The following is a 144,179-nucleotide window of genomic DNA, read 5'->3' on the forward strand; positions in this document are numbered from 1 at the left end:
CCATCCTGGCCCTCTGGTTGTGCTGCTGTGAGCTGAACTGGCAGAATGCAGAATGCATGCCAGGCCATATGCAAACCAGACTGGCTTTTGCCATTCTATCACAAATGTCAGTTCAATGTGCAGATGTTAGCTGGTGATACCATTTATCTGGTTGGCAACCAGTGGAAGCTTGGGGGTGGGGATATGGGGAGGCATGCATGGTGCCGCATAGACCATGATGGCATTTCTGGGAGAAATCAGAAGTGACATCATGTCGCTCTAGGAATTGCTGGAAACTCTGTGGTAAACCATAGATTGTCTAGCTTTTGCAGAGCTTTGTGATGTCACTTCCAGGTTTTCCCCAGAGGTGTCATCACACCACCCTTGATGCCAGAGGGTTTAAAAAAAAAATTCACCAGCTGTTACTCAGAGCAGTTGCAGGTCACAACAGTTGCCAGTAGGAGGCATCAAACCATAATGGGAGGCCTAGCAACCCTCTCACTTACTGATTTCTGAAGATCAAACTATTATTAAAAATATAAAGGCAGGCCTGGTGGATTATTTTTTAGTGATCACTTGGCATGCCTGGTTCTGACCATGGCTGATGCAAAGCTCACTAGATTCTATGAACAGATTTGAGTCCAGTAGCACCTTAGAGACCAACAAGAGTTTCTGGGTGTAAGCTGAACAGGATCTGTATCTTTCGGACACTGTATCTTTCAGACTGCTGGACTTCATGGACCTTGGTCTGATCCAGCATGGCTTTTCTTATGCTCTTAAATGAAATCTGTTTTCTACCTTAAGAAGCACCCTGCTGAATCAGGCCAGTGGTCCATTTAGTCCAGCATACCATTTCACGTAGCAGCCAACCAGTTGTTCTGAAGGGTCAATAAACAGGGCACAGAGGCCAAGGCATTCCACTGATGCTATCTCCTAGCACTTGTATTCAAAGGTTTGCTGACTCTGTAGATGGAGGTTCCCTTATCTCACCATGGCTAGTAGTCATTGATGTACGTACCCTTCATGAATCTGGCCAATCTCCCCTCTGAAGCTGTCTATGCACATGGTAATCACTACATCTACTGGAAGTGAATGCCACCATTTAATTACTTGTTGAGTGAAGAAGCATTTAATTTTGTCCCTCAACTTACCGCCCATCAACTTCATTGGGTTGTCTGCCCTCAACCTACTGCCCATCAACTTCATGGGGTGCCTCCGAGTTCTAGTGTTATGGGAGAAGCAGAAAAAGCTCTTTCTATCCACTTTCTCCACCCCACACATAATTTTATAAACCTCTATGATCCCCCTTAGCTGTCTTTTTTCTACACTAAAAAGTCCCAGGATCAGCCTAGAGCATCCCTGACAAGTTATTGTCCAGCCTCTGCTTAAAAACTGCCAGTGAGGGGGAGCTCACCAGCTCCTTAGGTAACTGATTCCATTGTCAAACAACTCTTACTGTAAAAATTTTTTTCCTAATATCCAGCTAGTACCTTTCCACTCACAATTTAAAGCCATTATTGCGAGTCCTATCCTCTGCTGCCAACAGAAACAGTTCCCTGCCCTCCTCTATGTCCCCCATCAATCTCCTCTTCTCCAAACTATACATTCCAAACTCCCTCAGCCTTTCCTCATTTTCCTTCTATCAGTTCTTTAATATCAGTTTGATCTGCAGCAGTTATCAGGTGAGGTTAGTTAGCTCCATGCCATGAAAAGCGTCAACTGCATATCAAACCTCTGATAAAAGGGAACGGGCATTTTTTATGGTCAGCTGGCAATCATTTGTTGCCTCCAAATATTTTTCCTCTCACTTCTGACTCACAAAGGACAGTGTGCAGATATGGGGCAGGGGTTGGGGATGGACCCTCCAACTGGAACGTGATAAACATCTGCTCTGGCACAGGCTTCTCTGCTCACCTTGGTGGATGACAGGAATATGGTCGGCCATTAATTGCCAAGGGAGTACATCCCTTTGCCCATTTGCCCCAGGTTGTTCCTTCCAGGCATTAGACCATAAAAACACATGCCGGGAAATAGCTGGACAAAGTGCTGAAAGGAAAAGCAGGAAGCCTTTCGTTTTCTTTTCTAAATTTAGTCAATCTGAAGCTGTGTAGAGCATTTAAAAATAGACACGAAGAGAACTTGCCTAGTTCCTGTTTGCTTCCACCTTCCATATTTTTTTTACTAATCTCTGCACTCCTTGCAGCTACAAGAAATAAACTTCAGCACGCAATGCAAACACCAGATCTGGCTCATCATAACCCAAGCCACCTGACAGGAGAACGTCTATTCCGGTGTCTCCCTGTGCTCAAGGCTAAGTATATTCTATGCTTAAAAACATTCATGCCAAGGTAGCTTAAATTTTGAGCCAAGAACCACACATTCAGTTCCTTTTCCTACCAGTCCTTTTAGAAAATCAGCAATAGTACTGATCAACTGTCAGGGACAGGAAGCAAGGAGCTGGAGTCAATCCAGACCTCCATACCACTTCCTGCTAAAAAGGCGATTCGTGCAACTGCCGATTGTATGAAAGGCTATGTATTCACATCTGGATGAGCCCTATTGTGCAGAATAGTAAATATTTATAGTATTTTTCTCACTTAAGGACTGTTTTATGAGTATAATTTTAATCTGCTGAATGTTGTTTTACGCTGATTTCATGTCTTCTATTATTGATAATTATTATGTTGTTGCTTTTATGATATTGCTGTCTTATTTCTAGTTTGTGAGCTGCCTTGAGCAGGTCTCTGGGAAGGTGACACATATATTTTCTACATAAATAATAAAGGCTATAAAGACTAACAGGAATTAATTATCAATTTCCCATATTTAATAATCAAATAGAACAATTTGATCCAGTGCTAGTAGTTGCAATAAATCCCCTTGATCGCCTCTCCTTGGCTCACTGATGCACTGAATAATCGGACCACCCATCTCAATTAAAAAAGTGACAATTAAAGAAGAGGAGAAAGAGACATGTACTACCCTATGTTTCGTGCCTAGTCATTTTTGCTTTTTAAAGGTGTAAATGTTCATCTCCATGACATACTGTGGACCCGACTGTAAATACATAAACCAAGCATAAAGCATCACAACCATCTCTCTTGTCCGAACAGTCCTGTATGAAGTTGTTAATTCTCCGTCTGGATTGTTTACATGGGTAAATACCACAGAGATCATTAGTGGGCTGTAATAAGTACCAAAAGCCCATAAACTGACCTGAGTCAATGCATTGGGTGGCAAAGCTTGACAATGTTTAGGATTTTATGTGGTTTGCCACTTTGTCTGGTCTGCACAGTCTAGGAAGTTTCCCCGTTAGAAAAGCTGAAGAGATAATTCAACCCCTCCAACATGCTTATTCCAGAGGGCAGTAAAAAACAAGGTTTCACTTACCTGTAACCTTTGTTCGTCGAGTTGTCTTCTGTGCAGGCACACATTGGGACTGCGCACGCGCAGGCCAGCCATTGGAAGATTCTCATAGCTTCTTAGGTAAACGATAGGGGGCGCCGACAGCTCCGCGCATGCGCGCGCTTTCCCGCCAAAGCGACGCAACGTCGGAGGTCGGCGCCCCCTATCCCTCAGTTCTTGAAATTTGCCAGCCGCATGAACTTCTAAAAGGAAGAAACAGAATAACATTAAAAAGCTCATAGCGGGGCAGGAGGGTGGGATGTGTGCCTGCACAGAAGACAACTCGACGAACAAAGGTTACAGGTAAGTGAAACCTTGTTTTCGTCTTCGTTCTTCTGTGCAGTCCCACATTGGGAGACTGATTAGCTACTCACTGTTATGGAGAAGGGTATGAGCTACTAGTCAAACAAGGAATGTAAGACCGCTCTCCCCACATCTGCATCTCTTCTAGATTCAGCATCCACAGCGTAATGACGGATGAACGTGTCCGGTGACGACCACGTCGCAGCTTTACAGATGTCAGACAAGGGGACACCTCCTCGAAGCGCTGTCGAAGTTGAATGCGCTCTGGTAGAGTGGGCCCGAAGGGAACCAGGACAACGGACTCCGGCCTGACGATAACAAACTCTAATTGTCTGGACAATCCACCTGGAAATAGACTGAGAAGAAACTTGTAGACCCACCTTGGGTCCTGCGAAACAAACAAATAAAGCTTTACATTTCCTAATTTCTTTTGTACGTTGTAAATAATAAAGAAGAGCCCTCTTTAAATCCAAGGAGTGGAGGGCTCTTTCAGCATCAGAGAGTGGGTTAGGAAAAAACACAGGTAAGGAAACAGACTGGGACAAGTGAAACTTGGACACCACCTTAGGTTTAAAGTTCAAACTAGGTCTAAGAACCACTCTATTCGGATAAAACTGTAGAAACGGAGGCACTGAACTCAACGCTGCCAGTTCCCCTACCCTTCTAGCGGAAGTGATCGCAACTAGAAAACAAACCTTCTGTGACAAATGAGCCATAGATGCCAAGTGCAAGGGCTCAAACGGGGGTAACATTAACTGGGACAAAACAAGAGATAAGGACCATTGAGACACAGGCCTAACTACAGGGGGAAATAAATTACATAACCCCTTCATAAACATCTTGGATGTATGATGCAAAAACAAAGAGACACCCTCAATCCAGACATGAAAGGCCGATAAGGCCGCCAGATGAACCTTAACAGAGGATACGCTGAGGCCCTCCTCCTTTAGTGACAGCAAATATTCCAACACCGTAGGCAAAGGACACGAGTGAGGCGGAAAACCTTTATCAAGGGACCATTTGGAGAAACGCTCCCACTTAGAAGAGTAGGAGGCCCTAGTGGAGGGTTTCCTACAATTCAGGACCACTGCAAGTACTCTATCAGACAGAGTTAGATCGGGGGGAATAGGAGCCAAGCTGTCAGGCACAGTCTGTGTGGCTCTGAGTGGGGAACCATCCCGAATAGCAAGAGGTCCTGGGCAGGCGGCAGCTGGATTATCCTGCCCCCCGCCATTCGATACAGTAGGGAGAACTAAATCTGTCTCGGCCAGAACGGGGCAATAAGAATGCAATGGGTTCGAGATTTTTGTATCTTGTTCAAGACCTTCACCATCAAAGGCAGTGGCGGGAAAGCGTAGTGAAGGCCCTTGTCCCAGGGGAGCAGAAAAGCATCTCCCAGAGAATCGGGATCGAGACCCGCTCTGGAACAGAAAAGAGGGGCTTTGGCATTGTTCGACGTTGCGAATAAGTCTAGCGCAGGAAACCCCCACTGTTGAAAAATTGGGCGCAGGTACGTCCAATTGAGGGACCACTCGTATCGAGGTACGAATACTCTGCTCAGTGTGTCGGCCAGCGAGTTGCAGACGCCCGCTATATGAATAGCCCGAAGAGACACCTTGTTGACTATAGCCCACTTCCATATTCTGGCTGCTTCCCGACAGAGAGACACGGAGACCGTGCCTCCCTGCCTGTTCAAGTAGTGCATCGCAGTTGTGTTGTCTGTCTGTATAAGCACACTTTCGTTGCGAAGCAGATCTGCAAATGAGATAAGAGCATAGCGAATTGCCCTCAGTTCCAACAAATTAATATGGAAAGATGTTTCAGTAGGGGACCAGACACCTTGTGCGGAAGAGCCGTCACAATGGGCCCCCCAACCCAAGTTAGAGGCATCAGATGTTACAACCTTCGAATGTGAAGGAAGTCCAAAGGGCATGCCCTGACTTAAATTATGTCGTGAATCCCACCAATTGAGGGATCTTAACAGAGACCTGGGTATGGACAATCTCATAGCCTGAGAGTCAGTTCGGGGGTTGAACGCACGAACGAACCAATTTTGAAGGGGTCTCATGTTCAACCTGGCAAAGGGCACTATCGCTGTCGTAGAGGCCATCTTGCCCAGGAGTGTCTGGATGAAAAGGGCAGAACGAAAACGTTTCGATTGAGCTGCAGCTACTAAGCACCTAAGCTGCATCAGCCGATCGTCCGGTAAAAAGGCCTTACCTTGCAGGGAATGTAACCTCATTCCAACAAACTGGACCGAATAAGAAGGGGTTAAGACTGATTTTTGCACATTTAACATCAACCCCAAATTCTCCAAAAGACTAAGAGTTAGGTCCCTGTTCCTCACTAGCTCTTCCTCAGTAGGGGCCGTAAGGAGCCAGTCATCCAGATAAGGAAACACAGTACAGCCTTGAGTACGGAGGTAGGATACCACCACAGCCATGCATTTGGTGAATACCCTAGGGGCTGTGGATAACCCAAAAGGGAGGACCCGGTATTGGTAAACATTACCTCCAGCCACAAAGCGAAGGAACTTTCTATGCTCAGGGTAAATCGATAAATGAAAATAAGCATCCTTGAGATCAATAACAATGAAACACCAACCAGGTTTTAATAAGGTTAACACATTGAAAAGGGTAAGCATGCGGAACTTTTGCTTAAACAGGAACTTGTTTAACTGACGGAGGTCTAAAATAGGTCTAAGACCACCATCCTTTTTGGGGATTGCGAAAAGTCTAGAATAGAAACCAGGTCCAACAGTGTCCATGGGGAACTGGTCAACCGCTCCCTTCTGGACCAGGTCGGTGAGTGAAGAAACCAAACTGGGGTGCACCGACGCAGATGTCCTAGGGGGAGGACCTAACGTGGGAAGGAATCTAAACTCTAAACGATAACCGTACTGAATAATGGAGAGGACCCATGTATCAGTGGTAATACTTTCCCAGGCAGGTAGGTAAGGGACTAACCTATCCCCAAACCTAACTACAATAGCCTGGTCATCCTCCCTCAGTCAGAAAGCCGGCTTAGGGCCCTGTTTCTGTGGTGACTGTGAACGTTGTTGATAGGCCCGATTCCTGCCAGATCTGCGCCTATTGGCGTGTTGGTATCCCTGGTAGGTGCGACCTTGTTGCTGGTGCTGCTGTTGGCCGTAAGACCCCGAGGGAGTTTGCCTCTGAAAACAGTTGCGGCGAAAGCTCTCCCTATAAGGGAAGCGTTGTTTGTAATAAGGCACAGAGGGAGGAGCAGTTACACCCATGTACCTTGCCGTTTGTTTTTGTTTCTTGAGATTTTCTAAGGTCTCATCAGTGGCAGTGGAGAAGAGAGTTAACCCATCAAATGGTAAGTCCTCAATTCTATTTCTTGTGTCAGGAGCCAAATTCGTGGAGCGCAGCCAGGAGAAACGCCGAAGGGAAATAGATGCTGCCATACTCCTTGCCGAGCAATCTGCGGTATGTCTTCCAGCATTCATCTGGTGTTTGGCGAGTTTGGACCCTTCCGAGACAACTATCTTCGCCAAGGATTTTTCCTCCTCAGGTAAGTGATCAATAAAGGTACACATTCTATTCCACAAAAAGAGTTGGTACGCAGCCATCACCGCTTGATAGTTACTAATACAAAAAATCAAGGCATCGGCAGAGTAAGCCTTCCTGCTGAGAGCATCAATCTTGCGACTATCTTTGTCGACCGGCAATGATTGCCCCCCCTGACGGTGCTTGGACTGTACCTCCGCAGTAATCAACGAGGAAGGTGCAGGGTGAGAAAATAAAAACTCACAGTTCTCAGGTTGAACTCTGTATAGGTTCTCCACCTTGCGGGCTGTACACGGAATGGAGGATGGCTTTTCCCAAACCTTTTTCGCCATATCCATGAAGTCCGAGAGTATCGGGAAGGCAATCGTAGTAGGAGATTCTGAGTACAACGCCGAGAGGATCTTCTCCTTCGGTTTAGGGATGGAGGGGCGAATGGTAATCTCCAGCGCATTAGCCATTCTCAGCATCTGGTCCGAGAATGAACGGGTATCATCTGTGGGTGAGGATGTAGAGGCCTCGCCCACCATATCATCCAGTGGGGAATGACTGGAATACGTATCAGAGCCTAATTCAGAGTAATACGACTTAGACCCTCGTTCTGAGTCGGTGTCACTGTCTTGGTTTGAAAACTGTGGGTCTCTCTGAGGAGCAGAGGGCTGAGGTGGTGCCTGGGTCGATGCTGGAGGCCATGGACCCGCTGGAAACTGAGGAGGGAACCACTGTGGGTACATTCCATAAGCCGGCCATTGTTGTTGTGATACCGCAGCAGGCCACTGGGGGTGTTGAGACAGCCATTGCGGAGGCCACCAGGGTTGTGGAGGTTGAGGCTGTGGAGTCGGAACCGAAGGACCCAGAACCGAGGCCGATGTCACTTGCGTCGGAGCCAGGGGATCTGCTCCTTCGATCTGTAGAGCGTCTCCAATAGAGAGATCAGGGAGGTCTAGTTCCGACTCGGAATCGAGCCCCACGATGGGCGAGGGCGTCCGAGGAGGAGGGGGTGTAGAGAGTCCCTCCCTCAATACCGATGCAGCCGCGGTCGAAACCGAAGATCTCGGGGCCGAGGGTTGGGAAATCTTGGGACCGCGCCCCTCCAAGCTATGACCTTCCAAGTGTTTGGTCTTAGCTTTTGCCTTCTTATGTATCGGTTCCGACGAATCCTTCTTATGCGTCGGTTCCGAAGCCGATCTCCTCTGTTTAGCTTCAGGGGACCGAGAAGACTTTCTCTTTGAACCCGAGGTCGGAACCGAGCGGACGGAACCGACAGATCCGGCCCTGGAGGTGTGCTCTCGCGCGACCGATTGAGACGTAGCCGGCGGATCCGAGCAAGTGAGGGCTTTTTTATATAATGCAGCCTGCAGACGTGCAGCCCTATTAGAGCGAGCCGTTGGTGTGAACTGCACACAAATCTTGCAGGAACCCACCTTGTGCCCTTCCCCCAGACATAGGACACAAAGGGTATGGTCATCAGTTTTCGACATTTTAGAGTTGCATTGCGCGCATCTCTTAAACAGGGCGGTTTGCGCCATTACCGCAGCCGCGGTAAGAAGTTAAACAAATCGAAAAAAACTCACGATAATACTATGGTAGATATGAAGAGCGAAGCTTTGAAGAACCTTCCTTACAGGCGGCAAAGAAAGAACTAAGGGATAGGGGGCGCCGACCTCCGACGTTGCGTCGCTTTGGCGGGAAAGCGCGCGCATGCGCGGAGCTGTCGGCGCCCCCTATCGTTTACCTAAGAAGCTATGAGAATCTTCCGATGGCTGGCCTGCGCGTGCGCAGTCCCAATGTGGGACTGCACAGAAGACCGAAGACGAACCTAATTTCCTTTTTTGAGTTCAACTGCATTTCCAGCTCTTCAGAGACTTTACAGCGGTTGTTGTTGCCTTGTGAACATCAATGACCATGAAAAGTAAGAATGAAACAGGAGCCTTGTGGCATCTGTGAGATTAACAAGTTTAGACTATAAAGGCTAAAAATGAGTGGGGATCCACTCACTGGTGGGGCCTGGAGATTACCACTGCTCTCCAGACTACAGAGATAAGTTCGCCTGCAAAAAATGACTGCCCTGGAGGATGGACTCTATGACATTATACCACAATGTGGTCCTTCCCCTATTCCCAGACAGGATGCGGTTTCGCAGACAGGAGTTAGCAACCCTAAGGATAGGGTTGCCAACTCCATCTTGGGAAACTCCAGGAGACTGGGAGGTGATGCCTGGGGGAAGTAGTTTGGGAAGGGAGTGAGATCAATGGGGGTGTGAGGTCATAAAGTCTCCGCTCCAAAGCTGCCTTTCTATCCAGAAAACTGATTTTTGTATTCTGGAGATCAGTTGTAATTCCAGGAGAATCCTCCTCCAACTGGAGGATGGGGTCACATGGTCCCGATTGCTGGCCCTGACAAGCAGTCTAGCTGCAGCATTCTGCACTAGGTGCAGCCTCCGAACACTCTTCAAGGATAGCCCCCAGTAGAGCTCATAGCAGTAGTCCAGTCTAAACTAGGCATGGATTACTGTGGCTAGATCTGACTGACCCAGAAACAGAGTTAGTTGACACACCGACCAAAGCTGGACAAAAGCATGCCGAATCACCGCAGCCACCTGGTTTTCTAAGGTCACTGCTGTGTCAAGCAGCACTCCCAAGCTGTGAACCTGGCTTTCTACTGCTCAGTAAACATACTTATTGGCCTCAACCACTACTCTACTTGTATATCTGTAAATAAAGTAAATATTACAAAAATGCCATGTCTCCAGAGTTTTCTTATCCAAAGGAAATTAAACTTGAGCCATGCTTTAAAAAATGACAATAATTTTTAATTTTAAAAAAAGTGGATAAGTGCCGACCCTGAAATTTCTCACTGCTCAGAGATGTGGGAAGTGCATAATAATGGTGTAAGAAGCAGGGGTTGGGGTTGTGTTTCCTTGAGGGTAGGGCTGTTGACAGGCTTGGAGAAAAATGTCCTGTCCCTCTAACAGAGGCTTAAATAGGCAGCTGAAGCTTTTTCTGGCATGGTATCATCTGGTAACTAACATCCCATTACCTCTCTGTTCAGAAACAGGATATTTCCCCCTCCAGTTGGCAACCCTACTTGAGGGATGCTGTGAGCTGATGCGACTGAGCCAGAATGAAGCCAATGACAGCAGGTATGGAAGAAACTATTAAAGCACAATCCTAAAGAGTTAGGAAGACTAACAGTACAGTCCTAAGAAGAGTTAAAAAGGTAAAGGTCCCCTGTGCAAGCACCGGGTCATTTCTGACCCATGGGGTGATGTCATATCCCGACGTTTACTAGGCAGACTTTGTTTAAGGGGTGGTTTGCACCATTCTAAATCAAACAAAGTCAATGGGCTTGGAATGGTATAACTCTGCTTAAGAATGTGCTGTTAACCTTCCAGTGCTCTTTCATACCCCACCCCCACCCCCAGCAGTGCTGCTCCTGGAATTTCCCATCACATGAGAAACCGGGGCACGTGTCACAAATTCACAATGTTTTACATGTTCATGTACAAAGATGAGGTACTATGGCAGGCACATCTTTGCAAATGTAAGAATTTCACAGGTATGGTTGCTGAGGAGGAGCTGCGATTGGCCACAGTCACAAAGACAGGCATGCCGCCACATAAAATATGCGAAGCAGCTTTGAGACATGAGTGCTCCCGACTGCTTTGTGTGGGTTTGGAAGGAGAAGTCACTCTAATCCTAGCAATGTTCTACCAGCTCCAGAAGGACTGGTTTGAAATGCAAATTTAAAGTTCTGTTTCCACAAGTTGATGTTTCCTTAGCTCTTGATGTTTTTGCCACTTATAACTATGTGCCGTTCTGAAAGCACAAAAACGATCCCAGTGGATCTGTTTCCAAATGCAAAGGAACATTGGCGCTTGTGCAGAGCTATTCTCGGGCCTTCTACCTTTTCTTTGAATCCAAATTTTCTCACTGCCTTATTTCAGCCTAGACTTGCATCATAATTAAGGAATGGTTCGAAGGGGAGCCAACTTCACGAGAGACAAGCCGTCTACAGGCTGAAGCCGTTTACTCCCAGTTGTCTGTTTCCACTTTCTTTATAATTTGCTCCTGCCAAGATCCACACAAAACAAAAGTGTTTTAGAGTTTCTGTACAGAACATCCAGCAACAAAAAGGAGAAGCAGAATTTAGTGAAGATGGGGGGAGGCATCATGATATATATAAAAATAAAAATAATAATATTAAGGCAGTAGAAATATTGTATACGAGACAGTCAAATTTAGAGTAGTAAATGAGGTATAAAAGCGAGGTTTAGTAGGTAAGAAGAATTGTATTAAGCATCAAGTACTAATATTGCTTTGATAGATAGCCTGGAAGGTATTAAGCACTACGTATTAGTATTGCTCAGATAGCTAGCCCGGGAAGCAGTGGCAATAAATGACCAGTATGACCTGAGCAATTAATTCAAAATGAACTCCCTGAAAGATGGTTTATACAGTATGTATGTAAATGTATGTGAATGTGTTGTTGTTTTTTTGAAATTTTCAATAAAAAAATATTTTTAAAAAATAAAAGGAGAGTCTCTTGAAATTCCCAGCTGTAACAACCAGGGAACATGCTTTTCAAAGCAGAAATCTTTCGCTATTTTGAGTTGGGGGGGAGGGAGAACATTCTGAGACAGATAATTTCTTGTTCAGCCTCACCACAACTATCACCAACTGGCCTTAGGTGTCAATATTCTCCCAGCATTAGCACCCCACTATCTGCACCAGCTTTGCAAGAAAAAGGTCCCAGCTTCCATCCCTGGCATCTCCAGTTAAAGAAAGGTAACAAGAATTTTAAAAGACCTCTCTCTGACTTCTCCTAGCCAGCTGGGCCAATGGTCTGACTTGGCAGAAGGCCACTTCATATGCTTATATGTCTCATCAGATCTCAGAAACTAAGCAGGGTTGGTGCTTGGGTGACCAAGGAGGACTCTGCAGAGGAAGGCAAGGGCAAACCACCTCTGCTTAATCACTTGCTTTGAAAGCCCCTTACCGGGGTCGCCATAAGTCAGCTGCGACTTGATGGCACTTTACACACACAACCTTACAGGGCTTTGCAAGGATAACTTTATGGAACTCTTTGAAATATGTCATTTATGTGCTGTGCTATCCTTTTGTCTTTTGTCTTTTTTTTTTTTTTAAGACACCTGGAGTTCCATGAAAACATCTTAAGAGCCGCACAGGGATATGAACCATGCAGACTTGGAGGCCCTTTCCCAAGCACTCCACTTATACTGAACTGGCTCATGGCATGGAGAGCTGTTTTACTGGGCAACATTTGGTAATACGCCGCCAAGCATAGCAATCGCTACAGCTACTACTTCTATTGGCTGCGTCAAGCCTGCCAAAGTGAGTTCCTGCACCATGTCTAGTAAAAGAGCAACAGCATTTAATTTTTTTATTTTTTTACCTATGATGTATCAAGGCAGCCAACAGCCCTCTCCTAATCCCAGAACTGGAGCCAGCAGACAGGAGAAACATCTGAAACAGGTTCTAAAAATGCCGATTGTGGTGGTGGGGTTGTGCTCAGGATTATGTGTACTTGATGGTTAAAAAAAAAAAATTCTGCAACCAAGCAATCCAAATTCTGCGCCAAGGAAAGCTGAATTCTGCATACATTATCAAATCGAGCAAATCCGCACTGTGTGTGGCATAATGCATGCACAGCTTTTATCGCTGCCTAATTTATTCTAATCATGGAGAAGGAAACTGAGCAGGGCGGGACACTAAAACCCCCACCCCAGCTATTAGAAACCTAAGGGAAGTCCACCTATAATTCTGGGAATTCCATGCAGAAAACTTCTCGAAAATTTAATTTTCAGGTGTCCATGGGCTTGATTCAATTTGGAGCCCTGGTTCAAGTAGGGTTGCCAACTCTGGGTTGAGAAATTTCTGGAGATAGGGAGAGAAGAGTTTGGAGAGGAGAGGAACCTCAGCAGGGTGGAATGCCATAAAGTCCACTCTCCAAAGCTGCCTTATCCTCCAGGGGAACTGATCTCTGTAGTTTGGAGATCAGTTGTAATTCTGGTAGATCTCAAGGCTTCACCTGCAAGTTGGCAACCCCATGTGCAAAGGGTGCTAAGCCTCTCCCCCTCCCACACACACTATTTTCCTGATCTAGAACATTCCTAAGGAGCTGTTATTTGCCCACTGGGGTAAGCATACAGGTATTCATCTCAGTACCTTTCTGATTTCTGCGGTTTCTATAATTATTGTTCACACTCCTTAAATATATCTTTGCAGTCACAAGTGCTGGAAAGTTGCTTTAGTAAAACTGAAACCTGAAACTCTCACAAAATGGTGCCCAAGACTATATTCAATACTTTTTCTGTGTTCTTGCGAGATCATGGAATACATTGCCCTGGTAATGAATGAATTGACTGTGTGATGGTTCAGACCCAAGATCCATCAAAAATCTATCTATTGGCAACTCTACCAAACCTGATTCCTATGGGGAGCTCATGAGCAGAGAAAACCCCACTTCTGGCAGCTGGAAACCAGAGGTTAACTGCCTGTGTATGTAGGTTCTATTTAGTAGTCATGGCTCCTTTAAAAAAAGAAGAAGAGTTGGTTTTTATATGCCGACTTTCTCAGCTTATATACACCTTCTCCTCCCGACAACAGGCACCCTGTGAGGTAGGTGGGACTAAGAGAGCTGTGACTAGCCCAAAGGTCACGCAGCTGGCTTCATGTGTAGGAGTGGGGAAACAAGTCCAGTCCACCAGAGTAGCCTCTGCCATTCATGTGGAAGAGTGGGCAATCAAACCCGGTTCTCCAGATCAGTCTACCACTCCAAACGCTCTTAACCACTACACCACGCTGGCTCAAAGCTTGAATTAAGCTTGAGGCCATGACCACATTGTCTTGTGGTAATGAGTTCCTTAAGTATGGGCTGTGTAAAGTACAGAATGAGTATCCCTTATCTAGACATCCAATATCTGGAACTGATCCAAAAACCGGACGTTTTGAACTGGCATGCAGGCATTACTCCCAGGCCCTCAGCAGTGCCACTAATGGTTCAACAGACACAAAATTATTAAAAATATTGTTTAAAATTACATTCAGGCCATGTGTATAAAGTATATATAAAACATAAATTAATTTCGTGTTTAGACTTGGGTCCCATCCCCAAGATATCTCCTTATATATATGCAAAACTTCCAAAATATTCCGAAATACGGCACGATCTGAAATATGGACCACTTCTGGTCCCAAGCAGTCCAGATAAGGCATACTCAACCTGTAGTATTTCCTTTATTTTAATTATCATGGAATCATTCATTGCTCAGTGTTACAATTTTGTGTGATTAAGATACCTCGATAGTCACAGCTTTAATTTATTTTTGAAGGCTCAAGGATGCACGGCTGTGATGCTGAGAGCTCCATTCTAGCTCATGAACCCCAAGCGCACCTTCACATCTTCACCACCTGAATACTTCAGAGTTCTATTGCCACTGCCAAAAGGGGGGGGGACGCCGTTCTCCCCAATATGAGAGTTTCATGCAGCTTGTGCTCCCTGCTCATTCTGAAAACTGGAATCCCAGAAGGAAACATTTAAAGGCACTCAGCTTTAGGGAAGGATATTTGGGTGGGGGGAACATTTTTTAAAGATGAGGTTAAACATCTGTGAAGAATAAGAGGGCAACTTGGACTGTGGTCTTGTGGTGTGGATGTGGGGAGGCTGAGCCAACTGGGGCGAACTTCTGCGCAAGTAAATAAAGTGGGGTGTTTGTGTGTGTGTGGGGGGGTGTCTAATCTTAAACACAAAGACAGTGTGGAGGGAGCTACCTCCCCCCCATTTTATCTTACTGCATTCAGTTTTCAGCATGTTTTTTCTTCCCAGTCCAGTCAGCTGGACTGAGAGGAAAACGCTGAAATCGCAGCATGATGAGGTAAGGCATGGGAGAGGGTCATTCCCTTTAAAATATATATTTTATATTTGTTTGAATAGAATGCTCCTCCCATGATTAAAGATTGTAGGAGAGAAGAACTGACGTGCCAGTGTTGTCATCTGTGCCCGCTCTGGAAATGAGAATTTTAAGTCCCTAAAAAACAGGCACATTTTCTCGTATTTGTCTGAAATGTAGTAGACAGCGCGAGAAAGTTACAATCCTAGAAAATCAGTGGAAGGTGGGGGAGGGGTGGTAAAGCAGAAATGTGTTTCTCATCAAAACCAATGGAAACAATGAATAAAGAAAACAAACTATAAGATAAATAGTGAACAAAATGTAAGACTAAAATCATGTCGAAATAGCGACAGCATCCTTGTGGAAGGCACAAGGATGCTGTCACATGTAGTTTGGTCCAGTTTTTGTGTGTAGATGTGGGTGGATTCCACGTATCCAGCTTTTTTTTGCCTTAGGAGGAAAAAAGCTGAAGGCCATCCTAGCATTTCTTGTTCAGAGAACATAGGAAAAGCCATGCTGGATCAGACCAGGGCCCATCAAGTCCAATAGTCTGTTCACACAGTGGCCAATTGGCTGCTTCTACAAAGCCCACAAACAAGATGATTGCAGCAGCATTGTCCTGCCTGGGTTGAACACATTAAGCTACCTTATACTGAATCAGACCCTTGGTCCATCGAAGTCAGTATTGTCTATTCAGACCAGCAGCGGCTCTCCAGGGTCTCAGGCAGAGGTCTTTCACATCACCTACCTGCCTAGTCCCTTCAACTGGAGATGCTGGGGATTGAACCTGGGACCTTCTGCATGCCAAGCAGATGCTCTACCACTGAGCCAGAGCACCTCCCCTAATCACACTGTTGTTGTGATGATAAAATGGAGATAGGTAAGGTATGAATGAAATAATAAATATTGTTGGAGATGGGGGGGCACATAAAAGGTAGGTTGGTTGCTGGGTAGGAAGGAGAAAGAAACAGGTAAAGGTAAAGATATGGGGGTATCCAGATGGAGCGAAAGAGGAAATATTGTGGGGAATGGGATGCATGGGGAAATGAAGAGCCCCCTGCAAGTCCTTGTGGGTTCCCCACTATGCAACTGGGCCTGGTTCAGCAGCCAGCACCTCACAACTGAGCCATAGTTTTCCCAGGCAAAGGCTGTCTAGTGTTGCCAGGCCGAGCCTGGCATCTGGTAGAAGGGTTAGGGGTGGGTACATTGTGGGGAGTGTGTGACATTGGCAATGTCACTTAGTCACTTCTGGGGAAAACCCAAAAGGGACGTACTGACGCCAGTGACATCACAATTCCCCCCCCCCCCTCACATAGCCACTCCAAGCAGTAGTGGAAAAAGAGAGCCATGTGCGAGGTCTGGCAGCACTAAGGTTGCCAGGGGGAGGGAAGGAGAGAAAGCTGAAGACTGGGAGGCAAATAAAGGTAGGTTGTCCGGTGAGTGTGAAAGAGAGAAGGATTCAGAAAAAGGAAGATGCTATAAGGGCTTTCAGGGAAACAAAAAAGGAAATAGTGGTGGAGGAGAAAACAAGAAAACAAGAGCCGGCATGGTATAGTGGTTAAGAGTGGTGGTTTGGAGCGGCGGAGGCTAATCTAGTGAACCGAGTTGGTTTCCCCACTCCTCCACATGAAGCCAGCTGGGTGACCTTGGGCTAGTTACACACTCTCAGCCCCACCTACCTCACAGGGTGCCTGTTGTGGGGAAGAGAAGGTGATTGTAAGCAGGCTTCACTCTTCCTTAAGTGGTAGAGAAAGTCAGCATATAAAAACAAACTCTTCTGCTTCTCCCCCACAAATCCTTGCGGGTCTCTTGCTTGCCATTCTCTAACGCTGCAGGTTGTGTTACATTAAAATCTTCATGTTATACATTCTGAGTGAGGAAAACCTTGTCTTTAAAAAGCATTCTATTTGGTCTGAGAGAGACAATATTTCATAACAAAAATTTTTCTGAGCTCACAAAATGTTATAATTTTCCAATTGGAAAATAAAATGGGGGGGGGGAATGTTTTCACATCTCTAAGCATGCTTCCTGTAGGGCTAAGGACATTAACTTAAGAGAAAGCCACAGAGCTACAGACAGCATGTTACAATTGCAATGTTATTGCAAAAGTGATGGCCCTGCAGTCCTGCCTCACTCACAGTTCAGTAAGCACCCAGCGCCCTCTAAAGGCCATTTAACACAGATTCAGTAACTGGAGAATACACCAGAGACTGTTACCATCAACTTCTCCCCCTGAAATAATTGACTCCTCTATATGTGAAACCAGAAGGTAAGCAAACAAAAACACACTAGGGATTACTGTTTGCACACTGGAAATTACAAACAAGCAGCCACAACAAATACAGATTATACTCCAACTGTCCCTATTTACGTTCAAACATGCACTTTTCTGCATGATGCTAGGGCTGCCAATGCCAGGTTGGGATATTCCTGGAGATTTGGGGGTGGGGCATGAGGAGGGCAGGGTTTGGGGAGGGGAGGGACAGTTGCATAGAGTCCAACTACCAAAGCAGCCAAACTACCAAAGCAGCCATTTTCTCCATTGAGAATAAAAGAAGACTGCTCTGCAATAAGTGGTTTGAGGATTGCAATCTGTCACCAAAACGTCCTTGGAAATGGAGTGTTGTGTGCCTGAACCATTTCTTTCACCTTGCAGTCAGCACCGCACACGTCTACAGGGTATCACACTGTGATATGTACTATATACGTACAATTCTAAACGTGCTTCATCATGCTTCCAAATATGTGTAGGGTGGCCAACTGGATAAAGAAAAATGTTCCATTCCTTTAATAGAGGCTTTATGAGATACTGCTAACCAGGTGAAGTTATTTACCTCAATGCCATGAAAAACTTCGTTAAAGTGACATAATGTTTTCCCTCCAAGCCTGCTGGTAACCCTAAACATGTGTAGCACTACAGCTAAATTTTGATTCACAGATATTCTGAGTAACACAGGGATTCTTAGCATTTAGGCCAGTCCCTAAATGTTAGGCCATCATGTATGCAACAATATTATCATATCTTCCTCAGACAACATGCATACAATTAGGAAAGAAGAACTACAGACAACTATCAGGAGGTTTGGGCTGTGGTGTCACCAATATGCGGGATGCCCAGCTCAACCTTTCTTTCCCACCTAATCCAAGGACGCTGTTGATGTTCTGGTGCTTGAAGTCCGTAACGGGCTGGTGGAGGGTGAACAAGCTGAAACTTATCCTGACAAGACAGAGGTTCTCTGGGTTAGTAGAAAGGCAGACCTGGGACTTGAGATCTCTCTTGTCTTAGATGGGGTTATAACTCCCCTTGAAAAGCCTGGTTTGCAGCTTGAGAGTGCTACTTGACACCAGCGGCTGTATGTCAACTGAGTCCGTTCCTAGGTCGGTCAGATCTAGCCACAGTGATCCATGCCTTAGTTACATCTAGACTGAACTAATACTCTAGTTGGAGTTTTCTTTGAACAGTGTTTGGTGGCTGCAGCTAGTGCAGAACACTACAGCTGGACTGTTGGTCAGGGCCAGCTACCGGGAGCACGTGACCCCGATATTACAGCAAATACACTTGCTACTCATCCACTTCTGAGGCCAATTCAAGATGTGGTTTTGACACTTGAAGCCCTACATGACTTGAGACTCGGTTATCTGAATGACCGTCTTCTCCCATATATCCCTGCTTGGGATTTAAGATGAAGAAGAGTTGGTTTTTATATGCCGACTTTCTCTACCACTTAAGGGAGACTCAAACCGGCTTACAATCACCTTCCTTTCTCCTCCCCACAACAGACACCCTGTGAGGTAGGTGGAACTGAGAGCTCTAACAGAGCTGTGACTGGCCCAAGGTCACCCAGCTGGCTTTGTGTGTAGGAGTGGGGAAACAAATCTAGTTCACCAGATTAGCCTCCGTCGCTCATGTGGAGAGGGGAATCAAACCCAGTTCTCCAGATCAGACTCCACCGCTCCAAACCACAGCTCTTAATCACTACACCACGCTGGCTGGTGTAGGCCATCCCAGCCCCCTGACCATCCCATCAATCAAAGAAGCTTGTTTGGTGGGTACATGACAGAGGGCCTTTTCAGTGGCAGCCCCACGATTATGGAAAACCTCCCCTGGCCCCCTCACTTTCAATCTTTAAAAGGTAGTTGAAGACAGTTTTATTTAGGACCACATTTGGTTGAGTTATTAGCAATCCTAAATTGTGATTTTAAATGTTGGGGGTTTACATTTTTAATGTGTTTTATTTCTTCGATAAGGAAGAAAGGTAGCTAATATATATTTTAAATAAATAAATAAAACTATTTATATAACATGATATATGCATATGATACAGAAATCTCAAGCAAATATTTAATGAGATCCTTGTGCCAATGGCTACCAGCCAAGGCTTGAATATTAGGTTTGATTCCTGTTTGCTGTGTTCTACTTTTGTAACAATCCAGGGGAAAAAATCGGGGATTTTTATCCTCAGACTGGTGAGCAGTCTAAAACAACTCTCTGCCATGGGCTGTCATAATCCATTGCAAGTGGGAAAAAATGGCTGTTTAAAATCCTTAATATCTATCATTTGCCCCCAAAAGTTCTTAACGCCCCCCAAATTTGCAGATCACCTCCTGGGTATGGCCTCAGTTAAGAATTGCTGGACCAACAGATCTTCTGACTAAAGGTAGCAGTGCTGGTCCATAGAAAGAATTCCAAAAAGAAAGTCATGCAATACCTTTTTAGTAATGACCAACCAAAATATAAAAAAACAGCAAACTCTCAAGACCCATTGGACTCAGGTTGGAATGTTCTGTACAAAAAACATACATCCAATTAAGTCGTCAACTGCAGCGAGGGGCTTCTTCATCATGCCCTGAAATGCCTTTTCTTTCCAACCCCCTTTTGTTTTTTTGTAAAAGGCTGTTGTTTCCCAGACATTCTGACCGTGGTCATTCTGACACACAGATATTCCCACTAACGTCCCCAGCCACACATAACAAGGGCTCAGTTTATCCAAATACAGTCTTTTGAGCACCCTTTGTCAACCTGTGTTGGCAGACGCTTCTGCCTTTGATTGTAACGACAGGATTCAAATGAGGAAACCCTTTGCTTAAGAAAATGGGAAGCCATAGCAACGTGTGATTAAGTCAAGATAAAAATAGATTCACTGGATCAAGGTCAGGCTAATTAAGATCACCCTGACCCTGTCTGCAAAGCTCTGCACAGAAGGATTGTGTGTGCTATAAACAATTGTACCCATGTTTACATTCCTTGGGAAATACAGCACACACTCTGTGGGCTCAGCAGAAAAATATTAAACTTGCAGCTCCAATGACGGTTCAGCTATGATTACCAACAACGTGCAGAGAGAAAAAATGCCCTACTCCCTTTATAGAGGCTTAACAGGATGTTATTTACCTCTGTGACGTTAAAAGCTTTAGCTGCCCATTTCCACGCATTAAGCCCCTATCAAAGGGGCAGGGCGGTTTTCCTCCAGGCCTGCGGGCAGCCTTAAATATGTACAGAACAAAAACTAAATGTTGTAAGCTGCTTTGGGTCCCTATTGGTGAGAAAAGCAGGTATAAACAAAATAAATAAATGAAATAAATACATGCTCCATAGAAATGCTGAACAATGCAGTGGTTCTTAACCTTTAATCCAATCCCACCCATCAAGTAAATTCAACCTTATTTGCTTATGCCCAGGTTTTGTCATGTTGCTCCTAGCAAAAAAAAAAAAAGCATGTACAAATATACACACATCCATCCAAACAGGAAACCAAAGTTGTGTGTAAGGCCTTCAACTTAAATTTCCATGACTCCTAAACAACCTGTGTTGCATCTTACCTTCTTTCCGTTATCCAGTGTCACAGTGGACCATACCATCTTGCTAAGGTGCCCAGAGGCAGAAGTTGGAATCAGGGGTTGAGTGTTGGATTGGTTCAAATAATTCCTCAGGGACCGGACCCAAAGGAATGCTATTGGAGACCAGTTATCATATGTGTGGGACCTACCCTGCGGAGTCCCACAAGGCACAATCCTCCCCCCACTCCATGCTCTTCAATCTTTATGTAACGCCCTTAGGCCAAATCATTTGTAATTGTGGGGTTGGCTGTCATCAATATGCAGATGATACACAGCTTTATATATCCTTGGCTAAATCTCCTGGTGATGCAATACGGGTCCTAAACTGCTGCCTAGTGGTGTAGTGGTTAAGAGCGGTGGTTTGGAGTGGTGGACTCTGATCTGGAGAAGCGGGTTTGATTCCCCACTCCTCCATATGAGCGGTGGATGCCAAACTGGTGAACTGGATTTGTTTCCCCACTCCTACACATGAAGCCAGCTGGGTGACCTTGGGCTAGTTACTCTCTCAGCACTACTTACCTCACAGGGTGTCTGTTGTGGGGAGAGGAAGGGAAGGTGATTGCAAGATGGTTTGATTCTTCCTTAAGCGGTAGAGAAAGTCGGCATATAAAAACCAACTCTTCTGCTTCTTAAATGGCTACGAGTGAACCAATTGAAACTAAACCATGGAAAAACTGAAATAATGCTGGTTGGGAAGGCGGAGATCTTGGAGGAAATTATGCTTCCCACTTTCTGTAGGATTCAGTCCTTGCCGACTCAGTTAAGAGCCTTGGGGTTATACTGGACCCAACATTATTGCTGGAGAAGCAAGTTAATACAGCTGAAAAAAAGCCTAGCTTGAAACTCAGCCTTGCTCGAAAAATGGCTGCTTACCTTGGTATGGCTACAGTGACATTGGGACTGTACATTGGTCTCCTCTCAAAATCAATTCGGAAACTCCAGTTGGTGCAGAATGCTGCAGCTCAGCTATTATCAGAAGCTAGATGGAGCATGCATATTGCTCCCATCCTGCAGGCACCTCACTGGTTGCCCATCAGTTACTGGGCTCAATTTAAAGTATTGGCTGCCACATACAAAGCCCTTCCATGGCCTGGGACCCTCAAATCTGCAAGATGGACTCTCCCCTTATGCTCCACCATGACAGCATCACTCATTCGAGCCAGGCCTTCTGCAGGTGCCAGCCTGCAAGTGGGCAAAGTCATAGAATCGTAGAGTTGGAAAGGACCATCAGGGTCATCTAGTCCAACCCCCTGCACAATGCAGGAAATTTCAAACTACCTCCCCAACACACACACCCCCAGTGACCCCTACTACATGCCCAGAAGATGGCCAAGATGCCCTCCCTCTCATCATCTGCTTAAGGTTATAGAATCAGCATTGCTGACAGATGGCCATCTAACCTCTGCTTAAAAACCTCCAGGGAAGGAGAGCTTACCACCTCCTGGGGAAGCCTGTTCCACTGAGGAACCGCTCTAACTGTTAGAAAATTTTTCCTAATATCTAGACTCTTTTGATTTAAGTTCAACCCGTTGTTTCTGGTCCGACCTTCTGGGGCAACAGAAAACAACTCGGCACCCTCCTCTATATGACAGCCCTTCAAACACTTGGAAGATGGTTATCATATTCCCTCTCAGTCTTCTCTTCAGGCTAAACATACCCAGCTCCTTCAACCTTTCCTCATAGGACTTGGTCTCCAGACCCCTCACCATCTTTGTTGCCCTCCTCTGGACAACAACTGCCTTCTCCGTTGTGGCTCCCATCTTGTGGACTGGCCTGCCTGAGGAGATCAGGAAGACTCCTACTCTCCTGGTTTTCCACAAACTATGGAAAACTGAATCAAGAGGGCTTTTCTATGCAGGCAATAAGGTAGCTCTGTTACAAAAGGCTTCACAAAGTTACTTGAATAAATGATTGGAGATTATGGTCTGTAATGCTGTGTAGCTTGCTGTGGGCTGGATTCCGCTGTGCAATTTTGCAACATTTAATGTTTTATGTTAACACTTATGCTTTGCTTCACTTCCGCTTTTTAGACTTCTGGTTGGCTCTACAACCCAAATCCCATTCCATTCTTTACTGAATGTCTCATCTTGTTGATTGTATTGACTCACTCTCTGTTATTTCCCTTGATTCCTAGTGAGAAAGGTGGACTATAAATAATGAAAATAAATAGATACATGATGCATTGTCAAATGATGCTGTGCTATATGGGCATGCAAATAAGGACTTTTCCATTCGGATAAGATACTGCAAAATATAGGGAATAACTATCTCAGGGTTGCAATAGTCTTTGGAAGCTTATTTCATAGGCAGTTTGGGACCACGACTACAAAATTCCTGGCACAACCTCTGCTTGCTGCAGAAAATGGTATGAATCAGCAGGTGAAGATTGGGAGTGGATAGCGGGGAAGCTACCTTGGCTGTTTTCCCCCAGTTATACAGCTGTTAAAGGAACAGGGCTTTTGCTGGGGGGGTGGGGATAGCAGCTTTTATTACTATTGCTATTGTTAGCCATAGCAAACTATTACTAGCCTGATTTGTCAGATCTTGGAAGGTAAACAGGGTTGGCCCTGGCTGGTATTTGGATGGGAGACCACCAAGGAATACTATGCACTATGCAAGGAATACCATGCACTGTCACTATGCAGAGATAGACAATGCCAAACCACCTCTGAACGTCTATTGCCTTGAAAACCCTATGGGGTTGACCAAAATTGGCTGTGACTTGACAGCAAAAAACCCAAAATTAGATAAATTAGATAGATAATTTATTTACAGCCCTTAGCCAGATAAAACAAGATAAAACAGGAAACATGGACTAATAAATTCTTACAAGCAAAGAATTACAGTCTGAGTCTTATAACACTTAAAAAGAAAATTACAACTGAGACACATCTGTCAATTGTGCTAAGAGGCTATTCTATGGCGTCGAATTTTCATTGCTGCCATGCAAAATTTTGCAACCTGAAGAGTGATTGAGGGATCCCCTTGTAGGAGCGTCTCAATCCTTTCTCCTGCCCTGTCAGGTCCCATTCTCGATAAGAGGGGCTCAATAAACTTCCAACTAGGTAATGTATAAAAAATGCAGTTCAGGAGGGCATGCTCAAAAGTTTCTAAGTCCCCTGATTTGCAGGGGCAAAATCTCTCCTCCCAGGGTATCTTCTTAAATTTCCCCTCTAGCATAGCAGAAGGTAAGGCCGCACATCTGGCCAGGGTAAAGGCCCTTCTATAATTATTTATCTCTAAATAGTGGAGATAGGCTGCTGGTGCTAGGATGTCTTTAGAATGGAGGGGTGCCCAAAAATTATACCTATTACTATTGTCTGAGCCCGTTTATGTCACCTGCAGTCTGAAAGGATATAGCCCAAACACAACTTTACCACTTAAGTATAGGGTCAAACCATACAAGATATGGAAGATCCATGACTTAGGCTGCAATCCTAAGGGCACTTTCTTAGGAGTAAGCCCTGCTGATTTATATGAGACTTAATTCTGAGTAAACCTGTTTAGGATTGCTCCCTGTATCTCCTATGCTATGAACGGCAGGAACGCCTAGCATTTTTAGGGCAATTATTTACCAGATTCTGTCAATTCCAAAAGAGATGGAATGCTGGAAGATATAGGATTAGGGTTGCAATCTTAAAAACACTTTCCTGAGAGTAAATTCCACTGAATAAAATGGGACTTGATTGCAAGTAGCCCTCCTTAAGATTGCTCACTAGATCCTCCCAATGCTTTGAAAATTCTAGTGTCAGCTGCATGGGGGCCTAATTTAGAGCTTGTGAAGTTATTTCATAGGAGCAAAAAGAAAACAGCTAGGGATGAGCATTGAGATACTAAATAATCAAAATCCAGTTAGCAATTACAATTAATCTGAATTGAAAAAACACAATGGTTGATAATATTAGAAAATATTGTCGAAGGCTTTCATGGTCAGAGTTCATCGGTTCTTGTAGGTTATCCAGGCTGTGTGACCATGGTCTTGGTATTTTCTTTCCTGACGTTTCGCCAGCAGCTGTGGCAGGCATCTTCAGAGGAGTAACACTGAAGGACAGTGTTACTCCTCTGAAGATGCCTGCCACAGCTGCTGGCGAAACGTCAGGAAAGAAAATACCAAGACCACGGTCACACAGCCCGGATAACCTACAAGAACCGATGAATATTAGAAAATTCTCCTGAGAGCCAGCGTGGTGTAATGGTTAAGAGCGGTGGGTTTGGAGTGGTGGAGTCTGATCTGGAGAACCGGGTTTGATTTCCCACTCCTCCACATAAGTGGCGGAGGCTAATCTGGTAAACTTGATTTGTTTCTCCACTCCTACACACGAAGCCAGCTGGGTGACCTTGGACAAGTTACAGCTCTGTTATTGCTCTCTCAGCCCCACCTACCTCACAGGGTGTCTGTTGTAGGGAGGGGAAGGGAAGGTAACTGTAAGCCAGTTCGAGTCTCCCTTAAGTGGTAGAGAAAGTCAGCATATCAAAACCAACTCTTCTTCTTGGCAGAAGACCTTCTCTGATCTAGAAGAAGAGTTGGTTTTTATAACCCAATTTTCTCTACCTTTAAGGAGACTCAGACCAGCTTACAATTGCCTTCCCTTCCTCTCCCCACAACAGGCACCTTGTGAAGTAGGTGGGGCTGAGACTGGTCCAAGGTCACCCAGCAGGCTTCATGTGGAAGAGTGGAGAAACCAACCTAGTTCACCATATTAGAGTCCGCCACTCGTGGAGGAGTGGGGAATCAAACCCGGTTCTCCAGATTAGAGTCGACCGCTTTTAGCCACTACACCATGGTGGCTCTCACAGCAGTTGTGGGATGGCTGCACCCTTATCACCCATTGTCCCAAACTGATTTGGGAAGAATGTAGCTCAGAATGAGCTGCCTTGCAGTATTGCACTGTGAATGGTTTTAAGAGGCATCATAGTTGTCTTATTCTATTCTTCTTGGGTTAGCAACCCAAACCATGGATCTTTGCATGCAGCATGAAGGCTTCTTATGCTCAAGCGCATGCCTGGCTTCTGCATAATGCGCAAAGCCACCCTATGTTCATTTTTTTTAATAATAATTTTTATTATTTTCTAGAACACCTTATACAGATATTTCAACAACTAACAGAAATCATTAAGAAAAGTAAAAAAACACACATTACATTGTTGAAATTATCTCTCAGTTATCAAATAAGTTCAAAAAAAAGAAAAGAAAAAACTTCCCCTTTATCTTCCTCCATCTGGTTATAAAACTGTTTGCTCTTTTGTATTAAGAATTCTTTTTTTAAAAGAATTACATGTGCCACTACTCAGTTATAAAAATTAATAAATGTAAATTAAAGTCTAATAAAATTTCTAATACAAATATAAATGACTCCCCCTTCACTTTCTTCCGTCTGAAAATAAATTGTAATTACTTTTGCTAACACTATAATCCCCATCTATATAAAAAAGTCATCCTTTTCCTGTTTTATCTAATACAAATCTTATGGTATCCTAATTAGCCATTATGCAAAATATATACACGGGAGTAAATCAAAATTTATCCTTTAAGTTGATCCATCAGAAAATAATTTTCACAATAAGTTCTTCACGCCTCCTTACCCCTATATAATAATAAAAAGAATTACCCAACATCTCTTTCCATTCATTAAAAGAATAGTTGTTTTATGTATATAATTTCCAGCAAGGTTCGCCCATTCTTTATTTTAAGCATTAATATTCTAATAAATCAATATCAATCATGATTCTCTTTCCATTTAAACCAGTCAGTTTAACCCATTCCCTTTAATCATATCACCAAGGAAGACCCAACTCTTTTATATTAGTCTCTTTGCTCGGAATTTCCAGCGTTTCCTTCTTGCCTCCAATAGCAATAGGCATCGGAAATCATCCTTGGAGGTCATTATTGAAGTCTCTTCTGCATACAGATGGTCTTCATAGTAGATCCAGGCTGTAGTCTGTTCCATCCCGAGTTCAAGTAAAGGAATCTTGTCAGCTCCAATTTTCTTGCTTATTAGGTCCTCCAAGCATATGTTAAAGATTTCCTCAGGCAGGTTATAGAGACACAAATCCAAGTCCTTCACTGCCAAATCCATTGTTGGTAGCAGGATTATCGCACTTTGCTTATTGAAATTTCCCATTTCATCCGAGTATTTCCTCTGTCTTTCTTCTTTCTTGTCATCAAGTGGCAATTCTATAGAACCTTTAAGGTCTTCCTCATTTATTTTTTGGGCAGGTAACTGGATATCAACATTTATTGTAACAGCCATCCATTCCATCTGCTTTGCCATCTGCTCCTGTTTTTTTAACATTTGTTCATACCATCTAGCAGAAGCCTCATACTGCTGGGCAAACAGATCTTGGATTTTTTCCATTTTCTCCAGGGTGTGGGTAGACTGTTAACTTTTATCAAGCACAATCACTGTGATTTTCTTCAAAGTTTAAAATACCAACGAGTTTTTTGCTGGCCGCTCTAGGTCAACAGCCACAGGAAACAGGAAGTCAGCCAGAAATGATGCAGCCATGGACCATCCATCTTCCCCTTTTTGTAGTTTTTAGTATAAGCTTTTTATTGTATGCACCGGGGGGAGTTTCTGGTCATGCGTAGTTCTGTACTTCCCTTCTGCAGAGTCGACAGGCATTTCAATTTTGAGTACGTTGCAGGCTGATCTTTCTAACCCGGAAAAGGTATTGTGACCAAGGGAGGGGTTTAGTGCTCCTTTTCCCTCAAACGTCACAGAGTCCAATTGGTATTTGTCACGTCCATCAAAAAATCAATTGTTTAGTCTACCCAAATTTATAACTTCTTTACTGCTTTATCCAATGTCTTATCTCAGCCAGTCAATTTTTTGATGGGGGGGGGGAGAATGCGGAGTTCCCAATTATTTCTAACAGCCAGGCTGCTCTTCTATTCCCGGTAAAAGCGAAAGTATTCTTGTTACTCACATAGACTTCAGATAGTGAGGTATTTGTTCGTTAATTAGTTGATAAGTTGGTAATAGGTGGTGAAGATCCTGGCCAGACGCCAAAGAAAACGCTCACGGCGATGCTTTCTCCCCTCGATGCCAAGCAGGACAGTCTCCACACCTCCGGGGGACTTAAAAAAGCTCCCTCGGAGAGTATGGGCGTCAAACTGCTATCTTCAGGCTGCAGAGGAATTCCTGTATCCCAATCCACTAATTAGGACTGGGTTGGAGTGAAATAAATCACTCCAATTAGAGCGTATCTTGGCTCCTTTGAGAGCTCTCTCAAGAGACAAGCGCCAGGATCAGCTCAGCCACCGGAAGTCTCTTTTGATTTAAGAATTCTGATCCTAATTTTTATTTTATATCTTTAAAAATAGTTCTTATTGTTCAATATCAATTCAACTACAATTATGCAATATTTCCAACCAAAAATACTTATTTCTTTGTTTTAAACCAAGCATAACACAGCAATTGTAAACTTAAACATTGCATATACTAATAAAAAAGTTATGCTAAACTGAAAATGAAATTAATATAGCATATTTTCCCGACAGTATCTGTAAAAAGTGGATTAGATCAGTAAGTAATCTTTAGATTTCCCATTTAAGTTCCATTACAGAGTAAATTCTCCATGCCTCCCAATCACCCATAGCTTGTACATTGTCTTTTTGGTTTGTCAGAGCGATGTGATTTGCCTTTTCTGCCAATTCTAACATCTTTTCCCGGTCTCTTTTGCCTGGAATGTCCAGATGATCCACCAGCTGCTCCTTTCAGAGATAGGTCTTCTTCTTCTCGGTTTTGTTTCAGTTCCTGTTCCAAAATAGGGTCCCCTAATTCTTTTTCATAGCTTCTCATAAAGTTTTCAACATCTTCCAGTGAGGTGACAGTAAATCTGGTCTCTTTATAAGTGAAAGTAAGTCCTTGTGGCAACATCCAGCGATATTTTATTCCTTTCTTCCGTAACGCCATGGTGAAATCCTTGTATGTATTTCTCTTTATCAATAAGTGCCGAGGAATATCCTTGAGGATCATTATCGAGATCCCTTCTACTAATGGGATTTTCATAATGAGTTTGCATAAGGATATCTTTCATCCTGATGTCGTAGAAGATCATAATATCGCTTGCTTTCAATTTCTCCAGTCTAGTCGGTAAAGGAATTCTATATATTCTGTTTATTGCATGATTTAAGTTTTGCTCATTTATTTGAAATAGACTAGCCAACGTTTTTATAATGGCCTCTCTAGTGTCACCGAGTTCTTCAGGGAGATTGCGTATACGAAGGTTAGCTTCTCTTACTTTCAAATCTATCATAGCTAGCTGGTCTTTTATAGTCTCTTCTTGAAGATGAACAGCATCCAGTTGTTTATCATAGCTTTCCAATTTCTCCTTGGCCTGTTTCTGTTCTTCAACCACCTTCTTCACTGAAGAATCCATTATTTTGATTTTTTTTTTGTAATTTGGGCTTTCATATTTTTGATTTCATCTGTTATAGTATCCAGTTTTTGATTAATTTGATTAGTAGATTGACTTAAGGAGTTCAGCATAGTCATTAAATGATTCATTTGTTTTGATAACTGTGTTTGTTGCTTAGACATTAGGTCAGATTGTTTATTTATCAATTCTTGCCAGCTTTATCCATAATAGCTTCTTCAGAAGATCCTAGTAAAGTCCAGACGTTTACACTGAAAAATACTTTTAGTTAATTTGGCAGGTCTCAAAGTCACTAGTCTTAAAGCATGGATAATTTAATTCAATCTATTTTGCATGTCCGGCAATGTTAGTAGTTTGAAGTTCTTCCAGTCAATATAGAAATGAGCTTTTTAACTTTAAAATACCATTGAGATTTACAGACGCTCTAGCACAGCAGTGGGTCAGGAAACATGAAGTACAGAGAAAGTTGGATGATCGTGGACCTTCTGTCACCTCCTCTCGATGTCCAGGAATGTAGTAATTATTTAACAGCTGCACAGGGGAGACGCACTTCCGGTCCTGCGATCTCTGTCTTCTGCCTCTCGGTGGTACTATTCCTTTGTTATTGGGCGCCTTAAGAAACAAGTTTGCTTTCTTGCTGTCTTCCGGTTCTCCAAGAAAACATCAGGTTCCAGGGAAAACGTGGCTGGAGGACCTGCTTAAGCCGGAACTACGCCAGATCTGGGAGGGGGGGATCTCCTTTCCTCCCACCCCTTTCAACGTTGAAGTATCTAATTGATAATTATAATGTCATTCAAGAGTCTCATTTGTTATGTCTGCCCGCTGATCAAATTGATAAGGTTCCTGCCGTTTTATCTGATGGTTTTTATTTTCAAAAAGTCACTCATACATTGGGTAGAGAGACACGGATTTCGTAGATGTTTTTATCCATCCTTCAAAACTTCTAGATAAAGGTAAAAACAAAAGAGTCTTTGTAACTTACTTAGATTTTGGAAGTTGAGGTTTTCTTCCCTTTAATATGGTTCTTTAGTTGGTAACAGATAGAGGAGATCAAAGCTTGGTGCCAAAGAGACGTTCATAGCTATGTTATTCCCCTCGATGCTGGCAGGACAACATCCAACCCCCCAAGGAGCTTAAAGGAAGCTCTCTCAGAGGATATGGGAGTCAAAACCGCTCTTCTCAGCTGCAGGGGTAGTCCTGCGCCCCAGTCCACTGGTTAGGAACCGGGGTGGAGTGCATTGTTGCACCCCAAATTAGAACGTTTCTTGGGTTCCTCGGGAGCGCCCCGAGGAACGTAGTGCTGAGATCAGCTCTCTACCGGAAGTCACCCTATGTTCATTTTTGTTCAAGAAAATAGCCTTAGAGACAAAAATTACAGCTGTTTCTATTGAGTAGATTCTAAGATACTAGCTTTCTTGTGTAAATGTACTACCTTAGATTTCACATGTGTATGTGCCGTACGTTCCATGTGCCGTACGTTCATGGAAGAGGGGCGCTCTCCTCTTCTGTGCATAAATGTTTAACATTATGTTTAATGTGATTTGATTTCAAGCAGATAAACTTTTAAAAAAGCAATCCAAAGATATACTTCCAAGTGAAATTTGAGGTGATACAGTTATATGAGGAGTGTATCAGCTCTCATTTGCCTGTGCCCTGGCAGAGTGAAACAAGATCTGTTGTTCAAGATACCTGTATGACATGTTTCTATTGACTGTCTTGCTGTCTAGGTAGGGGGGGGGAAATCTCTTTCTTCAACAGTCTGGCTGAGCTAGGTCAGTTTGCCGGGCAGAGTGACCCAACTGTATTAGAGCCATGTAACTGGAACGTTTTTAGCCTGGTAGTGTGTACCTGGTAGCCAAGGTAGTTATTGCAAACTCAGTGGAGCTTAGTGACACCAGCCCTGAAACAGAAGATGCTAAAATCTAAACAAAACAAAAAACAATGGTGAGAACTGGAGCCAACATTGTGCCAAAGAAAACAGCAGCATTGCTGGGATGGAAAGATACATACATTTATAGCCCTCTTAGTAAATCCAATGCATTAAAAATATATGCTGCATTAAGCAACATGTTTAACAGATTGCATTTGCTTACATCTGCAATAGTACAGCTCATCATCAAGTCTCCTTGCTTCAAATGTGGCCACACTGTCAGAGATGTGATCTCAGTGATAAATGGCATGTGACAATAAGGATCTATGCTCAGATAACCAAATGTATAATTTAGCCACCAAAAAAGTAGCCAGTGCAGGACCTCTGATATGCTCAGGGTGGAGGTGCTGGAGGATGAGTTTTTTCTTCCCCCATCCACACCATTTCTCTGATTGAAACTGACTCCGCAGTGTTTTTAGGAACTTAACAGGAAAGAAAAAGATATGCACACCTTTCAGTTGTGTTGCCCTGGCCTCAAACAAGTCAGTCTATGGAGCTGGCCCTGGAAATTACCCTGGAAATACTGTAAGAAATTACTTCTGGTGGAGAAGAAAATTCTGTCAGAACTGTTTTCAAACACAGAAGATTGAAATCTCTCTGGAAGCTAAAATTGACCACTCCTAAATGCAAACCTTGTTAATGTGAATTCTTATTATATACGTCTGCCACAAACTAAACAGAACAGAACCCAGAACTGCAAAGCTTGGCTAACTCTTAACATTAGCAGCAAAAAACAGCTCATCCTAATTCTTCTTGCTAATAAAACAGCTGAGGGGAAAATCAAAAAGAAGAAGGTTGGTTTTTATATGCCAACTTTCTCTACCACTTAAGGAAAAATCAGACTGGCTTACTATCACCTTCCCTTCCCCTCCCCATAACAGACACCCTGTGAGATAGGTGGAGCTGAGAGAGTTTTGAGAGAACTATGACTAGCCCAAGGTAACCCAGCTGGCTTCATGTGTAGGAATGGGGGAACAAATCCAGTTCACCAGATTAGCCTCTGCCAGTCATGTGGAGGAGTGGGGGAATCAAACCCGGTTCTCCAGATTAGAGTCCACCACTCCAAACCACCACTCTTAACCACTACACCACGTGTTTCTACTTTGCAAGGGTGGTGCGTGGCAGAAGAGACACTGAGCCTGTGCAACAGTTTACAATAAAAACAAAAAAATGTTTACAATTTTGATTCCCTCAGCATATTGATCATTTTATTCCCACCCTTTGAAGGGCAGAGATAAATTAGTGCAGGTATTAGTTACTGGGATTAATTGAAGTTTACATTGTTGGCTGGAACATTCACTACTGCTACTGCCTTTTGTGGTACTGAATGTACTGTACACAAATACATAGTGTGTTGTTTGTATAGAGACTACCTCAAACCAGTTCAGCTAGTAACTTGACAGATTACATGTTTGTAAAGTGTTGTTAGTACCATCCACACAATCTTCCTTCCCATAAAATTTTATGACATGTGGACTAGTTATGGGCTTTTTCTTACAATTACAGAACTGAAAAACTAAATTTGGAAGCTACGTCAGCAACATACAGTTTTTGAGAACTAAGAGTTCATATTTAACTTCCCTATCTGTTCTTTCTTTAGGTATTTATACCCTACTTCTCCCCCCAATGGGGACCCAAAGATGCTTACACAACTTTCTCTGCTCCATTTTTTTTCTTCACAATAATCATGTGAGGCATGTTAGGTGAGAAAAAGTGACTGTCCCAAGGTAACCCAGGGCAGAATGGAGATTCAAACCTGGGTCTCCCAGATATCTAGTCCAATCCAACCACTAAACACACTGCCACCCTTCAATTTATAGGTATTCACAGCCATGAAGAACAGCTTCCTGTCATACAGCTGCCCTATACAATAACCCTGCTAGCAATATGTTGACATCCTCACATGGTTCACGAATTGGGCCAATTGAAATACACTGCTCACCCCGGGCTGTGGGACTTCCCTGGCCTTTACACGCCCTTTAATTTAAACTAGGCTGTTGCTATCTGTACAAAGCAGCTCTGCTCGCTCAGATTGCACCCTAGAGATCTGAAGCCTTTGCAGCTGCTTTGCAGACATGCTATCTAAGAATGGGTGGCTACTTTGCAAGGATGGTACATGGCAGAAGAGACTATGAGCCTGCGCAACATTGAACAGGAGAGCTTTTGGCCTGGTCAGCCCAACAGGTATACTGGGTCTTGATTATTTGCATGCTGATGTCGCACACCTCGACACGGAAGTGGTTTCTGTGTAGAAAATGTGTAACCCATGAAGGAAGCTGAGAAGTGTGGCTTCAGTGTTGTGTGTGTGTAATACTGCTACACCACAAACCAAACAGCACAGAGCCAGGAATCACAAAGGTTACCTAACTCTCATATCAGGTGCAAAAAACCATCCAATCTTACCACTTCTTTTATGAAGAATGAGGGACGTTTCAGCAGAACTGCAGAAGGGTCGCTGTGTTATTCTGATGCAGCCAAAATAACAGACGTGTGGCACCTTAAAATGAATGAAATCGTTAAACTCTTAACTGGTGTTATACTTCTTTCATGTAGAAGCACTGCATTCCCTGTGGTGTTGCACAAATGTTATGCAGCAGTATAGCCAGCATCAATAGAGGGCTGGGGTAGATATTTGCCAGGGCCAAAAAAGAGTTAAGGACTCACTATCTCCCATTCTAATGGACACACGGGCTGCAATGCAAACTATAAGCTGGAATCCTTAGCCCAAATGACACACACATTTTTTCACAAATCCACAAAAGGAACACTGGTACAGTTATGTAGTTTTAGGCTCTTGACTTAATGATCTTATGTGTGTGTGTGAGGGAGGGGTTAGATAGTAACGCATACCTCAAATGCAAAGCCACAGCCTGTTTTGGGGACCCTCTACTGAGCCCATGGGGGAGGAGGCCGGACATCTGCCCCAGGACCCACATCTTATGACACCACTGGCGAGGAAAGGTGCTGCTTGGAAGTCAAAGCCTTTATCCTGGATGTCTCTTCACCAGTTTTTTAAAATGTTTTGAAGCTGGCCGTAGTTATGCCATAAGAATACTGTCTTGTGGGAATGTGTGTTAAGCGCAGTCAAGTCTCTTCCGACTCATGGCGACCTTATGAATCAACGTCCTTCAAAAAAAAGTCTGATTGTTAACAGCCTCGCTCAGGTCTTGCAAACTGAGGGCCGCGGCTTCATAGAGTCAACCCATCTCCTGTTGGGTCTTCCTCTTTTCCTGCTGCCTCCCACTTTTCCTAGCATTATTGTCTTTTCCAGTGAATCTTGTCTTCTCGTAATGTGACCAAAATACAATAGCCTCAGTTTAGTCATGTTAGCTTCTAGGGAACGTTCAGGCTTGATTTGATCCAGAACCCACTTATCCGAGGAGGCACTGTGCTGATCTCACATGAACACATGAAGCTGCCTGATACTGAACCAGACCCTGGGTCCATCCAAGTCAGTATCGTCTACTCAGACCGGCAGCGGCTCTCCAGGGTCTCAGGCGGAGGTCTTTCACATCACCTACGTGCCTGGTCCCTTTAACTGGAGATGCCGGGGCCCGAACCAGGGACCGTCTGCATGCCAATAAGAACATAAGAAAGGCCCTGCTGGATCAGACCAAGGCCCATCAAGTCCAGCAGTCTGTTCACACAGTGGCCAAGCAGAGGCTCCACAGGGCCCCCCCAAAACTCCCACGGGGGCCCACCAAAACTCGCCGCCGGCTCTGCTCGCAGGAACTCTGCCCAAATATTTAAAACTTGGAAAAGAGATATTTTAAACTTCCTATGGGGTAAGGAAAGACACAGAATAGCATATAATAATTTAATTGAATTAAAGGAAACAGGAGGCTTAGGGTTACCAGATTTAAGAACGTATTATGAGGCATCCTGTTTCGCTTGGTTAAGGACCTGGATTTTGTTAAGAGAATACCAAAATACTAGAATTAGAAGGTTTTAACCTACGTTTTGGATGGAATGCATACTTATGGTATAAGGAGAAGGTAAATAAAGATTTCAATATTCACATTATTAGATTTGGATTATTTCAAATTTGGAAAAAAATATAGAAGGGTTTTGGAAAATAAGATCCCGGGATGGATCAATCCAGTAGCTTATATGAAGTGAGGGATACATTTCAATTTAGAAATTGATGTATATAGAGAAATTATTGAATGCGAGGAGGGAGAATGGGTTTTAAGAAGTAGAGAAGAACTTAATATTAAGGACTGGGTTTTGTATTATACATTAAAAGATATATTTAATAAAGATAATCAGCTTGGATTTAATAAAAATAAGCCCCTCGCATTCTAAACAGGCGAGCCCCCGGCTCGAAGCCCACCCTCCCCTTGGAAGCGATCCACCCCGCCACGGAGAAGGGAAACCTCCTCACAGACGTTGACCGCGCTGAGGCCCCCTTCGCGCCTTGGAGGGGGGAAGGAAAAGCGCGCGAAGAGAAGGAAGGGGAAGGCGGGCCCCAACCGCCTTCCAACCGTCCCCCAACCGCCCTCTCTCTCTCTCTCTCTCTCAGCTCCGCTCACGCAGTCACCCGGCCGGCGGGCGGGTGGGCGTGGCCGGAGCAGGCGGCTGGGCGGAGCCAGAGCCCTGCGGGAGAGCCAGGCGAGGGCGGGCTCCGGAGGCCACCAGAGGCGCTTGGCTGAGCGCGCCGGGAGAACCGCTGACAGGACGCGAGGAGGCAGCATGGAGAGCGCGCCGCCGGTTTTCGACAAGCCCAAGGTGAGCCGGCCGGCCAGCCCCGGGCTCCTGAGGCGCTTCCTCGAGGGAGGGGGGACGGTCCCAGGCAACCCCCACCTTCCCTGTCAGAAAGGAATTATTCCGGCCCCCGAGACCAAGATCTTCCCCCCTGACCCCTCGCCCCTTCCCACTTGGCCTCTCCTCAGCCGCCCCCCTGCCCTTTCGCCCCTGGCCCCAAAGGAAACGTGCCTTGGTCCCCCGAGGCAGGAAACCCAAATCTCCTACCCCCCTCCACACGCACACAAACACCTGTGGGCGAACCTAAAGGGCAGTTGGCTGCCCTTCCCTGGCACCCCAAGATCCAGGTCACCAGCAGAGCCGGCCCTGCGTCTCCTGGGCGCCTGTGAAAGCTTGGCCTCTTTTTACAGTGTTTTACTTATTTACTCGTTTTTGGGATTTGTCGCCCGCCCTCCCCAGCCGAAGCGGGTTAACGTCCTGTAAAAGCGTTAATAGATCGATAACAAAAATCTAAACTTAGAACATTTAAAATCCCTCTTAAAACTTCAAAAATACAAAATTTCAAAGGGCGCCTAACCAACCAACAGGGGACGGATGGACTCAATAAAGGAAGCCACGGCCTTTAATTTGCAAGATCTGAGCAAGGCTGTCAAAGGTAGGACGTTTCGGAGGACTTTCATTCATAGTTTCGCCATGAGTCGGAAGTAAGCGACTTGACGGCACTTAACACACACACACACACCTAACCAACCAATATTCCATCCTTCCCATTTCCAGCGCCTCTCCGCGACCCTTTAATTCTCCGCGGCTCCTCACCATCCTCCCTTTCTTGTCTCAGCATCTCTGGTGCAATTCAGGCAGGGGCCCCTCACCCGCTTTGCTCTGGGACTCTTGCAGCCTCTTACACATTCTTCTTGCATTTCTGCTTTCCTGGGTTGGCTGGTCCTTTTGTCTCCCCCATCTTGTCATTGCTACTGGCCATGGCCAAAGCTTTTCTTCTAACCCCTTCCTTCCCAGTACCTGCCCATCTTCTCTCTGCAGGAGGGTTTGCATGTTATAGAACTCCTTTATAGGTTAGAAATCCCTAAGCTTAGACGAGCTTTCTTACTGGCGAGATGTAATGCCGAGATACAAGGGCGGTACAATGAAATTATCGCAGGAGAACAAAAATGCCCATTTTGTCCAGATCAGATACACTCCCTAGTCCACATTGTTTTAGCATGTCCACAAAATAATATTGCATGTAATAAATATATCACTCCCTGGGTAAAACCGCTAAAGACACTTTCTGAAAGGTGGATGCTGCGTTATCTGCTGTCAAGTAGATGGTCAATTGCATGAGAGGTGTGGCAACTTTTCTCTTTATAGTGTCAAGGAAAAATTAAATTTCATTTCCCCTTTTTCAAAGTGTGAAATGTTAAATGTTCAATAAATCTAGGGAAAGTAAAGTAAATCCTTTATAGGAAATGGCATGAACTGCCTTCATGTGTAGGCTGTGCTCATGGTTAACAGTTTTTGTTTGTGGTGGTGTATATGAGCAGCAGGTTGGAAGCTGCATGTCAGTTGTGGTTTCCAAGCATGCATAAGTGCAAGAAAAATGTCACATCTTTAAAAATGTCACATCATTCTGTACACAGGTACCACAAAGAAATATGGTAAGATGTGAAGCAGCTCTCAGTTTGCTCCTTATCTCCTATCCACGCTCCCCAATTTTTTTTCCTTCTGGTGTTCCTACCTACTTTTGTGCATTCATGTATTTCCATTATGTAGTAACCTCATTGGGACATTTATAATGCTAACTTTATTCATAGGATTGTTAAGTAAGATAATTGTTATATGATTACTGGTAGCTGAACATAATGGCCCTGTCCTAAGAACCTGCTGAATTATTCATATTGATATTTATAACGCTCACTTTAGTCAGAGGATTAAGTGAGACGATTGCTATATGATTACCTGTAGCTAAGACAGCTAATAGCGGCCCTATCCTAAGAACCCGCTGAATTATTCATATTCACACTCTGCTTTTCTCCCAATGATAACCCAAACAGCTTACAACATTGTTCTACTCTCCTCCATTTTTTCCTTGCAACAGCAGCCCTGTGAGATACTTGGCACAAGAAACTATTTCACTGATATCAAAAAGTGCTATAAAATTAAGTTAAAATTTCTTTATTAAGATCTTTTTATTCTAGATTCTGATCTTCTCGGAAAATACAAACCAATCTCAGGCCAGACAAGTGTGTCAGAGTTAGTTTTTGAGGCCATCTAAACTTTTTGGCCAGTGATGTGAACTGAGCAAATGCTCTGCTGTTCATGAGACCTTTATCCACGTGGTTGTGTGTGAGAGATGACTTGCACAAAGTCATCTTTTAGAATAGTGGTGGGGTATGTTAAAACCGCAGGACTCCCTTGTGTGTGTTTAACAGATCCTGCTGCACACATTCATTTCAAGCATAGACCTTTTCAATCACCAGTGAAAGTGTGCTGAACATGTGGCTTTCTTTGTCTGTTATGTGAATGGAATCCCTTCTGCACTAGTGAAGTTGACAGTTCAGAACTGGCTTATTTAACTTCCTCAAAGCTTGAGGAAGCAGCAGGAGAAAATGAAGCCAGCTTATCCTAAACAATAATTATAATGACCACTCATCCCGCTAGTATGCGTTTCCAAACAGTAATTATAATGAGCACACATCCTGCTAGTCTGAGTTTCTAAATGATATGAGGAAGTTAACTGCATAATGCTGACTTGCAAGAATAATGAATGCATTAAGGTTAAAAGTAACGTTTATAATTCACTGCACAGGATCTTAAAGTCTACATAAATCTGTTAACTGTCATATGTTGCTTAACTCTTCCACAGAGGTGGTGCTAGTAGCCTTATCCATTACATGTTTAATATTAGATGTCACTGGGAATAATTAGTCTTTTATATTGGCTATAGCAACATACCATACTGCACCAGTGTTAAGCTACATGTAAACCAGTTGCTTATTTAAAACTAAAGAATGTTAGATGTCTAGAGTACAACTTACAACATGCTAGTAAACACATTCAGCACAAAGTTTGCTACAGCCAAATGAAGCCACTCTACAAGCTACTTTGATGTTACAATGAGAAAATTTTAAAGAATATATTTTGAAAGGTAGAACAATATTTGGCATTCATCCATATGTCTGGGAGATATTTATCCTCATGTTCATAACCAATAGGAAAATCCTCAACTCTATTACTGTAGTAATGGAAGAAAGACTTATATGGAATTTTACAATCTCCCATCTGTTCATGAAGATATTATTTGGGACCTAGCCAGTATATATGCTGTCCTTAAGGAGGATTTGTCTAATGGTTGATATGTTTGTACCTACACATATTAAACCAGGAAACAGCCCTGGACTTCCTAAGGGTTGCCATATGATTTTTCAACTAAATTTCAAACTGGGCCCCATGATTATACTTTTTTACCCTTCTAGTTAAGTTGAAGAAACAAATTTTGGGAAATCAAATTCTTTGTAGCAAATAAATCATACTCTAACATCATGTACTGCCACCTCTACCAGCTTTGTTATACTGTTTCAAGTAACACTTTTTACCCAACCTTTCATCAAGCATACAGATCAGTTTCTGTTAAGGAGTAAAAGACTTTGGTAATGTCTCAAATACTGCTTCCAGTGATAAGAATAAAGGGAGTATAATCAGCAATACAGTTAAACAGCATTTACTAAAATCCAATAAAATGCGCTGTTGGTAATTAAAGGCGGCGGCAGCAGCATTAATACATCATAAATAGTCCAATAAATCAAACAAGCCATAAGAACAGTGGGGAAAAACTACAGGAGTAAAAGAAAAACCTGTTTAATGCCCTTCATTCTAGAAGACAGCAGGGTGACATGCTGCTGATGCTATGTATGTTTGCTCAGAATATATGTCACGCTGTTTAGTGGGATTTACTTGCAGCTCAGAAAATTGTAGCCTTTATTCTTTTCCTGATGGTGTACATCTGCACTGCACGCATATGAGCTTTATACCAATTTAACAGTTAAGGCTTCCTTAGAGAGTCCTGGGAAGTGTAGGTTGGTGAGGTAGTCTCTGTTAAGACTGCGTGGGTGATACAGGAGACGGAGTTCCAACAACAACTGCTTTATTGCGTGAACAGAACTGAACTGCTGAACTGTGCCCAGACCCCTGCTTAAATGCCCCGCTCAGCCACCCACGGCCACACCCACCCACTCCATGATTGGGCGGTTGTTGCCCAGGGTCCAATTGGGAACCTGCAAGTCAGGAGCTTGGTGCGAACTCAAGCTCAACACAACCCCAACTGCATACATAACAATCTCTAGCCTTTGTTCACAGAACAAAGGGTTCTCACAGGGTTTCCTGAACATGGGTAATGACCATTTCTTCAGTTTTGAAAGTCTTTGCTCGTTTTGGAGGGTGATTTTTGGTCAGAGATGCTGAATGTTGAAGGCGTAACTACACAATATGCCTGACATGTTGAGTCACAGGTACGTGTCTGGACTTCCAGTCAGACATACATGGGGGTGAAACTCACCTTAAAAAGCGTTCATTTGCTCAGCAGTGCAAGGGAGTATTGCGAGGGGGGAAGAAAGCCTCTGGTTTCCCTCCCAATTCACCTTTTCCAGTGAAAAGAGCAGAGGGGCTTTCTGTTATTTTCTCTGGTGCCAGAAAAATGGGTGAAACACCCCCATTGCCTTTTTTGTTGGTGAAAGTGATTTGGGAGGGAAGTTAGGAGCACCTTCACTCCTTCCCCCACAGCGCTAAACAAATGAGAGCTCTTTAAGGTGAGTTCCCACAACACACATCTAACTGTGAGTCCAGTCATGAAACTGTAACGCAGCATGTCAGACATATTGTGTAGTTACTCCTTTAGTGGCAGGCACAGAATTATTATTGCTGACAGCCTGCAATCCCACCCACAAGAGTCAGGGTTCAGAGCTGGGCCATCAGGTGAATCTGGCATATGAGCAGAATTCCATTGATGCATTCCTTATGTTTGGATTCAGTACCCTATGAGTTGGTTTGTGGTCTTTGTTCTAGTTGGATCCTACCTTATGCAAAAAGCTTTTGTTCTTAGACATCTGACGATTTGCTGTAAAAACCCCAGTATGCATTTTGTGAGTTGTCTGTGACTCTGGTTTTACTCATGGCTCTGGTTTTAGTACCTGTCATTTGAATGGGGGGGACGACAAACAGAAAACAAGGTATTGGTAAACCATAAACTAAGCATTATAATACTAATTGTTATAAACTACTTTCAGTCCACCATCAGTCCTCTGAAATATGCTTACATTTTGGCATACCTCCTGGGGACCACTGTTGTGGAGTAGTGTTTCTGATTTCTCAATGAACGGACTATGAATGGTATAAGAGAGCATTCTTAATTGATTCTTAAGCATCTCAGTAGAATATATTGGAAATTACGAGTCTTAGGTATGTCCCAAGGCCTTGGTTGCTAGGCCATAAGAGCAGTCCTGTTTCAATTATATCAAAGATCTGCTAGTTCCTGTGTCCTGCAGCAGCCGGCCAGGTGCCTCTGTTAAACCCACCAGTAGACTTTGAAGGTAAAGGGCTTACTCCCCTCTTGTTATCCCTAGCATCTGATATTCAGTGGTATACTGCTTTTGAAAATGGAGGTTCAGTTTAGCTACCCTAATTAAAAGCCATTGTAAAACCATTCTCTTTTGAAGGCATTCCCTGCCTTAAAATTGGAAGTATTTTAGCCTGGCCCAATAGCGAGGATGCTGCAAAATTTGATCATTCAGTTTTTCCATTCGGTTTTGTAGAAAAAACAAAGGGCCAATCAAAGTATTGAAGGAAAACTGGGAACTGTCATGCTGGTGTAATTTTCAGGATATCCAAAAGTTATTTAGTTGCATTTAATATCATGAGAAATGTTTTCATTTAGAGAAAATTATTTCATTTTTTCTCTTTTGGAAAAGAACGCACTGTAAGACTTTGGCTAGAATTCAAAAGAATGTTTTGATAAAATGTTTAATTAAAGAGACTGAGAATAAATATACATTCCTAAATTGGTCTTCTCCTTGGACAGTAAAAGATATTTGCAATTAATTAAACTAATTCATGGGCTGTATCTTATAAAGTACTCTTGTGCTTTGTTTGATTATTGAAAGTAGTCCAGTTGACATCACAAGCTGAGAAGAAAACATCTGTTTTTTCCTGATACTGCCTAGGTTGACTGAGTGACGTCAGTTAGAAATTTTACTTTACAGTCACTATTCACACTAGGACTTTCAGGATCAGAGCTCCCCATTCCCTACTCTTTTTTGTGTCCTTGCAACTTGTTGCATTGTGAACTGCCTTGAGTCTAAGGAAATAAGACAGGATATAAATGTGTTTAATAAATGTAATAGAAAGCAGATGCAGTTGGCTAGTAAGTTTAAAAGCAGTTTAATAATTTTTTTTTGCAGATACAGAGGAAAGCTTTGTTTATGACTCCGTGTACAGTAAATAAGAACAACTGCAAGTTCTTTTATACCTACTACAAAAGCATCAAACCCATGTGGGTGATTCCTGAGTTGCTGCAATGCAGTCTTGAACAATGCTATAACTATAAGCTAGTCAGTTTTTCTTCCTATTTCTTTGCCCATTGCAGTCTCACTTTCTCCAGTCACAAAACCTTATTTGGCAACTTTCTTCCAGCAAACTGCCAAATTCATCAGGCTTGGGGGTAGGCTTCAGACAGAATTTAGCAGCTAGTTTGTAACTCTGGTGATCTCAGAAATAAGCATGTCATTCTGATCTTGCATGCCTTTCAGACAAATTTCAGGAGTTTCTTGTGGGGCCATTTATTTATGGTGGTAGAGAAACCAAGTTAATTCTTCGTTTAGTGTGCATTACCATGAGCCTAAGACCCAATTCGCTTATGGTTCATTCAGTTGATAATGCACATTATCTTGATACTGTAAATCTGTAACAGTTCCTAATTTGGGGAGGGTCCTGGGTTCAGTCCCTGGCATCTCCAGTTTAAAAAAAGGATCAAGTGGCAGGTGATGTGAAAGACCTCTACCTGAGACCCTGGAGAGTTGCTGCCACTCAGAGTAGGCAACACTGATCTTGATAGACCAGTGATCTCGTTCAGCATAAGGCTGTATCATGTGTTTAGTTTGTTGCAGGGGATCCAGGTGTTTTTCTTCCAGGTTGCACTTGTGCTGTGGACGTGCTGCTTTTTCTCAGAACACATGTAGCAATTTATCACAGGCAAAAGACAATTTCTTTGCTCCTCGCCTCCCAGCTCGTTTCATATTATTGCAATTGTGAATGCTGTGTGTAACTTGATAAGTGATTAGGTGCTGTAATTTCACCTGGCCTATATACCTACTTCTCTGACTTTTAAAGATTTATTTCAGTGTTTTAGTGGCCGAACATCCCCCTGTTGTACCACTCAAGTGTAGGAGCATTTGAAACAATAAATACTTTCACTGTCTTCTCTTACCCACACAGTCAAAACAAGAATGGCAGTACTCAAAAAGATGAAAAGCCCATGCAGTCATAGAATCATAGAGTTGGAAGGGATCAGCAGGGTCATCTAGTCCACCCCCCTGCACAATGCAGGAATTTCACAACTACTTCCCCGCCCCCACACCCCCAGTGATCCCTACTCCATGCCCCAAAGATGGCCAAGATGCCTTCCCTCTCATCATCTGCCTAAGGTCATAGAATCAGCATTGCTGATAGATGGCCATCTAGCCTCTGCTTAAAATCCTCCAGGGAAGGAAAGCTTGAGCTTACCACCTCCCAAGGAAGTCTGTTCCACTGAGGAGCTGCTCTGACTGTTAGAAAATTCTTCCTAATGTCTAGATGGAAACTCTTTTGATTTAATTTCAACCCGTTGGTTCTGGTCTTTCAGTTAATGTGCTTTTCTACCTCTGGGTTGCAATGACTTTAATATCAGTTTGTTTTTCTATTCCTTCCACTCTTTGCAGGTAGAACTGCATGTCCATCTGGATGGAGCCATTAAACCTGAAACTATTTTACACTTTGGCAAGTGAGTGGTGTTAGGTTTACTTGTGTTTCTCCATTAAAAATTTTTTTATTAAAAGTTCTATTTGCACAATGGCTCCTGGCAGTTATAGTTTCAGAATAAGCAAATTAAATGACATAAGCTGTGGTCCGACTTTCTTTGTGAATCTATATAGTTTTGTTTTAAAATCTTACTCAATTTAAAGTCTTCCTAATGGTTACAGAACTAGCAAGAGGAACTAAACTGCATGTTGCAAAGTTACAGTGGTGACAGGTTTTCCAGCTCCCATCCTTGTCTCAAACTCCATTCTCAGCTGAACAATCAGGAGGTGCTCAGGGGAGGGGCTGCAGCTCAGTGCTTGGCACGCAGAAGATCTCAGGTTCACTTCCCAGCAACTCCAGTAAGGATCAGGTAGTAGTCAAAGACCTTCCCCTGAGACCCCTGGGGAGCCACTGCTCCCCAGTCTGAGCAGACAATACTGACTTTGATGGACCAGTGGTCTGATTCAGTATAAGGCAGCTTCAGCTGTTCATGTCACTTGCCTTGAAAGCCCCTTGGTGGGGTTGCTATAAGTTGGCGGCGATTTGATGACACTTTATACACACACATTATATTATGTTGTTTTTTAACTTCTAGGAAAAGAAAAATTTGTCTCCCTGAACATACTGTTGAAGGCCTCCTAAAGCATGTTAGCTACAAAGAGCCACTCAGTCTCACAGAGTTCCTGGCGAAGTTTTCTCTCTACATGCCAACAATTGCGTAAGTAAACTCTCCTTTTAACCACTGTCCTCAATCTCTTATCTCTACTGTGGACTGATGTTACCTGTGATCTGGAGCTTGCTTTGTTTTGATTTGATTAGCTTGATTCTGCAAACAATGGAACACACTTATGCATGCCTTTCAAAGCTTTCAGCCCAAACGTTTAGGTCTTGACTTGTAAAGGAGTAATCCCTGCCCAATTCAGTTTGATTTGTTGGTGCCTGGTGACTCTGCCTGTGGCAAAATGAATAAAACAGTTTCTAAGGACATGTAAAAACTACCCTTTCAAGGTTCTTGTAGGTTATCCGGGCTGTGTGACCGTGGTCTTGGTATTTTCTTTCCTGACGTTTCGCCAGCAGCTGTGGCAGGCATCTTCAGAGGAGTAACACTGAAGGACAGTGTCTCTCAGTGTCAAGTGTGTAGGAAGAGTAATATATAGTCAGAAAGGGGTTGGGTTTGAGCTGAATCATTGTCCTGCAAAAAGTATCAAAGGTAATGTGCTAATTATTGTCCTGTAAGTATCAAGATAATGTGCTAATGAGGATGTGGTATGTTAATATGGAACCATTGTATCCTGAAGTGATCTGTTAATGTGTGAAATCCAAAGCTAATCTGCATGGCTATTGTGGACTGTAGTCTTTGTTAGTCTGGAGGTTTTCAGGACAGGAAGCCAAGCCTTATTCATTCTTAAACTCTCTTCTTTTCTGTTAACGTTGTGCTGATGTTTATGAATTTCAATGGCTTCTCTGTGCAATCTGACAAAATAGTTGGTAGAATTGTCCAGTCTTTCAGTGTCTTGGAATAAGACCCTGTGTCCTGTTTGTGTCAGTCCATGTTCAGCCACTGCTGATTTCTCAGGCTGGCCAAGCCTGCAGTATCTTTCATGTTCTTTTACCTTGTTTGTATGCTGCGTTTTGTGGTCCCAATGTAAACTTGTCCACAACTGCAAGGTATACAATATACTCCTGCAGAGGTGAGGGGGTCTCTTTTGTCTTTTGCTGATAGTAGCAATAGGATGGAGAAACATTTGAAAAAAACATAACCTACAAACGGTGTTTAAACCCACTAAGAAAATACAACAGATGCTACGATCAGCAAAAGACAAAAGAGGCCCCCTCACCTCTGCAGGATTTGTTGGGATTAGCACTATGTACATTCTGCATTGCATACTGATTTTCAGGCTGGCACAGATCTTGTGATTAGTATCAGAGCTTCCTATTCTGGGGCTAGTGAAAAGGTGTCAATAAAGTCTTGCTTGAGAAATCTGTTCTTGGCCACAGAATTCCAATGCTTGGAATTAATTGCATAATGGTCTATTCTAAATTACATGGCAGGTTGTTTGCATTGCTGGGAGACCAAGTCTAAGAAGGGTTACTCGGCCAGTGCCATGTCCAGTGGTTGGGCTTCTATGGGCATCTCAGTCGGTTCTGTACTCTGCTGCAACGTGATATAATATGGGCATGCATCCCACCATTAGGTTCAGCAAAATTTGAGACCTACCTCCAACCTTTCTTCCTCCTCAGGTGGCCATTTTGCCACAGTAAGAACAATTTAAGTTGAAGGAAGGCATCTGAGAAGAGTGGTGGGATACAAACCAGTATATCTACAAGAATTAATTGTGTTAGTACGATATAGCATGTTTGCCAAGAGTTACTAATCATTAAGGTTGTTTATATTCCTGCTGACTCTGTACAGATGTACCTTGAAACTGAGGCTTGCTGTCCTTTTTCCTCCTGTAGCTCAAGCCTAACTTCCTTTTCTTGGCAACCCAATCAGCTTATTGAATGCTGATTCAGGAATCTTGTCCTTTCCTGTGCCCTGTGTGTGCTGTCTGATTTATTTTAGCTGTTTAATACATAGCTTGCGTGAACATTTGCCTTATTTGTAAAAGTGAACAAACAAAAACCCTACAGCCAATTTATTCAAAAATTTTTTAAAAATCTTTGACTTCATGGCCAGTTGATGCTCTTCATGTCTGACTTCTGCTACAAGCAGGAAGATGTAGGAAGAAGCACTCTCCCTGGGGTTGATCCTGAGGGGAAAGCTGAACTTTTCTGTGGCTCACAGCTGAAATTATGCACACCCTATGTAGCCTATGAGTTGCAAGTTAAGTTTGTGAATTTCTTGAATAATATTCTCTTGCAGGTGATTTCCCAATGCTTGTTGGAAGCTACCCTGAGCCCGGCTTTGCAGGGAAAGGAAGGGGTATAGGTCAAATTAAATAAATAAAAATATATCTTGCCTTTCCATTTCAAAACTTTCAAAGCAGCAAACTATGAAAGGTACATTAAAAAAAAACTAAGACACAGATCATATAATAAAATTCTAGAATCAAAATCCCTTCCATTTAAAAGGAGAGGTAGGTCATTTACAAATTCACCCATACTGTAAAGAGCTGAGAAATTATAAGAAATTGGATGGCTTGGCACACCACATAAGCAGTAAACATGATGTAATTTTCTTTCTAGAAATTATGCTGTATAGGCCCACACTTTGCCTTGGTCTTTCAGATTGACATTGGGTTTGAGGAATTAAAAGCGCAGTAGCAGCAGCTCTTAAAACAGATGCCATAATTAAAACAGCAATGTTGATACAGTTTTTTTAAATTTTTCAATGGGTGATGTTTACACCTGACACCTAAGCATCACTGAAGTTGGCAGCAAGCATCTCTTGAAGGGTGTTCCAAAACTGGAGTACTATGAAAGAAAAGGCCACCACTCATAAGATGTCTAAAAGTGGGTGCCCTAGGAGAAAAACCTCTGAAGGTTATCAAAGAAAACCAGCAGGTTCATATAGGAATAGGCAACCCTTTAATATTCAAATAGCTTCATACACATGTAAGTCAATAAATATATCCAGCAATGACTGCATTAGTTCTTGAACCTTTCCTTCAAGAGAAATGTACTTTAGAGTGCTGGCATACTCCTCAATGCATATTCTGTGTTGCATTACCGTTGGATCTAGCACAACATGCTGTAAAGTTCAAGACAGCCTTCTGTTTTATTTGTGGGGGAAAGAGCAGGGGTTTAATGTCTTCATGAAATCTAGTAATGCATAGGATTGAGAAGGAAGGGTAATCCATAGAGCCACTTGGGGCAGAACATTGTGACAGAACGTAGGAAGAGATCTAATAGGTCAACCAAAGGCCCATGTCCCCCAGCATCCTCTTCCTCAGAGGATCTAACCTAATGCTATCACAAAGACCACATGAAGGCAGTATCTTTCCTCATTTTTGCCCCTCAGCACATGGCATTCAGAGGCACACTTCCTCTGAACATGGAGGTTCTGTTTAATTGAATAAGAGGGCCATATCGATCACCAAAACAAAGAGCAAGAGAAGCCGATGGTGCACTAGGAAAGGAAGTTGTTTGTTAATAATGTGACGACATCTACATGTTTAGCATGTTGCTTCATCAGTGGAACTGGAAAGATAATGGTCCCCAAAACTTTGAAAGATGATTATACTTTCAGATCCCCTAATCATCTTTCAAAGTTTTGGGGACCATTATCTTTCCAGAACCTTTGACAAAGCAACATACAAAGCACGTCACATTATTAACAAACTAATTTCTTTCCCAGTACACCACTGGATTCTTTCGCTGTTCTTTGATTTGGTTCTGTTTAGCCATCATAGTTGATAACTAGAGATAGACCCATATTCCACGAATTTGTCTAGTCGCTCATCAAAACCATCATTGCATCCTGAGGCAGTGCATTCTATTAAGTCAATCTTTTAATTTCATTTATACCCTGCCTTTCTCCCCTGACAGGGAGGTAATGTTGCTTATGTTGTTCTCCTCCCCTCCATTTTATCCTCACAGCAACCCAAGGCCACCCAGCAAGCTTGCATGGCAGAGTGGGGATTTGAATTTGGGTTCCACAGATGCTAGTCTGACACCCTAGCTACTACACCACGCTGGCTCTGTTATGTGAAGATGTACTTTCTTTTTCCGTCTGAAATTACTGCCTGTCAATTTCATTGGGTGACCCTGAGTTCTAATGTTGTTGGAGTGGATAAAAGGTTTACTTTGCACCATACTAAACTTCTATAATGTCTTCCTCCTTAGTTTTCTTTTTCCTTAAACTACATAGCCCCAAATGCTGATATAAGGGCCTAGCCTTACACACCTATATAGGTGTACATATTTATGACTCATCTAAATAGGTGTTAGCAGTTAGTCCAGCATGTTTCTTCTGGGATTCATACATTTTCTTAGTCACTCCATCAGTAGCCTGCTTTGGCTTGTAGCTTATATTTATAAAGTCCTGATTTAGAACTGAATACTTACTTCTGGACACCTTTCAACTTTAGGCTCGCATGAATAACTGAACTAATAGTTTACAATGAATCATAGGGGACCACTGGCAAGTACAAGCATTGCGGGTTCCAAAACAGAACTGGTGCAGGCCCCATATTTATTCACTTAATGTGTGTTTATACTACATTCTCCAAGGAGTTTTGCCTGACACAATCAATGGAAATCCTGCTTTGCTGTTTGTCACTTTTCAGCATTTCACATAGCTAAAATCAAACAGTGCAATTCTAAGCAGAGTTACACTGTTCTAAAACCACCAGGGCTTCAGAGTGTAACTCTGCTTAAGCTGGTACTGAACTTCACTTTCCTCCAAGCCCTATCTACAAACCTGTCTGGATGATTAACAGCAAAAAAAGCCTTTCCATATGGAATACAAAAGAAGTAGAAAAATTCCAAGCTGCAGCTAATTGGCTACTTAATCATCCTGAATTTCCCCATTAATCAGTGGGTTGCGCAACTGAATTTCAAATTGGGAACATGTATTCCCTACATCATTTATGGTAAGCATAGCTTAGCAATTACATCCAGTTATAAATTTGGAACTGGATGGGACCCTATTTAACTTTTTAAATGGCCTTAAATTATTGTAAACTTCCTGAAGCTTTTTTTTTTTTTTTTTTGAAAGCTAGAATATAAATGGACCAAATGTTGTTTAGCTGTGTCCGTATCAGGCTTGCAAATTCACAAGGTATTTGAGCAGTGTGCCAGTGAGGCTTGGATTATAGTCTGCTGTGAAGCCACCTTGGGCATTGTGGAAAGGTGGGATATAATTTTTTTTACATAACTAAACAATTTCATATTCACAGCACAGTGCATATCTTTATAGATGCTTGGTGGTTGTTCGACTACAGATTTTGTTTTTTAAAAATCGAACTTTTTAAATGTGCAGGGGAGACCGTGATGCTGTGAAAAGAATAGCTTATGAGTTTGTGGAAATGAAAGCAAAGGAGAAAGTCATCTATGTCGAGGTCAGGTACAGCCCTCACCTTCTCGCCAACTGCAAAGTGCACCCTGTACCTTGGGACCAGGAACAGTGAGTACCTCTTTAAATGTGTTATTGATGCATTAAAAAAATTTTTCCTGAGAAGGACAAATATCAGTTAATACTGTTGGCTGCTGGTGTGCAGAAAGTTGCTTGTAGGTATGCAGTTTTGTGATTAAGGGTCACATCTGCATGTCTGGTATCACCGTATGTCTCTTAGCATTCACAAGAGGGGTCGTTCCAGAATCAGCTCTGATTTTGCAGTATGCAGGACAAGCTTTCTGCTATCCAAATAGGAAAGAAGTATCCCCTTTTAGAACCAGGGAGGTGTACTGGTTAAGAGCGGTGGTTTGAAGTGGTGGACTCTGGAGAACTGGGTTTAATTCCCTACTCCTTACGTGAGCGGCGGACACTAATCTGGTGAACCGGGTTGGTTTCCCCACTCCTACACATGAAGCCAGCAGGGTGACCTTGGGCTAGTCACAGCTCTCTTAGAGCTCTCTCAGCCCTACCTACCTCACAGGGTATCTGTTGTGGGTAGGGGAAGGGAAGGTGATTGTAAGCCGGTTTGATTCTTCCTTAACTGGTAGAGAAAGTCGGCATATAAAAACCAACTCTTCTTCTTTAAAGGACACTTACTATATAGTTCTCATTCTTTTGGTTCAGTGCTGAAGTCCTAACTGGCATCTCTCTCTTTCTCTATTAACATTGTTCCCAGAGAATGTAAAGGAAAACAATAGGAGCAAAATCCAGTTTAAATCTTTTGAAACAGTTATATATTTGTACTCATAAAACAATTTGCTATTGAAATGTAAAGCAATAACAGAAATTAACAGGACAAAAATTAACAGTAAAATATTTAAATTAACGTTAAATATGCTTAGTGTTAAAGCACGTATGTTACTCATTAAAGATGGTTTCAGAGGTTAGCTGTGTGGGTCCACAGAGGTTAGCTGTGTGGGTTCAGAGGTTAGCTGTGTGGGTCCACAGTAGGACAGTTGGATTCGAGTCCATTAGAGCCTTAGAGACCAACAAGATGGTTGAGGTACAAGCTTTTGAGAGTCAAAGTTCCCTTTGCCTCTCTTAAAGGTGAAGACAGATCTATGTACCTTGAGTTGTGAGTTCACTGTGGATTCACAGTCATAGTTTTTTTAATAGACATATAAATTCACAAATGGCATGACATAGTGCAAGAACATATCTGAGAATGATTGGCAGGTGATCTTTGCATTGCTTCTTTAAATGTCAGGACGAAAGAGAATTTATATGAAACAATTTCTCAATGGAATTAACTCCTCAAAAATTAAATTGGTATTTCATATTAACAAATATGTATGTTGGAAGTGTTGCCACAAAAAGCAGATTTCAAGAACATGTTAAGCACATGTTCCAGAAGTTCTCAGTAGTTGACAAACTTCGGAGGAATGTTCTGGGTGAAATTTGTCAACTAACGGAGTATGCAATTACAAATGAATACAATATATTCAGAAACTCATCAAAGCATGGTTCATGATGTTCTTATTGCAGGGGAAATATTATGCAATTGGGAAAAGGCAGAAAGCTTGAATATTAAATCTTGGGCAAAATCCAGCTAAAATCTTTTAAATTAATATTTCAATTCATCAACAATTTACAATTAAAATGTAAAGTAATAACAGAAATTAACAAGGTAAAAATGAACCCTGTTTGGGAGACAGCAGAATTATCCGAACTGGCAGACCTAGTCAGATTAAGAGACCGTCAGGGTAACCAGCCCTATGTTTCATAAAGCTGGAAACCTTCCTGTGTGTTTTAGGAAAAAAGAACTTAGATCTTGATATTTATAACTGCACTAATTTCTTGTGGAAGAATGTCTAACAGCCCATTCCTGCGCTATCGGCAGCCGGGGACGGCAGGGAGGAGGCACCGCTGTGGCAGCTCCTAACCCATTTCCCGGGCACCAACAGCTCAAAAAAATGCTTTTAAAGGCTTTTAAAATTTAAAATGGGTCTTTTTGCCCCATAAATAACAGTGAGGCTGCACCTGCTAAAAAGCAGGCGCAGCACCGCTGTTCTTGCCGCAGGCGTGCCAGGCTGAAAGGGGACAGGGAGCTGCCTAAAGGCAGCTTCTCCCCCCAGCACGCCCCAGGAATGCCCCTTGGGGGCGCTGGAACGCCCCCGGAATGCCGGCGCAAAAAGTTATGCCGGTGGGATGCCCTGTCGGAGTCCTGGGGTGGCACTGCCACAGCAATGCCAGCAGACAGGTGTCCGGGCCTCTTCGCCAGCTTTGGGGCCATTTATGGCGGTATAAGTAGTCCAGATGCTGGCGTAGCCCCTTCCTGGCCTCCTGAGGACTGCGCTGTAAGTGAGTTCAGGCATAGAATGTGAGATGGTAGTGGATGAAAGAAGCAAGTATTACTATGCTTTAGAGCAGTGGTTCTCAACCTTTTTTGCTCCATTCCCCCCTTTCATCATTGTTCAGAATAAAATTTCCCCCTTCCCAAGATAGTCATAAACTTTATTGAATGTCACAGATTAAATGAAAAACAAACTACAATTTTACAGATTGTACATAATCTATAGGACATCACACTTTGCTGAATAGTGCTCACAATTCCCCCCTGCTGAATAGTGCTCACAATTCCCCCCCTAGAACCTTAAAATTCCCCCCCTGGGAAAAGTGTTAATGGTTTATAACATTTATAGTCTACTTGTTTTGCTGAATATTGTTGAAACCTATCCTTATTTATAGTCTGCTTGTCTCAATGCCACAGCCATAGGATATGTATTTATTAGAGTTGCCAGATCCCTCTTCACCACTGGTGGGAGGTTTTTGGGGCGGAGCCTGAGGAGGGCAGGGTTTGGGGAGGGACTTCAATGCCTTGGAGTCCAATTGCCAAAGCGGCCATTTTCTCCAGGTGAACTTATCTCTGTTGGCTGGAGATCAGTTGTAATAGCAGGAGATCTCCAGCCACTACCTAGACATTAAGTTAAACCAATCAACAGCACCAGCTCATACAAATATGCCAAACAAACTTTTATGCTCTCTAATAAAATAATATGCTATCCACATGAAAATGTATAGAACACTCTAATACAGAAACACGTTAGCCACAAAAAATTATATAAAGGTTACCTCACCATATATTTCAATTCAAACTCAAAAGGGTAAATTACCCTGGTGTCCTTCTGTCCAAAATAACCGAGACAAAGTATCTACAAAAACCACGCTCACACGGTGTAAATCAAAAGGTCCAAAAGTCCAATGTAGTAATGGTTCCAAAGTAGAATAATCCACATAAAATTAAAGAATATAAATCCAAGTATATTTGTAAGTCCAAAACGCCACTTCCGGATCTGTGTACATTTCGCCAACACTGCTTCTTCAGTTGATTCTTCTTCAGTGAAACGGGTCCATAGACCTCTGAAAAATAAATTTTACACCAGATACCTAGAAATGAATAATCATGCAAAACCTATAATTGATTCCACACCTACCAATGACCAGCAGACCATCCAGTTCTAACTCTCTCAGGGCTGGTGCCCACTATGCTGGGTCCAGGGAAGAAATACGCTCACCTCAGTTGTGATCAATTATCTAAGAGAAGGGAGGCTACTGTTAAAGGAACCTCAAAGAAAGCTGGAAAGATCAAACTCATTATTCAAGCCCATAGGCGCCATCATTTTGAATAAGAAAATGAGTTGCATCTCACGCCTGTGCAAAATTTTGGAAACATCCTCCAATTGATATTTTCGTTGGAATATTTACTGCCACAAGGCAAAAAAAGATAAATCTGAATCAGTATGCCCCTTCTCCAAAAAATGGCTCGTAAGGGGTGCCTCCAGGGTCCTAGAGCGAATCCTTGTTTTATGTTCACCAATTCTTAATTTTAAATTTGAATTGAAATATATGGTGATGTAACCTTTATATAATTTTTTGTGGCTAACGTGTTTCTGTATTAGAGCGTTCTATACATTTTCATGTGGATAGCATATTATTTTATTAGAGAGCATAAAAGTTTGTTTGGCATATTTGTATGAGCTGGTGCTGTTGATTGGTTTAACTGTGGTTATTCAGCATACGTATCAATTGTTAGCACTACCTAGACAACCCTAGTATTTATTAGTAATTGGCTGGCCTTGATGAAATTTGTATATAATATAATAAAATAGAAGAGAGAGCATGGTTTAGGATCAGCAAGCTCCATTGTTTTTGTATCTTTGATTTGATGTGTGAGAGCACCTTTTGGTGAGGATCTCCATGTTATGTGCACCCATTGATTAATCATACTCCATTTTGTGTTGCAAGTGGTTTTTCTTTTGTTTGTTTGTTTGTTCCTGACTGAGGAATGTTGATGAATTCTTGTATTAGGTGAGCTGAAATACTGCTAATGTTAAGTGCTGACATCAATGGGAAGGGACAGCATAACTCTCTCATTGAAATTAGTGGAATTTTGGATGCTGTTTCGAAAATGTCAAATGGAGAAAATGGCTTTTGTGATGCTCATATAATTGCTGGCACAAATGTTTGCTAGTTTGAAAAGTCAACTTTGAATTGTTGAGGTTTGTCTTGTGCTTCTACCATGTTAAAAAAACAATCCTTGTACCTGTGGTAGAATATGAAATGCTTTTTTTCTATTTGCAGATGTACTCTTGGGTACTCTCTGTCTTTAAATCACCAAATCTATATCCCAGTATGAAATGTCTGCCCTGTTTCTTTCCTACATCCATGCTATATAGCCCATTCTTTGAAAATAGTTTCACACTCTGCCCTATTAATAGGACCTCCAGCCTTGAGTGCTTCATCCATCTTGCCCGTTTGAAGCAGCTGTAAGAGGTTTTTTTGGGCAGTACTTCTTTCTAGAGAAAAGCAGAACTGGGCCTTTCCTCCCCCCCCTCGCTCCCTTGGGGGAAAAAAAAAACCAATAGCAGATTTGGCTGTTGTAGCTAGTGGATTGAAAGTGACCCTGCAGGGGATCTTTACAGCTCCTAATTTGTTATAGAAGAAATCATAGCTTTGTTTGAGGATACTGTTCTAATTTTAAACAACTCTTTAAGAAACTGCTGTAAGACATTAGTGAGAAAAAGGAAGGAAGGAAGCTTTGGTGCTGTTGGTTTAATTTTTGCCAGGGTAGCCTGAAGCTGTGCATGTTAATAAGTTCCCTGGGTGGGGTTGAGGGAAGAGTATTTGTCTCCAGTTGGGAAGAAAATCTATTTGAATATAGCCATTAGACTGTACTGTTAACAAGACAAGCCATTCTGCTTTGCAAGGTGACAGTCTTCTTCGGAAGAAGCTGTAGATTTCTCCCTTTTGCAGCAGAAACAGAGCAGTGTTATTCGTTAAACCACTGGTGATAAGAGTTGCATGTTATTTAAATGGGATGGGTTGAAATTAGGCTCTTTGTGTCAGTTATGCCAATGGTGCTGATCAAATATTTGGAAATAACCGAATTTGACTGCACCCTGAAAGCCAGATTGTGGCCGTGCTTGGTGAGGTGCTCTACAAAGTTATCACCACATGTTCACAGATGCATACTTCCGTTCTCATTTCAGGACAAAAATAAACGTTCCATGTTACAAAACTCTGTTTGACCCTCCTTTTAGGGAGAAGCAATCTAGAACATTCTCTCTTGACACAAGGGCATGAGAAGTGGCACTTAGCACCTTCTCTCTGCTGCTGCTTTCCCCTGCCACTCACTTCAACCCCTTTCCTCCACCACCCTCTCCAAGGTATCATATGTGTGTATATCTTCTGCCATCATTGTTTTAATATGTTGGTCTGCCCTTAGTGTTCATTGAAAAATGCTTAATAAACAATTCTGCTATATAAAGTACAAAACTGGCCCAACGATTCAGCCAGCATGGTGATGTGATTTCCCCCTGCTTCTTCCATCATTGTTGGGCAGCTATCATGTGCTAACTGGTCTCTCTGTATTTGTTTTATGCAGGGGAGACCTCACTCCGGATGAAGTGGTTAACCTTGTTAATCAGGGATTAAAAGCTGGAGAGGAGGCTTTCAACATCAAAGCCAGGTCTATTCTATGCTGCATGCGCCACATGCCAAGTAATGTATTACAGCTCACCTGTGGCTCAGCTTCCCTTTACCTAAAGTGTTTAATTCCACCATCTTCTACCTTCGGTTCCCTACCATTTCTTTCTGAAATCTGTCAACTATTCCTATTTCTCTCAGGAAAAGGGTATGGGGGAGACTGAATCCTTGTTTACCCAGCACCACAATCCCAGTCACACACACACACACCCGTGGCTGCTATTTATAGATGTTAAACTTCTCATCTAGTTTGGCCCTAAGTGGCTACTTTTGCTATAGGCTTTTGGCCAAAAATACATTGCATTATAACTGGAGAAGTTCATGTATTTCACAGTTCCTTCATGGACTGTTTTACTCCTTTAAAAAAATCTCCCAGATTTAATCCTACATATACAAGTACAAAAATAATCAAGTTACCTTTCCCTCTCCTAACTTCAAGAAACAAAGATTGTTTTTTTGAAATTATATCTGTAAGAAGTTACAGTTAAGTTTGGGATTAACAATCTTATTTTTAGGACTTCTGACTTCCTAGAAAATATATTTAAGATTTGCAGCCCCAGAGTTATTTCCAAAATGATCAGAAGGATGCTTTAAAATATATTTTTTTGTAGTCAGCCTCTTGAACTATAATTTGTAACTATCTTTTCAGTATTTTGGTGGGAAAATTGAAATACATATAAAATGGATCTATAAATATATAAACTAATCTAATTTTGACTGATTACAAGTCATAGGGAAAAGTCATTTTTAATAAAAATTAAGAGCCACAATTTTCCATCCACATAAACACAGTTGGCAGACAGTACCTAGTTAATTAAGTGCAGTATTAATAATAGTGTAATACTTGATTTTTCAATCCCAACAGAAGTTGGTTTCAGGTAGCTGGCTCAAGGTTGACTCAGCGTTCCATCCTTTTGAGGTCAGTAAAATGAGTACCCAGCTTGCTGGGGGTAAAGGGAAGATGACTGGGGAAGGCACTGGCAAACCACCCCGTAGACAAAGTCTGCCTAGTAAATGTTGGGATGTGACGTCACCCCATGGGTCAGGAATGACCCGGTGCTTGCACAGGGGACCTTTACCTTTTTTAATACTTGATTTACTGTAGTGGTACGCCAGTGGATGTACATTTTTTGCAAATGTATCTTTAAATAAAAAGTATTTAAACTAAAGTACACTTCCTGTTTCAGAGCTTAGTTTGCAAGTTAGCCTAGGTATGTTTTTTTTCCCTTGATGAAGTTAATTGTGGGTTGTTGTTTTTACAAGACAGTGGCAGTAAACCTTCTAAAACCTTGTGGAATAATGCTCTCCTTCATAGAATACCTGTGGTATTGGGTACTTGTTACCCTGGGTGTTTGGAGGAAATGAACTCTGAAACTAAGACTGCTTAATGCATTTTAAATCATGCTTTAGATTTAGGTATATATAAGCACCGCAAGGGTGTGTTAATTGTTAACTCAGTATCTTATCTCTGTTTTTGCTTTCTGCTGAGTTGAAGAACAGCATTGGTTTCCTATGCTAGGGTCATCAGCATTCTATCTTGATGACAGATTGCTAATGAGAATTTTATGTCTCTAGAGTTATGTGAAATAATAGATAGTGTGAATGAAACTTTGCCCATGCAGAAAAACCTTTGCAGACACTACAGATTTCATGGAGTTGATCTGAAAATCAACGCCTGCCATTTAGAGTGCCCCTATACAGCCTGATGTTAGGCAGTGACAGGTGTGTCTAAGGCCATTCATTTCAGCAACCTTTGGCTCCTCTAGTTCTGCATAGAACGGGGCAGAGTTCCAAGGAATCTGCAATAGTGCAGAATCCTGGTATAAGCTGATCTTGGCTTGGAGCCTAAGCAGAGCCAGTGGAATCAAGCTGAAGGAAGGCTGCTTCCCTGCATCCCACTCCTTCTGCAGACTTCTGTGCCCCTTGAAATTGTGCTCCTCTGGGTCAGTAGATGTGAAGAAAGAACGTGGGGAGAAAAATTTGGCGTGCAAAGCAGGAGAGGGGGAAATCAGAAATCATCTCCGCTCCTCTGCAGATGGAAAAGCCATTCTGTCAGAGGAGCTGCTGCTGTCTCGATATTATGGCATCTTACGACCTAAACCCCTTCTCTGTATAAGTGTAGGCAATATATAGCTAACTGGGACTGTTCTTGTAATAATATAGTATTACTATGTTGGGTTCAAACCCTTCACTGAACAAGTAGAAGATATTTCAGCTTGTGGGATGGGTTCAGGTGCTTCCTTGATATCTTTCGATCCCCACTCTCACTATAAGCCTCTACTTGTGTGGAGGTGCTAACCACGAAGGTTGCTCTACTTATCATTGAGCAATAAGTGTTATTGCAGTCAGCAGTAGAACAGCATGATGAAATGTATGTATATAAGCAATGACAGATTTCTCCTGAAAGTGTCTTTCCGAGGAAGTCGGGTCTTATAAGTCCAGGCCCTGCCAGTGGGTCTCTGGCAGCAATCACATGTTGGTATCTGCGCAATAAACAGCACCCCAAAATGGTTAGACTAAATAGGCTCGTCTCCCGTGAGCTGTTGTGATTTAATGCCATAAAGCAGATGACCTTCTTGAGATTTTTCTTTGGCAATAATATCCTGTGAGGAATAATTTTTCTTGTATGATTAGCTGCCATATCAACTGTGACCTATTTTTTTTTTTGCTCTTTCTCTAGAAGATAATTTCTCCTTTATATACCATAACCCTATTTCAATTAGGTTTCCAACTCTAGCTTGGGAAAATCCTGGAGATTTGGGGACAGTGCCAGGTGAAGTAGCTCAGTAGTGATGTGATAGCATAGAGTCTGCCCTCCAAAGCTGACATTTCCCCCAGGAGAACTGATCCCTGTAGTCTGGAAATCATTTCTAATTCCAGGAGAACCCCATGCTCCATCTTGAGGTCGGTAACCCTTATTCCAACACTGTATTTTAGTTTCAAGGAGCTAAGGAATGTCCTGTACTTTGGACACCCCCTTCTGCAATAGTTATTAAGGAATATCCTGGAATGAATTTCCAGAGCTCTACATTAAACAAACAAGTCAGTGGAACTCTGCTTGCCCAATTAAAAAGAGTCACTGGGGAAGAACAAGTTGTAACTAGCCAGGAACTGAATTATTATAGCTTCACTGAGAAAATATTTGCCCTGTCAAACTGTCATCATTGTAAGTTAAGGGTCTCTTGCCGAGCAGTCATGACCTATTTGCATAATTCATCAAACCTGTGACAGCTGCAGATTTCTGTTGTCTTAACTTATGAAAAACACAGCTGCCAACTCTCACAAAGGCCTATATGAGTAGGCTTAGTAATCAACACAGTACAGAGGAGACTGAAATAATAAAAAACCGAGGCAGGCTGTATCAATTCCAATAGCACAAACAAAACAGAAAATTACATCTGAGGAATGTTATCTGAGGTACTTACCCTACTGAAGTTGGGCAGCTGCACGTGACTCACGGAAGAGAAATGGTAGGTATGGGGCCAAGGCCATTAGGTTTTAAAGAATGAAACATCTCTGGACAGGTATGGACAGTTGCCCAAATGATAGGTCTGATTGTCTCCCTGACTCTTCCAAGTGAATGTCTTTGTTGGACTAGGAGGCAGAGTGCACACACATGAGCACTTCAGTAGACTGTGCTTCTCAATCTCTCTATTCAGACATCCTGTTTAACTGTGTGTGTAAAGTGCCATCAAGTCGCAGCTGATTTTTGGCAACCTAGTAGGGTTTTCAAGGCAAGAGACCAACAGAGTTGGTTTGCCACTGCCTTCCTCTGCATAGCGACCCTGGTATTCCTTGGTGCTCTCCTATCCAAGTACTAACCAGGGCCTGCTTAGCTTCTGAGATCTGACGAGATCAGGCTAGCCTGGGCCATCCAGGTCAGGGCCCAGTTTAACTACAGTTAAATAAAAATGTGTGTAAACATGACTAGTGCTGGGCTCATGCTTGTGTCTGGCTCCTCCTTTTTCATCTTCTGTCTTCGGTGCAGCCCCACATGTGGGACTGCGCCTGCGCGCAGGCCTGCCGCCGGAAAAAATTCAATAGCCTTAGTCCTCCACCGGGGATGCCCCTCCCTCACAGGCGGGGCCGGCCTTCGCGCCGTGCAGCCCGCATGCTACTGGGCGGGGCATCCCCTTCCCTCCTCAGTTCCTTTTTTGCCGCCGCCTGGATTGGAGCTCCTTGCCTTACCTCTCCGAGTTCGTAAGTTCTGTGGGCCGCGCCCGGCCCTCCTTCTCTTTCCTATAAAAAAAAAAAAAAAAAAAGATAAAGATAAGAAGAAAGAAACTTAAAAATAAAATAAGTAACTAAAGGACGTTAACAAATAAGCTGAATACGTGATGGCCTCTAAGGCCCCCTTTAAGATCTGTAAGAAGTGCCCGGCCAAGATACCGCACTCAGATCAACATGAACTCTGCTTAACTTGCTTAGGCGAAGGTCACAACGTGTCTAAATGCTCCATATGCCAAGGCTTCTCTACCCGGTCTCGCAATGCTCGCGCGCACCGGCTGAGCGCCGAATTGTGGAAAAAGGCTCTCTCGGCTCCCTCCCCTTCGACGGGTTCTAGGACCCCGGGAGACACACAGTCGACTAGATCGGTACCGATCCCTGGTACCAGTTCGACACCGAGACCCTCGGATCCGACCTCCTCGGATCCGTCCCGGAGCCATAAGAAGCACAAACGCAAGACGAAACATCTTGACAAGCCGTCTAGCTCCGGCCATCCAGTGTATAAGAGGCCTGCGGAGACACCAAGACCCCTGGCACCGGACGTCTCCATCCCGGTACCGCCCTCGGTACCACCATCGGCACCGCACTCGGTACCACCATCGGCAACGCACTCGGTACCACCATCGGCACCGCCCTCGGTACCACCATCGGCACCGCCCTCGGTACCACCTTCGGTACCGAGGACGCCCTCGCCTCACCTGGACTCGCCGTTCCACTCCTTCTCTGAAGCAGACTTGGATCCCCTCGAGGACCCTCTCTTGATTACGGATCCGGACCCGCTAGACCCAGCCTCTATGGTACCGACCCCCTCGGTACCACAACAAATTTTCCAACCAGCTCCCTCCACCTCTGGGCCCACAATCTCCCCAGAGTTGGTCAAGGACTGGATCGAATTCTGCCGCTTCAGACGGCTTTCCATCAGAGGCGAACCGGTGGTCCTTCATACACCTCAATTACCCTTTCCATTTACCCCTCTGACTCAGCGCACTCCTAGACCGGAATCCGAACTGGAGGAAACAGAGTCAAGGGATGAAAGCTCTGAGGATGTATCAGAACCCTCACCAGATGAACTGGTAGGGGACACAGAGGCTATTTCACCATCTGAAGATCTCAGGCTCCGGACGGAGCAAATGATAAGGATGGCTGAAGCATTGGACATTAATATCTCCACAACGGACAATAGGCCTAAGGACAAGATCCTTAGTCGTCTCTACCCCGATACACCGGGCATTGCTGCCTTCCCCATACTGGAGGGCCTCTCAGAGATAGCCACATCTCTCTGGAAGAAACCTGCTTCCTTACCAGCCTCTTCCAAGAAGGTGGAAAACCTGTATAGGACAAAATCTGAGTCGGCTGAATTCCTCACAATCCACCCTCCGCCCTCCTCCATAGTGACCACGGAGATGCAATCTCGGCAGCGCCAGGGACCACATTCAACCCCTGCCGACAAGGAGAGTAAACGACTCGATCAGCTGGGCAGACGGACATACACCTCCTCTGCCCTGAGTTTCCGTATATCCAACTATCAAACCATCATGGGGGGGTACCAGCTTTTTTTGTGGGAGAAGGCTGCCCCCCATATTGACCTGCTTCCAGAGGAGTCTAAGAATGCCATGCGTCTTATCCAAGCAGAGGCCACTCGCTTATCGAGACAGCAGATCAACGCAGGCAAACATGCTGCAGATAGTGCAGCTAGAACGATGGCTTCAGCAATCACCCTACGTCGCCACTCTTGGCTTCGCTCTACTGCCCTTCCGTTGGACACGAGATCACTTATCGAGGATCTCCCATTTGAAGGCGATACCCTGTTTGCTTCATCTACCACAGAATTTCTCACGAATCTCAAGAAGGACCGCCAGACCGCCCGTTCTCTAGGGGTAGCTCCTCCTTTTCACCAACAACAGAGGGACAAACCTCAATATCGTCAACAATCTTTCGGCCCATCCTTCAACAGATACCAGAGATTTCAAAGATTTCACCCGTATCCTCCACAGGATAAATTCCAACATCAGCAACCTAGACCAAAACACGGTTTCAAGCAACGCTCTCACCCTAACCCCCAGAACAAGGATCAGAGACAACCCTCACAAAAGTTCTGACTATTTCCGCAACCCTCAGAGGAGGGACTACCGTTCATGAATAGGTTGGCTAAGTTTTCTGAGGCCTGGCAAGCTATCTGCGCTGATACCTGGGTTCTCAGGGTTATTTCCCAGGGTTACCACCTGGAGTTTAAATCCATCCCTACTTGTTTCTCTGCCAGTTCTGCGGCAGACAACCCACTCCCAGAATTTGCACCCCAACTAGGTGAACTTCTCCTGAAGGGTGCTGTTGAAAAAGTTAACCTCCCATGTTTGGGATTCTTTTCTCGTATCTTTATGGTTGATAAGAAGGATGGGGGCTCTAGACCCATTATTGATCTTAGATTTTTGAATAAATATTTACGAGTTTCCAAGTTCAGAATGGTTTCCCTACCCTCTGTGATGGAACTTATTTCACCTCATACATGGTTCGCAGTTTTGGACCTGAAGGACGCTTACTTCCATATTTCCATCCACCCTGAACATCGACACTTCTTAATGTTTCGTTATGGGTCTGAATTTTTTCAATATTCTGTCCTCCCTTTCGGCCTTGCCACGGCCCCCAGGGTATTTACGAAATGCATGGCGGTAGTTATGTCCTTCCTCAGAGACCAGGGATGCACGATTTATCCCTACCTTGACGATTGGCTGCTCACGGCTTCTAGCCCTGAGTCTCTCTCCGTCAATTTGCAGCTGGTTCTCTCTACCTGTTCAAAGTTGGGACTGATGGTCAACTTGAAAAAGTCTAAATTAAGCCCTTCTCCCAGAGCTCAGTTTATTGGTGCCGTGTTAGATTCCACAGCAGGTCGGGCATTCCTCCCCACTGAGAGGGTGTCCTCCATTAAGAGGCTAGTCCATCTTTTTATGAGATATAGACACCAACCAGTAGTCTCTATACAGAGATTATTAGGCCTAATGGCATCGACCACTGCAGTGACCCCTCTAGCCAGGCTTAAGATGAGGGAACTGCAAAATTGGTTCATTAGGTCCTACGACTGTTCTCGCCACTCCAAGTGGTATAGACTGTCTATCCCTAGGCCTATTCTGCGATCACTACAATGGTGGCTCTCTGAGCCTAATCTTCTTAAAGGGATCCCTCTGGGGTTTTGGACTCCAAGTTTTACAGTCACCACAGACGCCTCTATGGAAGGTTGGGGTGGTCATTGCGGGAGTCACTATGTTCAGGATAGATGGTCTCCTAGTGAGTTGTCTATGCACATTAATTTTCTAGAACTGAGAGCTGTGCGTTATGTTCTTACCTCATTCTCAGATATCCTCCAGAACTCGAGAACACTTTTACAATCGGACAACTCCTGCACAGTGTTTTATGTAAACAAACAAGGGGGCACAGGTTCCATTCCTCTCTCCAGGGAAGCCCAGAGGATCTGGGCAATAGCTGGGAGACACAACATAGACCTACGTGCCATGCATATAGCGGGGATCCACAACACCTGGGCGGATTCCTTGAGCAGGGTTTTTACCACAAACCACGAATGGGAACTACAGGATCAGTTTATCCTCCCCATTTTCCAAGAATGGGGCACTCCTCAGATAGACCTGTTTGCGACCAGGGGCAACAGGAAAGCGGTAGAATTCTGCTCTCTCGCGGGGAGCGACCCCTTGTCCCTGGGAGACGCCTTCCAGCTTATTTGGTCGAACCGCCTGTTTTACGCCTTCCCCCCATTCCCCCTGCTTGCCCGAGTTCTGGGGAAAATAGCTGCAGACAACACCGACTGCATTCTCATAGCACCCCGATGGCCGAGACAGATATGGTTCACCCTTCTTACACACCTGGCGGGGGGGAATTACAAGCCACTTCCAGACCACCCGAACCTACTTCGCTGGGGGGAACTGGCCCATCACGATGTACAGAGACTACACCTCATGGCGTGGAGAATCCTTCCCTCTCATTAGTGGGTTGTTCACAGCCGGTTCAGGAGGTCCTTTTGCAAGCTAGAAGGCCCTCGACTCGTTATTCGTATGACAGGAAGTGGGATAGATTTTTAGCCTGGGCGGATCAGGAAAGTTTTTCTCCCTTTACCTGCCCTGTTCCTAAGATCTTGGATTATTTGTTGGAATTAACCAAGAGGGGACTGGCAGTCTCATCCATAAGGGTACATTTGGCTGCGATTTCAGCCTTCCACGATAAGGTGGAGGGTTATACGGTTTTCTCCCATCCCCTTGCAAAACGCTTTCTGAAGGGTCTTAATAATTTATTTCCTCCTACTCCTATACTAACGCCCCAATGGTCACTCTCCCTGGTCCTAGCCAAACTGATGCTAGCACCCTTTGAGCCTTTAGCTCAGGTACACCTGTCGTTTTTGTCGGCTAAAATAGCCTTCCTGGTGGCTGTGACATCAACTAGGAGAGTAGGGGAGCTGGCAGCCCTTCGTATTGATAGCCCCTTTCTCAGGGTTTATAATGAAAGGGTGGTCCTCCACCCTAGTTTTAGATTTAAACCCAAGGTGATCTCTTCCTTTCACCTAGCTCAGGATTTAGTTCTACCTGTGTTTTTCCCCAATCCTTCCTCTCAAGCAGAGAGGACGCTACATACCCTTGATGTAAAAAGGGCTCTCCTTTATTACATTGACCGTACCAAACAGTTTAGAAGGTCCAAGTCCCTGTTTGTATGCTATCAGGGTCCCAAGAAAGGTAAAGCCGCCTCAGCCCAATCTATAGCGAGGTGGGTGGTCACGGCGGTTAGAATAGCCTATAAACATGCGAAGGTGACATGCCCCTTGGGCATTAGGGCGCATTCCACCAGGGCGCAGGGTTCTTCTGCTGCTCTCCATAGAAAAGTTCCTGTGGGCGACATCTGCAGAGCGGCGACGTGGTCTTCGGAAGACACCTTTGTGAAGCACTACGCTCTGGACCTGCAGGCCAGGAAGGATGCAGCAGTGGGTAGAGCAGTTCTGCAGACCCTTTTTTCCTGAGTCGACCCCACCACCTACTGGGTAAGCTTGCTAATATCCCACATGTGGGGCTGCACCGAAGACAGAAGATGAAAACAGAGTTGCACTTACCTGTAACTGCTGTTCATTGATGTCTTCGGTGCAGACACACATCCCTCCCTTCCGACCCCGCTGTCGACCTAAAAAAAAAAAGAAAAGAAAAGAAGAGAAACAAATTATTAAATGAAGGGATTAAGTTATAGCTGGTTCGTGTATTCCAGTCTTGGTCGGCGGCGGAGAAGGAACTGAGGAGGGAAGGGGATGCCCCGCCCAGTAGCATGCGGGCTGCACGGCGCGAAGGCCGGCCCCGCCTGTGAGGGAGGGGCATCCCCGGTGGAGGACTAAGGCTATTGAATTTTTTCCGGCGGCAGGCCTGCGCGCAGGCGCAGTCCCACATGTGTGTCTGCACCGAAGACATCAATGAACAGCAGTTACAGGTAAGTGCAACTCTGTTTTCCACCTCTCCCATTCTTGCTTGAGCGCAATGACAAAGCGGTGGCCTAAGACTAACTCCAATTATGCCCAGCCATGTCTTTAAAAATGCAGATATGAAGAAGAAGAAGAGCTGGTTTTTATATTCCGACTTTTCCTACCACTTAATGAAGAATCAAACTAGCATACATTCTCCTTCCCTCCCCCTCCCCACAACAGACACCCTTTGAGGTAGGTGAGGATGAGAAAGCTCTAAGAGAGCTGTGACTAGCCCAAGGTCACCCTGGCTTCATGTGTAGGAGTGGGGAAACCAACCCGTTTCTCTAGATTAGAGTCCACCATTCTTAACCTCCACTCTTAACCACTACACCACGCTGACTCTCTTAAGTTGAGTTGATTTTAGGTGGGTAGCCATATTAGTCTGCAGCAGTAGAACAGAAATTCAAGTCCAGTAGCACCTTAAAGACCAACAGTTTTTTCCAGGATATAAGCTTTCCCGAGTCAAATCTCACTTTGTCAGATACAAACAGAATGGTGAAACGTCAGGAAAGAAAATACCAAGACCACGGTCACACAGCCCGGATAGCCTACGAGAACCGATAAACAGAATGAAGTTCCATCAGCCCTTGTATCCAGGCCAGAAGGTGGGAGGCCTGTTAGAGTCTGGATGCAGAGGTATAATGGGACATGTAATCAGCTTCATTAGAGCTAGGAGATATATGTAGGGGTGGGGAATGCAGACAATTAGCATCTGAATGAGATAAGAATCCTACTGGGGGGAGGTCTATTGTCCTGAACTTGTTAATTTATTCTAGTTTGGCAAGTGTTTGCACATGTTGAGGTTTCCTTTTCCCCCCTTCTTTCTTGTTTTTCTTTTCTTTTCCTTTTTTTTTTGTGCTATCTAGCCACAGCTGATTTAGGGCTTTCAAGGCAAGAGACATTGGGAGATGGTTTGCCATTGCCTGCCTCCATATCACCCTGGCATTCCATGGAGGTTTCCCATCCAAATACTAGACAGGGTCAGGGCTGAGAGTGTGTGACAGGTCCCAGGTCACCCAGCAAGTTTCTGTGGCAGAGTGGGGATTTGAACCTGGGTTTCCCAGATCCTAGTCCAACACTATAACTGATCCTGGGAAACTAATTCCAGTTAAGCGAGGCACCTTAGCTTGTACATCATGGATAACCAGAGTTAGTCTTAAACCACAGTCCCCTTTTCATGTGCCACACAAAAAAAAAAAGGAAAGGAGGAGGAGCCAGGTGCATGAGCCTGGCACAAGCTGTGCACATCTTGACTGAACTGTTCTTTGTATACTGGCATCCTGTTTCTTATTTTGCTTATCTAGGGCTCTCTTGTGCCTGCATGCCCTGGGCCGAGAGCAAGCACAAACCCTGCCAGCTGAATCACTTGCCTTTATTATATAAGGACACTTTGCAGTGATTTATTTTGTCCCCCTGCCTTTTCCTGACTATGGCAGAGTTTGAGAACATCTGTGCTAGCTGCAACCTGCTATAAAACTAGGAACAGTGTGATAAAAAATGGGCATGGGATTTGGTCATTTCTCATTCCCCCTCAAAAAAAAAAATTCTGACAGAGCACCTAGGTGTCTGCCAACTCTTTCAGACTGCATCATGCAAATAAAGCTTCTATAAACTGAACCAATAAGTAATTTATAATGCTAGAAAGCCCCCTGACTCATGGAAGATGACTCAACTGGCAGCAGTCTTATCAGTCAATATGAATAGTAAGACATGCAGGGTAGGCAAGCTCTGTATTTAGACTCCTGCCAGAAGACTGACCACTCCTGTCATTCTAGTGCCATCCCTCAGTGAATGCCCTGGTGTTATTCATGCAGGTTTCTAAAACTCTTCTGCGGCTGCAGATCAGATTAATGAGCATCTGAGCAGGTGCAAGATGTACAGGTATACAAAAGTGCAAAATACACAAACGATCCCTGCCTCCATAAAGAAGTCTTATGGGTTCTAGGAGATAAGTGGTTTTCATTCTCCCTTTCTACCCCCCACCCCCCACCCCAGTCTGGCAGCACAACCCCATTAAATTTCACTTAGCAAGATGCCTGGAGTTTCCTGAACTTCCCACTTGTAGACTTTTCACCTTCTAAGAACGAATCATACTTGTGAGTTTTCTAAAGTAAAACAGTTCCACTTGTAGCTATTGTTCAAATGTTCCCTTATTTCACCATCTTTGGTGTGCTTTCTAATCCTAGATAGTTTCACAGGCCTTGTGAAGTTATTTATGCAGAATAACTTTTGTAGCGGTTCCTATAAAAGCAAGCTAGGGGAGGAACATTCCTCAAGCAGTAAGCTTGTCTGCTGCTTCATAGCATATTGCAAAGGATGGCAACGCCTTAAGTTGGGAGGAGCCAAAAGAATCCTGTTTCCAAAAATTCTAGGAGAAGACTTGGATCAGACGATGTTGTTGCATTAGAACACACTGTTCCTTTTCCAGCAAGCACGACATTTATGAAAGCTGATTTATGTATGCTGAATAGGATGCTGAGACATGGCCCGAATTTAAGCACATCGTTGCAAAGGCATAATTGTTTCACTGTGTACTTAAGTACTGGTGTTGCAGTAAAAGTGAATGTTTCATTTTGTTTGTGATAACAGCTGGTCAAACAGCTATGGGGACAAAACATTGTGCGCATTAAAAGATTTGGTCTGAATGCATGGTGAACCATTTGAACATGCCTTCTGGATCATGCCATGGGGTTATTCACACAACCCTTGAGCATTCAACTTGCAGTTTTTTCCCTCCCATCTGGGCTTGATACTCTTGTGACTGTAGAAGTACTCATTTGATTATACTGCAGTACATAAGCCTAGATGGCAGGCAATCCATTGTAATTCAAATTGAGTTGTGGTTTTCTGTCATCTGTGCTGAATTACAGTTCATCCTTGGGAACACGTGAACACATAAAGCTGCCTTATACTGAGTCAGACCCTTGGTCCATCAAAGTCATTATTGTCTGCTCAGACCAACAGCGGCTCTCTAGGGTCTCAGGCAGAGGTCTTTCACATCACCTACTTGCCTAGTCCCTTTAACTGGAGATGCCGGGGATTGAACCTGGGACCTTCTGCATGCCAAGCAGATGCTCTACCACTGAGCCACAGCCCTTCCCCTTCAAGAAGGGGTGCTTGAATGCAAATTTGCAATAGCTTTCCTAAATATGGGCAGATCAGATAAACAGGCAGAAACCTGGTTATTTGCTGGTTCAAGTAGTCTCCTCTTGTGTGGCAGGTTGAGATTGGAGATATCTTACACCATGGGTAAAAATCCCAGTTACTTGATAGAAACAAAACTCAGGACACCTGAATTCAGATATAACAAATAATTAGAGTTCAATAGAAAACCATTTTGAATCCCTATGCATGAGAGGAAGGAAAGAATGAATGAGCCTAATTTGGTTCATGCTACTCATGAACAAACCCCAGTTTGTCAATGGAATTGTTGATAAATGGCTATGAAATGGAGCTTCCAGAGTAACTGTGCTCATCTATTCTGGCAAAGTTAAACAGCAGTCCAAAGGTACCTCAAAGGCTAATAATACTTATTTCAGCATGAGTTTTTGTGAGTCACTTCTTCAGGTGCATTTTGTGGACTTTTATAAGGAAAGTTACAGAAGGAGGGGGAAGAGTTGGGGCAGAGAGGCCTGGTGTGAATCCCATCATAAATCTTTCAGGTGTGATTCTCTGTATAAGAAACTGGAATTGATGTGGTTGTTACCCATAATGGATGACAAAAGAGGGTCATGTAAATAGGAACCTAGTCATTCATGAAACTGAAGAGATGGGGGGGAAATAGAGATGCACAAACCAAAGATGAAAACATACCCTTTCCTGCTTGTGTTTGTCCTTGTGAAATACTCCTGCTTGATTTTTTTAGTCATGGTTCAAGTTTCTTTCCCCTCTGGAATGCAGCTTTACATGAAACCAACATAAGACAATTTATTCTACCCATTTCTTCCCTGCTTAGGATTGCCAAACCCCAGGTACTAGCTGGAGATCTCCTGCTAATTCGACTGATCTCCAGCCGATAGAGATCAGTTCACCTGGAGAAAATGGCCGCTTTGGCCATTGGACTCTATGGCATTGAAGCCCCTCCCCAAACCCCACACTCCTCAGGCTCTGCCCCAAAACCTCCCACCGGTAGCGAAGAGGAACCTGGAAACCTTATCCCTGCTGGTTTTCTTGCACCTTTTCCAGTCTTGATGTGAGATGATCCTTTCACACTATATAGCCAGTTCAATGCACTGCAATGTGAGGTTTCTGAAGTTTTCACTTTAAAATGGCATATGTTTAACTGGTTTTGGAGATTTTAGTAACAACTTATGCAGTGTCAATGCCCAGAAGTAAAGTCAATTCTAAGAAGACTGGTGGACAGTCTCCAACATCTGGATGTTTTTTTCTGGGAGGGCCTTCACAGAGAAAAATCATGGCAAATGAAATGATTGTGTTTGACAGATATTTCCTTTGCATGAAAAACTTACTTAAGCAAGGTTTTAGAGAATGCCAAAGAGGCGCCTTGTTACTAACATCTGGTGCTTTTCTTTTCAGGCTGGTCACCAGAAGTGGTTGAACTCTGCAAAAAGTATCGGAATGATTCCGTGGTTGCTATAGATTTGGCTGGGGATGAGTCAATAAATGCTGAGACCTGCCCAGAACATCGGAAAGCTTATGAGGTTTGTTCAGTTAACATCAAAGCTCAACCAAAATGCCAGTATCAAAGGAGATGGCTCTTCTGGGGAGGAGTCTGAGAACAATTGGGGGTGAGAGAGAACTTTTTGCCTCAGTTGTAAAAATGATTACTCAGTAGTAAGGCTGATTGATTTGTCCCTCTTGCTCTGGTTGCCACAGCGTAGTATTCAGTGTTTTTTTAAAGAATAAATGTCCAGCATGTTTCTTCATAACATGCAATTTCCAATGTATCTTTTCTAGGTACACTTAATAATAACCTATTAAAGTTCTTATCTAGGCTCATATGTTGACTCTCTTGCTCTGAAACTGTGTGGGTTGTTCGTTGGTTTCATATGAGTCAACACTGCTAATTGTTATGATTCCGAGAGAACAGGATGGGGGACTGTCCTCCTTTCTTCTCTTGAGTATCGAAGTCCAGATTTCTTCATCTCAGTGATGAAGCAATAGTTTACTTCAGGACCACTAAACAGAACTGACTTAAGCTTGGATCCTGTGAATGGGTTTTGTGTGTGCAAGATTGTCTCTGCTGTGGATCTTGCTTCCTCTCCTGCTAAAACTTGCGTTTGCGCAAAATCAGTGGTTTTCAATGGGCCCTTGTGCAAACAGAATTTTAGTAGGAAAGGAAGCACGTTCCGTAGTAGAGACTAACTAGCCTACACAGAACTCATTCATAGGATTCAATCCATTGTTATTTAGTAGCTGGTTCTGTGTTCCACCTATTTCTCTTAAGAAGAAGAGTTGGTTTTTATATGCCGACTTTCTCTACCACTTAAGGAAGAATCAAACTGGCTTACAATCACCTTCCCATCCCCTCCCCACACCAGACACCCGGTGAGTTAGGTGGGGCTGAGAGAGTTTTGAGAGAACTATGACTAGCCCAAGTTCACCCAGCTTGCTTTATGTGTAGGAGTGGCAAAACAAATCCAGTTCACCAGATTAGCCTCTGCCACTCATGTGGAGGAGTGGGGGATCAAACCCAGTTCTCGCTCTAGGTAAGAAGGGCGTCTTCAGTCTGGGTTATTTTCCTTTATTTGCTAGGGAAGGCAGGAATCAACAAAATTTGTAGGCCTTCCGGTTCTCTAGGGGAAATGACCCCCTCCCTTCGGAACGCCTCAGTTTTGTTTCCTGCCTTTGTCAGGGAAGCAGGTTGCCGGCGGTTCTCCGCTGTTTTTTCTAAATTTGGGGTGAAAATTTCTTTCCCTAGCTCTACCTTTCCCACTTCCTTTCCTTCCCCCTTACCTCTGTGTCTTTTCCCCCCGTTGTGCGGGCCCTGGCGGGGGGGGAATTCTGATTAATGTTTTCCCGCCAAAAAAAAAAAAAATGGCGGATACCCACCAGGATGAATTCATTTCGTCTGTGGATTTGGACCCGGGCCTCCTGGTCGCGGCAGATCAGAACCGCGGGGACTCATCTAAGTCCCATACAGGCCCCGATCAGAAAAGGAAAAGGAAACTGAACTCTAAGGAGAAAGGGGACAAGAAGTTTCCCTCCTTAGGAAAACGTAAGAAAACCGGCGAGGCTGCTAGCCAACCGCCACACATGCCCGCCGCCACATCGGTGGCGGAGAGGGTTAAATTAGGCGCGGCTGCTAGCCGGACGCCTGCCGAGGCTGCTAGCCCAGCGCCAAGGATCCCGCAGGTGGCCGAGTGCTCCGCGGACCCGTCAGACAAGGAGAGACCCCTGCCTGCCGCCACGGCTGCTAGCCATGTTTCCCCAAGTGGCGATGGAGCTCCAGGCCCCTCATCGGCTGCACAACCGACTTCTACCGGTAACGTACAGACGCTCGCGGGGGTTTTGGGAGTCGGGGGGGGGGGGATGGCTGCCTTAAGAGCAGAGCTCACGGAGCTCCTAAGAAGCGTTTTTGTAGACGGCCTACAAGCGGCTCAGCGGACCCCCACCCCCTCAATCAGAGACCCAGAGGACTATCAGGATCCTCTAGAGGGATCTAGCACACATCACATGCAGGCTGTGCCTAGGGGTGAGAAGGCTACCTCCAGCAAATCCTCTCACCATCCCAGGGGGTCGGTAGTAATGCAGGTCCAATCTTCTCCAGACTCTTCTGATGAGAACGGAGAAGAGGAAGATTCCTCCACTGAGGAGGACCTACCTAAGCCAGAGGAGAAACAGCTTAGGCTTTTCCCTCAGGAGGATTTCCCCTCGCTCTTGATTAAGACCTTAGAGGCCTTGGATTTATCAGAACCACAGGACCCACAAGCTCGAGACAAGCTTAAGGGTTCCAAGGAATTTTTTCACAGCCATGCCAACCCCGCTCCGGTCATACCAGTCCCAGACTATTTTACCTCTCTCATTACTGCTGAATGGGAAAAACCTTTAGCAGGCAGGCAGACCCCTGCCATTGCAAAGAAATTTTATGACTTAGCCCCTGCCACGGCCCAATTACTTCAACCCCCGATAGTGGAAGCACCTGTGTGTGCGTTACACTCCAATGATGTTGTGGCCAGAGACGGTAAGGGGTCTATTAGAGATCCTCTAGACAGGAAAGCTGAGATCTCTCTCAAGAGAACACACGAAGCCTCTGCTCTAGCTGTCAGCGCCTCGGTCACTTCACGTTAGTGTCCAGAGCAGCCATTGTATGGACACGCAAACTTCAACAGATCATTCCTAAAGGAAATAAGAAAGCCCAGGAGGGAGTGTCCAGATCCTAAAAGCGGTCACCTTCTTGGCCGATTCTTCGTTAGACACCCTCTCCTTTTCTGCCAGAGCCATTGCCACCCAGTTAGCAACTAGGAGAGCCCTTTGGCTTCGACCTTGGCAGGTGGACCACCATTCCAAGGCTGACCTGATGGGATTCCCGTATCAGGGAAACAGACTCTTTGGCGATCAACTAGACCCTATCTTAGTTGAAACAAGGGACAAGAAAAAGGCTCTCCCCAAGAGCTACAAGCGGGATCAAAGGCCCTTCTCGTGTTCCTTTCGTTCCTCCCGCACACTCCAGAGATTTAGGGGCGATCAACAAAAGGGTTCCTGGAACTCCTTCAGGGGTTCTTTTCGGAGGGGAGGTCGTTTTTCCAGATCCCCACGTTCTACCCAGCCCCCCGACAGGTCTGGGTACGGACCTCAACAACCCAAACAATGACTCCATGATCGACCCAGTGCGGGGGCCGCCTCTCCCGCTTTGCGGAGACTTGGCAGGCATCACATGCGGATCACTGGGTATCCTCCATCATTGCTCAAGGCTACCTACTCGAGTTTCGCAGAACCCCACCTGCAAGATTCATCTCCAAAATACATCTAGGCAAAGAAAAATTGCTCCGCACAAGGGAAGCTATCCAGCATCTGTTAGACATCCGGGCCATAAAACCCGTAGAGTTCTCAGAGCGCTCCTTGGGGGTTTATTCCGTGTTTTTCACGGTTCCAAAGAAAAATGGGGACTGGAGAGCCATCCTGAATCTCAAGTGGGTGAACAAATTTGTCATCTACAGGAAGTTCAGGATGGAAACTCTGAAGTCCATCTCGGAGACCTTAACACCTCGAGCCTTCCTTACCTCGGTGGACCTCACCGAAGCGTATCTCCACGTCCCCATTCATCCGATCCACAGGAAGTTCCTTCGCTTTTCCTGCCAGGAGGACCATTATCAGTTTCAGGCCCTACCTTTCGGTCCAACTTCCGCTCCGAGGGTCTTCACCCTCGGAGATATTGGTGACCCTCATGGTAGAAGCCCGCAAACAGGGAGTCCAGGTACACCCGTACCTGGACGACATCCTCATATGTTCTCCTTCTCAGGAACTCAGTCGGATTCACACCAACATTGTGATCAAGATCCTACAAGACCATGGCTTCCTGATCAATTGGGACAAAAGTCAGCTGGTCCCTTCTCAGACGCTGACCCATCTCGGTGTAGTCATAGACACTACAACCAACTCCCTCATCCTCACGAAAGACAAGGTGGAATCCATCTCGTCACTAGCCAAACAGGTGGCTTCTACCCAGACATCTCGACTTATGACGCTTGCCAAGCTCCAGGGACACATGGTGTCGTGCATCCCGTCGGTACCATGGGCTCGCTTCAGGGCAAGGCCATTACAGTGGTTCCTCCAACCGTTCCAGAAGGACATTGCCAAGAAACGGAACAGATTACTGATACTCTCGGACTCTTCCCGAGCGAGCCTGACTTGGTGGATGCTCCCATCCAACCTATCTCGGGGTCTTCAGTACATCCACGAAACACCTACTCAGTTGTTCACAGACGCAAGTCTAATGGGATGGGGAGCAACTCTCCAAGACCAACCAGCGCAGGGAGTCTGGGATCTCAATCAGCAGAAGAAGAGCATAAACTTCTTAGAGATTACTGCTATATGGAATGCACTTCGGTCCCCAGTTACAGGGGACTCATCTCCTCATCAGAACAGACAACATAGCCGCAAAGGCTGATATAAACAAGCAGGGGGGATCCAGGTCGTCGTCACTCCACAAGCAAGCCTCCAAGATACTGGAATGGGCCAAGATCCATCTAGCCTCAATATCGGCGGAGCACATCAGAGGGGTGCAGAACATCCAGGCCGATTGGCTCAGCAGGCAACGCCTCGACGAAGCCGAGTGGGCCTTACACCCAGAGGTATTCAATCAGATGGTCAACAGGTTTGGCATCCCACAAGTAGACCTTTTCGCAACTCCAGCCAACTCCCAGCTCAAAAGGTTCTATTCCAGATACCACCAGGCCGGAGCGGAAGGGACGGATGCTCTCCTATCCCCTGGCCGAGCGGACTGCTCTATGCATTCCCACCTCTTCCTCTCATTCCCAGGGTGCTCCGGCGCATTCAGAGCCTTCGGACCACAGTACTGTTGATAGCTCCGGACTGGCCAAGGAGACCTTGGTATCCGGTATTACAACAGCTATCCATTCAGCCTCCCTGGCGACTTCCAGTCAGACAGGACCTTCTGCTCCAAGGACCAATTTGTCACCCGGATCCCGGGTGGTATCGACTAACCGTTTGGCACTTGAGAGGCGAGGCCTCTTAGATCAGGGGTACAGTGCCGACATCGTAGATACCATCTTAGCCAGCAGAAGACCAGCCACACAAAGGATATACGGAGCTACCTGGAAGGTGTTTGCCACTTGGTGTCACCGCAACTCCAAGAATCCACTAAAACCGAGGGTGCCTGACGTCTTATCCTTCCTCAAAGATGGACATAAACTCGGTCTTAAAGTCTCCACACTACGACGACAATTGGCCGCGATAGCCACGCTGGTACCTCGTATAGGTCGGCACCCCCTAACAAAGCATCCTCACATCTGTGCCTTCCTTAGAGGGGTTAAATTGACATCCCCTGCGGTGGTTAATAGATTCCCTTCTTGGAATCTGCATTCGGTTCTGCTAGCCTTGACCAAACCACCGTTTGAACCTCTTAGAAAAGTTGACCTTAAGTGGCTCCGCATGAAAACTTTGTTTCTTACCGCAGTCACTTCATCCAGAAGGGTTTCGGAACTTGGAGCACTCTCCGTCAGACCAGATCTTTGCATATTTCGCAAGAATAGAGTGATTCTCCGTACTGATCCTTCTTTCATTCCAAAGATTCAGACTCGCTTTCACCTTGAACAGGAGGTGGTCCTTCCTACCTTCTTCCCGAATCCTTCTAATCAGAATGGCACTCTCTAGATGTAAAAAAAGCCTTGCGCATTTACATCAGAAAAACCCAACATATTAGAAAGTCAGAGCGTCTCTTCATTACCTTGACGGCACCCAATAAGGGAGGCGCCATGTCTCGGGCAGCTATTAGTAGCACCATTAAGGCCTGTATTGCCCAGGCCTATAAGACTTCCGGAGTGAGAACTTCACCTGGCATCACCGCACACTCGGTCAGGAGTGCGGCTACCACGGTGGCATTTAGACACAAGGTTTCTTTGCAACAAATATGTAATGCTGCTACTTGGTCTTCCTTGTCAACATTTACCAGACATTACAAAGTGGACTCTTTTTCCAGAGAGGCATGCGCCTTTGGTCTGGGAGTTCTTCAGACTGTACAGGAGACCTAATTCCCACCCAAGTTCACAAATAGCTCTGGTAAGTCCCAGACTGAAGACGCCCTTCTTACCTAGAGTGAGAAAGAGCCTTGGTTTCACTTACCGTGAAGGCTTCTTCTGCTCGTAGGTAAGAAGGGCGTCTTCCCCTCCCTAGTTATACGTTTAAAAAAAAAAAAAGGAAGGAGGTAGAGACTGCTACGGGAGGGTGTCTTATGTAAGACGTATTTTTTCCATGTTAATGTTGAATGAGTGTTTTTCGTTACCAGTTGTTTTTTCCGTCCCTGTGTTCCTCGTCTATTAGGGGCAAGAATCGTTTGTTAAATTATAGGGATTATTACTTATTGGCATTTTTAAGCTTTTCAACTACTGAGGCGTTCCGAAGGGAGGGGGTCATTTCCCCTAGAGAACCGGAAGGCCTACAAATTTTGTTGATTCCTGCCTTCCCTAGCAAATAAAGGAAAATAACCCAGACTGAAGACACCCTTCTTACCTACGAGCAGAAGAAGCCTTCACGGTAAGTGAAACCAAGGCTGTTTCTCCAGATTAGAGTCCACTGCTCCAAACCACCACTCTTAACCACTACACCACACTGGCTCTCTTAATTGCTCTGATTGTTGCAGAGAGGTAGTGTTGCACTGGGGTGTTCCAAGCAGCGTAGAGTTGCATATATTGTCTGCTCTGAAGTTCAAACAATGTGTTGCTATTCTTAATAAACAGCTTTTGGAACTGGAGGTGGTGAGGGGGATATGGTGGGGCCAACAAATTATCATAGGAGGGTTTTGCTGTAACCCATCTGGAGAGCAATGCCTCACTTGCATTATATTGCTGTGGCTGTTATAGCACAACCTGAGGCTTGCACTGCAGCATTTACTTCAAGTAATAGGAATGGGCTGATCGTTTTCACCTAGAAAAACAGGGTGATAACATTGAGGACTGGGGATTCTGTACTACTACCATGAAGAAGAGTTGGTTTTTATATGCTGACTTTCTCAACCTTTTTTAAGGAGAATCAAACCGGCTTACAATCTCCTTCCCTTCCTCTCCCCACAACAGACACCTTGTGAGGTAGGTGGGGCTGAGAGAGTTCAGAGCGAATTGTGACTAGCCTAAGGTCACCCAGCTGGCTTCATGTGGAGGAGTGGGAAAACCAACCCGGTTCACCAAATCACAGTCCGTTGCTCATGTGGAGGAGTGGGAAATCACACCCAGTCCACCACTCTTAACCACTACACCATTCTGGCTCTCAGAATCCCAGAATCATGGTAACAGTGTCCCAATTGGAATAAAACAAGTATATATGGAATTGTGTAAGGCTAATTTGGATTCTGGATTCTGAAGATGCAGGTCTAGTTCCTGCATGGAGGAATAAGCAAAATAATATGATATGGTCACACGTGGGTCTGCGTTGCTGATGAACCCATAGAATCACCCACCCTCACTGCCTTGTCTGCTAATGGAAGCAAATTATGCCAGAATATTGTCAGGCAGCAAAGTTCAAGGAAACGTATTATGCTTTCTCCTTGTATAATCAAGGATGTTTGGGAACCTCTCCAGACTTGAAACATTCTGCGTACTTTTGAAATCGTGTTCAAGTCATTCCAAGATTGTGACTCCAGTGTGAAGATCCCTGTGTTTGTAGAGAAGTTTCAGAGTCATCAAAGGCTGTGAACTGTATTAAGAGCCATACAAGTGGATTGAGGATTGCAGCCAATTTAGGAGTTGCTGTTAGTATTTGGTGCCTGTTGTCATGAATCACTTCACTAAACTGTTTGGTGTGTCAGTTTTGAAGCCTATGGCAACATTCCATCAGTAAATGAACATTAAAAAAATGGACTATGTCTGTGAAGATTGTTTAAAATGGTTGCTGAGCACATCTTTTCATAGATTGTCATGGCTGTATGCTATTTTTTTGACTAAACACCCCCATATCCTCATTCTTTGGAACAGACACTTAAGTTACTGTGTTGTCATTTTCTTTGTTCTTTCATACTAATCACAATTCTTCCCATGTCTGTCAGTAAGGGAGAATCTTGGTCACAACAAGGTAGAATGCATGAAAGTGAATGTGGGACTAGTGGATGAGGGACTGGAGCTACAAGTTCTAGGTGTAATGGAGACTCCAGATCTCATTGCTACTCTATCATACATCCACTGTGAAACCCTGTGACTGTGTAGGTTACTTCACGTTTGTGTCAGAACTATAAAGCCGCCTGTTATGATTCCTTATCAAGTAATTCCTTAATCAGGGGGCAGTCTTGCTCATTGACCTTTTGTCAGCTTCTGAATATACAAGTAGTATCAGTTGATGAAGTAGCATATTCCTGACAGTAGGCAGACAATTCGGGTCAATATGCATACATCCAGAGGTATATATGATGTGGAGATCACACACATCTTTTAAGTGGCTGATTCATTAATCTTCACTTTCTGTTGGTCAGCCAACTTGTTCATGTGTCAAGCAATTTCTTAAATTCCTTCCCTGAAAGTGGCTCCTTATGGGGTATTCTTCATGGATATTTGCTGCTGTTTCGACGCTGTTTTGCATCGGAGGCAAATTTTGGTTATTCACTGCAGAGCCGTGTTTTCCCCCACTGAGCAAAATAAGCCGGTTTAAAAGAGAGGCAATCCAAACCACTTCTGAGCCGTACTTTCCAGTAAAAGAGCATTTTGTTGCTCGGATGCCCATGAAGAAATGTTTGCTTCGCTACCCGGGACGTGTCCTTTCTCCTCCCCCAAGAACGGTGATTGGCTGGGGGAGTTGCCACTCTAACAGCATCGCACCGGCAGGAGGGAGACCCAAAGCAGACTGGCTGCCCTTCTTCAGAAGGGTGATGGGGGTTTTGGCTTGGATTTGCCGCTCTCAGGATGCCCCTCCCCAACACACTCACACATAGGATCGCACCGGCAGGAGGGAGACCCAGAGCAGACTGGCTGCCTCTCTTCAGAAGGGTGACGGAAGTTTTGGCTTGGATTTGCTGCTCTCATGGTCCCCTCCCCCCACACACACATAGGATCACACCGGCTGGAGGGAGACCCAGAGCAGACTGGCTGCCCCTCTTCAGAAGGGTGACGGGAGTTTTGGCTTGGATTTACTGCTCTCATGGTCCCCCCCCACACACACACACACATAGGATCACACCGGCTGGAGGGAGACCCAGAGCAGACTGGCTGCCCCTCTTCAGAAGGGTGACGGGAGTTTTGGCTTGGATTTACTGCTCTCGGGATGCCCCCCCCCCAAACACACACACACAGGATCATGGCAAGAGTGGGCGGGATTAGGCGGATTTGGAGCGGTGAGTCATGAGCGGCAGCAGACGTAAGCAGCGCAGAGAAGTGCGCTGTTTCTCCCGTGAAAAATTGGGATGGGGGGTGAATCTTCACTGCCATGAAAAAGCTATTTAAATCAGTTTATTATTTGCTCCGATTCGAAACTGAAGCAAAATCCACCGTGAAGAATACCCCTATGAATAACCTAGTGGTTGTTTTTTGTATTTTTCCCCCCTCCAGCCCCACTGAAAATCGCAAGAAATTGTCATCTTTAGCTTTGCGTTATATTTTTATAATACAGTTGCTTTTGCTGTTTGGGAGAGAAAGCACCTTTAGACAGAACTGTGCTGTGCTAAGAATGGACAGTTCTGTATGTGTAATGTGCCATCAAGTCGTCACGGACTTATGGCAACCCCACAGGGTTTTCAAGGCAAGAGACATTCAGAGGTAGTCTGCCTTCCTCTGTACAATAACCCTGATATTCCTTTGGTGGCCTCCCATCCAGTTACTACCCAGGGCTGGCCCTGCTTAGCTTCTGAGATCTGACGAGATCAGGGTAGCCTGGGCCATCCAGTTCAGAGCTCTACGTTTGTAGCCAAGTAGTTAAGATAGCAAATACTGTCCTTTGGAACCTATTTTCTTCTGACATAATGCCACTTGCTGCCATTTACACTCTACTCATGGTGTGGCCTTTTATTTGTTTGTTTGTTTTAACCAGGAAGCTGAAAGATGTGGTATTCATCGGACTGTTCACGCTGGCGAAGTTGGCCCACCCCAGGTCATCAGAGAGGTAAAAACTGCGCCACAAAGCACTGAAAATAGATCTAACTGGAAATGCCATATAAGTACATCAAAGTTATATCAAATTATAGTAGTTTTCTTCCCAAGTGGAAACTAACATCCATCAGAATGCTGAGAATGATAATTCGAAAGAACACAAGTTTCTAGTCTTCATGTCTATAAAACAAGAGGTTTAAAAGAGGAAAACTGTGGCTTAGATGCTAAGCTGCACAAGCAGAATCACACTTGAAGAAGGCAAAATCCCTGCCTCCCTCTTCAGCTTTCTGGCCCCCCCCTAAATTGTGGCACTGCAGTTCAGTGGACTCCCCAGGAATTGGGGGGGGGGGTAAAGTGGAAGTTTGCAGCAGGAGATAGGAAATCAGCAAAAATCACCTCCCCTCTTATGCTAATGAAAATTCTATTCTGTCAGAGGGACTATTGTTGCGTCAACTAAATGGCGCCTTAGGATCCAAGCTTGTGCCTGTTCATTCTCAGTAATGTCAGGTGCTCTGGGTGAAGATCTTAGTATCTGGTTGGAGAGGCTTCTTCATTTACATGTCCCCTGTTCTTTTTCTTGGAGTTCTTTCCCCAGCTCCACTAACTGATAACTCTTCATTCCCCCGTTCCTTTCCCATTCTATGGATGCAGTTTCTGACAAAGGCTTACCTATTAAAAAGTTATAGCCAATCCTTTATATTGACTTTGGGCCAGAATCCAAAGCGCGATGTACAGGCTTTTGCATTTGCAAATGGATTTTTTAAGTATCCCCCTTTCCAGTGACATACCTCCCCTAAGCCTCCTCCAAAATTCTCATCCTTTCCCTTTCATGGATGCCAGGAGATGCTTTTGGGGCAGTATTCCATTATGTGTTTGCTGACAGAAAACTGGCAAACTCTCAGGGAGTGTCTGGACATGCTTTATATGCATTTGTGAGGCCTTTCCGCATCCTAGCTTTACTATTCCACCCACAGAGCTGGGAATTATTTGTTGGGGGATAGTAGTATGGAAATAATAGTGGTTTTTATAGACAGTATTTTATTTTGGATTGGGAATTGACAGCACTAGCATGCTAAGGAGACAATATGTATTAATAGATTAACTTCCTCTGTTCATAGCAAGGTCTCAGCATTTGAGGGAAGTATTGCACTAAACAGTTGTCCTTGAAAAGTAGTTAGATGGCCATCTGTCAGCAATGCTGATTCTATGACCTTAGACAGATCATGAGAGGGAGGGCACCTTGGCCATCTTCTGGGCATGGAGTAGGGGTCACTGGGGGTGTGGCGGGGAGGTAGTTTGGAATTTCCTGCATTGTGCACGGGGTAGGACTAGATGACCCTGGTGGTCCCTTCCAACTCTATGATTTTATAAAAAATCAGTCTCAACATGCATTGTAAGCATTTAGTTTATTTAGTTTGAAATTTTATATGCCATCTTTCCAGAGACTTTCTTGAGACCGTTCAAAATATTTTTAAAAAATTCATAGAAATAACATAAGAAAGTTATTAATAATAAAACTAGCCAGGGGCATAATAACATCCAGCAGCCTAAAATGATATTTATAAAACTGTCCTTAGGCTGGAAGCAGATGTTAAAAACAGTTTTAAAAGATGGGAACCATACAGTTAGAAGTCTGGGTCAAAAGAAATGTTTTCTCCTGGCATCTAAAGGACAGTAAAATAGGTGCTAGGTGAGCCTCAAGGGGGAGGGCATTCCTAAGGCAAGGTGCTGCCACGGGAAAAGCCCTCCCTCTGATCACCACTGAGCTCTGCAGGTGGGAGCACAGAGATCAGGGGAGGTGGTCCTTCAGATACCCTGGCCCCAAGCCTTTTTTTTTGGGGGGGGGCAAGTCACAGCTGACTTAGGATGACTCTGTAGGGTTTTCAAGATAAGAGGCATTCAGAGGTGGTTTGCCATTGCCTGTCTCTGTGTAACCACCCTGTTATTCCTTGGTGGTCACCCATCCAAATACTAACCAGGGGCGACCCTGCTTAGCTTTTGAGATCTGACAAGACCAGGCTAGCCTGGACTATCGAGGTCAGGGCCCAAGGCATTTTGGGCCTTAAATATAAGAACCAGGACTATGAATTGTGCCTGGAAGCCTATGGAAATAATGCTTCTGCAGAGTATCCAGAATGCCTATGTGTATGTGTGTGTTTTAAGTGCCCTCAGGTTGTTTCTGACTTCTGGCAACCCTGTAAATTAACGACCTAAAGAACATCCTGTCAAGAGCCTAGCTGAGGTCTTGCAAACTGAGGGTCATGGCTTCCTTTATTGAATAAATCAATCTCATATTGGGTCTTCCTCTTTTCCTGCTGCCTTCTACTTTTCCTAGCATTATTGTCTTTTCCAGTGACTTGTCTTCTCATAATGTGACCAAAGAACAATAGCATCAGTCATTTTAGCTTCTAGGGAGGATTCAGGCTTGATTTGAACCCACTTATTTGTCTTTTTGATGGCCCATGATATCCATAAAACTCTCCTTTCTTCCTGTCAGCTTTCTTCATTGTCCGAGTTTCACACCTATATGTAGTAATGTGGACTACTATAATATGAATTACCTTGGTCGCCAGTGACACATCCTTACACTTTAGGATCTTTTCTAGCTCCTTCATGGCTGCTCTTTCCGGTCTGAATCGCCTTCTGATTTGTTGGTTTTAGTCTCCCTTTTGGATGAGCCAAAGTATAGAAAATCATTGTCAGCTTTAAAGTTGCATAATTCCTCAGTCATTACTTTTGTCTCCTTGATGTTCAGTCGTAATCCTGCTTTGGCACTTTCTGCTTTAACCTTCATCAGTAGTCATTTTCAAGCCTGCCAGTAATGTGGTATCATCTACATATCTCAGATTTTCAATGCTCCTTTCACCAATTTTCACTCCACCTTTATCTAAATCTAATCCATTTTCCTTATGTGTTCTGCATTATAGATGCCCATGCCTGTCCTATAGCTAATAGAACAATATGATATCTGTAAATATTAAATAGTTTGGGTAATAATTCCAAAACCATTTAGGTGAACCCCTTTGATTTGATGTTCACAGATGTAGCTTGTGTGTTAACTGGGGGCAGAAGGCAGTCTAGAAGTCTAAAGATTTTTTTTAAAAAAAATTAAATAAGGACTTTGTTTTTTGTCTTGTAGGCAATCGACATCCTAAAGGCCGAGCGAATAGGCCATGGCTACCATGTCTTGGAAGATGAAGCTCTCTATAAGCAGCTATTGAAACAAAACATGCATTTTGAGGTAATGGGATATCTTGCAGAATGGCATCGCTGTAGACAGAATGTATGTGTACAAAAACAGCTTTCAGGAGAGTTACATTATAGCACGACACCCTGGATAATCTTTCTGACAGTGGAGAAGTTCTTGCTTTGTATTGCTGGGACACTGTCACCTTTTAGGCTAAAACTGCAAATAAGTTACAGAAATTCTGACATTATTTGAAAGCAACCTCCTTGATATTTCATCAGGCTACTTATCAGCTATGCAAGGAGATATGCACAGTACAAATCTGATGCCTCATTGTCCTCAAACGTGCAATAAATAGATTGTCCTAAATATGAAGAAATGCATGCTTTTGAAGAAAGAAAAGCATGAGGCCCTGAAATCTCTGTACGTTTATTTGGGTGCAGAGGGCATCGCTGAGCAGGATTAAGCCTTAAGCCCTTTATGCATATAACACCAGGAAGGTCTTTTTTGTTCTTCATCTTCTTCCCCTTCCCACCTGAGAAGTTCTAGATAAACCCTGTAAAAGAACTGGCCCCAAACCATTGTGGCAGCTATACAAAGGATATATCCTGATGTGTGATCTTCTCTTTGTGGTTCACTTACCTCGCACCTGACTGCAGAGTCTGTGTCGCTGCAGGAGTAGCTTTGGTGTGGTGACCTTCCTTCCTAAATCATTCTTGAATAGAGTACCGTTGATCCCATGTGGCAAGCCTGTGGGAGCCAACTCTGCACAAACAGCCCAGTCTTATTTGCAGAACTGGGTTGGAATGACTGTGATCACAATGCTTACAATTTTATACTTATTGGTGCCTTGAAAAATGCATTCTCCCCTTGGTAAGGAAGAGAGGTTGGTATATTTGGACAGCTTGAGTGTTAGGAGTGATAAATGAGAAAACCATTTTCATCTAAGTTATGACCTGCTTTATAAGAGCACAGTCTTGTTCTCTCAAAGTAGACTTTGTTTTTTTCTTCTTTTAAAATGGCAAACGTACAGGTATGCCCTTTGTCAAGTTATCTCACTGGAGCATGTAAACCCAAATTTCGTGATCATCCTGTAGTAAGGTAAGTTGTTAAATTCTTTATAGTAGTAGTACATTTATTGCCGCATTGCGCCAATAAAGATTAAGAACATAACAGCAATGTTACCACGGGTACATTGATATTGTTTAAAAGTTGTGTCATATTAAATTGAAAGAGTATATATAATTAAAATAATTTACAGTTAGGTAAAAAATCATTAACTCTCTGGGTTATAATTTTCTTTGCTTGATCTCTACCCATCTTCAGCAAAGCCTGGGGGGAGAGACCCAGACTCTCCAACTTGCTTCTCACGGCCTTTTGCCATTTGGATTCAAAGTTGTCAATTAGAATCAGGGGAAGAAGACCATGGAGATTGAGTTTTATTTTTAACCATAGGAGGAGGGATGATATGCACACTCTTGCTTCTACTCTTAGCATACCTGTTTCTTGGCGTGCCAAGGGGTTTGATACACGTCTAGGGACCTGGAGAACCAGTCTAAGGAACTTAGGAACTTAGACTGGACTCGTTCCAGTGGTGCTAAACAAGAGGGGGGTCCGAGATGTGTTCCGTAGAGCAGTTGTGCCAGTGTTTTGGCCTGACATAGTTTGAGAGCTGCTGGGATGAAGTGCGCCCCCTTTGTGCGGAGGAATTTGGTTATACTGTACACTGATCTATCCCCCAGGCTGGCCACATAGTTACTGTGGGCCTGCTTGGAGCCTGAAGCCTGTAGGACTACTCCCAAATACTTAAAGGTGTTCACCTGCTCCAGCCTATGCCCAAGTTCCAGACTCTAAGTTTTGGGCGTTTGCCAAAAGCCATTATCTTTGTTTTTTTGAAAATTGATGGTTAGTTTTTCATTATCGCAATATAAGGCGAATCTGGCAAGAGCTCTTTTAAGTCCTATAGGGGCTCTGGATGATATAACGGTGTCATCTGCATACAATAGAACTGAAATATGCCGATGTGCCGGTTTAGGGGGATGCAGATCAGTTTCATTTAGGCAGTTGGGGATGTTGTTTATGTAGTAAATAAATAATGCAGGGGCTAAAAGGCAGCCCTGCCTGACTCCCTTATAGGTGTTGACTGGGTCTGTGAGGTGTCCTTCCCTACTGCATCTTACTCTTCATGTAGTCTGATTATGGAGGGCATGTATGAGGAAGAGAAGCCTCCTGTCGATGGAGGAGGATTCCAATTTAGCCCATAATAGGGGTCTGGAAATAGAATCAAAAGCTGCCTTAAGATCTATAAAGGCGGCATACAGTGAGGATTTCCCCTTCGAAGAGTACTTTTCTATAAGATGTTGGAGGGTGAGGCAGAGGTCTATTGTGGATCTACCTTCCCTGAAACCAGCCTGTTCCTGTTCTATTATATCTTCTTGGTTGAGCTAGCTGACAAATTTTTCTAGCAGGTGTCTTGCATATATTTTGCTAATGATGTTCAGGAGGCTAATGGGCCAGTAATTAGAGGGGTCGTCTCTCCTGCCTTTCTTGAAGAATGGAACCACTACAGCCAACCTCCAATCCTTTGGGATATGGCCTGTTTTGTCAATATAGGTAAAGAGTGATGATAGGAAGGGGCCCCACCAGTCGATGTTTTCTTTTAAAAATTCTGGGGGAATACCATCTGAGCCTGGTGCTTTTCCATTTTTTAGCTGGCCAATCAGCGATTTTATCTCTTTCTGTGAAACTGGGGGCCATGGGGGTTAAATTCTTTATATTTTCAGTATAGTGCCAGCATTGTGTAGTGGTTAGTATGGACTAGGATCTGGGAGATTCAGGCTTGAATGGTCCATCTATCATGGAAGCTTGCTGGGTGACCTTGAGTCAGTCACTCTCTATTACTTTCAGCTAACCTACCTCACAGGGTTGTTGTGAGAATAAAATGCGGAAGGGTGAAATTATTTTATAAACTGCTTTTGGTCCCAACTGGGGAGAAAAGCGGAGTATAAATTTATCTAAAATAAAACCATCTTCTTACATTCAACTTATTTATATTTGCATTATTGTTCAGTAACATGAAGCAAACTACCTGGTTTTCTCAATATATCACATGATTATTTTTTAAACTGCTGGAATGGATTGTTAAGCAATACATGGAATATGCTGCTCCATGTATGTCTGGGGGCAATAAAATATATTTTTGTTCATTTCCAGTCTTTTTCATGGAGGGCCACTGTACTTAAGCCCCAAATTGCTACACCTATCTAACTATTTTGCTCCTGGCTTTGGTCTGAAGCATTCCTTGAGGTTTTATCTGTCTAGTTTTATAATACAGAAAAGGAACATACAGGTGTACACTTCACCCCATAGCTTGGAGGGAAATGTGTATACAAATATGAAAACAACTCTAACTGTTTTTACTTTATGGAAAAAATACAGGGTGTAAATCTCCTTTAAAACTGTCCCAGTTTTAATTCTGATTTTCCAGGTTTATGAAGGATGGTACCAATTATTCCTTGAATACAGATGATCCTCTCATTTTTAACTCCACAATTCACACTGACTACAAAATAGCGAAAGACTCTATGGGCTTCACTGAACAAGAATTCAAGAGAGTGGTAAGTGGGTTTGGGGTTGTTCCCTTTGGAAATGCATTGTCTGCACTTTCCTTATGCAGTAATTTGCCTACTAAAACCATTTGCTTGGAACTTCCATCCAAGTAAATGTGCTTAGAACTGCAGCCAGTGTTCAACTTTTCAAAAAGTTGCATCTTTAGGGTAGAGATGATTCTGTGGAAACTTAACCAAGGCAGGCATACAGCTACATTGGTAGGCTGTCATCTACTATCACAGCCAGGAGAACTACCATACATCTGTACACAATCAGATATCTGAAGGTGTAGGAACAGTAAAGAGGAGACCATTGATTTACACTGCACACTGTTAATTTACTACAGTGGGTATACAATCGTAGGAAATGATCATGTTTTATAAAGGATTGTGTTCACCATATGTCTTAGTACATTTGTGTGGTTTTGGTCCCTGAAAACCACATAAAAAGAGACCTGCTGGATCAGATCAGTGAACCATCTAATCCAGCATCCTGTCCCACAGTGGCCATCCAGTTCCTCTGAAGGGCCAACAACAGGGCATAGAGGCCGAGGCTGTGACAGCTCACCTTTTGTTTTAATTATTTTTCCTTACCAACCACCACTATCACTCCTGAGACGTCTGGATTGTCTCCTGTTGTTTTTCAGTCCCATACTTAAGATGGTTGGGAGATCTTTCTTTATAAAAGTCAGAAATATGGCACGAGAGGCTTAATGAAATAAAAACTCAACACTGGTTTGTCTCTTTTGAGGAAATTATAAAGTCAGGTTTGCAGGGAGGTTTCAGAAAATAAACTCAGCTGATAACAAAGCAACAGGAATGAGGAAGCTTGGGATGTTTATAAGCAATAGATATTTTGTAATCAGGATGTATCTGATGTAGTTCACAGACAGGTGTTGATACTTTTGAAGTACACTGAGATAGAGTTCAATTGGCAGTCACCGCTTAGTTTACATAAGCTTCTTGAAACAATATTTCTTAAGTTGTACGAGTTAGGAACAAACACAATTCCGTGCAGTTTTCTTCCTTAAAACTATTTAGGAATCACCCTCTTTACTTAGGATTTATTTCCCTTAGGGAAGGATACTCAGATCACTTCCCTCACACACAAGATCCTTCTTGATTGTAAACAAAGGTGTTCCTCTCACTCTAGCTGCCGACCTCAGCTGTCAGTTTCCACAGTCAGTTGTCAGCTGTCTCTTTTTAATGGTCTCGCTCAACTGCCACTTGTAGAATTCTTTGGGGGGGGGGGTTCTGTTCAAACCTATTGTCACTCAAGGTTCTATGACTGGGACAACTCATCATTATACAGCTGTCTGTCACAGAGGCCTTCCTCTGATGTTGCCTCCTGGCACTGGGATTCAGAGGCTTGACGGCCTCTGAATGTGGAGGTTTCCACATGAGAAACTGATGCACTTCACCCCGTGCTGTCTGTAGTAAGGATTTCACTTCCTGGCTACTTTAGTTAAAAGGAGGGATACGCTTAGATTTAGGACTTAATGTTGAGAGTATTTATTTAAGCCTCCTTTTTTTCTCTTTGTCACAGAAACCTAAAGCAAGTGACAAAATGTAAAACAATATTAAACAATACAATTAGAACCATAAGCCTGTAACACAGTGGGTTGGACCCCACAATCCATCAGCTAAAGGTACTGACTGTAGCTGATGTTCCTGTCTTTCCCCTCCCCCTAGCAGCTACTTCTGACATCAGGGGAATTTTTCCTGGGATTGTGGATCCATGAGGCGTAATAGCCACACAGGTCAAAAGGCTGCAGGTAGGAAGGGGCGAAAATATTCCTTCCTGCCTCTTGCATGAATGGAGATCTGCAGAGGGAGATGCAAGGAGGGGTGCAATTTCACCCCTTTCCCCTTCCCTTCCCCTCTGCAGCCTCTCAGCATGTATGGCTGTTACTCCACACAGGTCCCATAACGTCAGCAATAAACTTTTGCCAGGATCAGAAATGGCTGCTGAGTGAAACAGAAAGCTGGAAGGATCAGGGATCTTTGTGTGGATTTCACAATCTTTGTAGTGATCCAACCCAATAACCATCCCCAGTAAAAGTCAATAATTCAAGGACTGAGCCAGTTAATGTCCATGTCTCCACTCATTCAGCTGCATTTTCCTGCTGTAGAAAGACCGGGGGAGGGGGTGTCTTGGGGTTAGATCCCCCATTCTCGCTCTGAGGGAGAAGGGCATCTACTATTGGGTGTTTTGGCTTCGCATGCTTCGGGAGGCAGGACTTAAAAAACTTTCACTCCCACTCCTGTCTCCTGGGAAACGCCCCCTATCTTCTCCAGTTCTTTCCTGCCTCGCTATCGGGAGATCGTATTTTTTGCAGCTCTCTGTGCAGCTATAGGAAAGGTTTTGTCTTGTTATTTGTTATTCTTTACCTAATCCATTCCCTCTTTACCTATTTTCTAACCTTGTGTACTATCCCTCCCTCTGTGTTTGTCCACCCTTCTGAGGGACCTTTGGAGGGTGAGGGAATAATAGCTAGCTTCCCGCCAAAACAAAATGGCGGAGGGTCGCCCAGACCTTTTTGTTATGCAGGGTGATTTAGACCCTTCTCTTTTGAGACCGGCTTCTGACGGGGAGCAGCCCTCCTGCAGTCAATCATTAAGCCTAAAAGCTAAAAATAAGAAAGCCGTATCAAAGAGAAAGAAGGTTGGGTCGGCGCGTGGAAATTCATAAAGCCGAATTCATAAAGCTCCAAAGTTTCAGAGAATGAGCTCAGCTCCGTCACAGCCTCCAGGCTCTCAGGGACACACACCGGCTTCGGCTGCTCCGATCCCAGGACAGGCACTCGAGCACACAATGGCTATCGCCGTTCCAACTCTGAGCCGCGGCGCGGAGCACACAGCGGCGACTGCCGCTCCGACTCCACAAGATGGCGCCGAGTCAGCTCGCCCAGGGGCCACTAAAGAAGCCACCGATGGTAATGTACTCTCGCAGCCGATGCTTGCAGGAGTGGGGGGGGCTGGACTTTTTAAGAGCTGAACTAGCCGCCCTCATTAGGGACTCCTTTTCAGAAGGGTTAAGAATGGTCAGTTTACCCTCCCCTTGACCCCTCCTCTTGCATCAACCTCAAGGGAGGCTTCTCCCCCCGGCACAAGACAAGTGTGGGATCGCGCCATAAAGCAAGGAGGGGAGATACGAAGCCCACTGGTGCCGACTCAAAGCCTCAGACTTCCCTCTATCTAGGCAACAGGGGCCTGATACCTCCCCATTCTCCACAGATGAGGAGGAAGGGGAAAAAGAGGAGGGCGAGTTCTCCTCCAGCGAGGAGGAGACGGTTGTAGAAAATAAACAAAACCGAATCTTTAATGCGGAGGATTTTCCCTCCCTATTGACCAAAACGCTGGCAGCGCTAGACCTATCAGAGGACTCTAAAGACGCCTCCTCTGAGAAAAGGAAAGGGGCAAGAGAGTTTTTCCATATGAATGATGCCCCTTCCAGAATTTTTCCTGTCCCTGATTACTTTACAGGACTAGTCAAGGCCGAGTGGGCCAAGCCTCTAGGGGGAAAGAGGGTTCCTCAATCTACAAAAAAGTTTTACAATTTAGCTAGTCCCTCAGCAGAACTTTTCAGCGTTCCCCCCGTAGAGTCACCAGTCTCCACGCTGCACTCTGCAGACCTGGCTACAGAGGAAGGCCAGGTGATGATTAGAGACCCTGTAGACCGTAAGGTAGATTTAGCCTGCAAGTGCTCCCACGAGGCTTCGGCCCTGGCGGCTAGTGCGTCCATCACGTCAACCCTTGTCTCTAGGGCTGCAATGGTGTGGGTCAGGAAGCTGGGGCAACTCATCCCTGAAGATGATAAAAATGCCCTGAAAGGCGTATCACGGATTTTAAAAGCTGTGTCATTCTTGGCTGACTCATCCCTCGATGCCATAGTATTCTCGGCCAGGGCAGTGGCCACTACGGTGGCAGCCAGGAGAGCCATGTGGATACACCCTTGGCAGGTAGAGCACCGATCTAAAATAGTGCTCATGGGCTACCCATACCAGGGCAGCAAGCTGTTTGGGGACTCGCTAGAGTCGATCCTTGTGGAGACCAAGGATAAAAAGAAGGCCCTGCCCAAAGTATTACGTAGGGACAATAAATACCCCAACCAGACTTCCTTTCGGTCCTACCATACTCTGTCACGATACCTAGAGGATAATAGGAGAAGTCAGTGGAACTCTCAGCGTGGTTCCTTTCGCAGAGGCGGGCGCTTCTCCAGGAACTCCTGTTTCTCCAACTACCAGTCAGATAAGGGGGATAAAACCCCACTACAATCCAAGCAGTGACGCCTTCCCTCAGCCTGTGGGGGGCAGGCTCAGTCTTTTCCTGGACCAATGGTCCTCCTCCCAACCAGACCCTTGGGTCATGAGGATAGTGTCAATGGGTTACCAAATAGAATTTTTCAAGACTCCTCCAAGTCGGGTGATCCCTTCACCATATCCTATGAACAAGGAAAAGCAACTGAAAATGTTGTTGGCTATACAACACCTAGTAGACATTCATGCCATAGAGGAAGTACCTCTCCTGGAGAGAAGATCGGGTATATATGCCATCTTCTTCACAGTTCCGAAAAGAGACGGCAATTGGTGAGCCATTCTCGACTTAAAATTTTTAAACAAGTTCATCCATCGAAAAAGATTCCACATGGAGACTCTAAAGTCAATCTCAGAGGCCCTCAGAACGGGGGACTTCCTCACTTCAGTAGACCTCAGGGAAGCGTACCTCCATGTTCCAATCCACCCTTCACACCGCAGGTTCCTGCGCTTTCAATACTGTCAACAGCACTACCAATTCAGAGCCCTCCCATTCTGCTTAACCTCTGCTCCGCGGGTATTTTCAAAGGTCATGATAACAGTGGTAGTGATCGCTCGCCAGAGGGGAATAAGAATACACCCCTAACTAGATGATCTTTTGATCTGTGCATCGTCGAGACAGCAGAGCCAGGAACACATGGACATTGTTCTGAAAATGTTGAAAGATCATGGGTTCCTGACAAATTTCGGCAAGAGTCAGCTGACACCATCTCAGCGCATCCGACATCTGGGTGTCTACATAGACACATCGAGCATCCTGCTCATACTACCGGAGGACAAAATCACCAAGATCTGTGCCATCGCCAAACGCACAATCATCACCAAGTCACCCCATCTCATGTTTTTGGCCAAATTTCAAGGACTGATGATATCCTGCATCCCTTGTGTCCAGTGGGCAAGGTTGCACACGAGACCACTGCAAGGTCTACATTACATTTACCAAAAGGACATTGCACAAAAATGCGACAGAAAAATACTTGTACCGGAACAGGTGAAGTCCAGCATCACCTGGTGGGCGCGGAGCCCACGAACCTATCCAAAGGCCTGTTGTTCATCAAACCCCCTCCAGTGGAGATGTTCACCGACGCTTGCCTATCGGGATGGAGAGCCACACTTCTGGGCCAACCAGCACAAGGAGCGTGGACCGCTCGGGAAAGAAGACTTCACATCAACACTCTAGAGACCAGAGCAGTCCTAAAGGCCTTGAAATTCTTTCAACCACAGCTCCAGGGAGCAAACCTCCTGGTCAGAACAGACAGTGTTGCCACGAAGGCTCACATCAACAAACAGGGGGGGTTTCGTTCAGCGACACTCAGCAGTGAGGCCAGATTGTTGATGCTCTGGACCGAGGCCAACCTGTCTTCCATCTATGCGGAACACATTCAGGGGACCCTGAATGTACAGGCGGACTTGCTCAGCAGAGAAACCCTGAACGAGGCCGAGTGGTCTCTCCACAACGAAGTATTCCATCAGATCTCTCAACGATTCGGTTGTGCAACAGTGGATCTCTTTGCCGCGCGAGGAAATCAAAAGCTACTGAGGTTCTTCACACGGTACAAGCAGTACGGGGTGGAACAGACCGACGCACTGGTGGCAACATGGCCCAGCGAACACCTGTATGCATTCCCTCCGTTCCCTCTAATACCAAGAGTGGTACGTCGCATCAGGGAACTACAGGTATCGGTGACACTAGTGGCTCCGTACTGGCCATGACGACCATGGTTTCCGGTCCTGATGGAACTGTCCACACAGAAACCCTGGAGGCTACCGCTCAGAGAAGACCTTCTACATCAAGGTCCAATCCTTCACCCCAACCCAGGATGGTACAAGCTGACCGCCTGGGCTTTGAAAGGGATTGGTTCCTACCTTTAGGTTATTCCCCAGAGGTCACCGAAACCATCTTGGCGTCTTACAGACCTTCTACGATCAGGATATATAACACATCTTGGAAAGCCTTTGCAACGTGGTGCTGACGTAAAAAAGTCCACTCCCTAAAACCTCGCGTGGCTAATATCCTTCACTTCTTACAGGATGGACGCAAGCAGGGACTGAAAGCTTCCACTCTACAAAGACAGTTAGCGGCCATTGCCACCATAGTCCCTAAGGTAGCGGGATTTCCAATTACAAGACACCCTCACATCCAGGCCTTCTTGAAGGGAGTCACGCTGATATCCCCTCCAATTGTTCATAGGTTCCCGACATGGAGTTTACATACGGTCCTAAGGGCCTTGACTAAGCCGCCATTCGAGCCCCTTTGCCAAGTAGACCTTGTCAACATATGTCAAAGTTATGCCTAGTCTGCAGTTTGCTAAACAGATCATACTGATCAGAGTGACAGCTAAGTCATGTGATGATGCTGGTCTGATCCAGTTTGTACAGCCAGGAATGGGGATTTCCAGAATGACTCATCTCAAGTGAACTGTGATTGGTCATAAATGTGTATATAAGTCTGTGTAGTGAATGTAAGTTACCTCTTGCCTGAAATATACATGCTGGCGGAGCATGCTGTTGCTCAGAGCTGTGAATGTTAACTGCCAAAGGACTCTGTGTAAATATTGTAAATAAACTGTACATAGCAGAACTGCGTGGTGTGAAGTTGCTACCAGGTAAACTCCTGAAATCCAGACAAGCTGTGCGCGACAGACCTCACTTGGCTACGCATGAAAACTCTATTCCTTACAGCGGTGACTTCAGCACGCAGGGTGTCAGAGCTCAGTGCACTGTCTATTAGGCCGGGGCTCTGCACCTCCCACGCAGATAAGGTGGTCCTCAGACCAGACCTGTCCTTCTGTCCAAAAGTTAGTTTTAAGTTTCATAGGGAACAGGAGTTAGTTCTACCCTCCTTTTGTCCTCATCCAAAATCGCAGAAAGAGAAAGAATGGCATTCCCTAGATTTAAGACGAGCCTTGCGTATCTATATCAGATGGACAGGTCCTCTTAGAACCTCTGACTCACTGTTTATCAATCTCACCCCGCCCAACAGGGGCAAACCCATGTCTAGGACAGCAGTTAGTAGAGCCATTACTATATCCCACGCTTACACACATAGTAATCTACCAGTGCCTCCCAGGATTACTGCCCATTCAGTTAGGAGTGCGGCTACTTCTACCGCATTTGACCATAGAGCCTCGCTAGATGAAATATGTAAGGCCGCTACGTGGTCGTCTATTTCCATGTTCGTTAGGCACTAGAAGTTAAACCTCTATGCTTCGTCGGATGCCGCCTTTGGTAGACGGGTCCTTCAAATTGTGCTACAGGACGTCTAATCCCTCCCAAGGTGGGCCAGCTCTGGTATGTCCCAATAGTAGATGCCCTTCTCTCTCAGAGTGAGAATGAGCCTTGGATACTCACCGTGAAGGCTCCTTCTGCTCTGAGATACGAAGGGCATCTTCCCTCCCAGACGTCATAAGTTATATGGAGGGAGAAGTTCATGGGTTTAATTCTCAGCACTGTGATTCCATAATTACCGGTAAGGTGACGTTACTCTTACCCTGTAGACTACCTGTCTGGATTAAGTCAACTAGTTTTTATCATACGTATATTTCTGTAGTTACTTACCCTTTAGCACTGTTGTTCTGTACTGATGTGCTTGCCTGTTACACTGTTTTTTCCGTGTTAATCGTATTACATTCTTGAGTTTACTTCCTTCCTGTTGGGGTGATGTTTGAGCCCTTTGATTCTCGGAAAGTATTGAACTGGAGAAGATAGGGGGCGTTTCCCAGGAGACAGGAGTGGGAGTGAAAGTTTTTTAAGTCCTGCCTCCCGAAGCATGCGAGGCCGAAACACCCAATAGTAGATGCCCTTCGTATCTCTCAGCAGAAGGAGCCTTCACGATGAGTATCCAAGGCTCATTCTTTCAGATGGACCTTTTCAAATGAACAGGATTCTTTAGTGTGTAGTGTTAGTATTGTCTATCCACTGATAAGTTTTAGAGTGTTAATGCCATGCACGTTCTGGCAGTTAAATAATTCCATTTTTCTCTTTGAAAGAATATTTTATCATGACCTAAGGTGCCTTTTTTGTGCCTTAAAAAATCTATTTTTCCTCTAAATCAACAAAAGGGTAAAAAATAGTCAGGATCAGCAAAGCTGTCCATTATTTCAACTGTTTGCATGCCTCTGCAGCTCATGGAGGCTTTGCGACTGCAGAAATACTTTCTGGAATAAAGTCGCCTTCTACTTTTATGTTTTTTTCTGCCCCCAGAACATAAATGCAGCCAAGTCTAGCTTCTTGCCAGAGAAGGAGAAGAAGGAGCTTCTCGACAAGCTGTATGAAGCCTACGGGGAGGTAAAAAGCACCAAGTTCTAATCCCTTCAGCGGCATCCACTCACAACCTCTTTTCACAATTGCTTTTGTGCTATCTGGAGACATCTGTCTGTTTTTTGGAAGATGACGCACAAACTTAGTATTAAAGTCTTGTTTACTGTCAGTATCCACAAAGTGGTGCATGCACTATGTACAAAGAACAGTATTCCCATGTTTGTGTTACATCTACCTATAGGACCCAAATCCCAATAGCCTGGATGGCTGCTGTCTAGGCTACTAGCCACTAAATTTTGACTGACATATGCGAGTGTTCATTTTTAGACTGGGGACAACCTTTATTTTTTCTGGAGAACTGAACTTTCAAAAGAGGTTGTCGAAGGCTTTCACGGTCAGAGTTCATTGGTTCTTGTAGGTTATCCGGGCTGTGTGACCATGGTCTTGGTATTTTCTTTCCTGACGTTTCGCCAGCAGCTGTGGCAGGCATCTTCAGAGGAGTAACACTGAAGTGTCTCTCAGTGTCATGTGTGTAGGAAGAGTAATATATAGTCAGAAAGGGGCTGGGTTTGAGCTGAATCATTGTCCTGCAAAAAGTATCAAAGGTAATGTGCTAATCATTGTCCTGTAAGTATCAAGATAATGTGCTAACGAGGGTGTGGTATGTTAATATGGAACCATTGTATCCTGAAGTGATCTGTTAATGTGTGAAATCCAAGGCTAATCTGCATGGCTATTGTGGACTGTAGTCTTTGTTAGTCTGGAGGTTTTCAGGACAGGAAGTCAAGCCTTATTCATTCTTAAACTCTCTTCTTTTCTGTTAAAGTTGTACTGATGTTTATGAATTTCAATGGCTTCTCTGTGCAATCTGACAAAATAGTTGGTAGAATTGTCCAGTCTTTCAGTGTCTTGGAATAAGACCCTGTGTCCTGTTTGTGTCAGTCCATGTTCAGCCACTGCTGATTTCTCGGGTTGGCCAAGCCTGCAGTATCTTTCATGTTCTTTTATCCTTGTTTGTATGCTGCGTTTTGTGGTCCCGATGTAAACTTGTCCACAACTGCAGGGTATACGATATACTCCTGCAGAGGTGAGGGGGTCTCTTGTCTTTTGCTGATCGTAGCATCAGTTGCATTTTCTTGGTGGGTTTAAACACTGTTTGTAGGTTATGTTTTTTCAAAAGTTTCTCCATCCTATCAGTGACTCCTTTAATAAATGGCAAGAATACCTTTCCTATGGGAGACTGTTTTTCCTGAGTTTTCTGATTTTTGTTTGGTTTAATGGCCCTTCTGATTTCATTTCTGGAATAGCCGTTTGCTAGCAGTGCGTGATTGAGATGATTAATTTCTTCCTTGAGAAACTGGTTCACAGATCCGTCTTGCACGGTCCATTAATGTTTTGATTATTCCTCTTTTCTGTCGGGGGTGGTGGTTGGAGTTTTTGTGTAAGTAGCGATCTGTGTGAGTTGGTTTCCGGTAGACCTTGTGACCCAACAGAAAGTTTGTTTTACGGATGACAAGGGTATCAAGAAATGGGAGTTTACCCTCAATTTCCTTTTCCATGGTAAACTGAATGTTTGGATGGATATTATTAAGATGGTTTATAAAGTCCAGTAATTTTTCTTCACCATGGCTCCAAATAGTAAATGTATCATCTACGAGCCTGAACCAGACTGTAGGTTTGTAAGGTGCCGATTTTAATGCTGTCTTTTCAAAATATTCCATGTAAAAGTTTGCTATTACTGGACTGAGTGACCATTGTTTGACAACAAGTTATTTCCTATGGGATAAAGAATTTTATGAACTGATTGATGGAGTAGCTATGGGAAGTCCACTCAGTCCAGTAATAGCAAACTTTTACATGGAATATTTTGAAAAGACAGCATTAGAATCGGCACCTTACAAACCTACAGTCTGGTTCAGGTTCGTAGATGATACATTTACTATTTGGATCCATGGTGAAGAAAAATTACTGGACTTTATAAACCATCTTAATAATATCCATCCAAACATTCAGTTTACCATGGAAAAGGAAATTGAGGGTAAACTCCCATTTCTTGATACCCTTGTCATCCGTAAAACAAACTTTCAGTTAGGTCACAAGGTCTACCGGAAACCAACTCACACAGTTCGCTACTTACACAAAAACTCCAACCACCACCCCCGACAGAAAAGAGGAATAATCAAAACATTAATGGACCATGCAAGACGGATCTGTGAACCACAGTTTCTCAAGGAAGAAATTAATCATCTCAGTCATGCACTGCTAGCAAACGGCTATTCCAGAAATGAAATCAGAAGGGCCATTAAACCAAACAAAAATCAGAAAACTCAGGAAAAACAGTTTCCCATAGGAAAGGTATTCTTGCCATTTATTAAAGGAGTCACTGATAGGATGGAGAAACTTTTGAAAAAACATAACCTACAAACAGTGTTTAAACCCACCAAGAAAATGCAACTGATGCTACGATCAGCAAAAGACAAAAGAGACCCTCTCACCTCTGCAGGAGTATATCGTATACCCTGCAGTTGTGGACAAGTTTACATCGGGACCACAAAACGCAGCATACAAACAAGGATAAAAGAACATGAAAGATACTGCAGGCTTGGCCAGCCTGAGAAATCAGCAGTGGCTGAACATGGACTGACACAAACAGGACACAGGGTCTTATTCCAAGACACTGAAAGACTGGACAATTCTACCAACTATTTTGTCAGATTTTACAGGGAAGCCATTGAAATTCATAAACATCAGCACAACTTTAACAGAAAAGAAGAGAGTTTAAGAATGAATAAGGCTTGGCTTCCTGTCCTGAAAACCTCCAGACTAACAAAGACTACAGTCCACAATAGCCATGCAGATTAGCCTTGGATTTCACACATTAACAGATCACTTCAGGATACAATGGTTCCATATTAACATACCACACCCTCATTAGCACATTATCTTGATACTTACAGGACAATGATTAGCACATTACCTTTGATACTTTTTGCAGGACAATGATTCAGCTCAAACCCAACCCCTTTCTGACTATATATTACTCTTCCTACACACTTGATGCTGAGAGACACTGTCCTTCAGTGTTACTCCTCTGAAGATGCCTGCCACAGCTGCTGGCGAAACGTCAGGAAAGCAAATACCAAGACCACGGTCACACAGCCCGGATAACCTACAAGAACCAATTTCAAAAGAGGGATTGTGGTGCTTACTTCATCTCACTTTCCACTTCAGTAAAGAGTTTTTACAAGGTTTTTTTTTGTGTGTGTTGTTCCACTGACCGCTTTAACCTGAGGTGACAGAGGGACAAAGGTGTGTGTGCGTATATATATACTGAGAACCAAACATCTACTTTAAGAACAATTTTCTTCCTCTAGTCAGAGAGAAATCTCTGTAATTGTTCAGTGTGCCCCTATATGTGAAAGACAGGGATGTCTACCACTGATTTTTATACAGAGGTGTGTCATCTGTTGGTGTTGAAAACTTTGATGGAAATGAATGTCACTTCACCCTCAGTTGTCTGTCAAAGTTGTATAACTGAGTTTGATTGTACTCAGCCTTAATGCTACCCAACTCTCTTTTTTTTAAGTTCACTGAATTCAGCTATAGTCTAATGATGGCAAATTTCATCCAAAGATAGCTGTGTGTAACTAGCAGCCTGAGAGAGTTGCTAGGAATGCACTTTGTCCAAGATGTCTTAAACTGGGTGTGTGCAAAGAGCAAAACAAAACTTTCTTTAAAAAATCTCCTGAGTTAACCAAAGAAAAGAACCTTTTAATGTTCATGCGTTTGTGGTCTCTTGTCTCCTACCTGCATTAGGGAAACCCCTTGTTTAACTGCAGATTTACCCAATGTATGTTATCCATAGCATTTGTTGTTTTCTGGCCTGCTATTTGCTGGCAAACTAACATTATCTAATGGTGCTAGATGCCTTTAAGTATCACAGGTGTTTTATAACCCCGTACACAATCCAGTTAAGCTGAAGCACCAGATTGTCACTGGATTTACTTCTGTTGAATTAGTCAGTGGGACTAATTTTGCCTTACATGCAAGGACTTTGGTTTTACTGATTTAACAGCTTGAGCCACGCGTCAGTATCTTAAAGAATGCGGCCTAAGGCTGATGCTGTTTTGTGCAGGAACAGTAAATATAGTACAGCATAATTTTCCTCCTCTGTGCAGTCCTGCATGTAGCCTGGGCCTGCACAGACCATCTAGTGGAACATTCTAGGAAAGATCTGAGTGTGACAAAGCACTGGGCACTCTTCCCTTCTTCTCAGTCCTGCTTCAAACATGTCCAACCATCAAGAGCCTTCACATTTTTGGCTCTGGCTATAATCTCTTTGAAAATATCAGATCCAATTAAGCCTGTTTCTTGCCAAGGTTTCTTGCATCTTCCTTTGGGCACCCTTGGGGGGGGGGGGAAGCCAGATGGCTTGTCTGAGCCCTCAGAGCCCTCCAAGAATCCAAGCGATGCTCAGGGCTCCGAAACATCATAACAGACTGCATGATTCTGTGGAGAACATGAACTGTTCAGTTTTTGACAGTGCCATCATAAGCAGAGCTACAGCCTTTTAAGTCCGTGGGCTTACAGCTCATTCCTGAGCTTTGCAGTGGCCAGGGATGGCATAGCCGAGGCGCCACCATGGTATCTCCAAAGAGGTTCCCCAGCCGCCGACAGGCTAAAAAAAGCCTGTTTAAAGTTTAAAAATGGGTAATTTCAGCCCATAGAGAACAGCGGGGCTGTGCCAGGAAAAACCTGGTGCAGCAATGCTGTTTGGAGGGGGCACTCCCGGGCTGGAAGGGGTTAGGAGGCAGCCTAGCAGTAGCCCAGCCCCCTGGAACGCCACAGGTATGCCTCCCTGGACGCCAGCGTGAGCACTTGCGCTGGCAGGAGGCTGAGCTGGCGTCCATGGGCCGTGCTGCCGCGCCAGTCCTGGGATGCCACCACAAGTGGTACTGCGCTGGCGTCCGTGCCACTTTGCACAGCACAAGTGGCACGGACGCTGGCTTAGGGGGCTGGTCGCTTCCTAAGCCTGTTCGGCCCCCAGGCTCAGGAATGAGCTGTTAGAAAGGTTTAACTCTACTTAGGATGCACAGTTAAATATGGTAGGTGTTCATTAGTCCAGTTCCCAGCTCTAGATAAATGGAAGTACTAAGGCTTAACTAGGTTTAGCTCTGTTCCCCATCTGTAGGACTTAAATTAGCTTCAATAAAAACGTTTGAGTTTAACTGAGCCATTGGCTGAGTTATAATGAGATTACAGTGGCAGTTTATTCTTTCATGTGGGTATAGTAAACATGGTGTAGGCGATAGTTCGGTCACACTTGGGCTGACATTCTGTTGTGCTGATGTGATTCTGCAACAGCGAATAGCCAGGAAGCCTCATTTCCCCCACCCCATAAATATGGGGGTGTGGATTTTAACAATTTTATTTTGCACTTTTTTAATGCTTTGTTGGGGGATAGTCTTAAAATATCCATAAAGCCCCCATACAGCTTAGCAGAACTCTTAGGCTTTTATTTTAAGGACTCTAGGCGAGTTGTACACACACTTCAAAGAGTGTATCTGAACAACTCCTCTGGACAAAAGGTCTCTGGTTTGATGTTTCCCCAAGGCCTGTGTGTCACAATGACGTTCTGCATTTTATATGTGTTTAGAAGGATGTACTTTAAGTTTACAATATGCCATTTTTTTTAATAAAGTTTGTACATAAAAGTTAAAGCAACTATGTTGGTGTTGTCATGTCTCAGAGGGCTGAGAAGGCTGGTATTACAACACTTCAGACACCAAAATCTGCCTCTGATTAGTGTCGCTGACATAGTCTTCTATAAGAGAGAGGATGAGTTATGATAGCATATCTCAAAAAAAAAAGTGAGCCAGTGAGTATTAATGGCTTACATTACTGATAGGAAAATGTCTTATTTTTTAAAATTTACATATCCAAGTACATGTATTCAGAAATTATATATTAATTGTTTTGTTGTTGTTTTACAATATCTTTTACAATATCTTGCTTATAAATGGTTCTAATGTTGTCATGTATCTTTTTATTTTGTAATCCCTTTGGAATTTCCTTTTGAGGAAATTGTTCACATCTGAAGAACACCACCACCAAATGCATCCTTTGGCTTAATGAAATAAAATTTCCATTTTGCTTGATGTGTGTTCTGAGTTTTCCTTGACCCTGCCAGGAGAATAACCAAGCTGTGATTCAGTCCAAATTTCACTGGGAGTCATGATTGTTTGGGACAAGTAACTTGCAAAACGGGAGGGAGGGAGGGCAGGCCAGCAGGAATTCTGAAGCTGGGCTTGTTAGGGGCATTATGAAATGAACTGAAATGGCAGAGTTCAGAGTTGGACATGCCCTTTGGCTCTTTGGGCGTTGTATAATGCAGGAGGAACAAGAACTTGTGGTTCTGGTTATCCCTGCTTCCCAGTGGTGCACTATCTTCTTTTAAACGAGAAGCTGTTCTAGCAACTGAGTCTGGGTGGAAGAATAGCAGTGGGGAAAGGATTTATTTGACCCTTTCTTCTTTCCATTTGGGTGTTCAAAATTCCTCCCTCCCCCCTGCAATGAATTCTGCTTTCCTCATAACTTTTCAGCTGAGAGAAACTGTTGCGGGGAGCAAATCAATGGCAAAGAAAAGTTGTTAAGCAATCTCCTGTTCTGGCTGCTTTTTTCTTCTCTTGATCCTCAGCCTATTGCTTTGCTTCTTCTTTTTTTTTAATGTAGGTGGCATCTAGCCCACAGTAAGATGAAAAAATTGAATTTTTATATCTCCATCTGTGGCCACATGTCAAGACTTGTGAATCATAATCTATAACTTTTGGGGTTCTAGCCTAGAAACAATAAAAGCTTGCAGTTCATTCAGTAGGTGTCAGTTTCCCAGGTCTCTTTGAAAAAACGGGATGTCATATTAGATAAAGAGCTTGCTGTTTAACTACCTTTTGGAGGTTGTTCTTGATATGTTAACTCACCAGTGAAACTTGACACTGACCTGTCTGAGTGCAGCTTGCAATCTTCTCCTAAAGGATTTGGCTAAATATAATACGTAACCCAGGCATTCTTAACAGGACTAAGTTTAGCCTGTCTCCTGTGGTATTTGCATTACCAGTGAACATCCCGTTGTCCCCCTTTCCCTTTTTGGCTACATATAAAGGACTGAAACACAAATTCCCCTTTAGAGAAACAGGAAAATTGCTATAATGTTACAGAAAACCTCTTCCATTGAAATAAGCCCACAACTCTTCAGCCCAATTCAATGATGTGTTTGTGAGGGAGGGGATCCTGTAATAACAAAGTGCTGCGGTACTCTATGGCTGGAAAGCCACATGTGGCTTTTTCATGAGCCACCTCCAGCTCTTGAAATTGGATAAAAACCACATTAAACAAATAGTAAGACAAAGGGTAGAGGACATCGAATGGCAGCATGACATAGCAAGGACACACGGCTTATTATTATCTACAAAAAACATATACTAGCGCCGCTCTCGTATCTTACGGAGCTAAGTGTAATCAAACTATGTAGAATCTTTACACTAGCCATCTGCTATAATGGAAGGTAGATATAGTAAGATTCTGCTTGTGAGGAGGATCTGTCCATGCGAACTTGGAGAAGTCAAGACTTTAAATGCCCTACTTATAATCAGCTTTGACTCACCATCTTATCTCCACTATTGGAAAATCTACCTTGTTATTCTAACAAATATAAACTTGGAAAACTACTGGCAGATGAAAACCCTTCGACCACAAGACAGGTTGCCAAATTTTGCATTGTGGAGATTAAAGTACGTGGTAAATTAAAAAGCAAAGATTGAGATAAAGTTGAATTTAAACTGCTGGATTTCAAAAGTGGAGAAACCTGATGGCTGTTTTGTTTATAGGAAAGAGATAATAGTTAAATTACTATGCAGTAATTTGATTTTAATTTGATAAGTTTTTATATCCCATTTTATTTGAAATGCTGTACGATTGCTACATATAGTGTGTATTTATTGGTCTTTAACCGCAAATAAAATCATTCATTTCCAGCTCTTCTAATTTTGGTTTCTAGGGGTTTACCTTGCACGTCCAACAGTGTGCCCAGAGCTAAGTGCAGGAAATAAGCTGATGGAGTTGAGTTTTGTTGCAACCAAACCAGTTGTCAGTATATTTCTAGTGATACATTGAATATTACTGGATGTGTGGGCTGGAGATGGTATGGTGAACGTTAGGGCTGTCGATGCGGTTCCATCCGAACTGAAAAACAGCTGAATTTTCCCCGATTCGGCAGTTTTCAGTTCGGATGGAACCGAATTCAAAAAAAGGCGGGAAAAGATGAGCCGAATTTGGGCAATCGCCAAATAAATTCGGCAAATTCAGGGGGCTTTGAATCAGCAGCATAACCATCAGTAAGCAACTAGCAGCATTCTCCCGCGACCAATGGTGGCCAAGCTGTGTCTTCTGGCCAATCAGAACAGGGATTCTCCCTTTTGAATTGGCCAGGAGAAGAGTATACAAACTCCCGTCCTCCTGTCCCGAGTCTAGAACTCATTTCCTTCCATTTTGGTGGTGCTGCTCCTGACCCACTCATCTTTATTTGGGGTTGAGCCGAGCCGTACTGGTTTGAGGAGGAGGGGGTTTGCCAGTTCTGCCGTGTGTTTGTGTTTGTGCCCGCTCGCCTCTGCAGGAGTTTGCGTTCTGCTTTTTTTCTGCCCATGGCCTGGCCACCCTCGCCTGGAGTTGAGTCCGTGCAGCGGTGCGCACGTGTGAGTCTCTCCCTCCACTCGCCAACTGCCCCACCTCCTCCTTGGGTCGTTTGTAGGTGGTTGAGCTGAGCCGTACTGGCTTGAGGGGGGGATTTGGTGCCCGCTCGCCTTTATTTGGGGTTGAGCCAAGCCATACTGGTTTGAGGGGGAGGGGGTTGCCAGTTCTGCCATGTGTTTGTGCCCGCTCACTTCTGCGGGAGTTCGTGTTCTGCTTTTTTTCTGCCCGTGGCCTGGTCACCCTCGCCTGGAGTTGAGTCCGTGCGGCGGTGCGCACGTGTGAGTCTCTCCCTCCGCTCACCAACTGCCCCGCCTCCTCCTTGAGTCGTTTGTAGGTGGTTGAGCCGAGCTGTACTGGCTGTTGGGGAGACCTCAGGTTAAAAGGAGGGGGACCTTGAACTCGACCCCCCTCTGCAGCTCAGGGCTCCTCCCCTTTGTGGTGGTTGACAGGATGGCAAGCCCAAAACCATGGTGAGCCCAGGGCAGCCAGCAGAATACGAGACCCTGCTGATGCTGAACCCACATCCTTGGGTGGCTGTACGGCAGCACCACCCGAGAACTACACCATCCAGAGCCCTAGCAGAAACAGCGCTAGCCTTAAGCACTGACCCACTTTTAACCAAGAGTAAATCACAAATCGTTTTTCTAATTTTTTTGTTTTGGTGTTTTGAAACCAAAGTGAGAAAGGCCGTATAAGCGCCTGAAAGTAAAAAGATTTTAACCAGGAAAATATTATGTTTTCTGCACCATTGTACTATTACCATCATGCCTTGCAACATTATGTAAAATCGCTCCCACCCCCTCGGACTGTCCTTAGCTTTTAAAGTGCGCAAAGTTTTTTTCCCCCCAGCTAGCATTCATGCCCAAGGTTTTTTTCTACCCTTAAGGTGGGACCTCAACCTCCAAAAATGCCCCCCCGAGCCGCGGAAAGCCGCGAATGTGTTTGTAATGGCTTTATTGCAATGGGCAGATGGGGGGCCCTTCCAGGCCCCATAACTCGGGACCCACTGACCCAGTCTTCACAAAATTTGGGGGTTCTCAAGCTACACTGAAAGTTTGGGACCTCTACCTCCAAAAATGCCCCCCCCCCCCCCCGGAGCCGCGGAAAGGCGTGAATGTGTTTTTAATGGCTTTAAATGGCCGAATTTATTCGCAAACTCCAAACTTAGTGCCAAATTCCACAGATCCAAATCAGGGGAGTTCGGACTTCTGCATTTCCTGAATAAAAACGGGCCACATTTTGCCAGATCCGAATTTTACCGAATTTTTTTTTTCAACATCCCTAGTGAACGTACAATAGTCATGTGGCAGACTTGGCAGTGATTGCGAACATGGCTTTCTGTGAGCCACTGAGTGAGTACCGCTGGTTCAAAGGATTGTGACTGAGAATGGAACCTTCCTGGAACAGACCTAAAGAAACGGTTCTCTTGGGGACAGAAACAGGAAATAGACTTGGATGAGAGAGGTGGGTGTGATCATTAGTATCTTACCAGGAGGAACTGAACCGTAAGCACAGAGGCTTCTGCCAAAGTGGAAGAGGCAACGGTTTTTGCTATTCAAGCCTACAGCATTGTTTACAAGCAACCGTTGCTTTGCCAATAGGTATGGGAGCTGATGTTCTTGAAGTTAGGGAATGCTCCAGGCTTGCATTTTGAGTTTTTAATTCTCAGAATTGTTTCAGTTTTTATATCTAAAGATGTGGCCTTGGCTAGGTGGTACAGCACGCAGAAGATCCAGGGTTTAATCCTTGCCATTTCCAGTTAAATGGTACAGTGCAGGGAATACCTAGGCACAAATCTGAGCACATGAAGCAGCCTTTATACTGAGTCAAATCGTTGGTCTATGAAGGTCACTATTGTCTGTTCTGGTAGGGGCTCTTTGGGGTCTCAGGTAGAGAACTTTCACATCACCTGACTCTTTTAACTATAGATGTCAGGGCTTGAATCTGAAGCCATTCTGTGCCACTGAGCCATGGTTTCTCTGTAATGTAAATCTTGCCTCAGGCACATTATATGAGATTAAATCTAGGTACTCATTGTATAGATATCCACCAGTAGTGGTGTGTGTGTGTTAAGTGCCGTCAGGTAATTTACAGCGACCCAATTAATGACCTCCAAAACACCCTATCGTTAACCATCTTGCTCAGGTCTTGCAGGCTGTGGCTTCCTTGATTGAGTCAATCCATCTCAGGTCTTCCTCTTTTCCTGCCGCCTTCAACTTTCTCTAGCATTATGGTCTTTTCCAGTGACTCTTGCCTTATCATAATGTGACTAAAGTATGATGGCCTCAGCTTAGTCGTCATAACAACCTATGAAAGATGTGAGCTGAGAAGTTGGTATTCCTGAATTGAGATGCTTGAATACCTGAAAGTTCAGTTCACTGCCAGCTGGTTTTTCATCTATCTGTTTGGCTGCCAGTGAACAATTTGAACATCTTCATCAAGTTTTACATACTTAAACAGCACAATAGGCAGTGTTCCACGCATGTGTGTTGTCACACAGCCTGATGAGAGTTCTCTGACAGAGCTGTTGTCTCAATCTGTTTGCTGCTTGGCAGCCGATTGTATAAATAATCAGCAAATCAGTGGGCCAGCGATTATAAACATTGTTTTTTGTAAGTCTACTATTTGGTGTTGATTTAAGTCCACGTTGTTGATATCATTTTGCACATGTGCATTTTCAAACAGTATAGCTCCCCCCTCCCCCGGTCATTTAATTACCTGACCCAACCATCCATGACCCTGGGAAGAATCAGCTCTCCTACTGCAAGGATGAAAAGGCCTCTCAAGACAAGGAAATTAGATTCCACCTCCACAGCTATTGTGCAGCTGGAAAGCTGTTCGACAGCTGTTTGAGGCAGGCAAACATACTCTGGGTTCAGCTCCCAAGCGATCGCAGCTGTCAAACATGGCAATGTTGCAAACTGACCATGTTTGGTGCAAAGTTTGCAGCGTCCCTACGTCTAAATTCTATTTACTTCCGGTAAAACTAATTGGATCTTTGGTACACAACAGAACAGGTATGCGGTAAGATTGTGGTGGATTGGGATGCAGGCTCTTAGCCATTCTGCGGGCTGGGAAATGTCTCCATTGTGAACCCCTGGTGTGCGAGGAAATTATTTTTTTTGGGGGGGAGGGGGGAGTCAAAATGCCACTTTTCAACCCCAAAAGCAGTTGTGAGGTGGCATTGTGATGGCACACTCACACACACATTCCACAGTGGAGCCAGGCAGGGCAGCTCGCTTCTCTCCAGTCAAAATTTATTATGGCCCATGTAACTGTTTTGAGTTGCAGACCCCTAAGCTGCATCATGCTTCCTTTTGCAGCATCTGTGGGCAGTGGATCGTACACTCATTCTGAGAGAACAGCTCCTATATTCATATGTAAAAATACCATCCCTTAGCTAGAAAAATTGGCAGCATTTCCTTTGGTGCCTTAGGGTGCCTTTAGATCAAAGTCTTTGGAGTGCTGAGGAGCAAATTCAACTCAGTTCTTCACAGATAAATTGACAGGTGTAGGGGCATGGCTGTTAACTGACGGCCACATTGGCTGGTTGGAAGGCACATGATAATGGCTACTTCGTTCAAGCTACGCAGGCATGGTAAGTTTCTGGATGGCAGACCTCCCGGGAACCCTCTGTGAACTGCCCTGAGTTCCACACTGGATCGCTGTCTTAGGTTCCATATTATCTGTTAGGGCAGAAAAATGCTCACATTCATGCAGCTAAGATCATAATAGGAGCCCCGTGGCACAGAGTGGTAAGCTGCAATACTGCAGGCTGAGAGCTCTGCTCATGACCTGAGTTCGATCCCGATTGAAGTTGGTTTCAGATACATGAACACATAAAGCTGCCTTACTGAATCAGACCCTTGGTCCATCAAAGTCAGTATTATCTACTCAGACCGGCAGCGGCTCTCCAGGGTCTCAGGCAGGGGTCTTTCACATCACCTACTTGCCTAGTCCCTTTAACTGGAGATGCCGGGGACTGAACCCAGAACCTTCTGCATGCCAAGCAGATAGTCTACCACTGAGCCACGGCCCCTCCCCTAAGCTGGCTCAAGGTCGACTCAGCCTTCCATCCTTCCTAGGTCAGTAAAATGAGCGCCCAGCTTGCTGGGGGTGAAGCATAGACAATTGGGGAAGGCACTGGCAAACCACCCCACAAACACAGCCTGCCTAGTAAACGTTGGGATGTGACATCACCCCATGGTTTAGTAATGACCCGGTGCTTGCACAGGGGACTACCTTTACCTTTTAAAGATCATAGTGCTCTAAGTGAAATGCTGCCTCCATCCACTACAAGCACACTCACTTTTGTGTTTTTATTCCACCAGCATTATCACCCCGCCCAGTTTAAGAACTGTGCCATATTTCATGGAGATAAATTTTCTTGCAGTACAATTGCGAAGTCTGGGCCACTCTGGAGCCTTGGCACAGGAGCCAGAGTGTTCCCTCCAAAGTAATTATTTCCTGGTATGCTACTATATAAGATCCGATCATAACATCAGCTGAGAATTTTGCATGCCGGGGGGATGAAAGTGGTGGGAAAGAGCCAGACGCATGACGAAAAGCCATTTAGCTTTAATAGATGAGAATCACTTAAAACAGGTTATTAAATTTGCGTGCAAATCTCGGAACAAGGTGTTTGTACTCACAGAGGGTGCACAACTTGAACAGAGCTGCCTGAACCACACAGAACTGAGTCTGCAGAAGTATCTGAAAAGGTTTCAAGGTGGCTTAGAGAATGGCCGGAGTGCCTGTGCTCTGCAGTGCTAAGCCGCCCGGTGGCACTGATGTGTACCTGTGAGATGTGATCTTTTCCTGCACGCCAGAAAGAACCAAGTGGGTGGCCGAGGTGTGGCGGTGCTTTACGGATGACTTCTTCCAGCAGCACAAGTGGATCGGATCCCTTGGGGATGACTCTGATGCATTCCCCATTGAAGTGAATTGGAGTGGTACAAAAATGGCTCTTTACACAATTGCCAGTGATTTCAACAGGATTTGTTTTCTAAGTTCCTGCTGCTGGATTCTGTGACCTTTGCATTCACCAAATATCAGATGAGTTGGAGGTGCAGCATAGGTGTAAAGTGAGTGATACAACATGACGCTTAATAATCTACAGGGAACACGGGAATAAATATCTTTACAGTGAGAGCAAAATGTACCTTGTACAGTAAATTCTGAAGTGGATATTATTGCTATAACTGTGCCTTCCTACATGGGAAAACAGTGGCTAAGGCTCTTGGAGTGGCTCAGGTCAATGGAACATATTCCACTTTGTAGCATTATAAAAGAGAGTTCTTGGAAGGTCTCCATTTCCCCAGAATATGTCGGTAGGACCCAGATGGCCATGGCAAAGGCCTTCAAGTGAGGGCTCCTTGTTGCAGGTAGACTTCTTAGTGGATAGAAGGATCCCAGTTGCTACCATCCAGCTCACGACCTAAATCACAAAAGAGCTCACATGGTGGGGCTGCTATCATCGTTCTTCGGTTTCATCCCAGCTTCTTTATCAGTAGTATCAGTCTCTGCTTGGTTTTCTGTGAAAATACATGATTAAATGGGTGGATGATAAAGGAATTTTTTTTGGGGGGGTGTTTTGGAGTTCAGTAAAAATCACTCCATTGCATAAATGCTTTTTGGACAGTGGTAGTGATTTTCTGGCAGAGGCAAAAGTGACTCTCGCTCTATGCTAGTTGGCCTTCATACAGAGGGATGAAAAATGATCTCACTTGAGGCATTTGCGTGCTGGTGTGCACTCAGACAGCTGCCTTTTAAAATCCTGCACTTAAAACTACCACTATGGTGTATATATGTTTTCAGAGAACTAGTGTGGTGTAGTGGTTAAAGTGTCAGACTAGGATATGGGAAACCCAGGTTCGAATCCCCACTTACTTTGCCATGGAAAACTTGCTGGGCGACCTTCAGCCCTGTCAAGTATTTGGATGGGAGACTTCCAAGGGGGGGGGGTGATGCAGAGGCAAGCAATGGCAAACCACCTCTGAATGTCTCATCCCTTGAAAACACTATGGGGTCACCATAAGTCAGCTGTGACTTGATGGTGTGTGTGTGTGTGTGTGTGTGTATATATATATATATATATATATATATATATATATATATATATATATATATATATATATATATATATATATATATATATATATATAAAAATATATATTTAGGAACTCTTCTGCACTCCAGTACAGCAAAAACAAAAGGAAGTCCTTGTAACAGAAGCTGTCTTAAGCGCCTGAAGTTGATATTGGATACAACGAACAGCCACTCTGGGCAAAAGGAATAGGGGGTGCATCTAGCAAAAGCATGTCTTTCAGTCACATTTGGCAAGCTTCTCTTCTACAACAATACATTGTTCAGATGGGCCGTTATGTTGCTGGGGCGTGGGGCGTGATCGCACAAGGGGAGAAGGAATAGGACACAATTTTCATGATCCTCCAGTGAAGCCCAAAGTGATTTGTACAGAACATAACATACATCTGGGCTTTCTGAAATCAGGCTTGCTTGGGAAGCTTTGGTTAGACTTATGCAAAAAGAGTAACTCACCTCCCTCTGAAATCGAAATCTCGCTCATGGTGCCTGCCAGTTTCTGCAGGTTATGGGAGGCATCTCCCTGAAGGTCAGGGACTGCATTTCTCCTTCCGCTGCGGTCAGAGGTGATGAAGTCAGAGTAGGCCGCCTCATTCTCCATCCCCTCCTTTGCATTGTATGTGTTGGGATCACTGTATAATAGACACAGAGATGGCTGAGATGATGTCCAGGAGCACGCACAGGGTACATTCTTACGAAAATTTACCAGTCATCAGAATGCACGGTATTTAACCCCAGCATAAAGGGAGAGAGCACCATGTTAAATATTACACTTTTACACGCTTGCTATAGGTCAAGATTTGCTGGTCACATTGACTGATACAAGTAAGCCTATTGTGTCAGACCAATTGTCAACCTATCTTGGTTTCTACCAGCAGGAACTGCCAGATATTTTATGGGAAATTGACAGTGTCACTGAATATTGTCAGAATGAATTGTCTCCTGCAAATGTATTAGGTCCTACATACATGTAATGCGAAGCTCCAAGAATTCTTGCTCCTGGTAGTTTTTTTTTAAAGATGAAAAGCAGCCATAGGAGGCTGTAAGCAAGAGCAGAGGACCAGCAGGAGCAAAACGGTTTAACCCTTTCTCTTTCAGACGTGTGGCAAAAATCTCTCCCTCTCTTTCCCCCACCCTCCTCTGCCACCCCACTGCTTTTGTGAACATAGCTGGGGACAGCCATTTTTGAGCAGACAAATGGCAGGAAGCAAAAAAGTTAAGCATCCCCTCTCCTGCTTTAATTTCAGCTGCTGATGGCTACTTTAAACAATTAACAGGTTGGATCCTATCGCATGGTTAGCTGTGTTAGTCTGTAGCAGTAGAACAAAATTCAAATCCAGTAGCACCCTTAAAAGCCAACATTTTGAGTCAAAGCTCACTTCTCAAATATCACTCCCCCAAAAAAAATTCTGACAAAGTGAGCTTTGACTCATGAAATCTTTCTCATACTCTGTAAAATGTTGTTGATCTTTAAGGCTGGATCCTATGACTCCCTTCCACCAATTCTTCCTCCAACGAGAGACTTCCTTCAACAAAGGATGACTTTTAGTCATCAGAGGAAGCCTTTCTCTGTCAGAAATACTTATTCTCTATTGGAGGAAGACTTTGTGCAAAAGACACAGGATCCAATTTAGAAGAAAGGAACCAACCCACCGTCAATGAGAAGAATAACAGCACAGCCCACCACATATAGTCTGACCCTTGGCATCGAGTTCAGGGTAAGATTGGCCAAACTGTGTCACAGAGGCAAAACACACTGGATGACATTTGTTCGCATACCTCCTATGGCAGGGGGTTCTCAAGATCAATGCATGTTGTATAAATATTGGATGTAATAATCTCTTGCAGTTGTTCTTGGAGCAATGAAATATAGACTATTTGGTCCTGGACCAAGTGGGACCCCACGAGCATCTCCTGTCTCCATACCACCCAATTAGTTCAACACTGGAAAACATTGTTTTTTATTGGCTATGGAGACCATTGCATGATTTTGATGCCCAATCTGCATGCATTATTTATTTCCATCATATGAGACAATATATTTTCATGTAAAGATCTGTAAAAGTATATTTATTCATGATCTGTGTCTGTATGCAAATAAAAACAAGTGTGTGTCCTCTAGATTATAGAAGTTTAGAATGTTCACCTTGGCCCTTTAGTAAGTATGATTTATTTCAGCTGTTGAGCAGAGCAGCGCCTCCAATGTTGGCTGGGTAGCCTGCGTCAATGGTCTCTAAATACAGACCTGAAGACCACATTTTCACAGCATCTTGGCAGAGGATGGGATAAAATGTAATATAGTGATCATTTATTTATAGATTATGTACTAGGTGTTTGGCTTTTCAGTGTTCAAGTCGATCACTATGAGAACAGCTTAGTCCTCTAGCCGCAAATGTCTCTGGTGCTGTAACACTTTCTGATCCACGGATGGGCTGGGTTGCTTATTGCTCCAAATTGCAGGATTTGGATATGAAAGGTCATACTGTAGTTATGACTTTTTTTTGTCTTAACTTGCAAAACTGCCCTTCAGCCGAGACTGAGATTAACTTTCACATGAGGAGTGAACTCTGCATAGTCATGCTAAGGTATGATATCTTTGGCAGCGACAGTGTGATCTCTTACCCTCTTAGGGCTGCCGATTCTAGGTTGGGAAATTCCTGACAATTTTGGGGGTGGAGCCTGGGGAGGATGTTGTTTGAGGAGGGGAGGGAGCTTAGCAGGTACGTGAAGCCACAGAGTCCACTCTCCAAAGCTGCCATTTCTTGCAGGGAAACTCATCTCTGATGTCTGGAGATCAGGCCCCACCTAGAGGTTGGAAACCCTACTTCCACTTCTCTACATAACGTCAGCAAAGCCCCCCCCCTTAAAAAAAACTTAGCTGTGAGGTCCATTAGGAGCTAAAAACTGATCACCCTTGAGCAAAACTTTCACCTTCAGCATGGCAAAAATATCCTTAGCTCCAGCCTGGGCAAGCTGCCACTGCAAGAAGTATCTTCTATTTGCTGACCAGAATTAAGTGGCTGAATTCTTGAAGTTGATGGGATCTTCGCTGTCTACCCTTGCCCAGGTTTGGTTGTGATCATTTTTACCCCCAGAACCAGAACCTGGAGGTCTTTTAGAGCTATTTTCTGAAGCAAAACGAGCCATGTGCTGTACGGAGCTAATTAAGGAGTTTTACTGAGATGCAGGTACGGTTGCCAGGTCCCTCTTTGCCACCGTCAGGAGGTTTTTGGGGTGGAGCCTAAGGAGGGCAGGGTTTGGGGATCTACCACTTCAATGCCATAGAGTCCAATTGCCAAAGCAGCCATTTTCTCCAGGTGAACTGATCTCTATCGGCTGGAGATCAGTTGTAATAGCAGGAGATCTTCAGCTAGTACCTGGAGGTTGGCAACCCAAGATGCAGGCCTTCTTGTAAAAGGTGTTGACACTGAGTTCACATTAACAGCTAGATTCGAGGGCTGTGTTACCCAGCCACCAAAAGTTCTCAAGAACCATTACCTACTAGTTCGATTCACAAAATGTGAGAGCCACAGAAAATGGGCCATTATTCATTTGCCATCTCCAGAAGTGTGTAGAACAAGGGATGCGGACCAGTGCAGCATTAAGACATGTCAAGTTGTACCCTTAGATACTTTTAATTTTGCACAACTATAAAAGGTAAGGTCCCTTATCCTTGCTGCACCTGACTGCTTTATTGGCTTGTTTGGGGCGGTTGAGTTTTGTCATTCCTCTAGTCTCAATTCTGCAAACACCCTGCTCTCATCTGACCCAGCTTCAGAGCCATTGGTCTCAAACTGGTCCCATAATTAGAACATAAGAAAACATAAGAAAAAGCCCTGCTGGATCAGACCAAGGCCCATCAAGTCCAGCAGTCTGTTCACACAGTGGCCAACCAGGTGCCTCTAGGAAGCCCCCAAACAAAGTTGCCAGCTCCGGGTTAGAAAATACCTGGAGATTTTTGAGGCAGAGCCTGATGAGGGCGGGGTTTGGATAGGGGAGGGACTTCAATGTCACAGAGTCCAATTGCCAAAGCGGCCATTTTCTCCAGGTGAACTGATCTCTGTCGGCTGGAGATCAGTTGTAATAGCAGGAGATCTCCAGCTAGTACCTGGAGGTTGGCAACACTGCCCATAACCATAACAGAACCACCTTCATGGAACCCCAGATGCTTTCTGCCTGAACTATTTGATTTGCTCCTTGTGGGAAAGCAAATGCAAATGCCAAGACAGACGCTGCATTCATTACACCTTGATGACATATCTGCCGGACAGGGATTCCCTTGGGAGGCAAGCAAAGACTTTTCTGTTTTGGCTAGCATTTTCCTGACAGGCTTTCTGATTTTGTGTATTATTTTTACAGCAACTGTGTTTAACCAATTCATTCATTAGATTAATCAATTAAAACATTTTGATCAATCGAAAAGCACACCCTGATTAATTAGGCAGTGAGTTTATATATAAAATAGGTATGTGTATGCATCTGTCTCTATTTATATATCGATAAATCTAATAGCCAACAGCTCCCCCCATATGAATACATACATCCACACAACAGGTCCAGCTACAGCTAACATGTAGGGCAGGGGTCCCCAAATGTTTTGAGTCTGTAGGCACCTTTAGAATTCTGACAAATGGTGGTGGGCACAACCACAAAATGGCTCCCAAATCCCAAATGAGGTGCAGCCAACCACAAAAAGTTAGGGAATAAGGTTATGCGTAACTAACAGTAACTCCTCAACATTTCAGGAAGACGCACTTTCATTTAAAAATGAACATATTGTTTTAAAATATTTTCATACATATGCACAGCTTACTTTCAGTCACACAGTGAAGATCCTTGGGCTGTGGTGACTTGTTTAAACATTTGCACAGCCATCCAACAGCCAAGTGGAAGCCCTGCTGGGAAAAGTCCCACCAGGTCCCACCCACTTTCTAAAAACACTTGGCAGGGACCAAGAAAAGTGTTGGCAGGCTCCATGATGCCATGGGTGCCACATTGGGGACAACTGATGCAGAGCTTTGCAAACCCAGAGGAACCCTAAGTTTGTGTGTGTGTATGGGGGGGGGGAATCTAAAACACCACACACAGACACAAATGGTCAGAGTTAAAAATGTAGTTGTGGGGGGATCTTGGCTGGAGTTTGGCCAGCACTATAGGTTGCCGCAGCAACTGCAATGCATGCCCAGGAGCAAGTGATCTCAGAAGCAAATGCAGCCAAAGGAGGCAGGATGGAAAGTGGAGCAAGAGAAACAGAAGTTGTGTGGAGGGGATCGGATTTCCCTTCTGCAAGTCTTTGCGGGTCATCCTGTTGTGTGATTGACTGATTGATAGACAGACTGATAAAAGTTATACTGACTGTGATATGTAGTGCCCCTAGGGTTGCAAATCTCCATGTACTAGCTGGAGATCTCCTGCTGTTACATCTCCAGCCAATAGAGATCAGTTCACCTGGAGAAAATGGCTGCTTTGGCAATTGGACTCTATGGCATTGGAAGTCCCTCCCCTCCCCAAACCCCACCCTCCCCAGGCTCCGCCCCAAAAACTTCCCGCTGGTGGCGAAGAGGGACCTAGCAACCCTAAGTGCCTCCACAGCCATTTCAGCTCAGGAAAAAAAAACATGCAAGGAGAAGGCTGAAGATCTTCCTCATGCAGAGTTGCCCGCTCCAGGTCAGGAGGTTCCTGGAGATTTTGGGGTGGAGCTTGAGGAGAGACCTCAGTAAGTTAAAATGCCAGAATGTCCAGCTTCCAAAGCAGCCATTTTCTCCAGGGGAATTGGTTTATGTCGACTGGACATCAGTTGTAATTCCAAGAGATCTCTAGGCCCCACGTGGAGGTTGGTAACCCTCCTCACACCACACCAACCATGAGCAAAGCCCAGCCCCAGAGCACTTGGGAACACAAGTTCCCTGGTGTTACATGTAGTGCGAGTCATGCCAGGGTACCTACCTACCACCCAACATGGGTCACACATAATGTTAATTCAGCCCCGTATGGTACATGTGTTCGCTATCATCTGAAATGACGTGTTTTCATTGGATTGTGGGTGTGTGTGTTAAGTGCCGTCAAGTCGCTTCCGACTCATGGCGACCCTATGAATGAAAGTCCTCCAACATGTCCTATCTTTGACAGCCTTGCTCAGATCTTGCAAATTGAAGGCTGTGGCTTCCTTTATTGAGTCAATCCATCTCTTGTTGGGTCTTCCTCTTTTCCTGCTGCCCTCAACTTTTCCCAGCATGACTGTCTTTTCCAATGACTCTTGTCATCTCATGATGTGACCATTGGATTACTTTATAATTTTAAATGTTCTTTTTACTGGTTGAAGTGTTTTTATATGTTTGCCACCTTGGAAGCCCTGATCAGGTAAAAAGGTGGCCTTAAATTTTTTTATATAAATAAATAATAAAACAAAGCATTTTTCTGTTGCTGAACTATCATTTATATTCATGCACATTTGATCAATTAATTGGTTCTTCCGCTAAACTAATTCAGTTAATCAACAAAGGTTTTTTTTTTTTTTTGTAATTAGGTGGCATCTCTAATCATTTTCTCTGTTGTTAGGACACATTTAAAAAGTATTTTATGTGTACTGAATTTCTTAATTTTGTATATTGCCTTGATTTAAATGTTTAAAAGCGGGATTTGTGAATAAAATAAACATTATCGGAGGTAGCAGTGTTTTGCAACGAAAATAAAGAAAAGCCCTGTAGCCCATTATAGTCTGACGCAGTGCTGGTGGCATCAGTTTTTGTGGGCTAGAAGCCATTTTGTAATATGCATTAAATATTAGATCTTCAGAGTGAGAGTGTAACTATAAACCGGTGTTTTAAACTGTATTGGAAATCCTTTTCCGGACTCAGTACATGTTTGACCAGGAGATGGGGCACTTGAGTTATATATTCAAGCACTCCAGCAAACACGTTTACATTCCTTGCCTGCATCCCAGTTCACACATTCCATAGCAGGCAGGTCACTCTTCACCAGAAGCATAGCTGACATGGGCTGAACTGCGTGGGAAGCCGCTTCACACAAAGAGATTCCCACAGGAAATGATTTCTTTATGGGAGGCCAAGAGTGATGCTGCAAAATATTGTTATGGGGAGATAATACTGCTCCCTCGGCCTGGACAAGGAGTCCCCCGACATTTTTTAGCCTGCGGGCAGCTTTGCAATTCCAACGCCAGGCGGTGGGCGCAACGCAACCACAAAATGGCCACTGCAGGAGTGGAGCCGCACACAGAGGAAGACCAAGTGCAGGAGACAAGAGGAGTGATTTTTTAAAAATATACTGGGGATAAGAAGTATGAGTATGAGAATAAAACCAACCCTGCAGTGGCAGTTGCTGCTGATACAATGTTGTTTTAATCTGCACAACCAATCAGAAGCTTTGCTGAGCAGGACCCCCATCTGCCCCCCAGCACTTTCTAAAATCACTTGGCGGGTGCCAGAAAAGGTGTCGGCAGGCGGCCAGGCACCCACGGGCACCATGTTGGGGACTCCTGCCCTAGATGTTTAAAAAGGTAAAGGTAGTCCCCTGTGCAAGCACCAGGTCATTACTGACCCATGGGGTGGCGTCACATCCCGACGTTTACTAGACAGACTATGTTTACGGGGTAGTTTGCCATTGCCTTCCCCAACCATCTACAATTTACCCCCAGCAAGCTGGGTACTCATTTTACCAGCCTCAGAAAGATGGAAGGCTGAGTCATAAGAACATAAGAGTCAACCTTGAGCCAGCTACCTGAAACCGACTTTCATCGCAATCAAACTCTGGTCATGAGCAGAGCTTTGGACTGCAGTTCTGCAGCTTACCACTCTGCACTATGGGGCTGCCCTAGACGTTTATGACCCTACAAAGATTCAGAAGCCATGGTCTGGGCACACCTGGTGAGCAGAGCAAATACAGGACAGAAAGTCAACTGGCAAATGAAACTGGTCTGCAGAAATTGATCAAAACGGAGGTTATCTCTGGTAGAACTATCAGAACCCATATACTGGTGTGGTGTAGTGGTTAGAGTGCCAGACTAGAATCAGGAAGACCCCTGTTTGAATATCCACACTGCCATGGAAGCTTGATGAGTGACCTTGGGTCAATCACACTCTCAACCAGACCTACCTCACAGGGGTGTTGTGAGGATAAAACAGAGGAGAGAATTATGTAGGCTGCTTTGGGGCCTAATGGGGAGAAAGGCAGGGTATAAATGAAGTAAGTAAATAAATACCACTTTTGCTTCTCATATCCTCCTTTTTTCATGCCGCCTAGCTAAGTGGCCGTGGATTCAGGTGCCCAAATACTCCCATTTCCTGCTTGAACACCTTGCTCTGAATTTTTTAAAAGAGTCCTGTTGGTTCAGGTCCATCTATTTTAGCAACATGTTTCCAACAGCAGCCAGTAAGATGCCTCTAGAAAGCATAAAAGCAGGGCATGAAGAAGAAGAAGAAGAGTTGGTTTTTATATGCCGACTTTCTCTACCACTTAAGGGAGACTCAAACCGGCTTACAATCACCTTCCCTTCCCCTCCCCACAACAGACACCCTGTGAAGTAGGTGGGGCAGAGAGAGCTCTAACTGAGCTGTAACTTGCCCAAGGTCACCCAGCTGGCTTCATGTGTAGGAGAGGGAAAACAAATCCAGTTCACCAGATTAGCCTCCGCTGCTCATGTGGAGGAGGGAATCAAACCCAGTTCTCCAGATCAGACTCCACCACTCCAAACCACCGCTCTTAACCACTACATCATGCTCTTAACCACTAAGCCACTACACCATGCTGGCAAAGCCCTCCCCAGTATCGTTGATCACCAGTACTGTTGATTCAGTTAATCTGCTTCCAAACGTGGAGGTTCCATTGTTGTTATGGATGACAGCCATTGAAACATCTATTCTCCGTAGTTTTTTTTTTTTAAAGCCATCACAGTTCTATCTTGTGTCAGTATTTTCCTAAATCAGTTCACAGCCTGTGGTCCTACCCTCCCTTACCTCTTGTCTTTCTGATTTTTTTGCTGCTCTTCTCTTTCCTTGCTTTTGCAGCGAAGACACACACCCTGCGCATCTAACATGTCTCCGTTCATTTCCACTTCGCATTTCTGGCACTGTTGGAGAAAGGTTCCCTTTCTGCTCTCAGGCTTGGACATTCTAAATGTTAAACTGTCCGGCACAGTGCTCCTAGACTTACTGTAGTGCAGGGGGAATTTAGGAAACCATAAAAAAAAAAAAAACTAATAAGTTTGCAGGCAGGTCAGTATTTCAGTCAAATACATACTTTCCTTTTTACAGTCAGGAACGGAAATCCAGCACTGAGCTAAGAGTGCTTAAGCCCACCGAGATCCCCTTGCCAGGCCATAGAGAGCCCCCAGGGTCAGGTTGCCAGTTCCAGGTAGGGGAATTCCTGCAGATTTTGAGGTGGAGCCTAGACAGGGCAGGGTTTGGGGAGGACAGAAAACTCAGTGTGGTGTAATGCCAGGAACCCCACCCTCTAAAGCAGCCGTTTTCTCCAGGGGAACTGATCTCTGTAGCCTGGAGATGAAATTGAAATTCCTGTAGCCTGGAGATGAAATTGAGTTGAAATTCCAAGAGATCTCCAGACCCCATCTGGAAAAGGGCAACCCTACCACAGGCCGTAAGCTAGGGTTGCCAGGTCCCTCTTCGCCACCAGTGGGAGGTTTTTGGGGTGGAGCTGGAGGAGGGTGAGGTTTGGGGAGGGGAGGGACTTCAATGCCATAGTGTCCAATTGCCAAAGCGGCCATTTTCTCCATGGAAACTGATCTCGATTGGCTGGAGATCAGTTGTAATAGCAGGAGATCTCCAGCTAGTACCTGGACTTTGGCAACCCTATCCTAAGCAGTTCACAGAAGCCCAGGCCACATCCAGCTTTTGACAGCCCTAGCCATAATAAAAATTAAAAAATATATATGATAATACACAATAACAAAACAAAACATCAAAAAAAGAGTGAGACAAATTGCAAGAGGTATGGCTAGGGAACATTAAAAAATGTAATATGCTCTATTGTCAAAAAATATTACCCATCTCCAAATCCTGACCGGCCCACCTGTATTACACTCCTCCTAACTCTCTTCTCCTCAGGTGCCAAGTGACATTGAGCGTACAGGTAGGGTTGCCAACTGCAGCTTGGGAAATTCCTGGAGATTTGGGAGAGAAACCTGGGGAGGAGAGGGTTTGGGGAGGGGAGGAGGATCAGTGGGATATAATCTACCCTACAAAGCAGCCATTTTCTCCAGGAGAACTGATCTCTGTAGTCTGGACATCAGTTGTAATTTTGAGAGGTCTCTAGGCCCCAGATGGAGGTTGGTAATCCGCAGTACAAGCCAGAGGGGAGATGCACTAATATAGAAGAAAAGGCATGTTATGGCTGCCATTTTCAAGTCTTGGGCCGAAGACCTTCTTTTGAACTGTCACTGGTCTTGTGGGGAACGAAAGTATGAAGTGCCTCCCTTCAGTTGCATACTGGACATACCTGTTGCAAGAATTTTCCCTTTACCCTCTCCCTCGGTCCTTGATGTAAATGGAAAATCTCTGCTAGCCTACTCACCGGGGAAGCCTGATCTCTTTCCCTAGAATGACAAAAAACAGGGATTTTGAGAGGCTTTTTTATAGTTTAAACCGTGGGAGAAAGAGTTTTACAACAGTCCTCCTTTCAAGCTTTCCCGGAGATGGGCTTGCCATATTTTTACTTTGAAGCTTTCTGTTCCCGGAGTTTCTGACAAATGTTTGCCTATGAAGTGTATTTTAACACTTTCCCCCAATCCAGCAGATAGATTGCTGCCGGACCAAATGTCCGTTCTCTCCTTAAACAATTGCAAGCATCCCGGTGTGTTTTCTTTTCGGCGAACTAGCTCCTAGCCTGCAATTTCCTCTAAGATCAGAGGCCCTAATTGGAAACGGGGGTCAGCTAGAAAGTCGGGTCTTCTAAGGTAGAGATTACTCAAAATGGGTTCTTATTAACCCAAATTTATATTTTTAATAAAAAGGGTTCAAAGAATTCTCGCGACACTACCTCCAGTTTTCTTATTGTAGCCAGTGGTCAAGACACGCTCGCGACCCCACTTCTCCTTGCCCCTATAACAGACCCCCTTTTAAAATGGCAGTTGGGATCCAACAGCCTCAACTGGCAGTTCTGAATGGAATCCTTGACCCGACTTCAGTCCGAGCTGTGGGACCGGGGCGGGAAAGGAAGGGTGCGCCATTCCAGTTGGCCTGTTTGCCCCCAACAGAAGGGGCTGAGAGGGGAGCAATAAGTGCCCAAGGAAAGAGGAAATCCTGCAACAGGTGAAGGTTGTTCCGGCTGACTTTGCCGCCATTGCCCCCTCCAAAGACGACAAAAGGACCAAATGTGCATATGCTCATTTACATTAATAAATGCCCATTGACACTTAAGGGAGGGGCTGTGGCTCAGTGGCTGAGCATCCGCTTGGCAGGCAGAAAGTCCCAGGATCAATCCCCGGCATCTCCAGTTAAAGGGGCTAGGCAAGTAGGTGATGTGAAAGACCTCTGCCTGAAACCCTGGGAAGCCGCGGCCAGTCTGAGTGGACAATGCTGACTTTGTCGAAGGCTTTCATGGTCAGAGTTCATTGGTTCTTGTAGGTTATCCGGGCTGTGGGACCGTGGTCTTGGTATTTTCTTTCCTGACGTTTCGCTGCGGGCGAAACGTCAGGAAAGAAAATACCAAGACCACTGTCCCACAGCCCGGATAACCTACAAGAACCAATACTGACTTTGATGGACCAAGGGTCTGATTCAGTAGAAGGCAGCTTCATGTGTTCATGACTATAATTTAAGTAGCAGCCCATCTACAGCTCGTCACTGTGTCAGGTGTGTCTGCTATCAAGGAGCTATCGGTGGGACACTTTCCCCTCTGTCTCTCTCTTTTGATGGCTGATCATCTGTCATTCACTCCAAACAACCTGATTAGCTTCCGGGTTTACTTCTGGAAGAGCCGCATCGCTGTGACTGCTTTAGCACCCAAACCCCCAAATGTTGGGGGTTTGAGTGCTAAAGCAGCCACGGCAATGCGGAACTTCTGGGGGTAAACCCAAAAGTGACGCCATTGCGTTCACGCAGCCGCGTATGCATACAATTGCTGCTCTGGAGCAGTTGGCTAGATTGGCAGGCAATTGCCCGCCGAAACCACCCACCTGGCAACCCTACCTTTCATACATATATAGAAGCAATCTGTCCCCTCTTGTAAACATGAACCAAGGTCAGAGGTATGCTGCTTGGGCCCCTATCCCTACACTGCTGGACAGGCCAACATTTTTTTGCTTCAGCCCCCTGGGTCCAGTATGATTCTGTAGCAGGTGAGCAACAGTCTCCTCAGATCTAGAGCCTGGGGCATAGGTGTGGCACAGGGAAGGAGAAAAGTCTCAGCTTGGCAATGTTACTAGTACTGAAGGGATTTCTCTATATATTGTCATACCTAATTATACAATTATAGCACAGCCCATTGCCTTTAAAAATAGGGTTGCCAACCTCCAGGTACTGCAACTACTATGGCTCAAAATAAGAAATAATATCACTTTGTGTGCATAATATTGCAGGTTAGATATACTGGTGCAAAATATATTAAATTATAACACTGTAAAAAGAAACTCTGACAAGCTATTTCATTTGTATTAAACTCATACAAATAGTTTTACAAATAATTATAGGAGTATAGCCAATGTAATACTTCTTACAATAGGTCAATAGGACAAATAAATCAGCATCTTGTTACAAATCTGTTATACAACATATAACACAAAAACGTGGTAAGCATGAACCAGGACACAAAAGGGTGGGACAAGTCCCCGGTAAAAGATCTTGTTTCATCCTTCTTCAGCCACCTGTGTCCAGTCTTGTGTTCTCTTCTTATGTTGCTTTGAATTGTATTAATTTCACAATTTCTTTTCAAAGCACAAGCTTTATGCAACGTAGCTGTAACAAGAGCCTAAGCTTCTTGTATGAAGACTGTTGACTAAAAGTAAAGACAATGCTTGCTAAGGGATATTATAGTTCTAAAGCAAAAAACTTTTTGTATGTAATTTTGTAAAATTTATAATGATACTCACGAGCATTAGCTTCATATAGTTGAAATAACATACTTTGATGTAGTTTAAGGTCCCATAGGATCCTGGATGGTCTCTGACCTGTGATTCCTTACATTGGCTATACTCCTATAATTATTTGTAAAACTATTTGTATGAGTTTAATACAAATGAAATAGTTTATTGGCAGAGTTTCTTTTTACAGTGCTATAATTTAATATATTTTGCACCAATATATCACATCTGCAATATTATGCACACAAAGTGATATTATTTCTTATTTTGAGCCATAGTAGTTGCAATTTCTAAATAAGCTTTTCCCTTAAGCAACTCTGTTTATATTTTTGCATAAACCTCCAGGTACCAGCTGGAGATCTCCTGCTATTACAACTGAACTCCAGCCGATAGAGATCTGTTCACCTGGAGAAAATGGCTGCTTTGGCAATTGGACTCTATGGCATTGAAGTCCCCTCCCCTCCCCAAACCCCACCTTCCTCAGGCTCTGCCCAAAAAACCTCCCGCCAGTGGCAAAGAGGGACCTGGCAGCCCTATGGATCAGGCTGCTTGGCCGGCTTTGCATCAAGGTAGGTTTCAATCAGAAACGAAGGCTCTCAGATGCAGAGAAGAAACAAGCAGTACCTGGGAAACTGCCCTGCAAAAAGACTCCACATGTTACCTAATCATGCGGGTTCAATGAAATGTCATAGTCAGAAGCCTCACTCAAATAAATGGCAAAGGACACAGTGATTTGAACAGCATTTTGCAAAAAAATAAAAAATTCACCCCTGCCCTTTCTGGCCACAATGTATACACTATTATTAGAACTTCCTGTCAGTTGAGATCCCTAACAAGAGAAAGCAATTCCTAAGGAGCTTTTAAAATATTTAAGAGCTTAGAGATGATTTACTTCGGAGGCAGTCTTGTCCAGCATAGGTAGAGAGACTACCTAAAGCTCTGACTTTCCCCTCATTGTTAATGGGAAAGGCCCCCTGCTGCATAGTGCAATCCCAAGCAGGAAGGGGGAACAAGAGAGCAAAAGGTTTTACTACCAGCTGAACAAAATTGCCCTTCACTTTCCCCTGTAAGATTTCACCACCAGCAAAAGACATAGGGTGGGGGTGAGGGAGAGAAATCTCCATTTCAATCCTACCCACACTTTCCTCGAGTTATTTGTGAATTCGAATTTGGTCAATTGAGTCTGCAGGTTATGTTAGAGCAGCAGGAATTCTATATGAGCACTTTCTTTTGGAAAACCTTTCGATGCCTTAGACAAGGTCATACAGATATTAGGAATTTGAGCACGTCTCCTCTCAAAGACTTTACGTTCAAAACAAAGAAAAATATGCATATAAAGCGTGCAGACATTTACCAAGTAAACTGTTTCCCCTTCGGATCTCCTCTGCACCAGGTATGGCTGAGCTCCTTTTATATCTCTTTTTCATTGATTAGATGTCTATTGCAAGCATTTTGTAAAAGGATTTTTTTTTCATTTACTAACATTTGCCATCCCACCCTGCCGTTGGCTTGCAGGCCACTTTGTAGGGAACCAGGGTTTTGCTGCAGCAACTTCATTAAAGCTAAGTAGGTCTGGATCTGGGCAGTGCCTGGGTGTGAGAACTCCAGGGAAACTCCTTGTATGCTGCCTTGCGATCCATATTGGAACAATGGTAGGGGATCAGTGTAATAGATAAATGAGATGTTGATCTGTTGCATTTCAGCCTGACTTGCTGGTTTTCAAGGCTTGTGCATAAGGTTGCCAAGTTGCAACCCAGAGATTAAGTACCAAAGCAAAACAGGGACCACATAGGATTGCCAATCTCCAGGTGGTAACTGGAGATCTCCCGTTATTACATCTGATAGCCAGGCAACAGAGATCAGTTCACCTGGAGAAAATGGCAGCTTTGGAAGGTGGACTCTATGGCATTATACCCCATTGCAGTCCCTCCCCTCCCCAAACCCCACCCTCCTCAGGCTCCACCCCCAACATCTCCAGGTATTTCCCAACCCGGAGCCAGCAACACTAGGACCAAGACGTTGTCCAATGGGAGACAAGACCAAAACTGTTCATGTAAATGAGAACTTGGTCATGCACACAGCTCTGATTTGGATTGCAGCTGCACGGATAGAGAACAGAGGATTTTACCCTCCAAGCCCTTTTCCATTTTGCTAATTTTAACTGACCTCCCATGATGTCATTAATAATTTTCCCTTTAAAACAAGGGTCCCCAATTTTTTTGAGCCTGCAGGCACCTTTGGAATTATGATTCAGTGTGATGGGCACAGCCACAAAAAGGCGTACACAAAACGGCTGCTGCAAGAGGTGGAGCCAGCTTCAAAATGGTAGTCACTGCTTACTTTCAGTCTCACAGTGAAGATCCTTATGCTGTGGTGGTAGCTGCTGACAAACCAACATTTTTTAAAAATCTGCAACAGCCAATCAGAAGCCTTGCTGGGAAAAGCCCCCCCCCCGCCATACCCACTTTCTAAAAACACTTGATAGGTACCAGAAAAGGTGACAGAGGGTATCATGGCGCTCAAGGGCACCACATTGGGAACCCAAGGTTTAAAATGTTAACAGATCCATGGAAGTCGTGTTTCATTTAGCAAAACCAAGTGGGGATTGAACTACTGAATCTCTTTCCCATGCAGCTCCAATTAGGGTTCCCAGGTTCTCTGTATTGGCAGGCAATTGCCTGCCAATTCACCAGCCTGCCCACCGACCCTCAGCTGGTCAGCGGGCAGAAGTAGGTCAGCTGAAGGAATGGTTTTTAGTGGAGAGTGCTAGAGCATCCCCAGCACCATCTGGTGCTTCCACGTCAATGCGGAAGTGATGTCATCACACTGGGCACGTGGATTGCCACCCCAGACCCACCTCCGAGAAGCTCCCACCAGTTGCCTGGCAACCCTAGCCCCAATCCAAATCCCTTCTGATTCCATGTACAATTTACCATTTCCAGATTGATAGAGTCATCATCTCTGCTGCAGCCATTTTGGCCCTCAATAGTCATGGCATCTTCCACCTATTTCGCTCCTGTGGGTCTGAAGAAAAGACTGTAGGGAGATGTGGGATTTAATTCCTCACCGAGGAATTTAACAGTAGAACAGTAATCTCTACGTCGTCATCGGACAATCGTATTGTACCCTATTCCCTATCAGAGAAAAGGGCACTAACTCTGCCTCAAAAGGTCTCATAACGTTTCTGAGAGATTCGTAGGTTTTAATGCATCTCTGCGGGATGGGAGCCCCGTACTTCTGGGACCGCTGCCAAGGCGGCCTCATTGCATGCCTTTGTCCTTCACATGATTAAAGTGGTTCCTCTGGGCCTTTAGTTTTTAGTACATCATCCCCTCAGTTACAGATGGAAGTGCTGCACGTCCACCGCTCAGTTTCTATAGGCAATGAGTGGAATGTTGTCAACATTAGCTGCCGAGCATTAAATAAAAGACCAAGCCTTTGTGCAGTCTGTGTGCCTGGTAACATGCGCTCTACCTTGATCAGTGATTGGGTGTGCATGTTGAATTCAAGAAGATATTTCTGATTGCATGGAAGAACACCAAGAAACCAAGGTGCAATAATAATGCTAAGCTGTTCTCATCCATAGATCACTTCTGATATACTTTCTCGGTAATCCTTACTGCTACCTGACCCACGGTTTGTTTTAATGGCACAAGCTTGTTTCAGTGGCTTGTTTTAATGGCATCAGTTTGGTTTTAGTGACTTTTTAAATGGTATTTTTTATTTTTCTCCAGGTCTCTGGAGAGGTAGCCTTTACATTTTCTAAATAAATACGTAAATCTCACATATAGGAAACAGCAGCCTAAATAGCCCAGACTAGCCTGAGCTCATCAGAGAATGGCTGCTAAGCAGGGTTAGTCATGGTTAGCACTTGGATGGGAGACCACTAAGGAAGTTCAAGGCTGCTATGCAGCATCAGGGAATGGAAAACCACCTCTGTTCATCTCCTGCCTTGAAAACCCCATCAGGGTCTCCAAGAGCTGTCAGCACTTGATTATTATTATAATACGGCGAGGGGGCTGAGTGCGAAGACAGACATAATATTTTGTCACAGCACCTGCAACTCGGGTTGCCAACCACCAGGGATTGTAGTCCACGGCACTTGAAAAAGTAGCCCATAGGGATAGAAAGTCTCTTTTGAAACCATCTATACAGCATGATAAGAAATTCAATGGTGTTTTTGCTTCCTTACAGTTTAATCATTTAACTTATGAAATACAACGCATAATTCGCCGTCATTGGCACATCCTATATAATATTCCAGGATGCTCAGAACCTCCTTTATTCGGTTTGAGAAAAACCAAATCTCTTCGTAACTTTCTTGTTCACACTGACAGCCCCAAGAGTAAACCTAGGATTAACATCCGGGGACACTACAAGTGCGGCACATGTGCAATGTGCCCATATAGCCTTCCTATTAAGGAAGTAAGTTCCTCTAGCCTTAATTTTAAGTATTCTTTACAACAATTTACCAATTGTCTGTCCAAAAATGTTATTTATGCGGTCCTTTGTCCATGTTTAAAAATTTATGTTGGTTCGACATCTCGCCAATTAAAAACACGTATCAGTGAGCACAGAACCAGGATCCGGTCTAAGGTCCTGGAGGCGCCACTCACAGAACACTGTCTGCATCATAATCATTCGGAAAATGACATTCGCTTTTTTGCCTTATGGCAATATAGACCTCGTCCCTATCAACAAGAGGACATAATCAAAATATTACATCAGCAGGAATTACGATATATATTCATATGTTTAAATCATTATCACCTGCAGGACTCAACAATGAGTTTGATTTGTCTAGTTTCCTTTAAGACTTCTATTTCCCTCAGCTGTGCAGACAGAGTAATTTGTTCTTAATGAGGATGCAAACCATGTCTCATTACCAGCTATCAGAGATAGTAAGAAGCCCTTTGGGTTGCTGGTCAGGATCTGGTAAGGCAAAATATTATATACTTATTACTATTATAAAAAAAAAATCTTTGGTTTATGAGCACAGTATTAGGAGATAACCACTAGGCTTTTCTTTCATTATAGAGGTCTCTTGGACCATATATGAATTATCATGAATTGAATGTGGATACATGAATTTATAGATGGATGAATTTACAACTGAAGAAGCTATTGTGAAACGCACACAAGATCCGGAAGTGTCGTTTTGTCTTCTATTTTGTTGAAACTCTTTGTTTGCAGCCTTCTCTTGGAACGGATCGTCCTCCATTTCATTAAAGCCCTTGTTTAGTTCTTTTTGGAACCTGCACATTATCTTCTTGAAGTGTGCACATGAACTTTCAACAACGGTGGAGTAACCGCTTGAGGACTTTTGGATTATCAGCTTATATTATTTTGGGACTATTTTGATTGCTTACTGCACATTATTGATCAGGACTACATGGTGAAGTAACCAGTTGATTTATAACTATACCTAGGATTATATGGTGAAGCAACCTATTTATTTGCTATTGTATTTTGTTTCTTAATGATTGGCGTTTTATAGTAGGCTGCTTGAATATATTTTGCTTATGCCTAATGAAATGTGTGATTTCTATTGAGTTCTTCTATTTGTAATTTGTGAGCTGTGGTGCTGCCCAATTGCTTTAACCACCAGGGATTAGCTGGAGATCTCCTGCTATTACAACTGATCACCAGCCAATAGAGATCAGTTCCTAGGGTTGCCACGTTCCCCTTCGCCACCGGCAGGAGGTTTTTGGGGCGGAGCCTGAGGAGGGCGGGGTTTGGGGAGGGGAGGGACTTCAATGCCATAGAGGCCAAATGCCAAAGCGGCCATTTTCTCCATGTGAACTGAGCTCTATCAGCTGGAGATAAGTTGTAATAGCAGGAGATCTCCAGCTAGTACCTGTACTGTTTTTCTAAACCTTTTGGTACGAGTACAGAGGTGCCATTTTTCTCCCCAGTACCTGGAGGTTGGCAACCCTATCAGTTCCCCTGGAGAAAATGGCCGCTTTGGCAACTGGACTCTATGGCATTGAAGTCCCTCCCCAAACCCCGCCCTCCTAAGGCTCCGCCCCAAAAACCTCCCGCCGGTGGCGAAGAGGGACCTGGCAACCCTACCTGCAACTTGAGTCCCACTTTTGCAACTTGCTCCAACAAGTTGAACACCAGGGCAGCAATCATTCATCCCACTTCTCATACTTCAGGCAGGACGTCTGCCTTATCCCTGAGATTTTTGTGAAGACATAATCTAAAAGGAGAGACTGCAGTGCATTCAACAGCCTTGGTTGAGTTTGGCTTCGAGATCAGGTGTAATAGCGGGAGATCTCCAGCCACCACCTGAAGGTTGGCAACCCTACTCATCACAAACTTGCCCTTGTGATCACAGCAGATGTATTTCAGTTAGCTTACAATAGAATTGTTTTCTTGCGTAAGGAAGTGAGTTTGAAATCAGTCACAGAAAGCGACTTTCAAAGGCTGCAGACTCCGTCAGCTCTGGGATTTTCTCCGTTAACGTCGACTCTCATAAACAGAAATAAAACAGGACCCGGGAGAGTGTCACTATGGAATGAAGCTTTGTTAAGTGGCAACAGGGAGCTCTCTTCATTCCCAAGACACTATGGCGCGTATTCCTTCAACCTCTCTTTAAAAAAATAAGCCAGAAAAACAATGTGTTCCTTTTGTTTGCCTTTGAAGGAGGTGCAAATGATCTGTGAGGGGTTTTCCCCAGGATGCTAAAACAGTAAAATTAGACACACACACACACACACAAGCTCTCCCCAGCAAGTGAAGTTGCTCTATATGGCAAAGGCTGCAGATCAGATTTCAGTCAAGCAATTGCAAAGATGGGTTTTGAGTAAATTATTTCCAGTCTTGTCATACCACACAGTAGACTATTCATAAGGAAGAGAACCCCAGGTTATATTTAGATCAATTCTCAATGCAGCTTCACAATCAATGGGACAGATTTGCCTTGGCAAGAACAGTTTGGTGCAGCCTGAGAGGGAGCAGGATTTGCATGCTTTCCACCGATTTTCTTTCTCACCAGATCATACTCAAGTTACACAACAGCTCATTAACAATGCAGAGGCTGTGGAACATGGATTCCACTTAACGCAACAGCATGCAGTATTTCCGTGTGCTTCCCATGAAGTTCCTTTGAAATTCAGAGACAGTCCTTGGAAACTGCAAATTGTGCGATTCAAAAGGGTCTCTATTTATTTACTTAATTTATACCCCACCTTTCACCCCAAGCAGTCTCAGAGCACTTTACATCCTCCTCCTCTCCTTCATGTTATCCTCACAATAACCTAGGGTTGCCAACCTCCCTTGTGGGAACGTTGTATACCTACTGTAAGACGCTGTGTTGGCCTAGCTTGCACTGGCATATTTGAGTCCTTTGGAACTATTGATTATTGCAAAGAGTCATTGTGCAGCTACAACTTGTATCCCTTTGAGGAACTTGTTAATTCCCCTTGTGGGTTAAGACAATGAGTCATGATTGAAATGAGTGCATACACTCTTGGTGATATAATTGGGACTGAAGAAGACTTCGAAACGATCGTATCCCATCTTTCCATCTTATTCTTCAGCATGATGATTACCATCCTGGACATCATTTGACTTATATAAATTGTTGTATATATTGCATTGACCATTCACCTTTTGTATATAGCACTTCAGTATTATTTGTCTTCCAGCATTTAATACAACTTGCTTTGCGTTGTTGATATCACTAATTTCCTGTACTAATTTCTAAACCTATGGTAACAGTACAGAGGTGTTTCTTTATGGAACCTCCAGGTAGTAGCTGGAGATCTCCTGCTATTACAACTGATCTGCAGCCGATAGAGATCAGTTCACCTGGAGAAAATGGCCGCTTTGGCAATGGGACTCTATGCCATTGAAGTCCCTCCCCTCCCCAAACCCTGCCCTCCTCAAGCTCCACCCCAAAAACCTCTCGCTGGTGGCGAAGAGGTACCTGGCAACCCTACAATAACCCTGTGAAGTAGGTTACTCTAAGAGTGTATTACTGGCCCAAGGTCACCCAGCAAGTTTCCATGGCAGAGTGCGGATTTGAACCTGGGTCTCCCAGATCCTAGCCCAACACTTTAAACTCTACATCACACTGGTTAATGGTTTTTAAGACATGTTTTTATTATGTATGTTTTTAATCTGTTAGCTGCTTCGGTGGCCCTGATGAGAGCAGAAAGATGGGGTATAAATCTTGTCAATAAATAAATACAGGGCACACAGTGATCACTGTGTAACTTGTGTCATTTTCACTGTAACATTTTATTTCTATTAAAAGGTTTAGAGTTTAGGGCCTAGGGAGTAAAAGGTCATAGAGCCTGGGCAGTTAGTAAAGTTGCTCACATATCACCAACTGCAAGAGCCCTAACCCCCTTAGTCAGTCTGGCCTGCAGCAGGAGGGAGAATGGTTCATAACCATTATGATTGGTCATAACCATGAGAATGGTTCATAACCATTATGATTAGAGTTGACAGGTCCCTCTTCGCCACCGGCAGGAGGTTTTTGGGGCGGAGCCTGAGGAGAACGGGGTTTGGGGAGGGGATGGACTTCAATGCCACCGAGTCCAATTGCCAAAGTGGCCATTCTCTCTAAGTGAACTGATCTCTATCGGTTGGAGATCAGTTGTAATAGCGGAGATCTCCAGCTAGTACCTGGAAGTTGGCAACCCTAACTATAATTCCATTTTACCTCTAGTTGTAAAGTTGTTGGGTTTATGATAAATGTTTGTTACCTTGAAAACCATACTACTTTTAATGTTGTTTTTTTCTTAGCAACTTTACCTTTGCTTGCCAGGCCACAAGGGTGCTGTCATTTACAGATCCGAACCCCACCCCCACAACTTTCCAACTGGAAAAGGTAATTTAGGAAAGGGACCTATGTAGCCAGGGACGCTAATTAAGTTGCTCAGACAGCAATAGACATCTCTTCCCAATTGTGGTGTTATTGGCACGTAGAAACCTTTTGAAGCTTGAAAAAAGCTCTGAAATGGGGATTTTACCGGAAGCCCATTGCGATTGAATATTGTTCCGTGCTTTATTGCGACTGAATATCTTCTGCACTTGATTTGGACTTACCATTCTGGACTATTAACTTTTGTGCACCTGAAGTATCCTTGTATATACTCACTTTATATTCTTTTTGTATTAATTCTCTTGCTCTGTTATTATATCCTTGGATAATGTTTATGTGAGATTTCTCCTCTGAATACAATTGAATGCAATTTATTGTATTTGCGCTTTATTGAGCTTTGCACTAGTGCAGGGGTCGGCAAACTCATTAGTCAAAAGAGCCAAATATCAACAGTACAACGATTGAGATTTCTTTTGAGAGCCAAATTTCTTAAACTTAAATTATATAGGTAGGTACACTGTTTATTAACTTAATAAACTTTAATTAAAGTTTTAAGTCTTAATTAAACTATAGGTACACTGAATAAAACTTGATATCATACTTAATAGGGATCTTATTTATTGATAAAAATTAAATTGTAAGTCCCTGCCATTTCCCCCTCCCCGTCTGGAGTCCTCGTCTGGAGGCCTGGTCTACAGCCATAAAAGCCTATTGGTAGACCTGGCCTCCGGCTGAGTCCCATTGGGAGGCCAGGTCTACCCATTGGCTTTCTTGGCAGTAGACCTGGCCTCCGGAGGCCCATAGAAGCCAATTGGTAGACCTGGCCTCTGAAGGGGGACTTTTTCCCCTCCTCGGAGTCCAGGTGTACTGCCAAGAAAGCCAGTGGTTAGACATGGCCTCCCAATGGGACTCAGCCGGAGGCCAGGTCTACCAAAGGAAGCCCGCCCCGCCCAACAGCTGATAGGCAGTGGGGGGCAGGAACCGCCGAGCCGCCCGCCCAGCAATCGCGGTGCTAGAGGGGAGGGGAGGCTTTAGCCTCCCAACCATTGAGGGAAAGGGGAAGGGGGACCCGGCCATTCTCCACGGTGTGTGTGTGGGGGAGACAGCGCGCCCGCTCTCTCTCTCAGGCGTGCCGGCTCCGCAGCCCGGCTGCCGGCACGAGCGGGCGAAAGAGCAGGGGCTCCGAACCAAGTTCGGAGAGCCGCACTCAACGGGCCAAAGAGCCGCATGCGGCTCTGGAGCCGCAGTTTTGAGACCCCTGCACTAGTGCATACCTTTGAATTCCACTCTCCTATTTTGTACTTGTAGCCTCATTTTGAATACCAAGTACCTGGAAGTTGGCAACCCTAACTATGATTCCGTTTTACCTCTAGTTATAAAGTTGTTGGGTTTATGATAAATTTTGTTACCTTGAAAACCATACTACTTTTAATGTTTTTTTTTTCTTAGCAACTTTACCTTTGCTTGCCAGGCCACAAGGGTGCTGTCATTTACAGATCCGAACCCCACCCCCACAACTTTCCAACTGGAAAAGGTAATTTAGGAAAGGGACCTATGTAGCCAGGGTTCTGCTGGGTTACAGCTGGATCAGGAGAAACAGTCTAGTTTCCTGGGGACTCAAGAATATTGCATAAACTCATAAATACATTCAAAGCTTGCTATCAGTGTTCAAAGTGCTTCCCACGCACATTACCTTGTAATCCTTGCAACAGGCCTATAAGGTAGGCTAGTATTACTATCTCTGTATTGCAGGTGTTGGACTGAGCCAGAGAGAGAGTGGCCTGCCTAACACTACCTAGTGACTTTGTGGCAAAGGGGATTTTGGAATTGGGGGCCTGTCGGTTCCCAGCTCTTAACTACTAGGTTAGACCAGCTCCTTCTGCCATTTAACAAACAAACAAACAAACAACCCTCCAAGGGTATAATTGATCCAGTACATGTGAATACGAAACAAAACCCAAGATATTTTTCTGGTAATCAGAGTATTGACTTGAGACCTACCTGGTTTAATTCATGTTCTTTCAGTACAGGACAGCTCTCAGATGTTTAGCTCCAGATGTTTAGCTCTCAGATGTTTAGTTCCTGAGGGGGGGGAATGAAGAGAAGGATAAACATAATAGGATTGGTTGGGCCCTTAGCAATGAGCAAAGCCCAACTTGGAGGCTCCCTTTATGCTTTGTAATCACAAGCATGAAGGTGAAGCAAGATTGAATGTAGGGTTGCCAACCGCCAGGTGGGTCCTGGAACTCTGGAATTACTGCTGATCTCCAGATATCAAGTTCCCCTGGAGAAAAATGGCAGCTTCAGAGGCTGGACTCTATGCCACTATACCCTGCTGAGGTCCCCCCTTCCAAAACCCAGCCCTCCCCAGGCTCCACCCTCAAGTCCCCAGGAATTTCTCAACCTCGAGTTGGCAAACCTAATTGAATGACCCCTGTCAAAATGAGATTACAAGGGTTAGGCTGAATAGAATTCAGCCAGAAGGAACTGTGAAAGGCCACAAACAGCAGGCAAAGAAGTTAAATATCCTGAATTTCCTGATTATGCAGATAGAAGCTGTTACCTTGGGATTGCAAAACTAGAATAATTATTGTTGTCACAAAATAAATGTGTGGTTATAATTTCTTGTGGCAAATCTAGCCACCCATAATGTCATGCTTCTGTTGAGGGGATCTCACATTTTGCCAAAACAATGAAGAGCCTTGGGGCACCTCAAAGACTAATGAATTTATTATAGTATAATAATTGCTAAGTTGCAATGTTTTTGTGTCTAGAAAAATATAATAATCATCACCACCACAATCTATCTTTGCTCCCCGATCTTCTGGGGAATAGAGCAGATAAATGTGATGTATCTAAACATGTATGCTGTGTGGAATGTAGTTTCTGAGAGTGTCATTCTCAAAATCACTTGCCACACAGCGCCTATTGGACAGTCCGTGTGACATCATTAGTAACTAACAACACAACCTTCCCTACATTCACATCATTGTTTCCTGCTATACCATTCAAAGTGCTGGAGTACTTCACCTGTTCTTTAAGAAGAAGAAAAGAGAAGATCAGCAAGGCTATATTCTTCGTAAGCATTAGTACCGTGCCATTTTGTAATCTTTAAAAATACTTTCCTTTTTTGGATTCAATGAATATACACTTCTCCTATCCTGTACAGAAATAAACAACCCCCAGGTTTTTTTTTTAATAGCTGGAAGCAAGGGTATGTGATGTTATCTCTCATTCATTATGTGAAGATGGGGCATTGCTACCAAATTAGGGCTACCAGAAGCAGGTTTAGGGGATTTATCCAAACACATTGATTGATCATTGTGTCATACTTCTTCTAAAGAATCTTGGGAATTGTAGCTTAGTGAGATGCTGTGAATTCTGTTAGGCACCTCTGGCCCCAAATACAATCCCCAGAGAATGGATGTTAAAGTTTGCATCGTACATATGCTATAGCAATTTGGGGGAAATGGGTTCTTCTAATCCTATGTAAAGCAGTATGTTGTTAAGAAACAGTGTAGGAAACCTCTTCCGCAGTCTTTTCCCTTCCATTTTTACTGCGTGCACATAATGGGATTGACGTTTATATCCCACTGGATTTCTTACAAACTATGCAAATAAATCTGCCTCCAGTTGAGTTTTCACTTTAAGCCCTGAAGTTTCCCTGCTAGATGAACTGAGACCAGGAAATGCCTTTGATGTGTTAGTTGCAATTCACTGTCCAGGAAAGCAAATGGCAAAATTCCCATTGGTTTTTAATGATTTTGGACTGCATCCAGTTTTGGAAGCTTCTCTTGCATTTATTTCTGAGTCTCTTTGCCATTTTCTGCAGCTGCACAATATTATCCTTTTGTTCCTAACATTCAGTCAATACATTTCCTTTGGATTTTGACAGCTGCTGGAGTATTCTGTTCTGAAGACCAGGCATTGTTAGCGGTTCCAGCAAGGTTGCCACGTCATAGTCTTTACAGAAAAAGTTTCATCTCAGAAACAGGGAAAAAACATGAAAATCTCCCCAGTCCCCACGTCTCAATTTACCCATCTTTAAGAGTACAATCCTGAAGGGAGGGAGGATCAGCATAGGAGCTGGCGTGACCTTGTGCAGACATAAGTGCTCATTTATTCTGGGATAAGGGGCACTTACTCTGGCACAGGGGGTATTCATGCCAGCACTGGTAAGTCATGCTGCTGTGTGGGGCTCTGCTGCCGGTGCACCCATGCTGGGAGCGAAATCCCTGAAGGGAGCCCGCACCAGTGTGGCAAGGCTGCCTTTAGGCAGCATCCTAACCCTTTTTGCCCTGGGAACGCCCCCTCGTAGATTTGCCAATTCCCTCTTCGCCACTGGTGGGAGGTTTGGGGGGCAGAGCCTGAGGAGGAGGGCGGGGCTTGGAGAGTGGAGGGACTTCAGTGCCATAGAGTCCAATTGCCAAAGCAGCCGTTTTCTCCAGGTGTAATAGTGGGAGATCTCCAGCTAGTACCTGGAGGTTGGCAACCCTAGCCCCTCGAGTTGCAGCATTGCTATTCTACCTGTTGGTGGTGTAGCCTCACTATTTTCTATGGGGGCATTTCCCCCATTTTACGATTTAAATTATTTTATTTTCTCTGCAGCAGCCAGGAAGCCTTTGTGGAGGCGCCGCAGCTGTGCCACGCCCAGCCACCACACACACACCACCCCTCTTTAGGAATGGGCTGCTCGTGTGCCCAATTTCATGGGAATGTTGCAAAGACCTGATCCAGAGAAAGTGAGTTGATCTTAGGGTTTGCAATTATATTTCCATTTATTGGTAATAAGTCCTTTGGAACAGTGGGGAGGAACCGTGGTTCAGTGGCAGAGCATCTGCTTTGCATGCAGAAAGTCCAGGGTCAGTCCCTGGCATTTGCAGTTAAAAGTGTTATGCAGTAGGTGATGTGAAAGACCTCACCCTGAGACCCCGGAGAGCTGCTGCCTGTCAAAGTAGGCAATATATAATGCTTTTGATAGACTAGTGGTCTGACTCAATATGACAGCTTCAAATACTCATGAGACCACGTTACTGTAAATTCTTTCGAAATGAGTCGGAATGGACAATCATAGAATGCATAACCATCGTTTTCAAAGAAAAGGGTAAACCACAAAAAAGATCCACTGGTTTTCTGATGACTGTCAAGAGGCTGATTGCTCGGGTTGCCAACCTCCAGGTACTAGCTGGAGATCTCCTGCTATTACAACTGATCTCCAGCCGATAGCGATCAGTTCACCTGGAGAAAATGGCTGCCTTGGCAATTGGATTCTATGGTATTGAAGTCCCTCCCCTCCCCAAACCCCGCCCTCCTCAGACTCCGTCCCAAAAACCTCCCGCCAGTGGCGAAGAGGGACCTGGCAACTGTACTGATTGCATATTTGTAAATTAATGGCCAAATTAATGTGTCACTCCCTTGAGATCTGGTGCCATTCCCTACCAATGTTTTTTTCAGTTGGCACACATCTCATCATCCCTAACTCCCACACCAATCTTTCCAGAGCCTAATCTCAAGAAACAGCGAATTTTAAACCAGCATGTAGAAGTAGGTACCAAAAAAAAATCTGGTCATAAAACTGGCACTACACAATATTGCTTTGGAGGATGTTATGGTTATCTGAAGTTATGCTATTAAATTATTGACTTTAGTGCAGATGTGCCCAAAGTACAGCTATTCAACAAAAGCTGTGTAGACTAGTTTTTGTTCCAGAGGGTTTTCATGGTGATGGCTGTATTTGAAAACAAATAAAAATGTGTAGGTTATCCTGCTATCTCTATACGTGACTTGTAATAGCCATTCCAACTCTGCGGTTCTAAATACATCAAACTTCTTGGCTACTAGCCAAGGTGACAAAAGAGAACCTCCATGTTCAGAGGCAGTAAACCTCTGAATTAGGAGAAGGCTTTTATGACCCGTTGTTGACCCTCCAGAATAACTTGTTGGCCACTGTGTGAGACAGGCCACTGGATGTAGGGTTGTCAACCTCCAGGCGGGGCCAGGAGATCTTGAATTACAAATGATCTCTAGATGAGAGAGATCATTTCCCCTGGAGAAAATGAGTGCTTTGGAGGGTAGACTCTATGGCACTGTACCCCACTGAGGTCCCTCCCCATGCCTTGCCCTTCCCAGGCTCCACCTGGGAATCTCAAGGAATTTCCCAGTCTGGAGTTGGCAACCCTAGCTGGACTAGATGGATCACTTGTCTGATCCAGAAAGGCTCTTCTTATGTTCTTAGAAGAAGAAGAGTTGGTTTTTATACCCTGCTTTTCTCTAACTTTAAAACATCTGAAAGGGCTCACAATTGCCTTCCCTTCCCCTCCTCACATCAGGCACCTTGTGAGGTAAGTGGGGCTGAGAGAGTTCTGAGAGAACTGCCACTAGCCCAAGGTCACCCAGCAGGCTTCATGTGGAGGAGTGGGGAATCAAATCTGGTTCTCCAGACTAGAGTCCGCTGCTCTTAACCACTATGCCACTCTGGCTCTTAGGACTTATTGTATAAACAATGAAGTAGACATGAACTTTGGAACAGTTCAGTTGCAATTAATCTAGAGCACTGTCCTTTTCTGCAGTCGTAAGTAGTACATGCATCAGAGGAAGAGTGTAGCTACCCTCGGTGACTTTTTTTGTCCCCTTTTCCACTATGGCTACAGTGATGCTGTAAGAAGATTCAGGGATGTCTTGTAGATAATTCTTGACACCCTTATCAACATACAGTTCCGAGAACTTTTGGGGTAGGGTTGGGGAGCCATGACAGTATAAAGGAGTGCCTTCGTAGGGTAAAAAATGCTTAAAAGATGCTAAAAATCCTGCCGTGTCTTATTATGGAAAATCTGCCCATATAGTGACAATGCTTCCAAACCTTCATGAGCTGGATGTGACCAATCTGCTTCTTTATAACTTTCCTACCAGAGACTAAAATCTTTTAGAACTGTGTACCACAGATCATTTAGACAAACGTCAGTTTGACTATGGAACCAGTTAGCTGTGCGGGAGGGGTGGGCTCACCCTTGCTGGATATTTCCAAGCAGAAAATGGACAGCCATCCATCAGGGGTGCTCTGTCTTTAGATTTCTTGTATTGAACAGGGAGTTGGACTAGATGGACTATAAGGGCCTTTCCAACTCTAAGATTCTAATTACATCAACAAAGCAATGAAATGATATGGGCCATCACACCCTTCTACTGCAATTAGTGATGATCCATCATAAAAACACACAAACATACATGAAAGCTGTCTTATTTTAGATTTAAGTCCTGTAGCACCTTCAAGACCAACAAGATTTTTTGGGGGGGTGAGCTTTTGAGAGTCAAAGCTCCCTTCCTCTTGTTGGTGTCTAAGGTGCTATGGGACTCGAATCTAGCTGTTCTACAGCAGAACAACACAGCTACCTTCTAATATTGTCTTCCGTTGAGTCAGAATTGGCCTATCAAGGTCACTATTATCTACTCTGACTGGCAGTGACATTCTTATTGGGGATGCCAGCCTCCATGTGGGACCAGGAAATCTCCCGGAATTACCAGTGATCTCCAGACGACAGAGATCAGTTCCCCTGGAGCAAATTACTGCTTTGGAGAGTGGATTCTATGGCATTATACCCCATTGAAGTCCCTCCCCTCCCCAAACCCTGCCCTCCCCAGGCTTCACCCCCAAATATCCAGGTATTCCTCAACCCGGACCTGGTAAGACTAATTCTTATGTAGAGGTCTTTCACATAGGGCTGCCAACCTCCAGATAGTGGCTGGAGATCTCCTGGGAGTCTCCAGCATCGCTACACTTAAAAGGATCAGATACTAGGTGATGTGAAAGTAGGGTTGCCAGCTCCAGGTTGGGAAACACCTGGAGATTTGGAGGGTGGAGCCTGAGGAGGCAGGGTTTGGGGAGGGAAGGAACTTTGGTGGATATAATGCCATAGAGTCCACCTTCAAAAGCGGCCATTTTCTCCAGGGGAACTAATCTCAATTGCCTGGGGATCAGTTGTAATCCCAGGAGATCTCCAGCCACCACCTGGAGGTTGGCAACCCTGTTTGGAAAAATGGCCACTTTGGAAGGTGGACTCTATGGCATTATACTTCATTGAAGTCCCTCCCCTCCCTAAACCCTGCTCTCTTCAGGTTCCACCCCCCAAATAAGAACATAAGAACATAAGAAAGGCCCTGCTGGATCAGACGAAGGCCCATCAAGTCCAGCAGTCTGTTCACACAGTGGCCAACCAGGCGCCTCTAGGAAGCCACTAAGTGCAGCAGCACCATCCTGCCTGTGTTCCACCGCACCCAAAATAATAGGCATGCTCCTCTGATACTAGAGAGAATAGGTATGCAGCATGACTAGTATCCATTCTAACTAACAGCCATGACAACCCCTCTCCTCCATGAATATGTGCACTCCCCTCTTAAAGCCCTCCAAGCTGGCAGCCATCACCACATCCTGGGGCAGGGAGTTCCTCAATTTAACTATGCATTGTGTGAAAAAATATTTCTTTTTATCTGTTTTGAATCTCTCACCCTCCAGCTTTAGCAGATGACCCCGTGTTCTAGAATTATGGGAGAGGGAGAAAAACTTCTCCCTGTCCACTTTCTCCAAACCATGCATAATTTTATAGACCTCTTATCATGTCTCCCCTCAGCCACCTTCTTTCCAAGCTAAACAGCCCTAAGAGTCCTAACCGCTCCCCATAGGACAGTTGCTCTAGTCCCCTAATCATTTTGGTTGCTCTTTTCTGCACCTTCTCAAGCTCTGTAATATCCTTTTTTAGGTGTGGTGACCAGAACTGTACACAGTATTCCAAGTGTGGTCTCACCATAGATTTGTACAAATCTCCAGGTATTTCCCAACCTGGAGCTGGCAACCCTATTTTCACATCACCTAGTATCTGATCTTTTTAAGTGTAGCGATGCTGGAGACTGAACCCAGAACCTTTTACATGAAAAGCAGATGCTGTACCATTGAGGCATGGTCTCTCCCCTAAAGAGATGCTAATGTGTCTTTCTGATCACTGAGGTGGCCTATGACCAAAGTCAAAGCACTGGTTATTTTCCTCTCTTTTAAGGGGCTTGGAGTGAAAGAAGGAAAACTGCCAAACATGCAGCTATGTGAGCGTTGGACGCTAACCCCAACTGATGCACACAAACAGCAGTCCTTTGCCACCAAGGAGCTCTTCCGGTTAGATGTTCCAAATTTGGTTTCTGTCCATTTCTGCCCAGTAGCTTCTGTCCTGCCCTGCCCCAAACCTTGGGGAGGGCACAATATTTTGGAAACCAGCATTGACAAACCAGTTCCAGAATGTTATGCGTTATTTCTAGTTCGGGAGTTAGCACCACGATCTACGGTTCCCACTCACTGAATAAAATAGTACTTTTTAAAAGTTCACAATCAATTGACCGGTTTACCAAAAAACAAAACAAAAAAACCCGACTCTGCATTCTTATTCATAAAGGTAAATACCTTCTCTTTACCCCCCAAGGCCAGAACATGATAAAATGTGCCATGTTAGATGCAATATCCTACAGATCCAACAAATCATTCTCTCTTTCTGTCACACACACACACACACACACACACACACACACACACAATAATGAATCAAGAGGTGTTGCCCACAGCAACTGAATTCTGATTTTCTAAAAAAAAATCGAGTCCACTTTATTTTTCTTCTGCTGTATCCCACATGCAATCCTTGCCTAACAAGATTCTGCCACACACAATGGTGTATGTAAAAACCAAGCACACCCTTACAATAAATGTATTCTCAGGATCCTCTGCAGCCGCTCCAAAGGGTCTTTGATGTGGGTCGGCCCTTCAGTATGACCGCATAAATCTGTTGCCTAAAACCCGATTCTTCCTACAGTGCCTTCACGGCACTGTTTAGCACATAAAAGTGTACTTACAGAAGATGGCTTCGGCAGCTCAGCTCTTGAGAGTAACAAGTTAGAGATCGCGACCATTCAAACTTGCTCGGGGCTCGGCAAGAGCGGAGGCACGCATCTCCCGAGCATTATGTGCCTGGAATGGCAAGCAGCCAAAGGAGCCAGCCTCGAGCCACAGTCAGTTTTGGACCTGCTGTTTCCTTGCAGGAGTAGCAGCGAAATGAAGTTGTACTTCTGGGAGGCGTTTCCCCACTCCCTTGCCAAGTAAGTCCCTGTTTGTGTAATCCAATGCTCAGCCTTGGTGATGTCAAACAGCTACTTGCTTGGCTTCCAGCGCACTCAGCACAGGAGGGATCTGTTTCCTTTGCTTTGTTTAGCTTCGCATTGTGATCTCGTCTCCCGGCGGCTGTGCACACTGAAACATCCTTCCTCCAATTTTCTGTTTGTCAAGAAGGAGCTTCCGAATGACTTTAACACCCACCTGTTATTGAGGCGCAGCTGGAACATGCTGTGGGCCAAAAGCGCTCGGATACTGGGTGGCCGGATCGCTGAGAAAGCACTGCACATTGTGGTTATGGCACAGAATGCTTCCACGGGGAAATTCCCTCACTAGTAGGGTTGCCAACTCCAGGCTGGGAAACACCTGGAGATGTTAGCGGTGATCTGTAGGTAGAGTTGCCAATCTCCAGGTGGTGTCTGGAGATATCCCACTATTACAACTGATCTCCAGGCGACAGAGATCAGTTCACTTGGAGAAAATGGCCACTTTGGCAATTGGATTGTATGTAAGGTTGCCAGCTCCGGGTTGGGAAATACCTGGAGATTGGGGGGTGGACTCTGAGGAGGGCAGGGTTTGGAGAGGGGAAGAACTTCAATGCCATAGAGTCCAAGTGCCAAAGTGGCCATTTTCTCCAGGTGAACTGATCTCTATCAGCTGGTGATCTGTTGTAATAGCGGGAGATCTCCAGCTATTACCTGGAGGTTGGCAACCCTATCTCTACTGCATTGAAGTCCCTCCCCTCTCCAAACCCTGCCCTCCTCAGGCTCCGCCCCCAAAATCTCCAGGTATTTCCCAACCTGGAGCTGGCAGCCCTATTTGTGGGTATGATCTCTTTCATCAGAAAATCTGTGGGTATGATCCCTTTTTAAAAAAAAAACAATCATAGAAAGAGAGCAATTTGCCCAGTCACAGATCCTGTCCCCTTGGAGATGCTATTGGCTATGAGGAATGCCATGAATTTTGCCATGAACACAGCAACCTTGCAGAGTGGGGCATTTTCTCCATCCCACTCTAACCTGTCCCTCCAAAACGTGGCATGGTATGGAGAAAACCACTAAGTATAATGAGTTCCATGTGATGAGTAATGCAAAGAAATTTGGAGTTACTCCATCTACACATGGGATTCTAGGGTTGTTGTTTTTAAATCCCTCCAGCATGTTTTTATATATATTTATATATTTAAAAAAAACTGGAAAGAAGGCAAAGCTAGTACTTCTGCCCATTTTTCTTGAGTTCACTCCCTCTTGGGTAATTCAGTTGGTTTTTAAATGCTGACTTTCTCTATGGGATCTCTTTGAACAGGCAGGGGGAGGAATCCGTTGCTTTCCTTTTGTCGCTGACTTTAGAAGTTTCGTTGTGTCAACACATTTCAGCAGGACTCACCCATAACTTTCAGGACAATGTTGTTTTTATATAGCTGCCATAAAACCTATTA

The 144,179-nt window shown here is 44.3% G+C and overlaps 1 protein-coding gene across 1 annotated transcript; it reads left to right on the plus strand.

Moving 5' to 3' along the window:
* The first annotated feature begins 35,938 nt into the window (after positions 1–35,938).
* On the plus strand, positions 35,939–95,914 carry ADA (adenosine deaminase). Its single transcript, XM_056845268.1, has 11 exons — positions 35,939–36,001; positions 43,942–44,003; positions 44,616–44,738; positions 49,944–50,087; positions 55,963–56,078; positions 70,327–70,451; positions 80,437–80,508; positions 83,635–83,736; positions 84,716–84,783; positions 87,170–87,299; positions 95,810–95,914. The coding sequence occupies exons 1-11, from the start codon at positions 35,966–35,968 to the stop codon at positions 95,912–95,914; spliced, it is 1,083 nt and encodes a 360-aa protein (XP_056701246.1). The 5' UTR covers positions 35,939–35,965.
* Positions 95,915–144,179: the final 48,265 nt, after the last annotated feature.

This window comes from Euleptes europaea, chromosome 2 (assembly GCF_029931775.1).
Source record: "Euleptes europaea isolate rEulEur1 chromosome 2, rEulEur1.hap1, whole genome shotgun sequence".
Taxonomy (NCBI): domain Eukaryota; kingdom Metazoa; phylum Chordata; class Lepidosauria; order Squamata; family Sphaerodactylidae; genus Euleptes; species Euleptes europaea.

Coding starts and splice junctions, on each gene's coding strand:
- ADA (XM_056845268.1), top strand. CDS start 35,966: ATGGAGAGCGCGCCGCCGGTTTTCGACAAGCCCAAG. Junction 44,739..49,943: donor CTCTACATGCCAACAATTGC/GTAAGTAAACTC, acceptor TTAAATGTGCAG/GGGAGACCGTGATGCTGTGA. Junction 83,737..84,715: donor AACAAAACATGCATTTTGAG/GTAATGGGATAT, acceptor GCAAACGTACAG/GTATGCCCTTTGTCAAGTTA.